Below are 121896 nucleotides of genomic sequence, written 5' to 3'. Positions count from 1 at the left end.
AAGTGAAACTAAAATAACAAAGAACTTCTGCCTAAGAATATTTGGCTTTAGAAGGTAAATAGAATAATTACATTTCTTAAAACATAATTTTCTGACATTCCTAAATCCTACACATACGTTACTTCCTAACTGCAGATTTTCAAAAGGCAATCAATAAAAAGACAATTCGGGTCATTCTTAAATAATATGAGCATATACTTTTTAAAGATTAGATTATGATTTCTGGTATTTATATACACGTTCTACGGAGAGATGGCTATTGAAAACAAAACAAAATAAAATAAAAACCAAAGGTGCAAACGAAGTCTTGCTCCTGCAGGAAGGAAAGCTCTTTCTGAATCAGACAGGAAAGTGAGAAGCCGGACGCAGCAACGCAATGCCTCCGCCAGCGACCGTCCGAGAACAGCGTCTACGGTCAGGCCTAAGATACCTCCTTCCGCAAATAACCCTTCAGACACATTCAAAATGTCTCACTGAGACCTAAATTAGGTTTTTAAGATTTGGTCACTTTGTGGGAAAAGCTGATTGTGACCTGCAAATGACTATCATCAATTCTCGACTCTCGTTTTGTTATTTTACTCCTTGTAACGGCCAATGCAAAACTTAACTTTCATCTCTTAGAAAGACAATAGAGCACACAGTCAAATAAATAACACAGAGAAGAGAGCATTCCTGCGGTCAGCTACAAACACTCGGGGTGGGGATGCTCGGCGGTCACCATTCCAAAGCACTCTCTCGTGGCCCTGCTCCGACCGTGTTGCTCCGTGTCTCCTCTGGGGTTGGCGTGATCGCCCAGGCGGGAGGGGCTGGCTGGGTCCCCCTGCGTCCACGAGGACAGCGACTCGTGCACAGTGACCGCGTGTGCCTCCATCTGGCGCTGCAGGCTGTCCATCTCCTGCCTGGGGAGATAGGGGAGGCGCGCGGTCAGATGACAGCCGGGGGCGCTGTCCCCCCCCGAGACAGCTGGCCACCTCGGACCCGGCCCTGACGGCAGGTCGCTCACGCACACCCTCGGGGGCCCATCGAGCCTCTCTCCTGGGACAGTGCGAAAGAGACTCTGGGCATTTTCCTGTGCACCACACAGAGGCCGACACGCCGACTGGGGAGAACGTGGGAAAGACAGAGCCGAGGGTCTGTCCTGCAGGGCGTCCGCTCACAGGGCCAGAGCCACACCTGCCCTCGCCTCAGACACGGGCCTCCCACTGCCCAGCGTGCAGGGTCATTTAGCCCTGGGCAGCTCCCACCTTGGAGATGGAGGGAGAGGCACGGGACCAGCCCACGGCCAAGAAACACCACGGAGCCGCTCGCCTCTGCTGGACGTGCGGTGCTGGCAACAGGGAAGATTCTTCCAACTGAGACCTGCAACTTATTTGTAAAGACTACGAGACGGAGCCCAGAGCAGTCATACTTGAGTTGCTGGAGGCAGCTGTTGAGGTTCTTGAGGGGCTCCTTGCTCACGGCAGGCGGGGGCCGCAGCAGCTCCTCCAAAAGCGAGGCCGGCACGGGGCAGTCAGGGATCTTCACCGGCGTCACGGGGCTGGAAGAGCTGGCTTCTCCCTTCGGCTCCTTTCTCTGTTTTTAAAAGCACACGGTTAGGGGCTTCCCCGGTGGCACAGTGGTTTAAGAATCCGCCTGCCAATGCAGGGAACACGGGTTCGAGTCCTGGTCCGGGAAGATCCCACATACCACGGAGCAACTAAGCCTGTGCGCCACAACTACTGAGCCTGCGCTCTAGAGCCCGCAAGCCACAACTATCGAGCCTGTGTACCACAACTACTGAAGCCCGTGAGCCACATCTACTGAGCTGCACACCGCAACTATTGAGCCTGCACTCTAGAGCCTGCTAGCCACAACTACTGAGCCCGCATGCCACAACTGCCCCTTCCCCGAGGGTCCCCGCCGTCACACGTGGTCTTCGAGGCGCCTGCCCAGCTCCCCTTGGGATTCTGGGGAAGCACTTCCCACTTGTTCTAAATCGGCAGAGCTGGCAGCCACGGGGGTTCAAGAAATGTTGGCTGAATAGAAAACCTTCTCCCTAAAGCATGAACCAACACTACAATCCTGGCTCCTCAGGAGGCCGGAGCTGCCGAGAGCCCCCTAAATGAGAGCTCGTGGTGGGAGCTTTCCAGAGAGACCATGGCCTTGACTCTGAGTTTCCCTAAGAAATTGAGTCCATTTTCCAACTCATAAGACTCCCCTTCCTAGGACTTCAAATTTTTCCACAGATAAGCAAACCGTGCTAAAGAAACCTGTGAATCCAAGTGACTCCTTTGCACCTGCAAAATGCTTACATTGACTGAGTAGAAAAACAGACGGTGGGTGAACAGAGCTCGTGACGGCGCTGCAGGGTCCCCGGGCCCCTGAGCCTGTCCTGGCAGCTGCTGTGTCCCAGCTGGTCTCGCCTAGAGGCCCAGGGGCTCTTGTTAACACAAGCAAACCATGCCCTCATTTGCTTTATAAAGCATAGGACAATAAAATGGCATCTAAACTCATAGAAAGAGGCAAACATTCTGTTGGAAAAAGCTCTAAATTAAAAAGATTTGGCCTGTGGTCCAAGGAGAACACCCATCGTCATCTATCTTCACACAACCGTCACTCAGTGTTGGTTAAGGTAACTCTGTGACTGGCTGACTGACTGGAAAGCCTGCCAGCCTCCCGTCAACACATCTCCGGAGGCCCCGCCAGCCGCCCGGGGGGCCCAGTACCGTCTTGGCTGCTCCCCGCCGCAGGTCCAGCTTGAGCTGCTGGTTTTGCTGGAGCAGCGTCTTCATGTTGCTCTTCAGTTCCGACACTTTAGCTTGAAGCATGAATTTATCTTTCTGGGTCAGGGACAGATCTTCCCGTACCATCTCCAGCTCAGATTTAATATTCTAAAGAAAGTGAAAAAGTCATAGATTTTAAAACTGAAAGGTCTTGGGCTTCCCTGGTGGCGCAGTGGTTAAGAATCCACCTGCCAATGCAGGGGACATGGGTTCGAGCCCTGGTCCGGGAAGATCCCACATGCTGCAGAGCAACTAAGCCCGTGCGCCACAACTACTGAGCCTGCGCTCGGAAGCCCGCGAGCCACAACTACTGAAGCCCGCGAGTCTAGAGCCCGTGTTCTGCAACCCACCACAGTGAGAAGTCCGCGCACCGCAATGAAGAGTAGCCCCACCTCGCCACAACTAGAGGAAGCCTGCGCACAGCAATGAAGACCCAATGCAGCCAAAAATAAATAAATTAATAAATTTTTTTTAAAAAGTGGTAAATGTATAACCCACATAAGTTAAAAAAAGAAAACTGAAAGGTCTTAAACACACTGCACAAATCTGTTTGTACGTCACAATCCCAAGGGGTTGGAACTTTCAGCCTTCATGAGTCGCTCCCCTCCCCCCACCACTCCTCTCCAAGAGTCTACACTGCGGAGAATCTGGTTACAGTCCTGTCCTCTACGTTCCCATCCACATTTCAGAGCCTCTGCCGAGGGGCCGGTAACATTCCCACATCCACATCTGACAATGAACCCAACCCTTGTTTAAACTCCAAGATCAGCTACTAGAATAAGCCTAACTGTTCCTAAGACAGAATACAAGTCAGTTCTGGTTATCTCAAGCTGTCCACCTACAAGCAGGAATCCCGGTCAGAGTCACGTTCCCGACCCTTTCCTCAAGCAGTCAAGACTGTGCCTAGATTTCTTTGTAGAGAAGCTTATCACAGACTGGCGAATGGAACTGTCTCATTTTTTGGACTTAATGAGATCCCGTTTCTGGGACACACCGCAGAGTTCAGCCCAGGGTGGGGCCCTGGGGCTCTGGTCTCTGCTCAGCATCCCTCAGCTGCCTGACCTGGGCTTCTCTCTGAAATGGGATAATGTCTGCAGAGCAGTTTGGTGGGAACATTCAAGCCACTGAGAACTCCTGCTGCGCATGGTCCAGGGAGGAGCTGGTGCAGCGCTGCCCGGGGCGTGTACACGCCCCGTACATGCCCCGTACACACCCCGTACCTGCAGTGACTGCTGTATCCCATCCACCTCCTGTTTACTCTGCCGCTCAGTCACGTCCAGCTGCTGCTTCAAGGACTGGATTTCTCTCTCTTTCTGATCCACCTCCCATTTGAGATTTTCCATCTAGAGAAGGGAAAAAGTCACACGACCAAAAGAATTTTAAAATGGCTTTCTTGCATTATAACATTGCTCTAACTATACCTCTGCGTATCATTTAATATCATACTTAGAAAAAATAAATATCCCTTTCCAAGAAGGCAGAGAATGAAGTGAATGTGTCAACCAGCAGAGTCTAGCTCTGTAAGTCGTTAACTGGAGATGTAAAGCCGCCCCGGCGGGTCACCTCTTGGTTTCCTACGGGCTCTTTGCTCAGCTGCTCATCCAGCTGCTTCTGCAGGAGCTGGAGCTGGGTCCGGGCCTCTGCCAGCTCTGCCTGGAACTTTGCTATTTCCTGGGAATGTTTCCCCTCCTGAATCCTAGCATAAAAAACAAGGAAGAGTGAAATTACAGCATTCTTCCAATTACCTTCCCACTCAAAAATGTTGTCAGTTGAATGTTACATGTCCTGGGTTGACACGCATCATGACAAAAACTCCCATACTGCTCACCCTGGGCAGGGACCGTTCTAGGAGCTCTGCAATGCGCTAGCTCAACTAATCCTCACAACCCCCGGGGAGGGACGCTTTGTGAGCCCAGTTCACGGATTATGATGGGAGGGACCGATGCACGTGCAGTGCCCAACACATGTCCCTGCATGGGTGCGAGCCAAGGCCACCCCAATGGGAGCCGCGCACCACAACGAAGGGAAGCCCGAGGGGAGCTGGGGAGGCGTCTCGAAGACCACATGTGACGGCGGAGACCCTCAGGGAAGGGGCGGGGGCGTCAGCCTCTGAGTGGGAGAGCTAACTGTGTGCCTTTTTTTTAAAATAAATTTATTCACTTTTTATTTTTTTAATTTTTTTTTGGCTGCGTTGGGTCTTCGTGAGCACAGCCCCCAGGGCTCTCTCTTCTCAGAGAAGAACCAGCAGGGCACAGAGTGGGAGCACACGGCATCAGGGCCAAAGTTTCAGACGCGGCAGCCTGAGACAGCAATCGGATCTCTCTCTCCTTCTCCGATCTGCCTGCAGAGTACTCAGCGATCTGCCAGGACACTGGGGCCCTGGTGCGCTGAAGGCACTAACGAGGTGGAGGGGGTGGTGGTGCCCGGCCCTGCCCACTCGCACTCACTGGAGCCCGTCTGCCTCCACCTGCAGCCTCTGCACCTCCCGCTCCTTGGCCTGCAGCTCCTTCTTCACCTCGCTCAGCTCTAAGGTGGCGGCCTTAAAATGGCGGCGGTTGTGCCCCGCTTCCGCCTGGGTGGCAGCAACCTGGGAAGAAGGACACGGCGTCACCGAGGACAGGGGCGCAGCCTCACAGGACGTGCCTGGGTTCGCGGCGGCCGCCGCCCAACCCCTCACATCCTAGCTGCTCTCGCAGGCCTTCCTTCCAAAGCCTTCCGAGGTCCCCGTCAAGGATGAAAGTACTGAACACACGCTTGGCCCTCAAGTGTGCAACGTGGTAGCAGCACCTGCTGAGCGAGCAAATGTGCCCAACTTTCTTGGTCTGAGTAGTCGTTACAGTCTTCCTCAAGTATATCTGCATATTTCTTGTGACATGTATTCATAATTCACGTATCTGGGAGGAATCTACCTTTCCATCATACCATCTAACTGTAATAAAGCTATTGCTCATTATCCATTTAGGATGTAACTCGCTTTTTTCATAGTTAACAACAGTTTATCTCAAGGTTTCTGAGAAAACAAGCAAATTCTCAGAATATAACGAAATTTTCCTTTCCAACAGTTTAGTTTTCTTGTCTAATTGCACTAGCAAGCACTTCATTTCAAAGAAGTTTAGTAAAAATATTTATAGTATATTACAGATGAATCTAGAAAGAACTCATACATGAATGGAAAAAAAACTCCAATGTAAGATATTAGCCGTGGATGTCACTAGGTAGAGATTCAAGATGATCTGTACTTTAATCTCCGTGCACACTAAAAATTTTTACTAGCACGTACTATTTTTACAATCAAGACAATCAGACCAAATGCACTTAGAGGAATAAATAAGCATCATTTACAATTACTGCCCTTAAAAAAAGAAATCAAAGTGAAATATACATTATCCCCCCAGCACCTTTAGTTAAAAATCTCCTAGTTACAACGTCTTTAAGGTGAGAAGAAAACTATTAAGTGATACCTGAGTACAGAGCAAAAGATAGGAAGGTGGGGATAGAAAAGTAGGGAGTGTTGCTGACTCAGTTCGGAACCATTAGACGTGCAGCAACTCCACGCAAGGATAAAACATCAGCTGCAGATGAGGCAAACGTGGGTCAAGAATAAGCCAGTAATTGTTCATGTTAAAATATTCTTAACATATCTTAAAACTAGCTCTACTTTAAAAGAACGTCTTACTGTCTCACCCAGGAAATAAAGAACTATTTCCTTCTATCTCCAGTGTACTTTCGTGGAGAAATTTTTAAAGAATGTGGCAAAGCCCACGTCACATGCACCAACACACGCATGAACGCGCCAATGACAAACATGTTCTGAGCATCTGCTCTGTGCAGGCACTGGGGACATGAGGGTAAACAAGCCGCAGACCTCGTCCCAGGAAGCTGACAGTCTAACAAGGAAAGAGCTTTACAGAAACCACAGACGAGGCATCACGACAGTAAAAATTTTAAAGTGCACGGCCTGAGGACCACTCTAGCTCGCAGGGTGGCCAGGGCAGGCCCCTCTGCGGGATGAGCCACCTGATGCACTGGTGAACAGCTGAGCATGGAAAGGAGCAGCCAGGAAGACTGCTCCAAATGCAGAACATGGCCACGGGTCTCCAGAACCACGTTTTTGGTTGCATTTTTAACACAAATAAACATACACTGCTCTGCAGATTGCTTTTTAACTCCACACTACGTGCAGGGTATCTTTCCCCAGCAAAATATGTAGCTACGGAGCTCTGTGCACACATCTTAGAGCCGCACGACGGCACACACTCTTTCACTGATGAGCACAGGGTGGGGGCCCTCTCCAGCCTCGCTGTCGCCAACCCCATGATGATATCCCGTCCTTGGACATGTCAGCAAAGGTATTCACACGCTAAGTTCCTGGAAGGGAACTCGTGTCAAGGGTACTAATACTCAGTTTTCAGACATTAAAAAATTACATTCCAGAGGCTCTATGAGGCTGCAATCTGAAACCGGTTGGAAGACACACACCTGCTCCTTGAGGCTGTGCACCGTCACCTTTTCCTTCTGTAGCGCGGCCTGCAAGGCCTGGACGAGCTGCTTCAGCTGGTGGTCCTCCTCCTCTTTGCGCTGCAAAACTGCCTGCACCTACAGCACATTCCAAGAGTGGTAAGGAAGGAAGAACGTCAAATTTCCAAAGCCTGAAGGGCCCTGGGAAAAAGCAGGGGCCACTCTGATCAGTGCCGCGTGGGGGAGTCTAGCGTCACGGGGGCTCAAGACATCATGACGTGTTGCCAACAAGGGTACAAGCCAGGAAAGGAGTGAGAATTCCACCTCTGGAGAACGCCGTGAGCAAAACCAAAATCTCAGATCACAGGAGTATCATCAATCATATGATCATATTCAAGCATCTCGTTAGGTGCCCAAAAGATGCATATAAACCCAGGGTTATCAACGCAATCGCCTCCGTAGCAAGGCTGCCCGGGGCAGGAGTGGTGGGAACTAAGGAAGCGCTCTAAAATCTGGTGAATTCAAGGCATGGGCTGGGATGGGCTGCTGAACGCCATTTGAAGACTTCCCTGAAACGCCCAGAGGGGCTGCAGAGCGGAGGAGCTAACAACGGGCTCTGCAAGGAGAGCCCCATTGGGGTTTGAACCCCAGTGCTGAATCACAGGAGGCCCTCGGGTCAGAGTCCCTTACGCACAGCATGACTGCCTTGAGCTGGGAAAGGGTCCCCTCTACCCTCCGGGAGTCGCCCACCCAAAAGGAACGCTATGGGCTGAGCCTAGCCCCTCCACAGCTCAGCTGCAGGGAGACACAGGCTCCCCGGATCCACCCCCGCCTCAGGGCGGGCAGAGGGGCTGCGACTCCAGCAGATTCTCTGGCCTTTACCCTGTAGGTGGCTGTGATGGCCAAGTGCAGACCATCACAGCCCTCAGAGGGCTGCCCCACCTGCAGCAAGTCTCCTGCTGCAAAGGAGTTTCCATACCTGCAGGTTCAGCTGGACCAGGTCTGCTTCCCTCTTGGCTAGAGCTGTCTCTAAGATGCCGTTGTGTTCCCTCAGGGCTGCGCTGGACTGTCCAAGGCCCATAAGCTTCCCTCTCTCATGCTCTAAGTCCAGAGCCAACTTCTTATTCGACTCCTCAAGGCACTTTATCTTCCTCCTGAAGCCTCTGGACTCTTGCAGCTGAAACAAACCGAAGTCACCGTGACATCAGGGAGTTGCCCATTCTGGCTCGTGGAGCGCTCGCACACCAGGAACTGAACAGCTAACACCACCCGCAAGAACGCACAGGCGAGCACTGCCCCAGACACGAGGGCCCTCGCCTCACAGCTGGGAAGGCTGCCGCGGCCACACCCCTTCTCTCCTGGACCCACAGCTGACGGCCCAGCCCTCCCCCGGGGACCGTGGGCTTGCGGAGCACACCCAGGGTCGGAGCCCAGGCGGGCCTGGACTGTGAGAGACAAGTGTCAACTGTGCACGCAGCCCCGCGGCCCCCAACAGCCATCTTGGGACCCTGTGCAGAGCCCTAGGTGACACCACCACGCTGCTCATGTGGCACCACCCGAAGCCACGACCGTCTGGACCTGAGAGTTACGTGGAGTTCCTCTAAAGGGTCGAGCCCCTTTGAGCCGGGTGTCTCGTCTGCCACACCGGAGAGGCAGCGGGCACAGCGGGCCCTGCTGCGGCGCGTGCGTGCGCGGCTCCGGCAGGGCGGGTGCTCAGAGACCCGGGCAAGCGGCCGATGGCCCCGGAAACGCAGGGCGGAGGCCGAGCGGCCGGGCCAGCGGCACCGCCCTGAATGCAGGGCCGCATGGCGCCCGCCTACCTCGTCCTCCAGCTCCAGCACCCTCTCCCGCTGCTCCTCCAGCTGCTGGCCAGTCAGCGTGATGACCTCCTGCAGCTCCCCCTCCAGCATCCTCTTGCTGTGGCCCACAGCCTGCAGCTCCGCCTCCAGGGCCTGGACCCGCTCCTGAGGGCCGGGACGGAAGGTGGGTTTGGTCACGGGTCCCACCACGTAGCCCGGCTCGGCACCGACGGCACGAGGCTGCGACCACACGCGACAGGTGATCGGCTCCCTGCAGCCTTCCCTCTCCCTTACAGGACGCGGTCAGCTACCGGGTAGCCACACAGTAATGACTCACAAACTCACTTTTTCACTTAATGCTTTGAAAACACAGAAAGATAAGAGCTACCAATTACCGTCTGTGGCAACTAAGCTGCACCAGGCACAAGGTAACCAATGCCACACGCGTGTGCACACACGTGCTCACACACACACACACAAATGCACACGCACACACTCTCTTCCTGCTGCTGCTGTGGGGCAGGCACTGATCTGAGCACCTCACAGGTGTCTCTCCACAGAGCCGTCCTAGTGAGGGAGGCTCTACCATTTACCTCATCTCGGCCTCATTTTCTTTAAATAAATTTATTTATTTATTTTTATGGCTGCGCGCGGGCTTTCTCTAGTTGCGGCGAGCGTAGGCTACTGTTCGTTGCCGTGCGCGGGCTTCTCATGGCGTTGGCTTCTCTTGTTGCGGAGCACAGGGTCTAGGCACGCGGGCTTCAGTAGTTGTGGCTCACGGGCTTAGCTGCTCTGCGGCACCTGGGATCCTCCCAGACCAGGGCTCGAACCCGTGTCCCCTGCATTGGCAGGCGATTCTCAACCACTGCGCCACCAAGGAAGCCCCATCGGCCTCATTTTTCCTTTTGCTTTTTAGTTTATACTGGAGTAGAATTGATCAACAATGTTGTGTTAGTTTCAGGTGTACAGCAAAGTGATTCAGTTACATATACCTGTATCTATCCTTTTTCAAATTCTTTTCCCATTTAGGTTGTTACAGAATATTGAGCAGAGATCCCTGTGCTGCACAGTAGGTCCTTGTTGGTTATCCTCGGCCTCCGTCTTACTGAGGATCAGCAAGGTGAGTGAGCTGCCTGAGACCCCACCTCACCAGGGCTGAAGTACAGGCTGAACCAGGATTTTGGCTCCCAGGCTATGCTTCTGCCCAGCTGCCACCGGCCGTGCAGCAAGGGGGTGACAGACTGCATGGCAGTGACACCCACAGCTGGTACCATGTAAGTCAAAGAATTAAACAGAGAGAGATTTTAAAGTAAAAAGGAAGTTGCAATTGAGTAAGTTCTCCCCCTCCCAATGTAAAAAGTAAGCATGTGAGAGGGAATACTGAATTTATGTATTTTGACAAGAGAACACCACGCTATGCTACAGTGTCCTCGAACTTACGAATTCTTAAACTGAGAGGAGAAACAAAGATGAGAAAAAAATACGATTACTAAGCATAAGGGAAATGACTCAAATCGGTGGGTGATAAAACGCAGAGTTTTATACCCACTAGCCAAAGTAAAAGGAGGTGGTCAGATCCAGACTGCAAGGATCTGGGGACCAGGACACTCGTGACTGACAGAGTGACAGTGTGACGCCCAGAGGAGACCTGAGAGCCTCCACCACATGCACACATGCGCGCGCGTGCACACACACACGCGCGCGCGCGCGTGCGTGCCCACCCTGCTGCCGGTCCCCCACCCTAAACAATAACCCAAAGCCAAAGGCTCTCTCTCGCCTCAGGACACCACAGGGGAAGGACAGTCCCAGCGGCTCTCAGCCCTCGCCGTGTGCAGAGGCCCCTCTGCCTCCCGGACCCGAGCGTTTCACAGGCACTTCCCTCCACTACGTCACACGTGCTGTCCACCCTGACGGCCGTCTGTAGCAGAGCCGTCGGCAGCCCGCCCCCACTGGCCTCCGAGACGCCTCCCATCGGCTCCTGCACTTGGCTCCCATCACCTCAGCTACCGTCACAGCCTCTCCTGGCCTTGGGTCCTCCCGACAGGACAGTGGCCAGGTCTCAGCTCGCTCTCTGTCACACGGAAGGTCCGCTCCAAACCCCCCGACTCCGGCTCCCAGCCCCTCCAGCCAGACCCCTACTTGGCCCCGTGCCCCCCAGACCCAGCACACAGGAGCAGCATTCTGCTGAGGTGCCCGCCGTCACGCGAGACCAGTTCAGACGCCACCTGTCCAAAAGGCTGTCCTGGACCCCTTGACCCTCACCCCAAGCCCTCTCACACCCCACGCATGGTGCTCACAGAACCTCCTCCCCAGACGTGAGGAGCGCCGGGGCCAGCAGGGCGAGCGCCCTGCACGCGTTCGCAGGGGTCAAACGCAGCATCAGACCCCCGGTCACATTGCTACCGCGAGGTATTCTGAAGAAACGCTGCCCACACGCTGGCCCCATACCTCCTTTCTAGACCCTCCTAGGAGGGATGCGGAGGGGAGGTGCCTGTACACGTCATGCCCCCGCAGCCCCCTGCACCGATTCTCTGTGACCGGCGGAGTAGGCGGGTTACCCACGTGCAGGGTGTGGTCGCTGCCGCTGCCGCCGGCCACGTGGGCTCTCAGCTGGCTCAGCTCAGCCTCGGCCGCCTCCTTGGCCGCGAGGGCCTCCTGCAGGCGGCGGCTGAGGATGCCCACGGCGTGCTCGTAGGCCTTGTGCTTGGTCTTCATCTCCTTCTGTGCGCTGCTCAGGTCCGAGCCCAGCTGCTTCATCTTCTGCTTCTGTTTGGTGATGGCCCTGGGGCGTGGCAGAGATAGAAGGAAGTCTCAGCTCACCTCCGACCCACTTGCCACACCAAGCAAAGGCCAAGTGCGTCTCCATCCAAGCTCCACCCTCTCCAGCACTGCGCTGCCCAGAATCCAGCTCCCCAGGAGGTGGTCGGTGGGTGCTCCCTACAGAGCCCAGCACCGTGCTTTCGTGTGTCCTGCTCCCCTCTCGGAGCTGCTTAAACCGCCTTGTGGAGACAGAGAAGACTCCTCTCCTACCAGACGGAAGCTTCCAGCGCTCTTCCTGACCAGCAGCAAGGAACCCAACACTCAGGCTCACAGTACATCAGCGCTGACAGAGCAGAGCGGTGCGGGACACGCCGCGCGAGTGAAAGGCCTGGCGCGGGCCAGGTGAGGACGGGCACAGGTGTGCACCCGGGGCAGTGCGCTGGGGGTGCGAAGGGCGCTGCCACAAGTGCTTGACATGAAAAGTCAAATGAAAACAAAAACAAACGGGGAGTGTTTGTGAAAGGATGTGTTAACACACCCACGTATAACCGTCAGATCACGACGGAATCACTTTTCCAGCTTTAAACTTGGACTCTAACTTCCCAGGCCACCTGTTGTAGACCGGCGAGGGCTGGACAGACAGTGCTGGGGGGGCCCGCACAGCTCACACCCACCGCCCGGCCTCCCGCCAGCACGCGCCCTGCACCCACGTACCTCGAGGCTTCTTGCTGTAGCTCTTCTATCTGTTTCTTGAGCACCTCGTTGGCCTCCGTGAGAGCAGCCACCTGCTCTTTATCGAACTGCAAAGACTTCAAATAAAGGGAGGAAGAGACAAAATGAGGAGTGCCAAGACTTCCACCTGAAGCCCAAATGTCGGCCTGGCTTCCTCTCAGGGCCGCCTTGCAGGACACGGGCTTTGAGGAAGACCCTGGCCGAGGACCCCGCGAAAAGCGGCCATTTCACGGAGGCCGAGGGTCCTGCACCGCCCGTGTCAAGGCCGCTGGTGGGACAGGCGGGAAGAGCCGCCAACGAGAACGCCTCAGGCGACGGCTCCCACCCGGTCCCCTCCCCGGCTTCTCCCAGCACCTCGGGGTAGCCTCACACCCCCTCCTGGCCTTGCCCGCTGCCCCATCTCCCCCTGTGCAATGAGCACTGTCCCCCCAGGACCGGCTCGGCCCTCGCAGCCGCGAGCCCCGCGTCCCGCAGCTGCGGGGGTCCCACCAGCCCCTGGCTCCCCACAGCCCCCGGGCCCTCTTGTCCCGCCTGCGCTCTCATGGCTCTCAGCTGCGGCCTCCAGCCTACCTGCCTCCCTGGACCCTGCCCGGCCCTCTGTGGGACTTTTGACACGTCACACGTAAGACGCAGCCCTCAGTCTGACACCCTGCCCACCGCTCTCCCCAGGTCTACCACCTGCCTCAGAAACACTCCTCAGCTGCAGGCACCCGGCCTGAGGTCTCCCTCTCCCCGGCCCCGTGCCAGACACCCTCAGCGGCACAGCCACCACTGTCTCTCACAGACTCCGCCGGCCACGGGGGCCCTGGTGCGTGCACAGCAAATCCGGCCCCACCGCCCTTAAAGCCCGGAGCCCAAAGCAGCTGCTGCAGGCGGCCCGGCCCACGTCCCCGTGCGCCCGCTCACCCCACGGTGCCCTGTGCCCCCTGCTGCCTCTCTCCGGCGCCCACTCAAACGCCGGCTCGGACTGTCTCAGGACCCCCCCCACGGCTCTCCTCCGCCTGGATCTGAGCTCCAGGAGGGCCTTACTCTAGTCTGTTTCTCCAGAACCTCTCCACAGGCCCCGCCCCGCCCACCGTACAGCCCCAGGCCCGTTCGGCTGAACCTTCATAAGTCAAAGGCGTCCCCAGACCTGCAAGTGCGTCTCCATCTCGTCGCGCTCCCTCTGCGTGGACTGGAGGTGCCCTTCAAGATCCACGACCTGCTGACGGGCCTGTGACGCCTCCCTCTGCAGACGCGAGTGCTGCACCTCCACAGCCCGCTTCTCCCCTTGAAGTCTGACGGCCTCCTGCCGCTGCTCCTTCACCTCCGAGTCCAGCCTCCTCTTTGCAGCCTTCAGCTCACCGATGAGCTGGTCTTTGGAGGTGGCGTCCCGGCGGTAGGCCTCCACCATCACCTGCCCAACAGGCCGGAAGCTGCAGCCCGCGGGGCGGGTCTTCCAAGGGCTCAAGCCGTTTAAACAAAAATGCTCACCACTTATCTATATAACTTTCTAGGGCTGAAGATACATATTTCACCAAATCCGAGATACCACTCTCTGAGACACATACCTAAACAGGACTGGGTGATGGACAGGGGAGCCAGGCCAGCCGCTGGGGGCCCTGACGGCTTCACTTTCTCGGGGGAGTGTGGCCACTCCTTCCCGCTCCACGTGCCCTGCCCGGCTCCTGACAGGCACTCCCGCTCGCACCTCAGTGATAACACCCACCACCACTGACGACGCCCCCGGCTGCCCTTCCTCAGACCCCTGGTGGTGCCCTGCACTCGCTCCCCAGACAGCAGAATGGCTTCACTAACGTCAAGTGCCTTATCTCAGTGCTGGATCGTGGTGCGATTGGTTTCAAAGCAACGTTACGCAGGAGTCCCGGCCGCTGTGGAAGCAGCACGCACTCACTCTGATGGGCCAGCAGGGCATGGTCCGCATGATCCGGATGCCAACCCCACCCTGAAAATGCACCTGACTTCAGAAGTATAAAAACGGGAGGGGTGAGGAGTGCATCTCAGAATCAGTGAAGTGCCTTAAAAGAGCTGGAGTCTAGTTGTTACCTTCCTCTTGAATTATGTTCTTCCAGTGAAGAGATTAAACGTACAGGATTTTCTTCATGCACTTGTTTCACAGAAAGAAAACTAACCACACGTTCTTACCTTTTGTTGAAGAAACTGTTCCTTTATTTTCTGTGCCTGCTTTTTCAGGGAGGCAGCTTCTTGTTGCAGGTGCTCCACCTATGAGGGACATGTGTGCAGACATTACACTGATGGCTCCGGGAGGGCCCTGTGCCTCAGGGGGACACGTGTGCACAGACCTGCCTCCGTGCCTCCTGTCCTAGACGGTTACAGACAGGTCAGCGCCTGCAGAGAAATCGCACCTACTTCCTGGAGGGAAAACGTGCCGACTTTCTCTTGTCCTCGACGCTCATGGAGCGGGATTCGAAGACAAAACCATTTCCAACACTAACTCTACTTCCTCCACACCCTGCAGCTTTCTTGTTCCGTCTGTATTTGTTTACTGTTCACCCACATCATAGCATGGCAGCTCCCGGGTGTGGCGTGCTAGGTCACGTGCGCACACACCCGGACCCTCGGCCGTCTCCCCACGCTCACCCACCGTCCTGCCAACACGTCCAAGGCGTTGCACTTCGGTCAGGCAGTCAGGAAGGAAAGAACCAAAGCTCCCTGCTGCTTTTCCCAAGTCTGAGCTCCTCATCATAGGTGCACTGAAGCTGGTGTTTCTTGGCAGATTACTTTCAAAGCCCCAAACAACTCGGTTCCCAGTTCTCAGCCAGGTATCTACACACCCAGCCACTGACCTAGGACCGCAAGTACCCCATCAGCTGCTGTGGGCCCCTTCCCCAGCTGAGCCCTGGGCCCTCCCCTGGAAGCGTTCTTCCATGTTTCAAAAAAGAGAACCAGGGCTTCCCCGGTGGCGCAGTGGTTGAGAGTCCGCCTGCCGATGCACGGGACACGGGTTCGTGCCCCGGTCCGGGAAGATCCCACATGCCACGGAGCGGCTGGGCCCGTGAGCCATGGCCGCTGAGCCTGCGCGTCCGGAGCCTGTGCTCCTCAACGGGAGAGGCCACAACAGTGACAGGCCCGCGTACCAAAAAAACAAAAAACGAACCAAACAAACAAAACAAAGGACCAAACAATCAGCGTTACTTCTTGTATATGTGATTTCCACTCGTAACAAAGTGACAGCAAACTGCATTACCTGGCTGGACTTGATGGCTAATTCCTGTGTCAACTGCTCTAAAGTTTCTGACGTGTCCTGGGCACCCTCTTCCAGGCTTTTTGCCTCTCTATCAAACTCCTCCCTGCTGCTCTGGGCTGCCTGCACAGCCACCTCCAAGACGATCTTCTCGTTCTGCAGGAAACGGATGGCGTCGTCCCTGGCGGCGGCCTCCCCCTGCAGCTCATCCAGCCTGGCCTGCAGCTCGTCGTAGTGTACCTGCAGGTCCCCGAGGGCCTGCTCCCTGCTCTGCAAAGTCTCCTGCGTCGAGGTGAACTGCTTCAACAGGTCCAGGTGCTCCTGCTGCAAAGCCTCAAGCTGCTGGTCTCGCTGATGCAAAGACAGCTTCACCTAGGAAAAAAGGAACCATAGTCAATGTAACCGCGCTTGAACGAAAACACCGCGTGCTCCAGGAGTTTGTACTTTTTCCGTGCTTGGGTTTTAAACAGTCTGGACCGATGCTCTGGAGGCAGCCTTCTGCGTAAAGCTGCGGCACAGAAGACCACGAGCTGAAGTGAACCCCTGCCGGGTCTGACGACATGACGGACAGACCAGCACAAACGAGCCCCGTGAGGCTGGCCGCGGCCCCAGGGCAGCGACAAGAGCCACCGAGGGGCTTGCCTGCTCCAGCTGCTGCTCCAGGGCCGCTGCTGAGGCCACCGTCTTCTGCAGCTGCTCCTTCTCATCTTCAAACTCCTCCAGCCTCCTCTGCAGGTCCTCCTCCACCATCGTCTTCGCCTCTTGAATCTGCACAAAGGCAGCTTCCTGGTCCAACATGTCAGCCTGGGCCCAGAAGACAGAGCATTTTTTAAAAAGCAGGATAACCTGTAGCTACAGCCTCAGCGGGCAAACCCACCGCCCTGGAGAGAAGCCATCGTCCCCGTCACTATCCTGTCCATGACCCACAGAGAGAGGGCCCGAGGGGACGGGGGCAGAAAGCTGGCGCCCTCCCACTGCCAAGACAGGCCACCGGCCGATTCCTCCACACATGGTTCCCCTGCCGACCCTCGGGCCTGGCTGAAGAGAGAAGCAAGCAGACAACCCAGTTTTAAGAACTGGGATAAAGTGGTGAATAAAACCGCCAGAGCCGCCACCGCCGCCACCTGCGTGAAGACAGGCTGTTCGGGGTGTGATACACGGCACATTCTCTTTCACAAGATTACTTCCCTTTTTTTTTTTTTTTTTTTTAAAGATTACTTATTTATTTTTGGCTGCATCGGGTCTTAGTCGTGGCATGCAGGATCTTTCGTTGCGGCACGCAGGCTCTCTAGTTGAGGCGTGCGAGCTCAGTAGCTGTGGTGCGCAGGCTTAGTTGCCCCACGGCATGTGGGATCTTAGTTCCGTCACCAGGGATAGAACCCGGGTCCTCTGCACTGGAAGGCGGATTCTTTACCACTGGACCACCAGGGAAGTCCCACAAGATTACTTCCGAATGCCACTTGGTAAGACTAGAGACCAGGGGCCGTGGGGCAAATATGGCATTCCTTACATCCTGACTATGTAGATAAGACCCAACATCTAGGAGTTTTCTTAGGGAAAAAACATTAGCTTATAACTTAGAATCTTTTTAGTTCTTTGACACTGAGCCCTTGAAGCATGTGTTTGACACAACACGACTGTCTTTCATCATCCACGTCATCTGTGAGGACAAAGGAGCACGTGCAGAGAAGCGGGGAGATGGGAGACCACAGTCACAGAACACCGACCTTCTGTGTGACCGTGAGGTTCTCGGTACACAATGCCAGGATGCCGTGTACCCCTTTTCTTCTTTACTTTTCCCAACAAGTCTATTAAGTAGGTATTGTTATCCATATTTAATGAAAAGGGAACAAAGCCCAGAGAGTTAAGATATTAAGTCCAGGGTCTCACAGCTGACAAAGAGCACAGGTCAAAGCCACTGCATCTCCCTACCCTGGGATAATCCACAGAGGCGGCTGGACACGGTCCTAACCAGTCCACGTGGCTGTTGGAGCGTGAAATGGTAACACAGGCTGAGGCCAGAACTGGGCAGTTCAGAGGAAGGCCCAGGTTACCTCTGACAATGCAGAGGCGAGGGAGGGGATGAGCATCCGGGGAACACGAGGAACAGAATCCCGAAACCTTAAATCACTGCACATGGTTCAAAGGAGTATTTTAAAAGATACGCATACGTACGCACATATGCAGTACTAATGTTTACATATAGGTGTATGTATTGATATATTGTCCTAACCTTGATCAATGTCAAAAAAAAAAAAAAAAAAAACCACAAACCCACAAACCCCAGGACAACACTGACACCCCGCAGCCCCAGAAGCACGGCCCCACCTCGATGCCCTGGAGCTGGGCAGCGATGCGCTCCTTCTCCTTGATCGACCTCTGCTGGGTCTCCGTCAGCTGGTGGGACAGGGACACATTCTCAAGCTTCAGGTGCTCCAGGAGGCCCGCCTGGCTCATCTGTCCAATCTTCAAAGAAAAACACCACAAGTCGAAGGTTGCCAGATTCCAAGCACAAGCACAGCCCAGCCAGTCCCTGAGGCTACCAGGGTGAGGGTCTCTGTACGGCGCTGGCCCTGGGGAGGGCCGCTCCCCAGGACCACCGCCCCCGCAGGGCCTCCCTGCCCACCCTCCTGGCAGCCACCATGACACTCAGGCCACCTGGGTCTGTGTACCTAAGAGAAGCAGTCGGCAGCCCAGAAGTCAGCGCTCACCGCCCCCACGACGGTACGGTTTGTTGCAAGACCTACGTGACAGTTCCCACTGAAAGAGCATTCCTGAGTCTGGAGGTGAGGGGCCTCATCTGGGCGGCAGGGACAGCCAGGAATCTGTCCATCAGATAAACTGACCCACGGCCAGACACACCTTAGGCCCTGCCCTCTCAGTCCCTGACTGTCCTGGTCACGCACCAGGTTGACCCTGGCCATTCCCAGGAAGTGGCACTGGCATCCGCCCCAGTCTGACCCAGGCCGTGCAGACCTGTGAGCACGTCCCTTTCAGAGCCGACGTGAACACACCTAGACTTACAGGTGCCCAATGCGACCAGAAGCTGTGAGCTTCAGGGTCTAAGACGGAAGCTGCCCAGAGCAAGGAAAGGCGTCGTTCGCCGGGACTTCACCTCAAGGCAACAAAAGAATAAAGACTACCCTGCGTTCTTCTCCAGCCTGAACATTCCTGGGACACTTCCATGTTACTGGAAAAAGGGGGTGAAAATGTATCACACATGGTAATTAAGGAATGCTGAACCTGGGTGTCAAAGGTATTTGAAAAAAGCAGTTATGGTTCTCAAACTGCCATTCCCTTGGACTCTTTCTCCATTTCTGTCTTCCAAATGCCATTTCTGACTTAGCTCAGGATATAAATCTGGCTTCTTTAAATATTTTATGCCTCAAATAAAATGCACGACAGCTTCAAAATTGCATTGACTTGCAATTATTTCCAAGCACATGGTAAGTAGAACAAACGCTTATTTATGCTAAGGACGTATTTAAGCCAGGTCCTCTAACTTAAAAAACACACAACATAAGGACTTCCCTGGTGGCGCAGTGCTTAAGAATCCGCCTGCCAATGCACGGGACATGGGTTCGAGCCCTGGTCCGGGAAGACCCCACACGCCGTGGGGCAACTAAGTCCGTGCGCCACAACTACTGAGCCTGCGCTCGGGAGCCCGGGAGCCACAACTACTGAGGCCCGCGTGCCTAGAGCTTGTGGTCCACAACAAGAGAAGCCACCGCAATGAGAAGCCCGTGCACCGCAACAAACAGTAGCCCCAGCTCACTGCAACTAGAGAAAGCCTGCGTGCAGCAACGAAGACCCAACGCAGCCATAAATAAATAAATAAATAAATAAATAGAATATATACAACAAATTTTTCTAAATTCTATTTTGTATATTTGTAGACTTTAGATTTTTTTTTAAAATGAGCATTTGGTGGAGTTAGTACTTTACGTCCTCTACTTGAGAAGTAAAGTTTCAATGTTTTGAATATTGTAACAAAAAAGGTACAATATTTTACCTGGATAAAAAAAAAGTGGGGAGATAAAATAAAACCCACAGCAAAATTCAAAAAGAAGACAGGCTGACCAAGGCACCATCAGCACCCTCACAATCGGTCCAATTAGTCCAAACACTGAAATTTGGAGCAAAGTGCATTTCAGCATCTTGCCTACTGCTCCCGAGAGCTTGCCTCGGCCCCGGTCACCCTGCAGACCTGGACTCATACCTGTTCCCACTCATGCAGAATCAGAGGCTGACACTCTGGCACCCTAACAACACAGGAAGAAAGCGAGGATATGGGAAACGAGTGTTCTCTGGGAGGATCTGGTGACCAGGCAGCTGGAGAGCTCTGCCAGGAGGTGGCGTGTGCTGCGCTCTGTGCACGTAAGAAACGCGCCACAGGAGGCGGTGACAGCGCTGGAGAGCCGGGGAGCAAGCGGCCCGAGACCCCCGCAGGCGTGGATTTGACAGCTGGGTTCCAACGACAAAAGGGGACCCCAGAGAGGGGACGGGATGTACGACTCAGAGCAAGGAACACAGGATGTCCCAGAGAGGGGGATTTTAGTATTTAAAACGCTCAAGCAGAAGCTGTGAAACTCCCTGTGTCAGAAGGTCACAGAAGGCGGTGACCCCTGCCCGCAGGGCCTCCCTGCCCATGTGGTGGGGTGTGGGCTAGACGGGTGCTCAGCAGGTTTTCAAAAAACCTATGGGTGAAATCTCAACTCAGAAAAGTCACTTCACTTTAGGGAAAAAGCAAGTGTTCCACACCAGATGTTCAGCATGAGCCGCTGGCCACCGCGGGGGCTGTACCTGGATGTGGGCCATCTCGCCCTGCAGCCGGACCCGGGCCTCCTGGGCCAGGGCGAGCTGCTGCTGGTACCACTGCCGGACACTCTGCAGGGACGCAATCTCGGCCTGGGACGCCTTCAGCTTGCTGGTCAGCGTCGTGCGCTCCAGCTGCACCTGCTGCAGCTGGCTCTGCAAGGCTGTCATCTGCTGCCGCAGGTCATGCACTGAAACAAGCAAGCAGAGTCGCTCAGGGGAGCCCGGCCACACCAAAAGTCCCGTCAAGCTGGCTCCGCAGACAGCGGCGCACGCTGGGTCTCCTCCTCCTCGGCACGATGCCTTATACGCAACCGCAAGCGCCGAGCCACAGCTCCCGGGCATCCCGGTTAGGGTGTGGTCACTGCTCATCAACTGATCAACCTTGTTTTACGTGAGCTTCTGCTGAAAGACACCTTGTTTCACTTTCTGTTGATTCATTAACACTGAACTGACAGTCGACAGCGCTGTACCTCGTGCCTGTGCGAAGCTTGTCTATCGCCCGCGTTTTCTCCACAAAGCACATCACAGCCTTCCTGCACTTAGGAACACCACACGGTGTTTGGGGTTAATCATAAAGAGCAAAACCACCCCAAAGCACAAAAATGCAAAAAACGTGGCACTAAATCGACCATTAAAGGACACTTGTGGTACTAGTGCTGGACCAAGAAGGCTGAGCCTTTTTGCACATCAGGTGGCCGCAACCCTCCTCTGCTCTGCACCTATCTGCAATGACCGGAAAGAGCCGTGAGTACTGACGGGGGTACAAATACATTTAGTGAGTCGGAGAGTTCACAATGAGCCAATCTGCAAACAATGAGGTCGACTGTGTGTCCACAGCGTTGCCATGGGAGCTCAGGAATGGTACACACACGGAACCCTGCTGGTCTGCTGATACGGTCACTGTGGAGGGCAGGGCGGGAAGGGGATCAGACAGGAAATCAGCAGAAACCCAACCACAGTACAAACAAAACCAGGCAATTATTTTAGCAATAAATTACACCAGGGGCTTCCCTGATGGCGCAGTGGTTGAGAGTCCGCCTGCCGATGCAGGGGACACGGGTTCGTGCCCCGGTCTGGGAAGATCCCACATGCCATGAAGCGGCTGGGCCCGTGAGCCATGGCCGCTGAGCCTGTGCGTCCAGAGCCTGTGCTCCGCAACGGGAGAGGCCACAACAGTGAGAGGCCCCCATACCGCAAAAAAAAAAAAAATAATAAAAAAAAATAAAAAAATAAATTACACCAAGTATTTAAGAAAACACGTGTGATTCTAATGATAGTTTCCAAAAATTTAAAACAGAACCAAAAAACACGATAGGATCCATGACCCCTGATGGGAAATCCTTGGGGACAGATGTGCCTCAGAGTTCAGAGCAGTGGGGCTTTAGGATGGCAACAGGAGCATCTCCCCCACACCCCCAAATCCCCCAGCCAGCAGACACACCGACAGCAAGGCGTGGGGAGGCTGGCACTGTGCTGGGTGCGGGTCAGACTGCTGCCTGCCGAGCTCTGGTCTGGCCAGGCCTTGCAACCCAGAGCAATACAGAGCTTCTTGGATTTTATAATTTCCTTACGGGACTGGGTACCATAAAATGCTCAGAGACTAAAGTCAGTCGGCTGTTCATTTCTCAGCTGGTGCTTTCCCCACCCCAGGATCCGGATAAAGTTTTTGCCACAGCGGTTTGTCACTTTTCCTTTATTTCATCAGATCTGAAACCTCGTCTCACAAGCCTTACGGCCAAGACTCCACGTCGGCAGACGTGGTCCTTCACAGCAGCCCCGCCGCGCCCCGCTCACGTCGCTCGGACGCCCAGACCTCGGGGACGGGAACGTCGCAGGACCAGGGTCTGGGCTGACGCGCCCTGGGCTCCGAGCACCGTTCTCCCACCCCCACTCCCCCCCGTCCCGTCAGCACAGTGAGATGTCGTGAGCCCACAGACCACACCTCTTGGCGCCGGCCGTGTGTGGAGCGTGGGCTCTGGGAATGGAGTACGCGCCCCCAGGATGAGCAGAAAGCACGAGGGAAGGACACACGGGTCCGCCACGCCGGGCCCACCAGCAAGGTTCCCCGACTCCACTGTTCCATCTGTCTATCGTTCCAGAGGGGGTTCCCACGGGGATCCAGCTAGACCCAAAACCTGAACTTATGGAAGGGAAAATAAAGATCTACTACTCAACAGTCTAAGTGTTGCTTTTAAATATTTTAAATGGCACCTGCAATTCTGGAATAAGCAGGCAGATCTAGCCCCCAAACAACAATGGACTGAGAAGGCAGAAGAGTGGAAACGATTACTTCTGACAGTCAGGGGTTCAAAGTCCATTTCTAAGACCTAAGCCGCCCCCCTGATGCGCATGCAAAAACGTGCAGAATTCCTCAAGCTGAACCAAAAACAACACTACTTTAGGCAAGTGGACACTTCATGTATCAATCAGAAGGGAGGATAACGCCCAGCGCACTGACGTGACAAAAGTCAGTCCTCAGAGCAGACGGGACAACCCCTACCAGGGGCACAGCCCCAGGCGCCTGCACGCGACTAAGGGACAGACACGCAGACGCGGGATGCTCACCTGTGTTGTCCTTGCTGAGGATGCTCCTCTGCATCTCCTCCACTTTGGCCATGAGTCTCTGGTACTGCCCCTCTGCCAACCGCAGGTCACTGTTGGAGGAGGCCAGGCTAGCATTCTTGGCTTCCAGAATGTTCTGCAGAGCGCTCATTGCCTGCTCGAGGTCCCAGCAAGACTGCTTTAAGGTGTCCACCTCCGAACTGAGCGAGTCCTGCCTCTGCTGGCTGCTGTGGCTGTGCTCCAGCTGTGCCCGCAGCCTCGTGTGCAGGGCGGCCAGCTGCGCTTGCAGCTCGGCCTTTTCTTTAAGTGCCTGGAAAGACCCACACACAGCCACGCTGACGTTCAGGAAAATAAGTCGCTTCCACCCTGCGTATTACGAGGGCTCACGGCCAATGAGAGAGAGCAACGTGTCCAACAAGTGGACTTTACAGGAAAGCACCACGTTTTCCAAAACATTCAGTCACCTCGAGCATGACAGTTATCCAAAAAGAAGGGGTTTCTCCCAACAGGCGCAAGAGGTAGGAGGGGTGAATACAGAGTCTGCCTGTTTTCTGCACGGTGGCACCTGAGCAGCGCAGCACGTGGGAAAAGCTCTGCAAGCACCCACACACCCACAAGGACGCTGGAAAACATATTTGTCCAAAAACCAAAAAAGCGCACAAGCATGCACAAACACACAGTGCGAGAATACCCGGAGTGCTGAGGGATCTCTAAAAGATGAAGAGCAGCCAGATTCAAATCTGGGGAAAACAAAATCCACAGAACACGTCTGCGGGGAAAGGGTGCCATTACACAGGAGAGGCTTGGAGGGGCTGCAGCCAGGGCCGCCGGGCACGGAGCAGCCTGAGGCACAGTCTGTGCTACGTGGCAGGGCCGCGGGGACCACTGTCCACAGCACCCAGCAGGGAGAGGACAGGTGGGGCCTCGAGAAGCCCTAGGCCCCAGGGGCAGCTGAAAACAGACACTGAGCAAAGGGCACGACCCCTACCCACCCATCAGCATCTCCCACCCACCCTGAAGTCAGCCTATCAGGGTGTGTGTGTACAGCCATTTCAAAATGCAAAGAAGAGCAGACAGCTGCACGTTAACACACAATAGCTGAAGACCAATGTCGTGAAGACAAACAATAAATTCAACAAACGGAAGAATACCCCAAAAAAATGAGTTAACTGAGCAAACGCAATAAGATTTTGTAATAAGTATAATCAGCATAATCACAGAAATGCCAAAAAGTTTTGCACCCATAACAATCCACAAAGATCTTGGCTTGGACACAACCGAAGAGCAAATCAAATCCCAGGAGGATAAGGAGGTAAAGTAAAAGCCAGCTAAGGTGCTTCGATTGTTCAGGGCATCAAACTCAGGGGAGGTGGACACGCACTTGCTGAGGTCACGTTCTACAGGAGGACAAAGTGAAAATCGTGTGCAACTGAAATTAACCCCGACACCGCGGTAATCACCACTTCAGTTTAGAGTTTTATGTACAGAGTCTGTGTCCCAGGACCGTGTGAACAAAAAAGTCATCAGACGTGAGAAGCACATTCAGTAGAGCAAGCAGTCTCGTGTGCACGGCTCCCCCGCCCGCACAGCGCAGGCTCCTGAGGGGAAGGGACAGTCCCCTGCCTCGACGTCACCTCCCCCAGTGCCTTGTGCTCCCCCCGCCTCTGTGCCAAGTGCAGAGGATCAAAGGCAGCTGAACTGAGTTACTCTAATTGTTGATCGGAAAGCTGAAAATTAAGGGATGGAAAATGATTCTTTAGGCATATGCTAACCAGACAAAGCAAGATTCGTATCAGAAAAAGCAAAGAAGTACTAAAGGGGCAAAGATGACAATTTCACCAAGGTGAAATCCACCCCAAAGATTTAATTGTCATGGACTGTTAGGTCTCTGACAGCAGAGCTAGGAAGCCTCCCAGGCAGATCCTGATGGAGATACAGGGAGAAACCACACAGAGCGGGAAAACCAGCACACCTCTTTCTGTGGCTGACAAATCAAGCGGACAAAAACGTACAGCTACAGAACACGAGGCTGCTGCGCTGCTGCTGCTGCTGCTGCTAAAGCTTATTCCTAAAGACACGTGTAAAACTTTGTACACACGAACAGGAACTGCACATTCTTCTCAAAGACATGGCACATGGATACATCCATCAAATCTGCATTACCTGACTAGCCTCTAATGATAAAGCTTCCAGCTGTCCTTCGAGTCTCATTTTTTCTTTAAGAACCTGCAACATTTCATCATGAGTTTCAGCAACAGAGCTTTCCATGGACACGCTGGAGGATAAAGGCACAGAGGGTCAGGCGGCGGGAAGATGACCGATCACTGTCTTTCCTTGACACCGTCCACACTCCCCAAATTCCACACCCGTCTGCTCCTCTCCCCCAGTGTTTAAAAAAGCAAGTAAAAGAGATTTAGGTAGCGAGCCAAAGCTCTTAGGCATGCTACCGACACACACTCCCGCCCACAGCATGGCCTTTTCAGCCACCACATGGCCACAACGTCCTCATGGAGACGTGAGCCCCCGTCACATCTGTGCAGTTTTAGAGACAGGTCTACACAGATCCTGGAAGGCAGGAGGATATCTTAACACTGCAGGTGATTACTCATCCGACCCAATTCCACTTCTTACAAAGAGACAGAGCGCATATAAATGAAGCATTAAAGAGCAAGGGGGGGACTCAGAGAGGAAGGCAGTGCCCCGTGGGCCCGGCGTCACCCACCTGCTGCAGATGCTGTCGGCCCGGCGCCGCGTCTCCCCGTTGACCTTCTGCCTCTGCTCTTGGTGCTCGGCGGCTGCGGCCTGGAGGACATCCGAGATGGAGGGGAGCTGGCCCAGGGCACCAGCGGCGATCTCCCGGCTGCTGACCCCAGAGGGGGCCTGTCGCACACCCCCTGTGTCCACCGCAAGGCCAGCCGTCCCTCGGGCAGAGACGCTGCTATAGGAGGAGCTGTCACTCTCGGTCCCGTCAGCCTCAGACACACTGTCCCCCGTCGGGGACGCATCCTCCAGGCGGGCGTCGGCCTCGGGACGCAGGCTGAGCTCGGACACCACTGACGTCCCGCTGCCTCGGTTCCGCTCCAGGGAGGCTCTGGCAGAGTCCGGAGCCGGAACATTTCCACCAGAATTCCGAGCGTCGGAATCTTCAGTTCTGTAATCAGCCAGAGACCGAATTTTGCTTGATTTGAAACTTTTTTTCTCCTTAGGATGTGCCAGGAGCCCTAAGCTGCCCACCTTCGGCCCCCGAGGGACGCTGGTGCGCAGGAAGGAATATTCTTTGGTCATAGCCACGGCACTGGCCCTCGGTAAGGTTTCTGGGTTCAACATGAGTTCAGGATCAAGTGTGCTAAAAAGTCTCGTTTTAGTTACAGGTTGACTTGACTGAGAAGGAAAAGAAAGTACAAACATTATGTTTAAATCGCCGTCCAGAGGCCGCGCCCATCACACAGCAAGGGCTCCCCGCCGCGCGGCCACGCCGATCACACAGCGAGGGCTCCCCGCCGCGCGGCCGCGGCACAGGCCTCCCGGGCTCTGGGACTCGCTGCCTCCACGGGGCCCCGGGTGAGGGCCAAGCGCACGCCTGACTCTGACCCGACGGCGCTTCCAAACACCCACCAGAGCACGTCCTTCCTCCTCACACCTGCTTCACACAATATTCCTGGCTATTCTCCCATGATAATTCTTTTACATAAACCTTGAAATTTTCCTTCAAGTTAAGAAAAAAGTCCTGTTGAATTAGAACTACCTTAAATTTAAAGTTACTGAGGGGATAATGAGCCACTTCCCCCCATTTATTCACATCTGTTGCTTGACCCTCGACAGAGAAAGTTATGTAGTGTTTATCTAGAGTCTAAACCATTTTTGTTGTCATTTAAATTTAATACTTAGATATTTTATTATTTTGTTGATATTGTAAATATTATCTTTTCCCACTAATTTCATAACTGGTGATACTAGGATAACTTGAGTTTTCATATTTGTATTTGAAACTGACAATTTCTAAACCCCAATTATTTTAATAATTTTATATTTTTATAAATTTATAATGATAGCAATTTTTCAGTTGATTCTCCAGCATTTTTCCAAGGTGTAACCAACACCTGCAAACAACAACATTTCTCCTATTTTTTCAATATTTGTATCTCTTACTTCTTTTTCTCATATCATCATGTTAGCTAGAACTTCCCAAGTGGCCTTGAATGAGGCTGGAGATGAGGGAAGACACCATTCCTTGGCACTGAATCAACATGACTTTCTCTTACAGATTAATATTCTATGTTATTCTACAAAGTTAGTGCAAAATCCCAAAGTGGCAAGGGACAAGGTGGGCGAGGAGCATCTCGGAATGAAGCTGGGATGCGAGAGGAAGGATACGTGAGCCCGAGTAGCAAGGAAGAGTTAGGGGCCTCCCAGATGGTCACACACACTATAAAGCTGCCATAATTAGATCCACTGAGAATGAGAAAAGCAGCAGGTGGGCTGATGACACAGAACACAGCCCAGGAACTGGTCCAAGCATAGGTGGGGTCTATAGATATTTAAGAAGCACCACAATAAGGTAGCATTCCAACCAGTGGGGAAAAGACAGACTACAAAATAAGCAATTTGAGAAAACTGGCCAGCTGTCCACAAAGAGGCTCACTCCCACCTCTCGCCTCCATCCAAAACATTCCAAGTGGATTAGATTTACACAGAAAAAAACACAACTTTTTAATACTTTTTATACTATCTCTTACTTTTAGCATAAGAAGAAAACAGAGGTGAATTTACTTATATCCTTCAAACGGGGAGATCCTCTCAAATATGACATGAGCCCCAAAAGAAGTAACAGCAAAAACTGAAAGTTCTGACTGTAAACATTCAAATCTGATGTGCAGGGAATTCCCTGGCGGTCCAGTGGTTAAAACTGCGCTTCCGGGACTTCCCTGGGGGTCCAGTGGTTAAGACTCCGCACTCACAATGCAGGGGGCCTGGGTTCGATCCCTGGTCAGGGAACTAGGTCCTGCATGCTGCAACTCAGAGCCCACATGCCACAACTAAGGAGCCCGCGTTCGGCAACTAAAGATCCTGCATGCCACAACGAAGAGCCTGCACTCAGCAATGAAGACCCCATGTGCCGCAACTAAGACCTGGCACAGCCAAATAAATAAATATTTTTTAAATTGAATTAAAAAAAGACTGTGCTTCCACTGCAGTGGGCACGGATTCGATCCCTGGTCAGGGAACTAAGATCCTGCAAGCTGCGCAACACAGCCAAAAACAAACAAACAAAAAAACTGATGTGCAGCAAAAAGTATGCCAGAAAAGAAGTCACGGCAAACTAAGAAAAAGTTATTTGCAAAAATACTAGAAGGGGATAACTTCCTCATATACAGTACCAACACAGCAAAAAGACAACCAACAGAAAAATGGACAAAGACTAACAAAGACACCCAAACAGCCAACACACAAAGAGGCGCTTACTGTTAGGAAGTACTGTTTGTTTTTTTTCACCTATCAGAGGACAAAGATTCAATTTTCATTATTTCTATGCTGCCAAGGTTCTTACAGACTGCTAACTGGAATGTAAACCAGTCCATCCTACGTGGAGGGCAATACATATCAACTAACATAAAACCTTTTACCCAATAATTTGACAGTTAAGGATTTACCCACAAAAGTATACCAAGACACAAAACATACCCTGCAGCATTGTTTGCAATTTCAAAAAATTAGAAACCACCTAAATGTCAATCACTATGAGTTGGTTAATGCAATGCTGGTACATACACACGGTCACAAAGGATGAGGAGGGCCTCCACGGTGCTGATGGAGAAGGAGCTAAGCACGGGGAGTGAGAAAGGCCATGTGAGGAGCAGCGCAGAGAGGGTGCTCCCCTGCATAGAAATTACCACCACCTCTACGTGAAGGCACACGCATGGAGATGCTCTCAAACAGGGGAGGACTTTCATCCATCATCTCTACCATTTAAATAGGAGGTTTGAACTACATTCCTAAATAAGTATCTTCCTACTCCTCGTTTGTTTTGGCTTGCCTGTTTTGTATTTTTTGAATCGAGAATTCTGAGTTTTATCAAATACCTTTTCAGCACCTACTGAGATGGTCATTAAGTCTTGCCACATGGAACGACCATTATGGTGAGTTCTATCAACAGATTCTCCCATTTTGAACTAACCTGTACTCTTAAAGAAAACCTCACTCGGTTTATGCTACTCCATGAACCGACAGGCCATGCTGTCGCATCTGAGCTCTGCGCTCAGATAGGCAGGTTCAAACCCCAGCTCAGCCGGGGGCACTGGTGGTCACTTCAGCTCTGGGCTCCCCTGGGTCATGGGGAGGACCCACCCAGATGCCGATCTGCGTGAGGACGGCACCTGCCAGGCTGCACTCTCCTCAGCCGGCCCTGCCCCGAGGGTCTCCAGAGCAGGGGACAGGTGGGGGCCAAAGCAGCCGGCATCTTGCTGCCTGCCTTCCTTAGTGCGGCGTGGGGCGGGGAAGGGGGGGTGACCGAGCAAGCGGGCCTGTCAGGTTGCTCAGACCAGTGTGTGATGAGTCCAGCAGCCGGACAGAAGTTATCTTACTGAGGCTAAGGCTTTATACACATATACGCATACATACAATTTTTAAAGATGGGAAATGATGTGAAACTTCACACTGAACTCCTGACACGTTAACTGCCTAACGCTGGATGACCCAGGCAGAGCCTGGACTTGCGGCGCAAACCCCTGGGAGGCAAGCTGTGGACAAGCTCGGCACACAGACACTGTCTGGTCTGTATCTTGGCTCTGCTACTTTACCGCAAGTTCCTTACCGGTCCGAGCCTCGCTATAAAGTCCGTGGGGAATTTAACACAGTGCCTAGCACACATAATTACCATTGACTCTCACTGTAATGTTTTCTGGCAGGCCATCTGGACAGACCCCTAGAAGCCCCTGGCCGGGTGGGAGCCTCTGTCAGTTCAGAGCCTGGTGCTGTCCCTTCCAGTCCGTTTACATTGGCTTCAGAGCCCTGACGCTCGAAAAGCCAAGGTTCTCTCTTGGGAAAACAAATGGCCAACCCTGATGAGGACCTGTCACTACTAAATCAATCCCCAAAAGCGTTTTTTAGAAGTGTGTTTAGTTTTAAATTCCTTTAATTTGAAATTTTCCAAGTCCACAGAAAACTTGGATGAAGAGTGAAATGAACCTTCATACCCCCCTTTCTTAGAGTCACTCGATGTGATTAAAAAGACTGCTTTCATTGGTATCCTAACGAGAGTTTCATACCTGAACAAAACTGATTTTAGCAAAGCATATGGACATACTTATCATATGTGTGGGACGTGGCACATATTCTAACACTGTACAGCAAAGTTCAGTAGAAACTGTGCCACTTATACAGTAAACAAGCCAAACCCAGGACTGGCCGCTCAAGCACAGACAGCAGTTCTGCCCAAGTATTTGTTGCCCCTGCTTTTCTAAAGGCAGCCTTAGAGGGAAGAAGGACCAGACGGGGTGGGAACCAGAGCCTGCGCAATCTCCCCAAAGGGTGGGAACTACACGACAAAAATGATCTTTGCAGAGAAGCACAGAAGCCCACCCCCTCAGAGAGAAATAAACAGCAGATCCTAGAATTATGTCTGACCAATTGCTGTTTTTCACACGTGAAGTTTTCCACTGGCTCATTCAAGAGAGGGAGACTCACTCTTTCCTGATGGCGCTTCACCCTGTACTGTTTGAGCTGCTCTTCCAGCCGTTTCTGAGCCTGAAGTCGGACCTCCTCCTCCTTCTCCAGGGGCACTGAAGCCTCTGTTGAGCCTGAGGTGGGGAAATGGCCATTTAGAAACTCACAACGCACCAGGGCACAGAGGACCAATCAGAACAGCAGCTTGGCTGTTTTGTGTTTTATTACCGATACGATTTAGCTTTGAACGACACACGGCTGTCTAGTTTGAAAGAAGTGTTTGCAGATGGAGAGAAAACTGCGAGCCTTGGACACTGACCACAGAGAGGACCCACCTGGTGGCAGACACACTGGCCAAGCACAGGGGTCGTGCTCATGCCACGAGTGCATCGCCCCCCATGGGCACCGGGCTGGTAAAACAGGACACGGGCAACCTGTGCCTTTTAGTAACAAAAGAACTGAACTTGAAATTGGTGCCAGTGTGAGTGTTATGAGGTTCTCACCAAGCTCTAAGTCCGCTCCCTGACGTTACAGATGAATGTGAGAAGCAATCCTGATGGGACGACGGCCGCTGAACTCGCCTTCATCATGCAGTTATGTCTGGGCTGCTCACCTCAGTTTCCTGCCTGAAGCGGCTCCAGTCCAGGGTCTCTGCTCAAGGACAGGAGGGGAACTACTCTGACAACTTTCTGGCTAATAACAAAATTTTAAATATCTAAAATCCAAACCTTTCACTTTGGGTAAGAAAAGGGCTGCACAGCGAGTGAAAGGGAGGAGAGCCCCAGGCCTCCCCAGGGGCTCGGACAGCAGGCTGACGGGAGCAGGGAAATGCCGTAACTGAGCCCCTTCATGGGCGGAAGCATCTCCAAATGTGGACTCTAGGAGGTAAGTAGCTGCTGCTGAATTTCACTAGGAATTCAGCAGTGCTGTCACTAACTGTGCACTCATCACTCAAGAGGTCTCTCATACTTTTCACAACGCTGAGTGGTCCAGACAGCAGAGACCCAGGAGCTGTGGCCTCAGGCAGGGAACCCCAATCAGCGAGCGCAGCACCACAGACATGACCTCGGGGCTGGGCTGGGGGCAGGCGAGCCGGGCGGGCACCTCGGGCCAGAGCTAACCTACCCCTCAGGTCAGGACCCAGGATCTTACACGACATCTTGGCTGACGCGCTAACAGTTAGTTTACAGAGGTGTTTAAAGTACGCCGTGGCCCTAACAAAATAATGCCTGGGAAGAACCCTCTAGTAACCAGGGAAATGGGAGCTGCAAATGAAACTATCAAGGCAGCACCACAGCACACCCGTCAGACTGGTAAAGACTCAGAGGAAACAGCCTCTGTGTCCTCTCACAGGGCGTCAGCACCCTGGCAATGTGACCACACATGATGGAGATAAACACAGCTGTTGCTTCTGACCAGGAATTCTGCTTCTAGGGTGGAGCCCATAGAAACGAAAGCACCAATGCTGCAAACATGCATGGGGAGATGCTCACTGCAGTACTGGTCACGTGGCTCCTACCAGCCTTAAGAGAAGAGATATGGAGTTGCATCAGCTGATCAGCTGAAGTGGGGCAATCTCCACGTGATAAAGCTAGGTGAGGAAAGCACACAATAACGTGAGGGACATAATAACCCCATTTTAAAACACAATGACCCCCAAACCTGGCTGTTTTCAGAGGCCTGTAAAGGACTATGTGAGAATGTGGCTGACCTGGAGGGGAGGGGAGGGCAGGGGAGGAGGTACTGAAGGGAGGACGAGGCTTAAAAACAGCACGTGTGAAATGATCCCGTTAAGTAAAATCACACAAGTCTGTGTATGAAAACCTACATGTTAGAAAAAGGCCTGGAGGTTTCTAGGGCTCAGAGGCTGCCAGTTTGCAACTTGTTCACCCCTGAATCCCCAGGGATTGCACAAAATAAACACTGATTAAAGTAACTCATAAAAGAAAGCCTTCAAAGTGTAACTGTCAAGATCAAAACCCCACTGGCTGCTTGCTCACCACCCAGGGTGACAAAAGGCACTCACGCACAGGCCCTTTAAACTTGGGCCTCAAGCCCAAGTCACCATCAGACCATGATGAAGTGTATCTTCTCTCTGAAATGGAGCTAATTGTTAAATGTACGACCCACCACAGTGATAAAACAGCAAATGGCAGGGGGGTGCAGGGCTTGTGCCTCTGAAGGGTGGTGGGTGACAAGGGCCCCGGGGTGGGGGGAGGGGGGGAAGAGCCCAGTGGGAAGATGCTTACACAGTTGCGTTTCTTGCATAGGAAGACTGAGCCTGAGGGACTGCAAAGCTTCTTTTCTAACACTGCCCTCAGCACTAGTCCCCTGAGACTTCCTTAGGTTGTCATGGAAATCAGCCACACCTGGAGAGGCTTCAGGACCCACTGACAGCGGAGGGTCTGGGAACTGTGGCGCCGGCCCATTCGGACAGGTGTCCCCTTGGCTTCCTCCTTCATCTGAAGCTCTGTTTACCTCGACACCGGCACCTGGAAAAGAGGGTGTGCTGGGCCATCACGGTTTTAACAACTCAAGCAGGACAAGAAGGGATCTAGATACGTGAGCGATCTCCACACGCCATGGATCTGTCCACTCTGAGAGGACAGCAGGATCGTCCCCTCCTGTGGGCGGTGAGGTGGGACAAGTCACTCGACCTCGCAGAGCCTGACACGCTCACCTGCAGGACGCCCTCCTCACCCTTCGCGCTACGGCTGTGGAATTTAAGTAGTAATGTTTCCTTTTCATTTAAACAAGACCAATGAGAAATCTTACGAAAGTCTGTTCTTTAAAAAATAGCAAAAGAACCCTACACATGCTTAAAATATAGTTGACGATGTTTCTAACAGGCGTTGTTAACAGCAGTGCTAACCCGTGTCACAGCCTCACGTTTTCAACGGGTTGATTCCAAACGAGAAATCAAAGGCAGAGTCAGAATAGCTGCTGAGAACGATTATGGCAAAGCTGAGCACAGAACCCAGAGTCTGTGCTTATGGCTGACAAACACGTGATGGATGCAAAGCCGAGCTGACCAGTGGTGGCTACACACGGCTACCAAGCCCTCTCCCCTCCACTTACACTGTTACGAGTAGACTCATTTATGCTCTAACTGAAACCTATTTCTGTGCCAAAAGGAAACTAGAAAGAAAGCACTCTCCCCGTGACAGACCGGCCAGTTGGCAGCCAAAGAGCCAGGGAGACGTGTGGAGGGGCTTCCAGGCAGGCGCCAGGGCCCCAGCACTGCAATGCCCCGGCCTCGCACAGGGGCAGCATCACTTGGCTCTCATGGCGCACCCAGTATGCGTCCAGGAAGTTCCCTCTGTGCCCAAGCAAGTTTAAAATGGGTTTTTCTGCTAACACAGCTACTTACTGTCACGCCTCTCTGAAAGGAAAACCAGAATATAAACGGGGCACCCCAGACACAAAGCAGAGCGGGGAGACCCACCACCACCCTGACACAACCATCTGTTGTTTTATACAAACAGCCCTTCAGTCTCCTGCTGGGGTCCTGCATCTCAGATCCAAGTTAATCGGGTCAGTTCTGCTTTCTGACAGGCCTACTTACGGATCTAGGAGAGTCTCTAAACCTTCCTGTTTACATAACAAAGTCATTTTTTGAGCATGATATTGCACTTTAAAAAAAACCTAAAAGTAAGAAGCCCCAATAAATAGTAAGACTTGATTGTTTCCAAACACAAGGCTAATTATGGATAAACAAATAACGATGACGACACACACACGGCCAGCACCACTTCCCGGGTGCTTCCCAAGTGCTTGCATTTCACATGGGCCCTCACGACCATCCCGAGATGCAGGTACCATTCATCTTTCCGTTTTCTCAAGAGGAGAGTGAGACTGAGATAAATCAAGGATCTCGCTTGAGGGCTCCTTGCTGTTAGTGGCAGACCTAGGAGCCGTCCCACTAGAGCTCTTGGTCTCGGGCCGAGCCACATTGGCCTCACCTGGCGTTTAAGGAGCAGTAACCAGCAAAGTCATTTTAGGGGCTTGAGCACTGTCTTACAAGAACAGGAATGCAGTTTCTGCTAGTAAATCAGTACATACACGTTAACGATTTTCAAGCACACACCGACCAGGAAGGGGCATGGAATGGAGTGGGTAATTCACCCTGCACTTCCGACGCACAAATAACACATTAGCTAACGTGCAAATGTGATCCAATAATCCTCAGATCACTAGTGGACCATTTCTGGATCCCAGTTAGTAAAATTCTGGCAACCAACCAAAAAGGTAGAATGTTAGGCAGGGCACAATGATGTGTCAGTGAAGACCTACAGAAGCCTTAACGGTAACCATGCTGCTCTGTCCTGCTGGAGCAGAAAGCTCCACAAAGTTCCCATTCTATTTAACATGCGTGGTGCTTGATTCAAGGTTGGCATCAACTAAAAAACAAAACAAAACAAAATCCTCATCTGATTACTAAAAACACACTCTGAATGAATTAAAAAGTTCATTACGGTCTCAGACACCACAGGCTTCCTCCAAAATGCACGCTGACCCATGTTCTCCTGTTTGAAGGCAGAAAGTCAGCAGCACACAGAGTAACTGGCGACTTACACTGGGCTTCATCCCGCTGGTCCAGTGATGTCAGGGAGCCAGTGGGCTCTGGGGGGGCCTCGGGGCCAGCCAAGATCCCACTGCTGGGTCTGTCCTCCAACAGGCCTTCCTGTACGGCCACTGCACCGTCCATGGCTAGGGTGACACGGGCTGGGCTGACACTCAGGGGCTGCAAGTGAACTGCGAGTGAGTTTGGTTTCTGCCATCAGCAACGGCCAAGAGCTCCTGGGATGGACCGCACTAGGTCTGCCATTTTCAGAAGACATAAAGTCTCACAAATGGCCTGAAATCAAACCAAGTAATATCATGATACCTGACGGGAGAAAAAAGAGAAAAAAGGTATTATGAAACTTCATTTGTCAGACTTGAAGTAACAATTCCAAGACTAACATTTGGTTCCCAATTGGCATCTGTATAATAAACAGATATAGATTTATTCATTCAACAAATAATCCTTGAGCACCTACAACATCCTAGATTTTGAGGATAAAATGCTGAACCAGCCCCACCTGGGCCCATCCCTGCAGGGTGCCTGCACTGGTGCCGGCTAAAGACCGTCCCGCCAGGGTAAGAAGCTCCACAATCGGCGCAAGAATCGGCAGAGGTGGCCATGGAGCTGGGGGTGGGCCTTGGGTGACTGACGAGCCGAGTCTGTATTTATTTAAATTTAACTAATTTGTTTGTAAATAGCCACATGTGGCCAGTGGCTTCTGTACTGGACACACAGGCCCAAGAGCTCACAGGGCTCAAAGGGCAAGCTCCTGCCCCAGGAGACCTGGCATGTCACTGCCCAGGCCACGGCTCAGATCCAGAAGGCAACGTGGAAGACGTGATGGCGTGGGACATGGTAAACTGGACACTGTTGGAGCAAAGCACAGGGGGCAAGGACACAGGGAAGTAGCCGTCCCGGGATGGGGGCAGAGACAGCATGTCACAGCAGGTAACCGACGCATCCTTCATTTCTTGCAGGATCTGCTATCTTTCAGCCCATCCTGCCAGGCTGAGTTTAAGGTAGCAAAACTTTGGCAACTGGTTATCACTTCTGAAGTGTAATGAGGATACTATCACAGGTTTCAGGACAAAAATTTACATGACTTTCCTCCCCAGCTTACAAATCCCATACAGACATTTCTGAAGAGCCTAAGCAGGAGCTGACTCTCACTGGACAGGCAGGTGCACCTGCTTCTCCACAGTCCTCTGTCACCCTGTCACCCACGAACACACACCCTGTGGCTGGCACAACCTGGTCTACCCCGTGGTGAGGCCCAGCGACAGGAACCCAGTGGTGTTTGGCCCGCAGCTCCAATCATCCACACGTTCCCCTGTGCAACCTGGCGTCTGACAGGCCAGCGATACCATGGATCAATAACAGTGCTGTTACGAATATAAAAAGGCTATGTCTACTTTTTTTTTTTGTGGCCACGCCTCTCGGCTTGCAGGATCTTAGTTCCTGGGCCCTCGGCAGTGAAGGCGCAGTCCTAACCGCTGGACCAGCAGGGGATTCCCTATGTCTACTATGAAGTGTAGAGCTAGTACTAAGAGTTTGTACTTGAGAGGACCACGGATAGAAATGTGTGAAAACATGGGTGACTGTTGCCAATGCCCTTCTCTCCTTGACCCCAGGCAAATCCCCATGGACCCTTCCATGTCTACCATCAGGCACTGCTCTCAAGTTCCCCCTGGGCCTCAGGTAAAGCACGTGGCCCACTCGCTTCTGCCATCATGATACCCCCTGCAAGCATATCACACCGCAGTGTGTGTGTGCCTATCTCTTCCATCACGCTGTAAGATCCTGGATGCAGAAATCACCACTCCAAGTCTGCCCCTACCCCCTGGAACATCCCCTACACAGAGCGGTGCTCAGCACAGGCTACTGACTTAAATCTCTGCCTCACCAAGTGCCACCCCTTAACAACCAAGCTAGTGGTTCCAAAACAAAACGATGACAGTATTTGCATCCTTGGTCATCCACAACGCCTTGTCAAATACAGAGTAAGTCTGTTTCTACTAAATGCAGTTGGGTGCCGCAGTTCTACTGAGGGCAAAGAGCACCCTGGGAGGTATAAACTGGGAGAGCTGCACGCGAATGGTCACAGGTAGATAAGCAGTGACAGTGACCAGGAAGAGCGGGACAGCCAGCAGGACTGGACTTACCTATGGAAGACGGAACATGCCAACCAAAGGAGGGAGGGCACAGGGACAGCCAAGGAGCCACGGAGAACGTGCCACTGAGGCAAGTGGTGACAACACCTGACCCTGCCACTGTGCGGATAAGAGGAACACTGGCCGAGATGCTGACGTCCACTGAGGAAGGCGCCGAAGACAATGGATCAGGCCGTCTGAGCCCAGCGCCAACACACACTCCACTCACTAGCTTCCCTTTATTGGGATTTCTTACTAAACAAGAAGCCTTCTGATTCCCAAGGAGCCCTACCCACTCCAGAGATGGATGGTGCGGCCCCCGAGAGTTCGAGACCCTGTGACTGTGACTTGTTCCGGTAACTTATGAAGGTGGCTCCTGTTCACATGCAGCTCTTCCTGAAGCCAGACAAGAGATGGAATTCACAGACCACCAGAAGCAGCCTCTGGTGAAGGGACACTTCTCTCTGTCCATAATACCCTGGCATTCTCCGTGTATCCTCAGCCTCCTGTTAATTTTACTTAGCATGATTCAGTTGTCCAGGGCCTCATTATCTCAGACGGCTGACAAAAACAGGGCAAGGAGGGTCAGACAGCTGGGAGCACGTCACAAGGAAGCTGTTATGAGTAACATGCACTCCATTTTGTGATTAAAAAGCAGAGATCAGCCTAATCACAGTACTGTTTTTGACCACGTGCATTCTGCTGTTTCCCAGAGGGAAGAGATGAGGCAAACCGTCACTTAGAACTTCACAAAGTGCGTGTAACTCTAGGTCCACCACTGTCTGACATCAAGAGACTTCAGATCGAGAAACTACCATCTCAGGCACCTATGTGACTTCCAGCTTCCCCCAGACAGCAGATCACATGGGTTTGGTATATGCACATTAACAGCTCCATCTACCCCATTTTCTTTAAGATGTTCCTATCGGCAATTAGAAACAACAGAGCATGGGAATTCCCTGGTGGTCCAGTGGTTAGGACTCTGGACCACCAGCACATGCACTGCCGATGGCGTGGGTTCGATCCCTGGTCGGGGAACTAAGATCCTGCAAGCCACGTGGGGCAGCCAGAAAGAAAAGAAAAGAAAAACAACAGAGCATGGCCGAAGTGAAAACCCGGAAGGCCTAATGTCACCATACAGCAGTGTAATGTAAAGGACAGACTCAGGTATCAGACATCTTGGCTGAAGGTCCTAACTCCCCGATCCTCACCTGTGAGATCATGGGCAGATTTCTTAACCACTCTTAGCTGGCGATCTCATCAGTAAGATGATGAGAAAAAGAATAAAAAATCTGTGCCAGGATTAACTGCACACGTCCCATGAGCTCAATAAATAGCAGCTATTATTATTAGTGTTATTTTCCCTTCAATTGCTGCTTGTCAAAATCAATAGGTAAAAGCCAACTGAATATATTCTCATTCAAGAAAGTACACTGCTTTGATAAAGAAGATATGGTACACACACACACACACACACACACACACACACACACACACGCCAGAATATTACTCAGTCATAAAAAAGGAACAAAATTTTGCCACTTGCGACAACATGGATAGACCTGGAAGGCATTATGCTTAGTGAAATAAATCAGACAGAGAAAGATAAATACTGTATGTTATCACTATGGAATCTAAAAAGAAAGCAAATGAACAAATATAACAAAACAGAAACAGACTCACAGATACAGAGAACAAACTAGTGGTTACCAGAGAGGTGAAGGGAAGGGGGAGGGGCAAAGTAGGAGAAGGGGATTAAGAGGTACAAACTACTAGGTATAAAATAAATAAGTTACAAGGATGCAATCTACAGCACAAAAAATATAACCAATATTTTATAATAACTTTGTATGGAGTCTAATTTATAAAAACATCAGGGCCTTCCCTGGCAGTCCAGTAATTAAGACTCTGTGCTCCCACTGCAGGGGGCACGGGTTCGATCCCTGGTTGGGGAATTAGGATCCCGCATGCTGCACGGCGTGGCCAAAAAAACAAAAACAAAGAAAAACCCATCAAATTACTATGTTATACTCCTGAAACTAACATAATATTGTAAGTTTAGTTAAATTAAAAAAGTATACTGCTGCTTAAGGCAACTGGCTAAAAAAAAAAGGGTTACTTTTGAATCTGAGTAATGTCAGACGACTTTTATTTCCTTTTCTTGCCATTCAAGGTCCACTGGAACTGAAGGCTATCACTCCAATAAAAAGTTATATTTGCAATATTTAAGGGACAATTTAAAATGTAAAAAAAAGAAAAAGCCACGAGTCACCTGTAAATGGCTTACAACGTCCCAGTGGTTTTCAATCACACTGACAATCAAATCTAAGCCTCTCACCACGAACTAGGACGCTGCATACCATCTGACCCCTCCCTACACTGCATCCTTGTTCCCTATCATTTTCTTCCTTTCTCATTACATGCTTGCCATACTTCTCTACCTCAAAACACCAAACCTACTCCTCCCTCAGGGTCATCACACTTGCTGTTCATTCCGCCCGAAACACTCTTATCCTACGGTTTTGCATGGCTAGTTTCTTGTCACAGAGGCCTTGGCTCAAAAGTCACCTCCGCCGACCGGCCCTGCTACAGACCCACCCCAAGCACCGCCCAATACTCTCTCAGCAATGACCTCATTTATCCTCCGCATCCCTCCACGACAGCGTGAGCTCAGTGAGGGCGGGGACCCTGACACGACTTCGGCTCTGGATCCCAGCACCTACAATGAACAGTACCGCTCACACGACCGACACTCAACAAACAGTTGCTGAATGAAGGCCGAGCTGTTCACCTGCATCACCTGCAGGCTAGTGACCACGCCTGACCCCACTGCTTCCGGAAGGTATCACTGCACCAGTGAAACGCCTCTAAGCACCCAGAATCGAGATGGAATCGAGGTGGACTGCGAGGCTGAGAGCATATGGGCTCTTTAAACCAGGCTTCACACTAACCACCCGACACCATGTCACACATGTCATCTTGGCAGAAGTTCTGCAGAAGAACAAGACCAACAGCAGTTGTGGGCACCTCTGAACAGATGACTCCCGGGCACGGTAGACAGCGCTCCGGAAGGGCTCGAATGTATGTATATTTATGAAGCCAGTTCCCTAACAGCTACACAGGCCGGCTTCCAGGCCCGGAGGCTACCAACGGTGAGGAGCCGGACTAGCGCGGGGCGTTGTCGCTCTAGGCGGAGCCGCGGCCGGCCCTCCGCGTCCGCCCCGGCCCCGCCACCCTTCGCCCGGCCCCCACCCCGACCGCGCCGCGGTTCCCTAGCTCCCCGCGCCCTCCCCGGCCGGAGCCCCTGCCCAGGCGCCACCCCGCGACCCTCACCCCGGCGCTGAGGAAGCCACGGCGAACGCCCCGCCCGGCCGCTCAGGCGGAGACGTGGCCCCGCGCGAGGGGGAGCGCGGCACAGCGACGGAGTCCGGCCCCCCGGAAACAGCGAGTGCGCGCAGCCTCCGTTCCGGAAGACAGAAGGTCCTCTTCTGCTAGCCAGCAGCCGCCCTCGGGACGGGACTGCTCCAGCTGCAGTGTCGAGATCGAGCCCACCCACAATTGGCCCGAGGCGGATTTGAAAAAATGAGTTTGGGGCTCTTTCCCTTGTCAGAAACGCAGCTCCCGGACTCGCCGGACCAACTCCAACAGGAAGCCGGGCAATTGAGCTTCCGGCGGAAGTGGCGTGCCTAAGCTCCGGTCCCCGCCCCCGCCCCGCCCCAGCTGTCAGTGTATGGGCGTCCTGGTCCCGCCCCTACCGCGTTGGGGGCGTGGCTAGTAAGCACCCGGGGCGGGGGCTGGGTCCGTGTGGCTCGGAGGTGGTGGCGCTGGCCCCTGGCCTTGGCCCCTGAGCCCCTAACCTTCTACCGCGCTAGTCCTTACTTGTCTTTCAGGTACAAATGCAAAAGTGACTCCTGCCTTGGAGCCGTAGCAATGTTTATTTGTATATGTGTGTGTGTATATATATATATGTATATATTTTTTAATCTTTAGAAAGAAAATTGTTGGCATAGGGCATGAGGTTTAGGTGAAGGTATTTTTCTTTCTTTTTTGTCTACTGGTATCAAATTGTTCCAGCACTGTTTATTGAAAAGTCTATTCTTCCTCCATTAACTTGCTTTTGTACATTTGTCAAGTCAGTTGGCTGCTTGTTGGCTGTTCCTGGGTTCTCTGTACCGTTCCGTTGATCACCACGCCTATCCCTCTGCCAACAGCACAGTCTTCACCGCGGTAGCTTTACAGCAAGCCATAATACCGGGTTAGATGATTCCTCCCACTTCACTCTTTTTCATGACTGTTCTAACTATTCTGGGGTCCATGTCCTTCCAGATAAATTTTAGAATAAACTTGTCTGTGTCCACAAATATCCTTTGTGGGATTTTGATAGGAATTGCATTAAAACTATAAATCAATTTGGGGAAAATTGGCATCTTTACTATGTTGAGTCTTTCAATCCGTGAACATGATATGTCTCTCCATTTATTTAGATCTTTGATTTCTTTCATCAGCATTTTGTAATTTTCAGCATACAGATCCTGTACATGTTCTGTTAAAGTTTATACCTAAGTATTTCATTTTCTTTGGAGTGACTGTAAATGATATTGTGTTTTAAATTTTGGTTTCCACATGTTCATTGTCAGTATGTGGAAATGTGATCGACTTCTGTGTGTTGATCTTGTATCCTGAGACCTTGCTGAACTCATTTATTAGTTCTAGGAGATTTTTGGTTGTAAATTCCTTGGAATTTTCTACATAGCTTATCATGTCATCTGCAAATGCAAAACTTAACTCAAAATGATCATGGACTTAAGTGTAAAAGTGTGTGAAACTATAAAACTTTTACAAAAAAAATAGAAAATTTTCAGGACTGAGGGCTTGGTGAAGAGTTCTTAGACATGACACCAAAAGCACAATCCACAAAAGAAAGAAATCAATAAATTGGCCTTAATCAAAATTAAACATTTTCGTTTTGAGAAAGACTCTATTAAGAGGATGAAAAGACAAGACACAGACTGCAAGAAAATATTTACAAACTACATGAAGGACTGGTACCTAAAATATTTTAAGAACTCTCAAAACGTAAAATTTAAAAAAATACGATTAGAATATAAGCAAATATATGAAGACGTGTTTCACCAAAAAGGATATATGGATGGCAAATAAGCTTGCTTGTGAAAGATGTTCAACATCACTAGCCGTTACAGAAATGCAAATTAAGATCACCTTGATATATTACTTCACACCTATCAGAGCAGCCAGAATAAAATAGTGGCAATACCAAATGCTGGCAGTGATGTGGAGAAACTAGATCTCTTATCTATGTTGCTGATGGGAATGTACAGTCGTACAGCCACTCTGGAGTACAGCTTGGCAATTTCTCTAAAAATTAAACATATACTTAATTATATGACCCAGCAACTGCACTCTTGGGTATTTATCTCAGAGAAATGAAACTTATGTCCACACAAAAGCCTGTACACTATTGTTCGTAGTAGCTTTATTTACAGTAGCTCAAAACTGGAAACAACCAATGTTCAACCAATCCTACAATGGATAAATGGTTAAACAAACCATGGTACGTCCACACCATGAATTCTACTCAGCATTAAAAAGGAACTAGTGATACATGCAACAACTTGGATGAATCTCATCAGCATTATGCTGAAGGAGGAAACCAACCTCCAAAGGACTACACTGTATGATAGGATTTCACATATATAACATTCATGAAATAACAAAATCATAGAGATGGAAAACAGATTGGTGGTTGCCAAGGAATAGTGTGGGTGAGTGTGACTAAAATGGACAGGATGAAGGAGGTCCTTGTGGTGATGAAGCAGTTCTGCACCTTAATTGCAGTGGTGGATCCATGAATCTGCACATGGGATAAGATGACAGAGAGCTGAGCACATGCTCTGGACCAGTGTCAGTTTCCTGGTTTTGATGTTGTACCACAGCTATATGGGATGCAACCAGTGGGGGACACTGAGGAAATAATTAAATTAGCAAGTGAAGTGTGACAAACACTAAATTTAAATACAAACAGAAACAAAGGAGCCTAATTATATATTAAATTGATGGCATATCCATGCAGAAAAAAAACTAATCTCAGTAAATTTTTAAAGTTTTATTAAGTTATTATTTACATACAATATAATTTACTTATTTTATGTGTACTATTCAATGATATTTAAAGTAAATTCAGTTACACTTACTAAAGTTTAGTAAATAAAACTGGATTCACTACATTTAGTAAGTAAAACTGGATTTAGTACAAAGTGTTTTAGGACATTATGATAACCCCCGAAGGATCCTTCTTGTCCATGTACATGCAGTCACTGCCCATTACCCTTCTCCCAGCCCCTGACAACCACTAATCTACTTTCTGTTTCCATGGATTGGCCTATCCTGGACATACCATATAAAAAGAATCACACACTATGCAGCCTTTTGTGACTGCCTTCTCTTTTAATTAGCATAATGTTTTGAGATTCATCCATATTTTATCATGTATCAGAACTTTGTTCCTTTGCGGGCTGTGTAATATTCCACTGTCTGGATATACCCCATTTTATGATCCATTAATCTGTGGATGGACACATTGCAGTGCCTCAGATGTGCTAGTCAGTGTTCTTGGTGGGGGGCGCTAGATGAGGGACACAGGAGACACAAGATCCCTGCTCCGGTCCAGCTTCCTTTTTGCGGGGAAGACCAGACCTTCAGAGTGATAACTCACAAAGCTGGCAGGGTGTTAGGGTGGGAGGGACTTCTGTTTACATTGGGTCATTCTTTTTTTTTTAAAATAAACTTATTTACTTATTATTTATTTTTGGCTGTGTTGGGTCTTTGTTGCTGCACGCGGGCTTTCTCTAGTTGCGGCGAGCGGGGGCTACTCTTCGTTGCAGTGCGCGGGCTTCTCATCACGGTGGCTTCTCTTGTTGCAGGGCACAGGCTCTAGAGTGCAGTCTCTAGAGCTTCAGTAGTTGTGGCATGCAGGCTCAGTAGTTGTGGCTCGCGGGCTCTAGAGCATGGGCTCTAGAGCGCAGTCTCAGTAGTTGTGGCGCATGGGCTTAGTTGCTCCGCAGCGTGTGGGATCTTCCCAGACCAGGGCTCGAACCTGTGTCCCCTGCATTGGCAGGCAGATTTTTAACCACTGTGCCACCAGGGAAGCCCCTACATAGGGTTATTCTTCATTCATTCATTCAGTAAGTATTCATTGTGGTCTACTGTATGCCACATACCATTCTAGACACCGTACACAATCCCTGCTGTCAAGGAGCTTACATTTTACCCCAGAGCCAGGCAACAAGCACAGAAATACAAGACAGGAAGTTTAGAGAGGACCCCTCAGCTGAGTTGCTCAAAACACATGAAGAAAGTAAGAAAAGGCGTCATGCAGGTAATTGTGGGATGGCAAGGAGAGCCACGGGTTTGGGTTTTTTGGTTTTTAACTTTATTTTTAAAAAATTGAAGTGTAATTTGAAATGTGTTAGTTTCTGGTGTACTGCAAAGTGATTCAGTTATATGTGTGTGTGTGTATATATATATATATATATATATATATATATATATATATATATATATATACATACATACATACATACATACATGGCTACTCTTTTTCAGATTCTTTTCCCTTATAGGTTATTACAAGATATTGAATACAGTTCCCTGTGCTGTACAGTAGGTCCTTGTTGCTTACCTATTTTGTATATACTGGTGTGTATATGTTAATCCCAAACTTCAGTGTTTTCTTTGAGGAAGTCGTATTTGAGCTGACTTTGCATGACGAGGAGCCCGGCGCGTGCGGGTCAGGAGGAGCTTTACAAGGGAAGGAATCGCACGTCCAGAGCAGCAGGGGTCTGAGATGAGGCGGGGTGGCAGCAAGCCGCACAGGGTCCGTCAGAGTGGTGGGAAGCCACTGGCGCGTTTCAAGCAGGGGTGACATCATCTGCCTGGTGTTTGAAGAGGTGGCTCAGGCAGTGTGGATGTGGGTTGCGGGCACCTTGAGACTGCAGCCCTGCTGGCCGGGGCAGAGGCTCAGCCCCGTCCCACAACAGATCAACTAGCTGAGGCGTCGCTGGGGGCTCAGGTGAGAGAGAATTCTCCACCCTCTCCTGCAAAGCCTCAGAAAACACTGGACCCTTCCTAAAGACTGGAAACCAAAGGAGAAGACAGTGAGGGTGTGTCTTAGCTTCGGGTACACAGACTCACCCTCTCGCGCTTCTGGAGGTCAGACGTCCAGAATCGTGGGGCGGCTCCTTCCCCACGCTCTGGGAGGAGCTGTTTCCTTTGCCTCTTCCAGCTCCCACGGCCTGTCTTGGCTTGCGGCTCTCCCTCTCCCTTCAAACCGCACTCCAGCCTCTGGTTCTGTCACATCTTTTTCCGCCTGCCCCTCTTGCCTCCCTTGCAATTGCGCTGAGGACCCACAGAACAATCCAGAGTTGTCTCACCTTAAGGTCCTTAACCTGCAAAGTCCCTTCTGCTAGATAAGGTGACATTCACAGGTTCCAGGGGTCAGGACATGGACGTCTTTGGAGACAGGGGCAGAGGGCATTATTCAGCCTGCCACGGGGTGTTAATAGTATATAGGGTGTGGGGTTTGCCTAAAGGAAACCCACCTGATTTTATAAAACCCTGTGGTGTTTGATGTCTGATGACAAAGTGTTATGGGCTGGACTGTGTCTGCCTCTGCCACCCTAAATTCACAGGTTGAAGCCCTAACCCTGAGGACCTCAGAATGTGACTGTGTGCAGAAATAGGGCCTCTAAGTGGGTGACTGAGGTAAAATGAGGCCATATGCGTGGGCCCCAACCCAATGTGACTGGTGTCCTTATAAGAGGAGGAGATCAGGGCACACACACACAGGGACTACCATGTGGGGACACGGGGAGAAGACGGCCGTCTACACGCCCAGGAGAGAGGCCTCAGGGGGAACCGGCCCTGCGACACCTATCTCCAGAACTGTGAGACCGGATATGTCTGTTGTTTAGGCCTCCCCATCTGTGGTGCATGTTATGCAGGCCCCGGGGACCAGCACACAGAGCTGCTACTGAGAGCAGCGCCGCCCACAGCAGCACGGACGGTTGGGTCAGCACTCAACATGGTTTCCCACACTCGTCCTGCCAGGCTGCTCCGAGTGGGCGGGGGAGAACCAGAGATGAGGATACAGGTCAGGCTCACCGTCTCCAGAAGGAAACACACAGAAAACAAAATGAACACACTAGGCTCAACAGAGAGGGGAAGAGCCCCAGGAGAGGGGTGCAAAGCAGGGTCTTTGCGAGCACCCGCCTGCCAGCGGTCAGCAGACGCTTCAGCCAAGTTTACACCAGCAGAGCAAGCCAGGCAGCGTCCTGCTCTGAATTGTGAAGGGGAGATAAACAGTAAGGAAACGCTTCCTTTCCGATGGTCGGTCCCAGGAAGAAAGCCAGACAGGCTGATGCTAGAATGGCTGGTTGGGAGGCCCCTCCAGGGAGCGGGTCTGGGCCAAGCCCTGAGTGGGGAGGAGACATCGCCAGGCAGCCCGGGCGGCGAGGGCCCAGGTTTGGGTCTAGCTGCGGAAGACCCTGGGGAGGTTTGCTGAGGGTGGGGCGGGGGCCACCCAGTGCTGGGCCTTTGTGGGCCGTGGTAGCACCATTCATTCCTATGTAACAAGCCAACCCAAACCGCAGTGGCTTCAAACAACTATTATTTCTCACGATTATGCTGGTTGGGGGCAGTGGCGTGCTGGTGTTTAACAACCTTCTCTCCAGAAAACAACAAAATGACCCTGATTTGCAGCATTTACCCATTTCCATAGTGTAAATACTCCTAGTGGGGCCAGTTTCAAGCTACCAACAGTGAGGTCCACAGACCGGATCAAAGGCAGCACCGCAGAGAACCCACAGGTACAGTCACAGATGCCCTCGGGAGCAGAGGGAACAGCCAGATGCACACGTTTATCAAGAAGGGCTGAGTCCTGAGTGCTTATTACCTTTGTTTAATCATAACTTGAGAATTCCAAGTTCATACAATTTTCTGAAGGGCTGTGTTTCAGTTACCGATGAGAGTCATTCCTGAGATGGTGACAGTTGTCCCCTGGGCGCTGGCCACAAGGTCCTTCTGCAGGTCAGGACTTAGCTGGCAGATCCACAGGGCTGGGCCTCCCTCCAGCTTCCCAGCTCCACTGGGGCCCAGGGCAGAGGCTGAGAGCGGGAAGGATCGCGCACAGCTCATCTCTGCTGCATTTGCTTTGCCAGCGTCCCGAGGGACAGGATGGAAAGGACGTCCACTTGCAACAGAGAAATGAACCAGCACGTGGCACGCCCAAGGGAGCGCTGGACGGCTCGACTGGGGGGTCCTCAACACCCCTCACGGTGCGTACTTCATGGCTTCCGTCTCAGAGGGGCCGGGAAGGGGTGGGAATGAGGAGACAGAGCCCCGGAGGCCAGATTGGGTGGCAGCCGTGTGGGCTGAGGGCCTCAGACGTAATTCTGCAGGGAGCTATGAATGCCACTGCAGGCCGGCACTTCCTGGGGGAGTAACCGAGACCCAGCAGCACGGTTCCCGTCAGCGTCAGGCCTGGGATGGGCTGAGCTCTGGCGGGTTGCCTGGCCCAGCAGTCCGTCTGCTTTTTTGGTGGTGACACTGGAGCCTGCCTTCCCCCAGCCCCACCTGCTTATGGGGTGCTGGCGGCTAGAAGGTGGTGAGAGGCTTGGGTCTGGCTGCTCATCAGCTTTGGGGTCAGGGACAGGCTTCTGTTTGAACTGGTGGGGAGGCCACCAGTTCACCTGTGTCAGCTTGGAGGAAAGCTGAGGTCTGGGAAGCGGCCACCACACACAGGAAGAGAAGGGTCCCACATCCAGCCGTGCTGGAAGTCAGGCTCGCTCTGGACTTTCAAACCCAATCCATCCCCCATTTTCTCTTCCTTCCTCCAGAGCACAGGTCAGCTGCCTGGTGCTGGGCTGCTGGTGCCCTCTGCAGCAGCAATCCTGATTCAGAACTTGAGCTTTCCTGGGCATCTTCTCTGCTGGCTGCATGAAGACTGGTCTGGCTGCAGGGCCCTCACTGATAGAGGCCTGGCTCAGAATCCACTCTGTTTGGGCACTTCCCTGGGGTAAGATCCACCGATGTCATGCTGGGGCTCTCAGATCTAGGCCTGTGATTCCAATCCTGTTAGCTATGAGGTATTTAAGATGACCTCCTGGGTCCTTGGTCACACCCGGAGCACTGACAGAGGCTGGCCCGAAGAGGACTCCAGGCGATTGCCTGGAGCTTGAACCCACAGGCCAGGAAAGGCAAGTGTGCAGCCCCCGGAGGATGCCCAGCAGATGGGAAGCACGGGCAGGGCCAGCCCGTCTGACGGGGGCACCAGGAGCCCAAGAGGGACACGAGTCTGGGGATGGGCTGAGCAAGGCTGTGCGAGGACATGGGCTGGGCCCAGGGAGCCGGCCACAAGCACACGGGAGCCGTCGGGCACGAGCTGAGCCACCAGGACACGAGCACACAGCAGGCTCCAACCCACCGTGGGCTGGATGCGGCGGGGAGCGGGGGTGTGTGTGTCACGGAACAGGAAGTAGAGAAAAGTCGCAGAAACACCGCACGGTGCGCCCTGTACAACACCTTGTCAGCAAGCCTGAAGAACCACCACCCCGGCCCGGGCTCCTGCCTCAGGTTAGAGCAGCTGACAAGCTCCGTTCTGACCCCGGTGTGCCTGTCAGAAGTGGGGAATCCAAGCTCCACTGCAGGCGGGCCGGCGCCGTGGACCGGCGGTCTGACGCGGCACATGCCCTGCCCTTCGCTGATGGATCCAGCGCAGCCCAAGGAAGGCTGCGTGGTTAAGCCTTGGCCAAGGAAGCTGCTACATCTGCTACGGGGCCTGCGTCTCTGTTCTTAGTTTGAGGGAGGGGTCAGGGTCAGAAGTGAAGGGGGGCGATGAGTCAAGGTCCTAAGCGTGGAGGGCAGCTTCGTGCCCGCACGAGCCAGGCCGGGGCTTAGACACAAAGCCGTGCCTTCAACCTGGGACCAAGTCGGGGTTGGCGGATCCAAGGGAACCTGTGCCTTTTCCCAAATGCTCAGACCCGGGCCCTGACTCCAGGTCACACACGCCTGCAGGGCCTGCGAGGCTAATCCAAGTGGAGCCCCCGGGAGGACTCTTTGTTAGTCAGCAGGTAACCAGTGACGCCCGCAGCCGGTCCCACCGTGACAGGAGGGAGCACATCACAACCAGCACACGAACGAACGTGCCGGGGAGAGAAACAGACACGGCTTGTTTATTAGAACGCAGGAAGGAGGCCTTCTTCCACGGAGCACTGCTTCTCAGAGTCTGTATCAAGAGCAACACAAAGTTGAAAATCGTATTCCTGAGAAGAAGCAAAAAAGGTACAATTTTGCAAACAAACGTTAACGGGTGATTTCAACAAATGATAAAAAACTTTTTTTTTTAAACAATAAAATTTCAAGTATTATTCCAGATGACACGGCAAACCCATAGCAGGCGGAAAGGGCAAGGACTTGTGGAAGCTCTCGGTGGGAAGAAGCTGCTACTGGCGGGCCGGGGCACCACCAGGGACGACCTACACCCCAGGTCCCTGGGCCACCCGGCCCCAGCCACAGGGGAGGAGTGAAGAAGGCGGGACAGGTTGGCGGGGCTGCAGTTGTGCTGAGGAGCCCGGCATGGCAGTGACCCAATCACGCCCTTGACGCCGGGGTCCCTGGACGTCCGATGATTTTTCTTTTATAAACAGAAACATATCCTTATTCTTTCAAATATCATACTATCTCCCATTTTAGTCAACTTGTGAATTATAAGTTATATCATTTGTGCTACAGTTTGCGATATTTAAGTCTTATTAGGAGATGAGCACCGAACCTATGAAAGTGCGCAGGTCACAGCCACCGTGCCTGCCCCGGCGGGAAACTCTGTTCCCTTCCCCCAAACAGCACAGCGTTTCTGACAAACTCCCCTTCTTCTCCCAGGACACTTTTCTTGAAGAGAGACGTCTGCTTTGACCGTGGTTGTGGGAAAGGTACAGAGAGCAAACCTCGTGGTCATCTTCAACAGGAGGGGACGGCTGACGGCTCTTGCTCGGGCCCAGGGCTCTGGGCGCCACTGGTAGGGGTTCTTGCCGAGAAGGTCTCGCTCCACAAGAGAAAGGTCGCACCAGAGTGCCCGACGCAGAGACCCCGGCGTCCCCTGAGGGGCACTGTGAAATGCTCTTAAAGCGTCTGTATTCAGTATTTTCTGAGACACGTGTCATTGACCGGCAATACTCCCCAGCCATTGTGCTGCCTCCCTGGATGTTTAGTTCTTGAACCTCGTCTGTTCACAGATGTGATTGAATTTCCTGCAGGGAGACAACGGTGAAATACACAAGAGGGCATCAGAGACACATTCAACAAAGGAATTCTGAATTGCGCCTGGGGGAGCTACAGGAGAAGCAACCCTGTGCTTGGGGGTTTGCAAGGGCTTGACTCTCATACCATCAAAGAAACTAGCCCCAAACGCAGCCTCTTTTCTCCTTTTTTAAATTTTAAAATGTAAGTGGAACATTTAGGTAATTCCCAGAGACTCAAAGCATCCCCAAGGCACTGTGGGTGACCTGGTGGGGCTGACGCCACCTCCTCTCCAAGAAGACGACTGTGTCTTTGCTGCTCTGACCCAAGTGTTTACTGAGAAGGGTTAGCCTGTTACTACTGAAATCTCTTTTCTTAGAATAAAATGGTCTCTTCCACACAGTTAATGCTCGCATACAAAGCAAGCCTTTTATTCCACCAAATCACTCCCTCAGAGGCAGCCCCTTTCCCGGAGGCCTCGTGATGACTCCTAGCCAGGGGCACTCTCAAGTACTTCAGCTTGAGCCTCAAATGGCTGTTTGGGGTTACAGTTGCCCCACACAGCATCCATCCACGGAACTCATTTATGTGATTGCTTCCCTTATGGTTTGAAAGCGTAGGCGAGCCTGCTCCCACGGGCCACCGCGCGTGGCAACGTGCACGTCAGCGTGAAGAGCCTCTAAAGACCCCGTGGGAAACTCCCAGCGAGAGCCTGTGAGCCACCACGGTACCAAAAGCAAAGGTAGACCCAGGTGCACGGCAGCGTGGCTCGGAATTGGAGTTCTCAGTGACCTCAGCCACGGATTTGGAAAGTGCTAAACCTCGAACGTCCGGGCTGGGGATGGCTGCCTGTGCTCTGGACACGTGGAGGTGGAGCGGGAGGTGAATGTTTGTATGCCAACGTTTCATGAAATGAGATAACAGAAAAGCAGAGTGTCTAAGTGATGATTTTTTATTGATATATACTATGTGACTTTATAAAAGCATGACAACTAAATTAGTTTATAAGTAGAGAGCTGACTAGTTCATGCACATCCCTAAAAGCTGCGATATCAACTTGGCCGGAACGCTTAAAGAAGAGCACCTTCCTGTAGGGAAAGCGTGGGTTTGCCTCTCTGCAGGGGACTCCTCCAGCCCCGGCCCAGCCCCCGCCCCCGTGCCGCACTCACATTGCGTGGTGAGCCTTCACCTGAGTGCGGCAGTTGCGGCCCCAGTAGCAATCAGGACGGGACGTTACGGCCACTAGGGAGAGAGAAAAGTGAACATGTGTGACACACACACCACACTCACAGACTCAGCCTAGTGAATTTAAGCCAAGGCCAAAGAGACACTGCAGCTCAAACGCACAGTGCTTCGTCACACTTCACAGCTCGTTTCCTTGCACTGTTCTCCAGGAAAGGAAAAAAGGTTCAGCTGAAAACACAGGTTAGAAATGAGATGACTCTGGTTGCCCATAGGACGTTTGTTGGGCATCTTGTTTTAGCAACCTGCTTCAGAGACCCAGAGCCTGTGCAGGCACCAGGCAGGGACAGCCCTGAGACCCGCCCGTGTCCCTGGCCAATGCAGACGTCCACTAAGAACACAGAGCAAAGGCCCACACAGGCTATCTAGCTATTGCAAAGGAGAGTAGGAGCCAATGCAAAGAGAACTGAGCTGCGGGCCAGGTTGGGGTAGGGGCAGGGGTCTCCTTACCCGGCAGCTCAGAAGCAGGGATGTTCTGCCGATACTGGTAGGTCAGCTCGCGGAAGCTCCGCAGGCCACAGCAGTAGCACAGCACGGTGTTTCCGGTGATTCTGTAATCTAGAAGGAACACGGCCTCTTACAGGCACGGTGGTGGCAAAATAGACGCGGACTTGCAAACTGCTGGGGGACCAGTGCACTGATCCACAGACAGGCCGGAGACAAAGGGCTGGACATTTGGAACATGAGAACAAAACCAACCTAGATACCAACTTACTTCCTTACGGCAAAATAATTCCACCTGGATTAAAAATTCAAATATTCCAAGAAATCTAGAAAAGTACTAAGAGGAATGAATGTTCTTCTCTTGAGCTATTTCCAACTAAGACATGAAAACCGAACGGCACAGAGGGAAGGATTTGTAAATGTGACTGCCTACAGTTTAAACATCACAATGGAAACACGTACAACAAAAATGAAATACTAATGAAGTAGCAGAGAACGTATTTTCAGCACAAATGACAATGTGTTGTACCCTTAATTAACAAAGATATCACACAAATCCATACCTCCCAAGTCCAAATAGCCTAACATAAATATGGACCAACGACACAGACAAGCAAATGGCCTGTAAAACAAAAAGATCTTCAATTTCATTAATAATCAAATATGGCAGATAAAACAATGATACCTCACCGTTTGCCTCTTTCATATTTACAAGGTCTAGAAGGCAAACACGCAGCTGACGGGTTCAGGGGATGCTGGCCCTCAGGCCCCAGGCACACCTCAACCGTGCCTCCAGCAGCCCTGTTTATTATCCTAAGGGTACAACTGTTAAACCTACAGGACTGCATGCTTGACAGCTTCAGTGTTGTTTCAAATAGTGAAAAGCTGGAAACAACTTAAATACCCTTTGCTAACGAACTGGCTAAATGAAGGATGGTATCAGGATGCTAACTGAAAATCACGGTATAGATCTTTATTGACATAGGAAGGGTCCAAGATACATTGGTGAGTGAATAGCTTACTAAAAGCATATCTGATAGGATTTCATTTATACAAATTATACACACACATGGGTACGTGTACTTAGAAGGGTGATCGTGAAAGTATTATCACTGGGTATCTTTTTATCTTTTTAGGCGGTGGGATTTCTAATGATTTTCACTTTATCCTTCAGACGTCCTTGTACCACTTACATTTTCTTTGTGAACCACGTCATTCTTATAAAAATAGCCATTAAAAAGCATAAGGACTTAAGACCCAACCACACAGAGCCGTCGCAGCAGAGAAAACCCAAGACATTCACTAGAATGTGTCCAAAAATAGCTTAGAAGGGTTCCCAGCAAACCTCTCAAGTCTTTCATAATAATTCATGTCTTAGGGAAAAAAAAATCACTTGATTTTTCTGCACCCTCCCTTAGTGACAAAACTTCACACTTCACGATGCACTGGGTGTCGCTGGGAGAGGGGGCAAGCCTTCACTGAGTCACCCACGCACCGAGGGACAGGCACCAAGGACCGTGAGGGTTTGGGAACAACCAGCCCCAGGATGTCAGCGCTGACAGGCGGTAGGGCCAACACCTCTCCAGCTGTGCCTTCCCTCCCCTGTGCGAGAAAAGATTCCAGAATATGTCATGTCGACTCAAACCCAACATAAAAAAAGAAACCCAAGAGTAGTAGGACCTTTGTGTGTGTCTGCCAGGGTGGGCGGAGGTCGCAGGTGTGAGCGTGGGAAAGCTGACAAGCAGTCCTGCCAGCATGCGGCCTGGCGGGTGTGGCTGGTTTACCAGAGGCAGAGCTGCCCTGGAAAGCACCACTGTCGGTGCGGGAGGGCAGGCATGAGGCTTACCAGACAGCAGGAACGCTCCCCTCTGTAGAGCCCCGAGGCTCTCAGTCAACATGTTTTTCCACGTCAAACCCCTGGTGGCCAGATAATTCTGTAACAGGGAAATGGGCAAGAGAAGAAACACAAGCTTGGAGAAAGAAACACTAAAATGGCAAAAAGGGTTGACATTTCATAAAAGGCCCTGGAAGGTGGGTAAAGCCAAGCACCTAATAAGCGTGGTGGGCACTTGCAGAGGGCGAGCACTGCGTGCAGTTAGGAGCCCTGCTTCCAGGACCACAGCCTGGACGGCCCAGATAGCCTCGCAGACCAGGAGGCCTGGGACAGACATGGTATCACATCCACACACGACTGCACAAGATTTTTGTCCAAGGTGCTTCTTCGGAGTCTCAAAAGGCAGGCTAGCTTTACAACCTCGAGCGTAAGAGTTACCACACCCTCTCTGAAATTCTGCAAAGACATTCCTAGCACAGGAGCAGCGAGACACCTAACCTTGGCCGGAGTGGCCACAGTGCAGAAACAGGCCCACGACCACGTGACAAGGAAGCCAGGGGTCTGGATCTGTGCTCTGCCCTCGAGACACGTGGAGCTACCTGGCTCCTTCTGTGCAAACCTACAAGGAAGCGCCCCGTGGACATCTAGCCTGAGTACCGCGATGCTGAGGCGCCTGCCATTCACCCTGGCGGCCGATGCCGCACATGGTCCAGGTGAAGGCAAGACTCCTGGCAAGAGGCTGACGTGCACGTTAAGCACTGAAGTTCTAAGAGCCGCTGCCCCCTGAAACGCGGGAAGAGAGCGACAGGGCAGTCCTGGTTGCACCCGAGGGCCGGCCGCGCCCCCTGCCCCACTCTGCGCAGGCCGAGCAGGAGCCGGAACTGTGGGACATAATTCCTGTGGCTTCTTGTGTGGCAGGGATGAAGGAATACCTATTTGGGGGGAATATAGGGACAAGCAGATACACAGTAGCAGCACTAGTCAGAAGTGCCGAGTCATGAGGTCACCGGCGGGTCCTGGAAGGCCTCCCGCTGGCCTCGCCGGGCCTGTACCTTCAGGACGTCCGACTCGTAGTTGTTGTTGCTCAGCACCCCGTCCAGACACCGGTCGCCCAGGTTGAGTTCTGTCAGGACAGAGGGAAGCAGTGTTATCCGTTTCATACACACTTTACGAAAGCACCGTTCACGCAACAGTTAAGATAAACAAATTTCCTTCATTATGGAGTCTACAAAGAATAAAAAGTTCCATGACAAAATACAACTTCAAACAGAGAAAAAGTGAAAGGACTTCCATTCCACTCCCCCCAGAAACGGCCGGTCTGTGCAGCCCCTGGTCTGGGGTCGTGAAGTCTGGACACGATTTTTTAGTGGGGGTGGTCCTCGTGCATGACTCAGCGTCCCCCTCACTGATGCTCGCAAACCTACGCAGACCACCAGGGAAAGGGGCCAACTCGTGGTGACCAACGTGGCCTCTCCCTCCTCGGGCACACGGCCAGCCCAGCACTGGCCTCAAGTGCACGAGAGCACACGGGAAGGTGGCGGCAATCGATGGCAGGGCCGGCATTACCGCAGAACGGGGCCAGGCAGCCGAGGCAGCCGGTCCGGGCGCAGCCCCAGTACAGGTGGCAGAAAGGCTGCAGGCAGATGGCACCTGCGGACACAGAGCACAAGCACCAGTCACGCCATCCAGCGAGGAGAAGGTTCAAGGAACTGGTAAATAAATGACAAGCTCGATTTTCATAGTGATCCAAAGACTGTAAACTAAAGCGCCATATAGCTCATCCGTTGGACTTTAAAGTGATACCTTGGACCCGGGTTCAATCCCTAGTCGGGGATCTGAGGTCCAGAAAGCCACACAGTGAACAGAATAGAATGGAATAGAATAGAATAAAATGACACACTGGAGAACTACTGTGGGGACACACGTCAGATACAAGATCCAGAAAGAGAGCCCCCCGTGTGTGGAAACTTAGTGTATGACAGGGGCGGGGTTATCAACCGGTGGGAAAAGATAGATTATTCAACGTGGTCCCACAGAGACACCTGACGACGCAGGTGGAAACAGAGCTGTGCCCTTACTTCACACCACCCAGAGAAGTCCACGACACTCTTGAAACCTGAGCTGGAAGGACACACGGGAGCGGCTCCAAGGCAGGGAGGGGCGCCGGGAAGACGGCGCACACCCACACCCTCACTCACACTGCTGGGGGGCGATGCGGGGGTCCCGCTCACGCTCCGCCCTCCGGTCGGGCATGGGCTGGAAGCAGCAGGTGCATATGGCGTGGCTTCCTTGCAGGGCGCACACGTAGTCCTGGGCTGTGGAACAGATAGGACACTCAGGCTGGTGCCGCCAGCACACGGGCAGCAAGAGCGGCTCAGACCACACCCAGAGGGGCAGCTGTAAGGTCTGCACGAAGACACAGACCTACAAGAAAACCCGGACAGAACTCAGGCCTATTTTCCTACAGCCAAGTGACGGTCTACCGCTCAAACTAAGAAGTTTAAATAGACTGAAAAATCACTGAAGTTACCTCCTGGTTCAGTAGTTGTAGTAAGATTTCAAAGATCACATGAAGGTTTTCTACCATTTCCCATAAAGGAAGGGCAGGCCAGAAAACAGTAAAGCGGTTTCTCTAGTCCCTGCTGGCTGACCCTGGACCAGGAGCTGTGTCAACATGGCCCGGCCCCCCGTCACTCACGCACCGCATGAGGCTCTGCCTGTGCACGCTGCACTACGGTCCCAGTGGGGCCTTCCACGCGCTGCCCCAGCCATCCCTACCCGAGGGGCCTACAAGGAAGCCCCCAAGAGCCATGGCACAGCATCGTGGCAGATGGTTAAGAACGTGGCTCTGGGTCGCAATCCTTAGGTCAGTGGCCTCTTGACAGGCTCAGGCTGACGGTGGCAGAGAGGCCAGGCCCTACAACGCAGGGCCACAAACCACAGTCCACGTGTCCACCTTCCCTTTCTTGATGGCACCTGGGGACCTGCCCACTGAAACGGGCATCGAACAGATAGCTCAGGGCGGCTCTGGTAACATCATGTCCTGTTGCTGGAAAGAGGCCAGTTCCTCACTGGAGGGGCCTGTGTGTGATGGTCCTTTTGGCTTTGGTGAGCACCACGGGAGATGCCGACTGCCCTGAGGTAGTGGGCTGGGCGGGGTGGGGGGTAAGTGTTAGAATCAGGACTGAATCCTCGGGTATGTCCAGGAGCCGAGGCCCACAAATGAAGTTAATTATCTGGTTTCTTAGCTCCAAACAGGTTATGAGAAGCAACGAGCCATTCGAGCAGAGAGGAGCCAGCAGAAGTGCCACCCGCTTCCCGAATGGTCGGGACAGCACGGAATGTGTGGCCGTCTCACCTGTCGTGATCACGCTGGCGGACGTCGATGGTGCATCCCCAGGGGCCTGCGGTGCCCCTGGCTCACTGCCGGGCCCTGGGCAGGGAAGGGGCCGCCCCGCCTGCCTGCGGTACTCGGGGCACTGTCTGCACACGATGTACGGCTGACTGCAAGGGAAGAAAACCCGGAGCTCGGAGGAAAGAGGAGACACCTGCTCTGGCCATGTATAAGGGTGGTGGCAACGACAGCCCAGCCCTGGTGACGGGACAAGACCCAGATCCCCGCTCACCGGCCTTGTCCTGCCTGCATGCCTCTGCTCTGCACCAGGTGCTGCACCCAGTGTGTGCAAAAGGGAAGGACAGCTCGGCGCCCACCCTGCACAGCAGCAGTCGGCAGGCTCTCCTCCCCGCCACCTCCCAGCCCCCTTCCCGCACGTTCCCAGAGCCCTCGGCCCCTCCTGGGGCACCGAGATGTCTTCTCCCTGACCCTCGCCCCCCTGAGCCATCCCTGGGGGCAAAACCACCCTGTCCCCACACTGGGCAGGACGCGCTCTCACAGGTCTGATGCCCGCCCAGTGCACACCCTTCCTTTCGTTAAAATCTGAGCAGAACACGCCAGGGCTGGATGCCGCTGTCATCAGGGGCTTTCACCCAGCTGTATGCACTTCAGCTGAGCTTTCAAATCCGCAGACGGTAAAACAGAATCTGCAGGAAAGGCACGCACGGACTCTCCCCTCATCTCGGTCAGAGGATGCCTGCCTGAGCCTGCCACCAACGGGAAGGACAGGCGAGACCTGACTAGAAAATGCGGAAACACTGAAGACATTTAGCCTCGTATGTAAGAAAAACATATAAATGGGAATAAGATACCTGTGTGTCCCATTACTCCGAGTGTCGCAGGGATCACTGCTGCCCCTCTGCACACCCTGTGGGGCACCGACACCAGGACTCTCTGACAGGCGTTTCATGACAGATGCCAGAAGTCCAGCAAGGCGTCCCCTCAGTGAGACTCCTGACCTGAGTATCCTACTTCCATGTACTTATCTCCAAGAAAAGACTGGACATGTGCACTGAACTGTAAATGCAGGCCATGCACTGCAGCTTTGTTCGGAATTCAAAATATTACAAAGAAATGTTTTAAATGGTAAAAAAAATATGTATGACTACACATATGTATGGCCAGATGAATACGTAATAAAATGTTCACACTAAAGTGATTTTTGGTTTTCTTTTTGCTTGACCATTATGTGCTAAATTTGGGGGAAAGAAACAAAGATAATAAACTGAGGAGGGGGGAGCGGTTTTGTCTTTTTAAATATTATGGCCACAACGCAAAAGTTCATACCCTGGACTTCCGAGTCAGGAAACATCAACATTCTACAGCAGAGGGCTTCCCTGGTGGCGCAGTGGTTAAGAATCCGCCTGCCAATGCAGGGGACAAGGGTTCGAGCCCTTGTCCGGGAAGATCCCACGTGCCACGTAGCAACTAAGCCCGTCCACCACAACTACTGAGCCTGCGCTCTAGAGCCCTCAAGCCACAACTACTGAGCCTGCGTGCCACAACTACTGAAGCCTGCGCTCTAGAGCCCGTGAGCCACAACTACTGAGGCCATGCGCCACAGCTACTGAGCCTGCGCTCTAGAGCCCTCAAGCCACAACTATTGAGCCCATGCGCCACAACTACTGAGCCTGTGCTCTAGAGCCTGTGAGCCACAACTACTGAGCCCGTGGGCCTAGAGCTTGTGTTCCGCAACAAGAGACGCCACCACAGTGAAATGCCCGCACACTGCAACAAAGAGTAGCCCCAGGTCGCCACAACTAGAGAACGCCTGCATGTAGCAATGAAGACCCAACGCAGCCAAAAAATAAATAAATAAAATAAATTTATGAAAAAAACCCCAACATTCTACAGCAGATAAAATAAGGTCTCCTAGGGCTTCCCTGGTGGCGCAGTGGTTGAGAGTCCACCTGCCGATGCAGGGGACACGGGTTCGTGCCCCAGTCCGGGAAGATCCCACATGCCGCGGAGCAGCTGGGCCCGTGAGCCATGGCCGCTGAGCCTGCGCATCCGGAGCCTGTACTCCGCAACGGGAGAGGCCACAACAGTGAGAGGCCCACGTACCAAAATAAATAAATAAATAAATAAATAAGGTCTCCTAGGATTGCACCCTCTGCCAGGTGACTGTGGCTTTTCTACAATAACATCCTAACAGATGATAAATACTGCAACTTACGGTGCAGGACGTATGATCACTAGACAAGCTACAGAGAGTGAGTGTGCTTCTGCAGAGTTTGTCTCAGCCTGTGAATCAAGGCACTTGATGATGACTCAGCAAACAAAAGGGTGTCACTTACTGTGGTGATCCTCTCACAATAATTAAGCCAAAGCATTATGCTGCCCACCCTGAACTTACATAGTGTGGTATGTCAGTTATATCGTAATAAACTAGAAAAAATATACAGATAAGCAACAAAATAATAGAATAAATATTCCACATATACAAAAAAAAAGAGGCTGTCGCAGGAGGCAGGGCAGTGAGCAAGCCTCATCACAGTCACCTGGGCCAGAGTGTCGCACCTCAGCAGCGGCCCAGACCAGCAGGTCCTGGGGGGCGGTCAGACCCGTCCCGCCCGCCCCGCACCCACGAGGCTCACCTAACGTCTGAGGACTCGCTGTCCACGTCCGACAGCTCCAGCAGGTCCTCAGAGCTCCCCTCCTCGTCGGAGAAGGCCCTCCGGACCTTGGGCTGCAGCATGTCCTGCGTGATCCTGTTCCTGGCGGCCATGCTACGCACGTCCTCCTCGCTGCGGCTCTTGTCTGGGTGCTGCAGCAGGTACGCCTCCACCAGGTTGTTGAGGATGTGGTTTTTACAGATCCGCTCCACTGGACAACGGCAGGTGGGGCACAGGGCAGAGCGCTCCATCCAGCCCGAGTAGCAGGCGGCACAGAAGGTGTGCATACAGGGCTGTAGGCTGAGGGCACAGGACGGGCACTGGGTGTGAGAAGCAGGGACCCAGGGTCATGCTGTTTCTTTCTCCGAAGGAGGACGTGGCCCTGCTCAGACTGAGGTTCGGGTACAAAACAGAAGAATGGGCCAACTGCCCCCCGTCTCCCGCCCCCCGCTCTTTTGACTCCGCAGGGCCTCAGGCCTGTGCTCTGGGGCGCTCCACCCATGCCGTGGTGGGGCCTGCGGCTGGTGGGGCGGCACCTCAGCTCACGCAGGGGCACGCTGCCTGCCTTCCACGACCTGCCTGAGAAGCAGTCCCCGTGCAAAAACACGGCATTCAACTGCAACTGCTCCAGCTGTGCGCTTGTCAACTACAAGAGACCGGGGCCACGCGGCCATCTGTGCTCCAGGAGGGCCAGGGACCACTGGTGGCCAGGGCCACCAGGAACGGGAAGAGCAGAGACACTGGGTGTGGGTGGCAAAGACCTGCATTCAAGCCAAACTGCGGACAGACTAATTCTTAAGTTCCCACAGAGAAGCAAGGAGAGATCTTCGTTCTGGCACCTTCGCTCCACGTTAACTGCCGTGTTTCCTTAACCACGAGATGCTGGCCACTCGGTACAGCTCCCCTGCTCTAGCTGAGGTGGCCCTGGCCACTGAGGTCAGAGCCGCTGCACGCGTCTCGCAGGCTCCTGTGCGTCAGTCACCAGGCCCGGCTTTCAGCTTGTCAGCCGCACAAGGAGAATGGCTATGGTAACCTCAGAGAGCCTGATGCAGAGGCCAGCCCCGTCTGCGGCCCTGCAGGCGTACCTCACACAGTCGTGCAGCAGGTCCTGGCAGATGATGCACGTGAGCGTCTCCTCCATCTTGTCTGGCTTCACAGTCGCAGCTCTGATGTCGAGGGCACTGTGGGGGTCTCCGCCCGGGTCTGCGACCAGCATGGGCAGGTTCAGGGCGGGCTCCCCGTCTGCAATGGAAAGGGACACGTTCTCAACATCGTGACCATGGAGGAAGTGCACTCCATCTCTTGGCTTTACAGACGTCTTAACCTGTGGACAGGAGACCCAGTCCTCCCTGTATTTTTTTTAAATTTTATTTATTTATTTACTGGCCATGCTGGGGGGCATGCGAGATCTTAGTTCCCCAACCAGGGATCGAACCCGCGCCCCCTGCAATGGAAGCTCGGGGTTGTAACCACTGGACCACCAGGGAAGTCCCCTCACTGTATTTTTTTTTTAACATCTTTATTGGAGTATAATTGCTTTACAATGGTGTGTTAGTTTCTGCTTTATAACAAAGTGAATCAGCTACATGTATACATATAACCCCGTATCTCCTCCCTCTTGCGTCTCCCTCCCACCCTCCCTATCCCACCCCTCTAGGTGATCACAAAGTACCGAGCTGATCTCCCTGTGCTATGCGGCTGCTTCCCACTAGCTAGCTATTTTACGTTTGGTAGTGTATATACGTCCTTGCCACTCTCTCACTTCGTCCCAGTTTACCCTTACCCCTCCCTGTGTCCTCAAGTCCATTCTCTACGTCTGCATCTTTATTCCTGTCCTGCCCTTAGGTTCTTCAGAACTTTTTTTTTTTTAAGATTCCATATATATGTGTTAGCATACGGTACTCATTTTTCCCTTTCTGACTTACTTCACTCTGTATGACAGACTCTAGGTCCATCCGCCTCACTACAAATAACTCAATTTCATTCCTTTTTATGGCTGAGTAATATTCCATTGTATATATGTGCCACATCTACTTTATCTATTCATCTGTCGATGGACACTTAGGTTGCTTCCATGCCCTGGCTATTGTAAATAGAGCCACAGTGAACACTGTGGTACATGACTCTTTTTGAATTATGGTTTTCTCAGGGTATATGCCCAGTAGTGGGATGGCTGGGTCGTATGGTAGTTCTATTTTTAGTTTTTTAAGGAACTTCCATACTGTTCTCCATAGTGGTTGTATCAATTTACATTCCCACCAACAGTGCAAGAGGGTTCCCTTTTCTCCACACCCTCTCCAGCATTTATTGTTTGTAGATTTTTTGATGATGGCCATTCCCTCACTGTATTTTAAAGGGCATTTTTACAAAGGTTCAAAGTAAGTCTCATAATCCAGTATGTTTAAGTTGTGTTTTATAATAGTTAACAGCATAAAAAAGACACTCAGGATACACGGGTGAGAGATAAAGGCCAGGTGTCAAATAGCATTTGTGTGTAAAGTCATTTTTGCTTAAACAAACAAAAAATGTGACCCATATGCACACAGGGAAGTGCTGGAAAATAGACCCTCAAATGTTACCAGGAGCTTAAATTTTTTTTTTCCGCCAGTGTGTTTTACTTTTTTTATAAGCAGAGATTAAATTTATTTTTAATTAAAAAATACTTACAATTTAAAAAGTCAAATATTTAAAAGAAAATCAAAGCAGCAGCCCTCTGCCCCAGCCTGTCCTCAGCCTCATCCTCCCTCCTCTGGGGAAACGACTTCCGTGTCTTCTGTTTCTTCTGGTCCGGACCTCTGTGTTTCTGAACTGTCAAGCTACGTTTAGGCTGATGGATCTTAGACATCATCTCCTGGCATCCGTTAAAGCAGAGAAGGACTCTGCCCCTCTGGGTCTCCTTCCCAATATTATTCTAACACAATTATTGGATCAGTATATCGTATTTATATTATTATGCTTAAATATTCACTGCTCACACAGTATAATTTTCTTCCGTATACATTTTTCATTTCTGATAGAGTTAAAAGTGGCTCCATTTTCATACTTATTTTTATGTACCTGTTGCTGACTCATCCCACACCTCCCCAGGCCAATCAACTCAATTTTCCACTCAATACATCAGATAATGCAGTTTCTTTCCGAGGCCCTCCCTCCTGTCACACTGCCCCAATCCAGGGGCAGCTCTCAGGCCTGCCTCACAGCTACTGTCCTCCCAACAACATTCCCCAAAGTTTTTTACAATCTTTTTAACTTCGACTTTTAAAGTATAGATTTTTCTCAAAATCATCTTTAACGTGAAGGTTCAAACTATCACTTAAAGATAATACACTCTTAAAAACTGGCTGCTGGATCGGGACAGAGCTGCAACCCCAGAATGTGGTCTCCAAACCAACAGCATATCCCGACAGTAAACACAGTTCAATCCCGATGGTACAAACAGGAAAGAAAAGGCCCAGATTGCCATCTGGAAGATGCTGAGGTACCACAGGTGTCAGCTGAAGACAGGGTTCTCCGACTTCTGCAGATGGTGGGGCCCCAACAGGCTCAGATGCGACGGTGCTGCCGGGGCCCCAAGGCTACACGCAACCACCAGACTCTGACCTGCTTTTACTCTCTTCTTAATGGGCTCCAAGTCCTCCTGATCCTTGGGCTCCGATACAGAAAAGGATGCCCCCTCTCTTTCTGGGAGAGCCAAAGGGAAGATGGCGATTTCATCACTTGCCACAGATGGACCACACCCTTTTGGGGAGACGTCTGCACCTCTCAAGCCTGTGAGAGGGACAAACAAGAGACATTCTGATTCACCTGCCTCAGAAGAAGAGACAGCGGTTCAAAGCATCACTGGTTCAAACCAGGCACAGGTAATCCGAGATGTCATTAAAAAAAAAAAACCAAACAAACGGAAGGGTTCACTTTGTGTGATTTTTACAGTATATGAATTATAACCTGTAAAGAATACCACAGTATGGTAGTCCCTGGCCTTCAGCCTGTCTCTTGGGGATGGAACAAGACATTTACTACTACAGAAATCTTACTACTGACAGCCTGATGCCTGACACCACCTCTGAACTCCTCAGTGGCTTGTCTGTCTCTGTAACAATGCAGGGCAGGATTAGTGAACCAAGGGCAATGCAGCTACCACCCCGAGATCCCCATCTCACCGGAGCTGGAGGGAGGCTCTCGCCCTGCAGAGGTGGGCTCCATGGAAGAGGTAGAGGCCGTGGGGAAGAGGTCCGATGTGGACGTTGATGGCTGTGGTTCCTCAAAGCACACCTGAGTGGCGGGTGGCGATGGCAGGACCTGGGGATCCTGGGGGTCGTCGCCTCGCCCTGCACCTGAGGTATCTTTGGTCACGTGGAACACGTTTTCCTTATTAGCTTCTGTAAGCACAAAGAAGCAGGAGCATAACACAGTCGGGGCGCAGGGGGTGCCGCTGCGTCAGGAAGACATTCCAGAGGATGAAGAGTCAACGCACACACCCGCACCTTTGCGAAAATCTCACTTACCGAAGGAGTCTTGTGTTACGCCTTGCTTTTCATGTAAAGATTCGTAGAGGTATGCCACGTCTGAAGGAAATTAACCAAACCGGAGTGGCGTTTGCCACGCGTCAGGAGAGCTCATCTTTCTCTTCTGCTCCCTCCCGTCACCTCACGGTCACTTTGCCCTTGTCGACTAGTTCGACTTATCAGCTAGCAACCACATCCGCTCGTTTAAGGGATCTTAAAGCAAGTGACCCAAAACATCTGAACCAAACTTAAAATAAATAAGCCTCAGAAAACCATCTGGCATCAGGAGGCAGACTAAGGCAAGCAAAGCGATGAGGAGGGATGAGCCTGTGTCTTGTTATTTCAAACCACCAGGAATGGACACAAGATCCTTCCCTGTGGCCGGGGGCTGGCTTTGACTGCTGAGGACAGTCTAGGGGATACCTGCCCTCTTCTTCCTCCTTCTGGGGTAACCTTCGAAGGACTCCCCTAACTCTCCCTGTCCTGCATCATTCTTCTCCCGCCAACACAGGCGCAGATGCTCAGAGCTGGAAAAGCCCTCACGGAATCCTGTCTTAACCTTTGCTGTCTCCCGTAAAGTCTCCCAAAGCAGAGCTGTCCGTGGCCTCCAGCCCCCATTCTAGGCCTTATTCTCCTCACTCAGGTGCCCTCCTCACCGCCCCACCCCCACCCCGTCTTCCTGGCTACCATATTGAGACTGTGGCTCATGGCCACAGTGGTATTTCTGAAGAATGGCTGGGGCTCAGCCCGCGAGGTCAACACTCCCATTCTTCAACAGACACGACCCACACCAAGAATGTACATGAACGAAAAAGGGGATGCAGCTCGTACTAACATTCCTTCAGGAAATACCTGCTTCAACAGCCTCTTCCCACAATGCTTCCCAGCTGTGGCCGGGTCCCCTGCTGCACCACCCGTGAGTCCAGCCCAGGAAACCCCCCCTCCCTTACTGTGTTCTGGCTCATTCTTCCTGTACACCAAGTAGATGATGTCCCCAGTCTGTAAAGGGCAAGTCTGCTTCTTAACAACCTTCAGCTTGTTAATTACTGTTCCATTGGTGCTGTAGGGACAACAAAAATACAATTTATCCGACTTAAAACAACTTGGAGTTAAAATTTTCCTTTTCTACAGCCAGTAGGAAAGCAGTTCAATACTACCACTTTGCAAACGATAAAACACTCATAGGAATGATGTAAGTACTCGTGCCACCTTACAATTCTCTTGAGAAGAACCTTGCCTGTTGCCCCCTCACTCACAGCCCAATGGTGTGTCAAATGTTTTAACGCCTCCGCTGTGCCAGCCCCACGTTCTCCTGGTGGAGCCCTGGACGCCCACCAGCAGCACGTTCTCTGATTCCCAGCTTCTCTCTTGCTTCTGCACCACGCTCTGTCGACAGGCCTAACCCTGCTCCGGCAGCCACAGCCCAGCTCAGTTCACTCCTCACATGAGCACTGACCCTCCTATGAGATGGGCTCTGGGCAAAAGCAAATCGATGCAGGGCTACCGACCGGAAGACGGCGCGGTCCCTGCTGCTGGGAAGTCACTCCAGTTAATCAGGGACCACAGTGCTGGATGGGAAGGCACAGCCAGGAGACACCGGGACCTCGGTCAGGCGGGACAGGAGGCACCTCCCAGAGGAGGGGCTCCCGAGTGCACAAAGACAACCCCGCAGGCAAGGGGAAGAGTGCACCGGACAAAAGCCAAACTCGGCAACTGAGCAACCCCTCCCCACCCCTTGCCAATTTCAGGCACTCAGTCCACACGGGCCCCAACTCCACGGCCCCACTCCTAAGGCCCCCAGTGCTGAAGAGGCCTCACCTTTCCCTCTGAGCAGACTGCCACTACTTTAGATTTCTGTAAAGGGCCAGGCAGGAAATAGTTCAGGCTGCGCAGTCACGCTGTCTCCGTCCCAACTCCTCAGCAACAGGTGGCAGGTCCCTGGAGGGCTGGGCTGCCTTCCCAGTAAAGCCCCACTTAGAGAGACCAGCAGAGCTGCTGCAGCACTGCCGCGGCCTCTGCGGCCAGGCTCTCCCCACGACCTATCCTCAAGCTCCTTCTAACCCACAAGTCTGATTTCACTTTTCTGCTTAAACCCCTGACTCCTCACTGCTCTCAGGCTAACGTCCAGTCTCTCCAGCGTGGACGTCGGCGTCTTCCTGACTGCACCTCGGGGCCTCTGCACCTGCGGCTCCTCCCACCTGGAACACCCCCGCCCCTCCAGCCACCTCAGCCAAGGAAGGCAGGAGCCTCTAGAAGCTGGAAAGGACAGAGGACGGCTTCTCCCCTAGAGCCTCCAGAAGGAGGCGACACGAATGAGACCTGAGATGGACTTTAAGCACCCAGGCCTATAAGATCACAGATACGTGTTGTTTTAAGCCACTGAGCCTGTGTAATCGTTACAGCAGCCTTGGTACATACTACCCTGTAGCCAGTGTGGGAGAGCCAGGGCCTGAGGCAGAAAGAAGACTCTGGAACCAGCACTGTTACTGTACATTGTGCTGAGAAATAAAGGACTTGACCTGCTATCTATCAGAGGAGGAAAAGGAGCATCCGTTCTTCCTAATAAAACCAAATTCCTGGTCTTCTATCCCTCAAACTGCTACTTACCAAAGAATCTCATAGCACTTGACCTTCACAACAATAAAAAAAATCACCTTGTGGGAAAGGCGTGTTCTCAACACACTGCTGGATGGCCGTCCGCCACTCACGCCTTCCACCCAGCATTCCTCCCCATAAACTTACCCCAGGAAAACCATCAGACATGAATGGAAAGAGTTTTGGAGGAGAGTCACTGTAGTGTCGTTTAAAATAAGAACAAGTCAAAAGAATAACTTGCCATCAGTAAGGGAGCTGACAAGTTATTATATAATAATGAAAAAGACGAGATGGACCTAGACATACGGACGTGATGAGCACTCTGCAAACATTACAAGTAAAATAGATACACAGTATAACAGTATAATCTCATTAATACAAAATAAATATGTATGTATTTTGTGGGTGAGTGGAATTTTGGAAGGCTTTTCACTTTCATGTACTACTTATGTGGTATAATAATAATTTAAAAAAAAAAGAAAAAAAGACTCCTTGATTTGGGGAAGTCTAACTTGAATAGGTTTGCAAGAACCCAAAATGTATCACTGCCTTTTAAGTCTTATTTCTGAGCTATTTTTGCTTCAACCTGAATACATGTAAGAATGGTCACAGACACCAAAGTGTCACTAAGTAGCCCATCCTGGAAACCAGAAAATACATCTCCCAATACCCGGAGACCCTATCGGACTACTGAGCTATAGAAAGCAGGCCCGTCTCTTCTCTGCACTCACTGGCTTCAAGTCGGCTTCCTGAAGCTACAAGAGGAGAGAAGTTCAGAAAGAGCTTACCTGGTATCTTCCAGCGACACCTGACCAGATTTTTCATCCACTATAATTTTACAGTGATCTCCAGAGACCAGTTTATTGCCGGGGAATGAAAGGTCACAACCTAAAACAGCAAGGGGGGCGTGCTGGATACGACCGTGGGTACCGGGCATAATACCGCCCTTTGCTTAATCAAAGCATGCGGCTGGAAGTCAAGACCCACGTTGTACCCACTTAAGGAGACAGCACTTAATCAAGTACAAAGAAACTTTTAAAAAAAGCATTTAAGTGTTAATCCAAAGTAAGGGAACAGGGACTATGTCTTGAACCTGACTCCTCCTTACCTAGAGGGTATGCGCCATCATCACCTCCAGCTACACATCAGCTGCTTCTTGGTGACATTTTTACAATATGCACACATATGCAGATAGCCTGATAAGTATTACAGAACTTTAAAAAAACTATGGGGCTTAAATATCTTCAGTATCTTAGTCCTTAATTTCTTCTGTGTAACCTAAGGTTTCATAAATCATCACAAAATTAAAGCAATGACAGAGTCACAGAAAATATGACTGAGTAAATTATCATAGGCGCATGTACGCGTTTAAGAAAATTTAAAACAGAGGGGGAAGCATCTATGGCTCAGTACAATTGTTATACCCTCATCAAATCCAAGAGGAAAACCCTCAAACACTTTGTTCTCTCCTTAAATCAAAAGAATAAAAGCGGGCTTCCCTGGTGGTGCAGTGGTTGAGAGTCCGCCTGCCGATGCAGGGGACACGGGTTCGTGCCGCGGTCCAGGAAGATCCCACATGCCGCGGAGCGGCTGGGCCCGTGAGCCATGGCCGCTGAGCCTGCGCGTCCGGAGCCTGTGCTCCGCAACGGGAGAGGCCACAACAGTGAGAGGCCCGCATACCACAAAAAAAAAAAAAAAGAAGAAGAATAAAAGCTTTCAGAAGTGTTTTAATACTGAGTCACTAATCTGCTTATAACAGGTTTGCACCATAGCTACTAAGGTTTATAGTACCTTTATTTTATTTTGGGCCGCACCCCGCAGCTTGCAGGATCTTAGTTACCTGACCAGGGATTGAACCCGCACCCTCGGCAGTGAAAGCGCAAAGTCCTAACCACTGGACCGCCAGGTAATTCCCTACAGTATCTTTATTTTTTAATAACCAAACGTGGGAAGCAGTACTGGTACCCGTCTACTGGTGGTGAATTAATAAACACATTGCAGAACATCACCCAGCAAGAAAAAGGAACAAACTACTGATATACGTAACTGCCAAGGATGAACCTCAAAAGCACCAGCCAAGGGAAAGCAGTCAGACCCAAAGACTGTGCTGCATTACAGTGTGATTCCCCTTAGACGGCATTCTGGAAAAGGCAGAACTATAGGGAGAGAAATCAGATCGCTGGGTGCCAGGATTTGGGGTTGAAGGGCAGGGACGGGCTCCAAAAGGCAGCCAGGAACTTGCTGAGGTGATAGAAATGTTCTACATCTCAACTGCAGTGGTGCGTCCATTTCTCAAAACTCCCTGAACACCTAAAAGGGGTGACTTTTACCATGTGTGAGCTATGCCTCCGTAAACCTTAAATATCAGAAATCTTATTGGCACAAACATTCTACATTATGGGGAGTGTTTTGTTACATTAATCCAAGGCGAATTTCACCCGTGTTCAAGACTGTCCTCTTGAGCTGAGCAAAACCGCCAGGATGGTCTCCTTGCAGCCCCAGACCCAGGCTGGTCACCAGGCTTTGTCGCCGGAGTGGGGTTTTACTAGGCTTCTCCACACCTGAACATCAGCATTCCAACTGAGAACTGAAATACTAAAGTTCTACTGTTGCTAAAGTTCTACTGTTGGCATTTGCCCTGCTTGTCTTTCAGTTGGTTGCTCTCTCCATGGCTGGTACACATCTCTGCCTCTCCCCGACAATGGGAAGGTCTTTGGGAAGGCAAGCATCCCTGCATCCTTCCACACACGTCAACTCAGCTCTCCCTTTTCCTCAAAATAAGGCCTTGTATATAGCAGGCGTGCAATAGTTTTAAAATAAATCTAGTTCCACAACCTGAAACCCTATCCCCCAAAGTGACAGTATTTAGAAAGAAGGCCTGTAAATGATAAAAGTTAAATGATGTCATTAGGGTGGGGCCTTAATCTGATAGGGCTGAAGCATTTATAAGGGGGAGACGCCAAAGATCTCTTGGTCCAGCAGGCCAGGACACGGCGAGAAGGCAGCTGCCTGCAATCCAGGAAGAGGGTTCTCACCAGGAAACAAACTGACTGGCACTGTGAACTTGGACTTCCTAGATTCCAGAACTGTGAGAAACATACTTCTGCTGTTTAAGCTTCCTGATCTGTGGTATTTTGTTATGGCAGCCAGGGCAGAATAATACAGCAAACTCTACGTTTTGCTGGAAAGGTTAATATATTCAAGGAAAGGACTTCCATTAAGAATCAACTCAACAACACACTTTTGCTCCTTGTATTAGCATGTAAAATGATACTACAGTGTTGTGTTATAATAACAATGGCTAACATTAAGTGCTAACTCTTAACCAGGCTCCTTCTAAGCACTTCACTCAAGATCTCGTTTAATCTTCACAGTGACCCCATGAAGTAGCTACAAAGGCACCGGAAGGTAAATTAGCCCAAAGCAGGTTATGCGGTGGTGGTGGTGCTGGTGGCCTAGGGGGCAAAAGGGTGGTGGTCTCCAGGCTTCTGCTCAGTCACCAAACTTCCATTCACACCAACTAAAGACAATGCATCTTGGAAAGTTTCTAATGATATGTAAATATTTTTAAAGTTGTAAAAAAAAAACAATGAACTTGATATTGGGATTTAAGACTGCCTCCCCAAAAAACCCCAACAAAAAACAGGTACAGGTGCATGATGATGGGTAAAATGAAACCAAAGAACATTTGCTTTTAAACACTAATCTTTCTCATTATCTCTTGCTTAAAGTATAAAGTCAGTGTGACAATTTATTAATTTGCAGAAAAACGAAATATTTTTGTTGGCCTGATCAGTGCACTTCACTCCCAGTAGGAAAGCTACAAGGGAGGTTAAATCACCAGATGGCCGCTAGGAGTTTAGAGGCAGCAAGTGCGGGGGGTGGGGTGGGGGTGGGGGGGGTGGGGGGGGGGATGGGGGGGTGGGGGCTCTTCCTCTCACTAGTTACGGGACTTTCTTCAAGGCCGCAGCTTCCCACATTCATTACATCAAGAAATATTTGAGCAGCTGTATTCTAGGAGCTGGGACTTGAGATCTTTTTTTAATGTAGCTGCCTACGGCTATAAATTTCCCTCTGAGCACTGCTTACCTGCATCCTCTAAGTTTTGGTACATTAAATTTTTATTCATCTCAAGGTATTTTCTAATTTCCCTTTTGATTTCCTCTTAGACCCACTGGTGGCTTAAGAGTGCTATTTAATTTCCACATATCTGTGGATTTTCCGGTGTTCCTTCTGCTACTTATTTCGAATTTCACTCCATTAAGGTCAGAGAAGATGCTTTGGGTAGTAATACCCTTGAGAAAACCGCATTCCAGGGGATAAATTATTGCACCTACTTCGTAACGTTGCAGTGAAAATGAAATAACCTGCATGAAACACGCAGAAGTAACTGGGCCGACCAATACGTGAATAAACGGCAGCTGTTACACGACGGCCCATTCCACCGGAAAAACCGGGCAGCAGAACGCGCCGCGTCCAGGGGCCTCCCACAGCCCAGTGGGCCCGGTCTCGCCCAGCCCCCTCCCTCAAGCCCCGGCTCCAGTCCCCCAGCACTCGGACCCCGTCGGCCGCCCCCATCCCGGGTCCCCGGTCCCCGCCCCCGTGCCTGGACCCGTCCCCGGCTCTCCCCCAGTCCGTCCCACGTCCCCCGTGCCCGCTCCCCGCCCCGCACCTCTTCTCCGCCCGATGGTCCACTCCCGTTTCCTCAGGAGGACGTGCGGCTCGCCCTCCTCGGCGCCCAGGCGGAGAAGCCTCCCCCATGGCTGCTGCTGCGGCGACTGCTCGCCTTCCCCCGGCCGCTCCATCGGCTTCACATCTGACGAGACCCGGAAACGTCGGGTGAGACCCGGCCCGCGAAGGCAGAGGCTGCGGCCCGCCGCTCCTCCTCGCCGCCCGCGCCGCCAGCCGCCCCCCCCCCACCCCGGGTCCCGGCGGCCGCCCGCGCCCGCCGCCCTCTTACCCCCCGCCCCGCGCCGAACCCGGAACCGGCCGCGCGGCCGCCGCCGCCGCTGTCAACGGACATCTCGGATCCCTCAGCTGATCCGTGAGGCGGGGCCAGCGGCGTCCGGGCCCTGCGATTGGCGGGCGGTGGCAACCACCGAGCGCGGCGGCTAGAGCGGAACCTGGCGGACTGCCTTCGAGAGTGGACGCGTAGAGGCGAGTAGAGCGTGCGCAGACTGGAGGCTGCGGGCCTGGACGCCCTCTTTAATGCTGGCCGGGACGATTTGGTGTTCCAGAATCTCGGAAGTAGCTGCGGTCAGCGCCATGTTAAGTCGGGGCAAAAGGGACGGAGTGATTTGGGCGTTGGGCCCCGAAGCAAATTCCCAAAGCGGCGTTGGAAGTGCAGAGGGCGTTTAGATATGCAAAGGGACGGTCCACCTTACAGATGACGAGGTAAACGCAAGTCGAAGCTTTCGGGTGCCAATTTCCCCGCGATCGGAAAGTTGGTAGTGCCCTGGGAGAGCTCTGGAGAGCGCGAGCATCTCGGTTGCTGGCCTGCACCTCTTGGAGGGGGGGGTGCTGTCTTTCGGTTTTAAACGCGCGTTTCCGTGGCTCAGCGATTCCGCCTCCTGGGGTCTAGCGGCGTTGCGGTGTGCGTGCCCGGGGAGGATGCCCTGGGGTCGTCCGTGCCGGGCGCGTGGGAGTGGAGGTGCGGGTTGGCCAGATGCCGAGTCGCGGGGGGGCGCCGTGCGGCCCCGGGCTGCGCGGTTCAGAGCAACGAGGCCATGCCCGACCGACGGGGACCTCGAGATGGAAGTAGAAAGGACAGATGTGTTCGTGCGCTCATAAAAATAATGTGAGGGCCTCCCTGGTGGCGCAGTGGTTGAGAGTCCGCCTGCCGATGCAGGGGATACGGGTTCGTGCCCCGGTCTGGGAGGATCCCATATGCCGCGGAGCGGCTGGGCCCGTGAGCCATGGCCGCTGAGCCTGCGCGTCCGGAGCCTGTGCTCCGCAACGGGAGAGGCCACAACAGTGAGAGGCCCGCGTACCGCAAAAAAAAAAAAAAAAAAAAAAAAAAAAAAAAAAAAAAATAATGTGAAAGGACAGAAAATAGCAGTGGCTGCCTCGTGAGAGAGAGCAGAAGTCAAGGGAGTGAGGAAGACATCTTTCGCTCTGTACTCCTTTGTGTAACTTAAACGACATCATTTATAATTTTTACCTTTTTCTCTTAAGATAAAAAAATGTATCCATTCTTTCTCTGAGACTGTTTTTCAGTATTGTTTCGTGGGGGACTGAGGTTACTGCATTTGCTCTCAGAACCAGGGCCTAGCCTGGCATCAGGAGTTTTTGGAGGGCCTGTGTTAGTCTACACAAGGCCGACCTGCGGCTGAACCAGGATGACGTTGAGCCGAAGGAACAGCCCAGGCTTCTTGGGTGACAGGCTTCCAGACCTCGGGGACATTGAGCCAACTCAGGCCAAAGGCCCATTTCAACTTAGTCTTAAAAAAGCGCATCTCTCCTGTCCGTCTCAGATTCAGGACACAGGAAAGGCCAGAATTTAAAATTCCTCTGAAGAAATTTGGTTTAGGGGGGAAAAGAAGCGAATCACAGCACCCTAGCAGACTCTTTGGGTGTTGGGGACAGTAGGTGCCTGGCTAATCAGGCCTTTCTGTTCAAATGGAAGCCCTGTTCTCGGGATCACAGCTGGTGTAGCCCCAGCAGCAGCTCAGCTTTACAAGAACTGGCAGCTACTCTCTGGTTGAAACCTTATCCTCTCTGCCCCTCCCCATCACCTCAGGCACATTCACTGGGTCAGTAGGGTCCTTGCTTCACAGATGTTCCCTTAAAGGCTGGGCTTAACTCACTCATGGTTTGGCTTCGGTGTCCAGCAGGCCGCAGTGGCTCTCCAGGTATGTAGATACGAGAGCAGACATAGTCTCCTCAGTGGACAGAACTGAAGGCCATTCTCATAGCTCTGGCCAACACTCACTCTGATCTTTTGGCCCTTGAATTGCCACCAGTGGTCTAGCTGTCTGGTCTGTCACTTTGAAGAGTGCTGACTGACAGATTAAAGACATTACTCTTTGGGGCTGCAGACTGTAAAAACAGATTGTGGCTGCCTATCAGACTGTCTAGGTCAGTTGCATAGATGCCCATCTTTGATGAAAACAAACAGAATTAAGCTATCAAGCCTGCCTCTCCCTGATCACTGACTACCACCTGCAGTAGTCATCACAATGGAAATTCCAATGTATCCCCCATCATGGACTGGCAGAAGTGGAGGATATTACGCTCCTGATATAGAAGCCAGCAGGTAACTTGGAGGTGGCAAACCTTATGCCTAGTCTACTGAGGGAGCCTGGTACCTCCTGCCAAATGTTGGCCCCTTGGTTTTGTGTTAAAAGAGGACCCATTACTTGGGGGCGTTGATCTCCCTACTCCTGGAAAACTGTATCTGTCCTTTGACCCCTTCTCAGGGCTACCAGTGATGTCTCACCACTGCTGACACGTTTTCAGAACGTGTTCTTTCACCTGATCAGCTAATTCTGGACACAGTGACTTGGCCCTTGAAATGAAACGAAACTAAGCTCTCATCATGTTTTTGATTGGCCCATTTGCCCCCTAACAGTGGTCCATCTTTTGTAACAAAGTCTATACAACAATGACTTACAGTCAAGGTAATCAAGGGACCTGCCAAACTCCATCATTTCCTGTTGTACTCACCTGAGTTGGGCTGTTTGGTTACTGTATTAATTTCCCATTACTGCTGTAACTAATTACTGCAAATTAGTGGCTTAAAACAACACAAATTTAACAGTTCTGGAGGTTAGAAGTCCAAAATGGGTCTCATTGGGCTAAAATCAGTGTACTGGCAGAATGGATTCCTTCTGAAGGCTCTCGGGGAGAATCCGTTTCCTAGTCTTTTCCAGCATTCCTTGGCTCATGGCCTCTTCGTCCATCTTCAAAGCCAGCAGTGCCCCGCTGAGTCTTTCTCACCATGCTGTATCTCTGTTACTGTCTAGTACCTCCATCTTTCGCTTATAAGGATCCTTGTGATTAAATTGTACCCACCTGGATAATCCAGAGTAATCTCACTATTTAAAGGTTCATAATTTAATCACGTATGAAGAGTCACTTTTGCCATATACGTTCCAGAGAATAGGAAGTGGACATAGTTGGAGGCCACTATTCTGCCTACCCCAGTTACTGAACTCTGCTGTTCCTAAATAGGGATCATCTCCATTTGCCTGATTCCTGGATAATGTTCAAGAAAAAGTGGTAGGGAGATATGTGAGATTATACAGACTATTTTAAAAATTTAGGTCTCCACCTTGACCATTCCTGGGCATGGTGCTTCCTTGTTTCACCCTCGAGCAACAACAGGCAAGCCTGAGTGTTATCCCTGGCAGGTGGCTCTCCAGAAAGAATCATAAGGGATGAAAATAAAATTTAATTCTGGTTCGTTCAGCTGAATTTTCTTGTTGCAGTGACATAGTCTTGAATCATGAGAATAATAATCACTTGGCTGGGTACACTGCTTTCTGGTTTCCCTTTCACTGGCCCACATAGGGCAAAGTGGGAGATACAGTGAGTCTCTGAAATTTTTGGAAAAATGCCTTTGTCCCAATCCACACCTTCATGTGAAAAGTCTGGGCGTGAATTTGGGTTAATTGTTGAAAAGATAAAGTTGTAACTTCTGAATACACTGATTGTGTAGCAGTGAAGAGAGAGCAACAACATTGGTGATTTGGAGCAGGGTGACCCTTAGACCCTGGGAGGTACAGGGAGTTCATGGGGCAGCCAGTGCTCTTTTTGCCCCCTCATCCAGCACTGATTCAACAGCTGTAGCTGGCAATCTGACCTGCAGGCAAACTTGTCATGCTCACCCATATCCTATAAAAACAAAAAACTTGACTCCCAGATTCCAGTCCAAGGTGTAAGGAGCTTCAAGTTATCTCTTCCAGCCACACAACAAGAAAAAAGCTGAAGAAGCTGGAAATCAACAGCTCTTCTCAGATCTAGCAGATAATTGACCCCAAAATTGTAGAGACAGACAAATACAGGGAATCAAAACTTACCAGAGCAGAAGCCACTACTGGAGCCAGTACCAGGATATTAAAACTTACACCTTAATTGGAAAATGGCCAGAGGCTCAGTGTGGACAAGATTGAAAGTTAAAAACTCCAGGGGGTGCCAGTCTTAGAGGTGTCCTCACACTTTTGTTAATTTTACTCCCAGCAACCAAACACCCCCTTGTGCTCCTGGTAGGGGCAGGAGAAAAGTAAACATTTTGAATATACCCAGAGTATTCTGTTCTTCTTCACAAAAGTCTGCCCTCAAGGGAAACTATTCCACCAGAACCTAACCTACTGGGGTTTTATTGGAGCCTACCTGACAGAGGGGAAGGAGAGAACCCAACTTCAGCCTCCTCCAGCCTGCCTGCCACACATGGGAAGGGCAATACCCAACTCCAGTCTTCTCTAGCCTTCCTGTCTCACCTGAGGTGGGGGAGCTTGGAATAGAACAATCTGAGAAGCACTGTAAAGGTCACAGCCCAGGAGTACAGACTAAATAAATACTGAGACCTAATCATAAGTGGATAGACTGCTTCCCCAGCCCCACACATTAACAATACACCAATAGGGACGTTGTATAATAAGAGGGGGTTACAGCTGCAAGAACTGCAGAGCTCAGACCTTACTTAAGAAGTAGTCTCTTGGGCTTCCCTGGTGGCACAGTGGTTGAGAGTCTGCCTGCCGATGCAGGGGACATGGGTTCGTGCCCCAGTCCGGGAAGATCCCACATGCCGCGCAGTGGCTGGGCCCGTGAGCCATGGCCGCTGAGCCTGCGCGTCTGGAGCCTGTGCTCCGCAACGGGAGAGGCCACAACAGTGAGAAGCCCGCGTAACTGCAAAAAAAAAAAAAAAAAAAAGGAAGTAGTCTCTAGGGAAACCCAAGGACAACAGGGGAGACAAAAACAAATACACCAAAGAGGAAATTTTAGCCTCTATCATCACCTACACCTATAGGAGACAATAAGCAACCTACCTCCTAGCCAGATAAGCATGAAACCTCACACTAAAAGCCTATTTACCTCAATTGCTTTTACTCAATGCATCATGTTCCACTTTCAACCAGAAGTCTACAAGGAAGACTAAAAGACAAAAACACAGTTTGAAGAGAGTAAGCATCAGAATCGGGCTCAGACACGGCAGAGATTTTGGAATTATAAGGGCCCTCATGGAAAAAGTGGACAACATGCAATAACAAATGGGTAATATAAACAGAGAAATGGAAATTCTAAGGAAGAATCAAAATGAAGTGCTGGAGATAAAAAACATTAACAGAAATCAAGAATGCCTTTGATGGGCTCATCAACAGACTGTACGCATCCAAGGAGAGAATCAGTGAGCTTGAAAAAATATGCCAACAGAAACTTCCAATGCAGAAATGCAAAGAGAAAAGAAGTTTTAAATGAAAGAGAATATCAAAGAACTTTGATGGACTAACATGTAAAGGGAATACCAACAAGAGGAAAAAGAGAAAAAAGCAGAAAAAAACATTTGAAATAATAATGGCCAAGAATTTTCCAAAATAATGACACCAAACCACAGGAATCTCAAAGAACACCAAGCAGGATAAGTACCAAAAAAATTACAACTAGATGCATCATATATGCAGAAAACAGAACAATAAGAGAAAATCCTGAGGTGAGTAAGAGAAAAAAAACAAAAACCAAAAACACCTCACCTATTGAGGATCAGCATAAGAATTACATCAGGTTTCTCTTCAAAAACCACACAAGGAAGAAGAGAGTGGAGTGAAATATTTAAAGTATTGAAAGAAAAAAAAACCCCACCGAACTAGAATTCCATACCCTGCAAGGTTATTTCTTCAAAAGTGAAGGAGAAATAAAGACTTTTTCAGACAAACAAAAATTGAGAGAATTTGTTGCCAGTCATCCTGCCTTGCAAGAAATGTTAAAACAAATTCTTTAGAGAGAAAGAAAAGGATAAAGGTTAGAAACTCTGATCTACATGAAGAGTTAGAGAAGGAATAAGTGAAGGTGAAACAAAAACCTTTATTTTTCTATCCTTCAAAGAGGTAACATTTTGTTCAAAATAAGAGCAACAATGTAGTCAGTAATTATAGCTGTAATAAGAGCTAGGAAGAAGGAATTGGGAATATTCTGTTATAAAATTCTTGTGTTACCATGAAGCAGTACAGTGTTATTTGAAAATGAACTTAGATTAGTTGTAAATGGTTGTTGCAAACTCTAGGGCAACCATTACAAAAAATTTTTTTTAAGTATAATTGATATGCTAAGAGAGGAGAAAAATGGAATCTTATAAAATGCTCTATTAAAATAAAAAAGGCAGGGGCTTCCCTGGTGGCGCAGTGGTTGAGGGTCTGCCTGCCAACGCAGGGGACTTCGGTTCGTGCCCCGGTTTGGGAGGATCCCACATGCCGCGGAGCGGCTGGGCCCGTGAGCCATGGCCCCTGAGCCTGTGTGTCCGGAGCCTGTGCTCCGCAACGGGAGAGGCCACAACAGTGAGAGGCCCGCGTACCGCAAAAAAAAAAAAATAAAATAAAATAAAAATAAATAAATAAATAAATAAGGCAGAAAAGAATATGATAAGTAAGGAAAAAATAAGGGCGATGCATAGAAAACAGTAACAAATACGGTAGATATTTGCCTAACTATATCAATAATCACTTTGTTAATGGTCTAACTACATCAATTAAAAGACGGAGACTGTCCTTGTGAATTAAAAACAAAACAAAACAAACAAAAAACCATGAAGCAGTACAGAAAACCAGAAAAACCCAAGACCTGACTCTATGTCAACTACAAGAAACCTTTCAATATAAAGACACAGATATATTAATGGTAAATGAATGGAGAAAGTTATACTATGCTAACACTAATCAAAAGGAAGTGAGAGTAGTTACATAAATTTCAGACAAAGCAGACTTCAGAGCAAGGCAAATTATCAGAGATAATGAGAGGCATTACACGCTGCTAAAGGATTCAAAGCTCCAAGAAGATATAGCAATCCTTAACGTATATACACTAACAACACAGCATCAAAATATGTGAGGGAAAAACTGATAGAACTGCAAGGACAAATAGATTAATCCAGTATTATATTTGGAGATTTCAACACTGCATATCAGTAATGGGCAGATCCAGGAAGGGCACAGTTGAACTGAACAGCATCATCAATCAACTGGACTTAGTAGACATTTACAGACTACATCATCCAATCAGGGCAGAAATCACATTCTTCTCAAGTTTGTCTGGAACATTCACCAAGATATGCCACATTCTAGGCAATAAAACAGTCGAACACATTTAAAAGAAAGTAAATCATACAAAATATGTTCTCAGACCACAGTGGAATTAAACTAGAAATTTTCCAACAGATAGTTGGAAAATCCCCCAAACACTTGGAGATTAAACAACACAATTCTAAATAACAAGCAAAACAATTTCTAAATAACAAGTAGGTCAAAGAAGAACTCTCTCAAGAGAAATTTTTAAATATTTCAAATTAAATGAAAATGAAAGTACAACTTAAAAGAGGAGATATATGTATACATATAGCTGATTTGCTTTGCTGTACAGCAGAAACTAACACAACATTGTAAAGCAACTATACCCCAATTAAATATATATATTACATATATATAAAAATATGCTGTTTCTCAGCTGCTGAACCTGATACAAAAATTAACAACAACAACAACAAATTTGTGAGATGCGGTGAAAGCAGTGCTTAGAAGGAAATTTATAGTATTAAATGAATATATTAGAAAAGAACAAAGATCCAAAATCATTAAGATACCACCTTAGGCAACTAGAAAATGAAGAGCAAACAATAAATGCTGGAGAGGTTGTGGAGAAAAGGGAACCCTCTTGCACTGTTGGTGGGAATGTAAATTGATACAGCCACTATGGAGAACAGTATGGAGGTTCCTTAAAAAACTAAAAATAGGGCTTCCCTGGTGGCGCAGTGGTTGAGAGTCCGCCTGCCGATGCAGGGGACACGGGTTCGTGTCCCGGTCTGGGAAGATCCCACATGCCGCGGAGTGGCTGGGTCCGTGAGCCATGGCCGCTGAGCCTTGCGCATCCGGAGCCTGTGCTCCGCAACGGGAGAGGCCACAACAGTGAGAGGCCCGCGTACCACAAAAAAAAAAAAATAAAATAAAATAAAAAAACTAAAAATAGAATTACCATATGACCCAGCAGTCCCACTACTGGGCATATACGCTGAGAAAACCATAATTCAAAAAGAGTCATGTACCACAATGTTCACTGCAGCTCTATTTACAATAGCCAGGACATGGAAACAACCTAAGTGTCCATCGACAGATGAATGGATAAAGAAGATGTCGTACATATATACAATGGAATATTACTCAGCCATAAAAAGGAACGAAATTGGGTCATTTGTAGAGACATGGATGGACCTAGAGTCTGTCATACAGAGTGAAGTAAGTCAGAAAGAGAAAAACAAATATCATATATTAACACATATATGTAGAATCTAGAAAAATGATACAGATGAACTTATTTCCAGGGAAGGAATAGGGACGTAGACATAGACAATGTGGACACGGGGGGGAAGGGGAGGGTGGGACAAATTGGGAGATGAGGATTGACATATATACACTACCATGTGTAAAATAGATAGCTAGTGGGAACCTGCTGTATAGCACAGGGAACTCAGTTGGTGACCTAGCTGGGGGGGGTGGGAGGGAGGCCCAAGAGGGAGGGGATATATGTGTACATATAGTTGATTCACTTCGTTGTACAGCAGAAACTAACAGAACATTGTAAAGCAACTATACCCCAATAAAATTTTTTTAAAAAAATATTTTCATGGGTATATACATATGTAAAATTCAACAAATTGTAGGTATAACCTAAGTTCAGTATCTGTGTATCACTTATAAGTCAACACAGCAGTAGAAAAAAAAACCTGACAAACTGTAAGAGCTTTTAACTTTCTTGACAAAAAAATAATAGCTTTCAAAAACAGAATTAAGCTTATGAATTTATAAGCCAACTTACAGTTGGGTGTAAAAATGAACCCATAATTTACATACTAATGAATCTGGTGTTTCATTAGTAAATTCGCACACTGCTTGGCTTAAGGCCATTGGAGAATATCTAAACGCATTCAGCATGGATGGGAAACGCACGCTGTCTGAAAGGAAGCGGTGGCTCTTGCAGATGTGGGCCAAACACACACAAAGGCAGAGCCAGCCCGTCACTAACTGGTCATTTCAACAACATTAGGCAACTGGATGCCAATACCTAGATTAGATTAGACTGGGCCGAGGAAACCATGCCTCAGGTGATTAATATCTGACAGTCTAAGAAAGTAAAAAAAAAATACTGCAGGATGAAAACTAAGTTATTTTGAAGGCTATAAAGGGAGAAATTAAAATTCACTCATGTATAAGACTTGCAAAGTGAGAGGGGTGACTGGGAAAAAATACTTTCCCTTCTGAGGAAAAGTTTAATGAGAGAGAATCTGGAAGACAGAAATAAATCGGAGACACCTCGAGGAAGGAGACATTTATCTTTGTCTACTCTTTGTCACTGAGACCAGGGGTCATAGCCAACTCCATGTTTACCCACAGGGTGGTTTCAGCGTGGCTATAATCTCACAAAGAATCATAGGCCATCAACACCAGATATTGTATGTAGGTCCCACCACCCTGGTAAAATCAATGGTTGAGTTTACCTCTATGCATCATCCCCACCAAGGAATTATTCATTTGAGAAAACAAGCGAAATGCTGCTTTTACAGAAGACACTCCCCATAAGTGGTCATCAGGAAGCTGTTCTACCAGGAAGGCAGGACAGTGGACAAGATGCCATTGTTCCCCACAGAGCCTGTGACTTTATGGGAGAGGCCAAGCCATGTGCACACAGCAACCACAACACAGGCAGTGGGAACAGAGGCCTCAGGGGCACCCAAGACAGCGAAGACTCCTGGATGGTCCTGAGGCTGTGTGACCCTAGAGTGGGGAGGGTAAGAGTTGGCCTCAAGAATGGTCAACTGCACTTGAGGTCAGACATGGCCTTAAGCAAGGTAGGAAATGCCAGACAGGTAGGAAATACCTACTCTAGTGCTCAGAGCTGAGGCAGGAGAGCTCCCACTCTATGAGTAATGCACCCTCCCTCCAAGGAAGAGTTCCAGTTTTAAAGATAATCTAAAAATCGCCTCCTTATTCTGCAGAGATGCTTACTGTATTAGTGCAGTCGTCTGCTCTAGAAGGCCACTCCCATCATAACTAGTCAACACAATATGTTACCTCTGATCAATTCAATGAAAACACATTCTTCAGGAGCCAATTTCCCAAATACACCAAGCTTTAACATTCACCAACATCACTGACTTACCAAAATCTTACTATTAATAATACATACAGGACTTCCCTGGTGGCGCAGTGGTTGAGAGTCCACCTGCCGATGCAGGGGACACGGGTTCGTGCCCCGGTCCGGGAAGATCCCACATGCTGTGGAGCGGCTGGGCCCGTGAGCCATGGCCGCTGAGCCTGCGTATCCGGAGCCTGTGCTCCACAACGGGAGAGGCCACAACAGTGAGAGGCCTGCGTACTGCAATAAAAAAACAAAAAACAAAAAACATACATACATACATTTTGGGACTTCCCTGGTGGTCCAGTGGTTAAGATTCCACGCTTCCTAATGCAGGGGGCCTGGGTTGGATCCCTGGTCAGGGAACTAGATCCTGCATGCCGCAACTAAAGATCCCACATGCTGCAACGAAGATCTCGCATGCCGCAACGAAGACCCAGTGCAGCCAAGTAAATAAATATTTTTATTAAAAAACATACATTTTAAGGCAATTCATATTTGGATGGGATGGTTTTTAACATTATTTGAGGATAGCTAGGAAGTTTTAGTTGAAGAGATTCTGTTTAATTTTAATGGAACCATTAAAAAGATTGTTACCTGTTTACTGTCAGGGTGGTTTAGTATTCTAATGAATATAATATTTACTTACAAGTGTATACTTTGTCATTTGTATCCCAAATCTAATTATAAATTGAGGTGGAAAATGAGATAAAATCACAGAAGTAACCCAAATCAGGAAAACATTGATCTAACTGTTAAAATAGAATCAGGAAAGTACTGGGAAAATACTGCTGTAACAGAGAGGAAAGTGTCCCCATTCCAGAGAAATTCCTGTGAATGTCCAAGAGTTAAGGAAAACAAGAAACTCCGAGTGACCAGAGACACTGAGGGAGAATCCAGAGACTACAAAACCAGGCAACACAGGATTCAGATAAATTCCAGATACCATGGCAACACAGACTCCTTAGTGTTAAAGGGAAGCTACAGGTAAATGGTATTTCACTGAGTTCAAGAATTACTGATGTATATTCCACTTCTACTAGTGATTCTTAACTATTCTTTTTATAAAAGCCGTTTTGGGAATGTACACATGCCACTTCCCACCTCGAACCTCCTCTACCCCAGCCCTACCCAGTCTCTGAGAAAAGCCCAGCCATCCTACAAGAAGCACAGAAGCTTTTCTTTAAGTGACAATAGGTGATGAAATATAGGTGAGAAAAATTTAGAAATAAGTAAATCAATTCCTGTAAGAAAAAATGTACAAATTGTGTCAAATGCCCTCCAGAAACGAAAATATGCCAATTTGCTATACCATGAATGGAGAGACAATATATTTTTAAAATTTGTAGGTGAGAATAATAATAAATAAAATTTAAATATACATCAGTGAAAATTTTTAATTTGGTGGCATATGTTCCTACATATCAATTGCAAGCTGAGGAAGAAAATGGGGCAAAAATCACAAAATAACAGGAAAAACAAAGCCAAGAAGACAAATGACCCATCTGTTAGATCAGGCAGGGTAAGGAAGCTACCCTGGAACGGACTTGGCCTGACACAGGAATTTCCATCATAGGTGGCCGGAAGTACAAAAGACCCTGGAAACTCCGAGGGGCCAGGGAAGTGGCGGGAGGATTCCTATCTTTAAGGAAGTGGGCAACAGACTCTGCTGGGGCCCGGGGGAGGGGCCATGCAGGCCGGCACCCGCCTCAGCCCGAGCCCTGCTGCACGGACCCTCGCGGTGCGGCGTCAGCGCGGGGAAGGGCTGCCGCCCCGAGCCCGGGACAACGGCGGACCCCCGCTGCGGGGCCCAGGTGCCAGCCCGAAGCCGCCCCCGGGGCGCCCACACGGCGGACCCTGCAGATCCTCCGCCCTCCGCGCCGCCAGCTCTCCACCCCTTGGGACCCGGGACGGGGACTGAGCCAAGCGCGGCAGGGGAGCCGCCTCCGCAGCGGGAACGGCCCCAGCCAACCTCAGCACCTAGGCCAACGGCAATTGTCCGCCTCCCGTTGCTGGGCAGGATGCTGTCTCCCGGCAACACAGAGGCGCGGAATTGGCCAACAAACGGACAAGAATTTTAGCCAATGGCGTCTTGCGCCAGTGGGCCGTGGGCGTCCTGGCCAATGGAAAACGTGAGCGGTCAGTTACTAAGCTGAAACCGGTCTCTACGTAGCGCGCCTGCGGACGATGGAACCCAGAAGGCACACTAGCTGAGCATTGATAAAGGGAAAGAAAATATTCTCTGTGAGCCAGATTTTAAAGTTTTGCTAAACCCACTAGGCTTTCAGTGTTGTTCAGCCTCGCTCATGTACTGCTGTCGATCTGGCAGCCGCTCTGCCCCAGGCCACCCCCATCCAGACCCGGGTTTATCCCCGAAGAGCCCCGAGGACCGGGATGCCAAGGGATCACTGCACAGAGAAGGCAGGAGCAGCGACCTCCCAGGAACACTGAAATCAGTGCTCTTATTTATTTCTGCTTTAATTTTACTTTTAATTATGTTCTTGGGAAAGAAGTGCTGCATTCCCACGGGCTGGCATTTAAGTGGGTGGTCGGTAAGCTCAGTGACAGAAACCTGGCTGTCTGTGATGAGATTCCTTGGGCTCACAGGATGGGGACAGGGGTGTCAGAGAGGCGAGCTCTATTAGCCAGTGATGAGTCTGGTTTGAAATAGTGGAAAGATAAGAGGAAGAGTAACTCATCTGAGTATACATTTTGGACAGCTGTGACTAGGGAACTTTTTATATATCCAATAATAAAACAAAATAAACAAGGTTGGGCTTAAAACATTTAAAATTGAATACAAAGATAAGGGCATGGACTTCACTGTGTTTCAAATGAATACTACAGTCACACAGGAGAAAAAAGAACCAGTCCAAGTAGATTGAAATATCAATACAATACTTTTGTTATATGTGCTTAGGCCAAAGACAGAAATAACTGCAAAGAATTCTGAAAACTACTAGTAGGTTGTTTTTTGCAGTAGTATGGTGTAGAATTCTAGAATTATTTTTGTATTATATAACTGAATACATGATTAAATAACTGAGCAGTGATTAGTAGTATTGGGACCTACGGTTTTCCCCACTGAAGAAAGGAGATACAGACACTGAGGAGGGAAGGGGAGAGCAGTTGCAAGGGGTTAGATTACAATTAGTTAGAGCAGGGATTCATAATGGTCACATATACGGGGTTATGTGTGTCTATTTCCTAGCTCTGTCCATTAAAACGGCCTAGCTCTAATGATACCTCAGTAGCAACGAGCACACCAGCCTCCATATTGAGATTGATGAATCCCATTCGCCCCTGATAGGAACCAGCCTCCCTTGGAGAGGGGTTGGCTGAAGCAGGGAACACACAAGACTGACATGAGGGCAGGGTCAGCGCGGCACAGCTGCCCGACACGGTGGCCACACCCCTCAGAGATGTTTTTCTGTGGTCTTTGCTCTGCGGTCCTCAACCAGTCACTGCCTCTCTGGGCCCTACTTCCTCCCTAAGAGAACAAAGGATTGTATCCTGGCAGCCTGGGGTCTCTTTTGCCCCCTTTGCTCCCGTACCTACCTGTGACCCTGTGGTCTTTCTCCAGCACCGGTCTGAACAGTGGAAGGGGGGTGTAAACAAGCTGTGAAGCCACAAGCTGAGTCCTCACCCTCGTTCTGAGGCGTCTAAATGGCCCTTCTGCTCTCGTTTCACGGGAGCTGCAGCCTGAGGGTCTCAGCACTGCGCTGGGGCTGGGCAAGAAGGGGAAGCCTCTCCAGACTCGGCGCACGGCTCGGGGTGGGAGAGATGGCACGGGGGGTGGGGTCCGCAAGACGTTGCACGCGGGGCCCCCGCGTGTGTGCTAGAGGGACTGGCGGTGGCAGCTTCGTGGGCTAGTGCTGGCCTCCAGTCCTTCACGTGTGGCGACCACAGCCTGCAGGTCTCACTGTGAGGGCTCGTCTTCCGACTTCCAACCCACTGCAGGTTGGGGGCCACGCCCACCTGGAGCCCGAGCTGAATCGCTGTGAACGCCCAGACCACGCACTGGAGGCCCTGCTCCGCGATAGCAGAGGCAAAGGGACCGGAGGCCCTTGCCTCCCAGCCCCCCAAGCCTGTGCGAGCAGACGGCAGGGACTCCATTCCCTTCCTCAACCCCGGAGTGCAGCTGGGGCTGGTGGCGGGCGCCAGCAGGGGCAGCCATCTCGTGACCCCTGTGCTGAGCTGCTTCCCCGAGGGAGAAGCAGTGCAGGCAGTGCCACAGTCACTGCCTCCTGTGGCTTGCCCGTGGCCTTCAGCCTCTGCCTCAGCGAGCACAGCTGGGGCTGAGTGGCAAGCCCAAGGGCATCCCTGGCAGGAGGACACTTGCCCCTGGGGGCCAAGGAGGCCTCAGCAGCAGGGCCCCCTGCCCAGCCAGAGGTCCCCTGACAGCCCACGGCAGTCCCGTGGATGAGGAGGCGGTTCTGACCCTCTCAAGGGACCAGCAGCCACCCCGACCCCCGCCCTGGTGCTGGCTGTCATGTAGCCCTACAGCCTCGGGCTTGGGTAGCAGTCGGCCCCGCAGCCGGGTTCCTCCTGCCCGTTCAGTGTCAGCCCTCACTGGGGCTTCAACACAGACTCGTTTCTTAAGAACGTTTAGAACGTGAGCACACAGAGCAAGGTTTGGACGGTAAACTCTTGTGGATATGATTAGATGCATATAGACGTACTGTTTGACGTAGACATGCTAGTGGCCCCCAGGAAAGTCAGGCTCAGGGTACCAGCTCCTGCATTTCAGCAGCAGCTTTTCTCCTTCTCCCACACTTCAGTGAAAAGTAGAGGCAGGAAGTGAGGTGGGGACCTGCAGCCCGTCTGCTGCAATTGTGGTGCTGTCCGCTCTTAAAGCAGGAGGGGAGGAAACACCCGTCAGAAAATCCTGGAGCCACAGGGAGCTCGACGTGGGGACGAGGAGGCCCTGGGCTGGTGGCATGTGGGAACTTCAGCTGAGGTAGGGTCAGTGTCCAGGCAGCCAGGGAGCCCTGGCCATTCCCCTTCGGGCCCCTCCCCGTTGTCTCCTGCTTTCTGACCCTGACCCTCCCCTCCATCGGAACAGACGTCACTGCTTAAATGTCAGTCCCACGGGGCTCGGGGCTGGGAAGTGCCGAGCCTCCCTCATGGCCAGATGCCAACTTGGAGAGGCCAAGGGCAGGAAAGGCTGGCGTCGGTGCCCGAGAGCTTGCTCACGTCACACTGGAGAACGTCCAGGAGGATGGGAGACGGATACAAAATGGAAATTTCAAACATGAAAAGCATTTTATAGGAAATGTTCACAGCACGGAAAAAGCAGTTTAACTCAGGACAAAGTGACTTTGGCTCTGACTCTGACAATGAGTGAGCAAAGCACGTGTGACACCTCGCCCACCTGTGCCCACCTGCGCCCCAGGTTGTTCTCACCTGAGCGCCCTGGGCTTGTGCCCTGGGGAAAAAATTCCCTCTGGGTTTACATTTCGTCTTCAGAAAGCCACCTCTCATCTTCCAGAACTTTTTTGGAACTGAGGGTTTTTCTCGCCCTCCGGAGGTCCCACGTTCTTTGTTTCGCAGATTTTCTTCTCTATCTCTTTGATGTCACTTAAGAAGAAGGATATCATGAAGGAGGGATTAGTGATCACTAAACCCTAGGGATGATCCCTCTAGCAGGAAACTGGCACATGGTTCTAACCGGTTCTATTATTAGTGCTGTTCAATATGAATTACTAAAATTTAAAACAATATTATATCAAAAGCTGATTTTAGAATAATTCTATTACAGCTCAAACTGTAGGGAACCAGGCAAGTGGAACAAAAGTATAAATGTATTTCTTGCTTTCTGTTGACTTACATTGCCGTTTCAAGGGAAAATGAGTGTATTCACATGCCTTGCCATATAGAGGAAGAAAACATATTTTAAATTCTAATTCAGAGGCTGTTGTCCTGCAGCTCTTCACATACTATAGAACAATATCTCCTCTTTGGCAAGTAGGGTAAAGAGGCTAATTTGTGACTGGATATTTGTGGCCAACACAAAGTCAGGCGATACATCACTGCACAGGGGTGGGAGGTGGGCATCTGCTGTTGCCCCAAAGAGATCGAACCCAACCAAGAGTGAGGTCAAATCAATGACCTTGACACACCTGCACAGTCGTAGTGCTCCTGACCAATTCATCATCCAACTTTATAAAACTGTTATACGATTACCAGCTTATCAACTGCATAGCAGAATTTCTTTGTCCCATTTTTGTGGTAAGAATTAAGGGAACGGTCATAAAGGGTCTAACTGGATAAGTATATTTATTTATTATTTGTTTTATTTATTTTGGCAGGTGGACTCTTCGTTCCTCAGGGCTCACCAATGGGAGTGGCTGTAGTCTGATGCTGCTAGATGGCAGGTATTCTTTGCTTCCTTCCTGAGTTCCTTCAGGGCTCACCAGCTCACCTTTGGAGGGCTGCAATTGCTATTGACTATGACATCATTTATTTACTGATATGGCAGGCAATATTTTATTTCTCAAGTAAAAATAATGTTAATAAAGTGGCTTATAGGAAAGGGAGTCTTGTAAGTTTGGTGGAGCGCTCTTCTCAGATCTTGGAGTCAGGTGAACGTTAAGCAATTGGAAAAAGCATTTTCCTTCAATATAAATGATGATATCAGTTTCAAAACCAGAACACTGGGCCTCGAGCCGGTACTAAAATTGCTGAACCTTAGATTCACACAATAAACCAGGATTCCAAAAGGGGGCAGGAAGGGTCCCAGGCAGTAGGTAGCTCCCCCTGGACTTTAGCAGAATCAAAGGCAAGTTGTCTCTGGAAGACAATGTTCCCCAATTCATTCAGTTAGGATTCCTCCAGCTTAAAATTAAACACATATTATTGACAGCTCACAAAGATCACCAAACCCACGTGGAAACGAAGCCATTATGAGGGAAAAGATCACCCAAATGATAAGCAACAGATTTAGGCCCAAAATACATCAGATATTAGAATGATCAGATACAGACTATAAAAGGATTAGATGAAATGTTTAAATAAATAAATTAGGGAATCACAAAAGTAAATAAGCAAAAAGAGACTATAAAAATGACCAGGCAGGGCTTCCCTGGTGGCGTAGTGGTTGAGAGTCCACCTGCCGATGCAGGGGACACGGGTTCGTGCCCCGGTCCGGGAGGATCCCACATGCCGCGGAGCGGCTGGGCCCGTAAGCCATGGCCGCTGAGCCTGCACGTCCGGAGCCTGTGCTCTGCAACGGGAGAGGCCACAACAGTGAGAGGCCCGCGTACCGCAAAAAAAAAAAAAAAAAAAAAAAAAAAAATGACCAGGCAGACTTTTAAAGTTTACTTTTATTTATCTTAAATATGCATATGGAAAATTCACTATTGTTGATGTTAAGTGCTGAGCGTATTGACAAACGCATAGTCACGTAACCACCACAATCAAGACACAAACGCTGCCATCATCCTCCCCAAATTCTTTCCTGCTACCCCTTTGAAGTCACCCATTCCTTCCTCACCTCCAAACCCTGGTTATGACTGATCTGTTCTCCCTCTGTATAATCAATGCCATTCCCAGGATGTCGGGTAAGTGGAATCAATCACACAGTAGGCAGCATTTGAGTCTGGCTTCTCTCACCCAGCGTAAGGCGTGAGACCAAGCTGTGCGGCCACGTGGTTCCATAGCCTGCTCCCCTGTGGTGCTGAGCAGCATCCCACTGTGGGTGCTACAGTGCATTGATCTATTTGTTATAGTACATTTATCCGCCCTCCAGCTGGGCATGTGGGTTGTATCCAGTCCTTGGTGAATATGTAAAACCTGCTATGAACATTGCAATGAAAGTTTTTCCTTTTTTTTTTCTTTTTTTTTTTTTTGCGGTACACGGGCCTCTCACTGTTGTGGCCTCTCCCGTTGCGGAGCACAGGCTCCGGACGCACAGGCTCAGCGGCCATGGCTCACAGGCCCAGCCGCTCCGCGGCATGTGGGATCTTCTCAGACTGGGGCACGAACCCATGTCCCCTGCATCAGCAGGCAGACTCTCAACCACTGCGCCACCAGGGAAGCCCTGCAATGCAAGTTTTTACGTGAAAATGTTTTCCTTTCTCTTGGACATAAATTGGCAATATGGTAAATGTACATGTAACTTTAAAGAACTGCCAAATTGCTTTCCAGAATGCATTGTCTTGCATTCCCACCAGCAATGTATGCGCTCCAGTGGTTCCACATCCACACCAGTGCTTAACAGTGTCAGTTCTTTTTAAATTTGTTTGTTGTTAACCTAATAGATGTGTAGTGATATCTCATTGTGGTATTAATTCCCTAATAATTAATGATGTTGATCATATTTTCATGTGCTTATTTAACATCTATTTATTTTCTTTGAAGTGTTCAACTATTTTGCCCATTTAAAAATTGAGTTGTGTCCCTATTTTTAAGTTTTGAGAGTTCTTTATGTATTTTGGATATAAATTCTTTCTTAGATATGTGATTTGTGAATATTTTCTCCCACTCTTGGCTTCTTTTTAATTTTCTTAACAGATTTTTCAATTGAGCTGACTTCAAATCCATTAATCCTATCTTCTAATATGTCTCTTCTGCTGTCAACTCCATTCAATGAGTTCATAATCTCATTGTATTTTTAGTTTTAGAATACCCATTAAAAATTTTTTTTAAATTTATTTTTGGCTGTGTTGGGTCTTCATTGCTGCGCATGGGCTTTCTCTATTTGTGGCGAGCGGGGGCTACTCTTTGTTGCACTGTGCAGGCTTCTCATTGTGGTGGCTTCTCTTGTTGTGGAGCACAGGATCTAGGTGCATGGGCTTCAGTAGTTGTGGCATGCAGGCTCAGTAGTTGTGGCTTGCAGGCTTAGTTGCTCCACAGCATGTGGGATCTTCCCGGACCAGGGCTTGAACCCATGTCTCCTGCATTGGCAGGTGGATTCTTAACCACTGCACCACCAGGGAAGCCCCAGAATACCCATTTTTAATACAGTTTGTTACAATTCTATATCTTTCCATTCATTATGTCTACTTTTTCCTCTATCTTCTACTTATTCATCATAGTTACTTCAAGGTCCTCATCTGCCAAGTCCAGTGTCTGAATCATCTGTAGGTCTGTTTCTATTGACCATTTTTTCTTTTGGTCATCAGTTACATTTTCCTGATTTTTTTGCACAACTAGCTGTCTTTTATGTTTAATGTTGTATAAATAAGAAATGTACAGTCCCTCCAGATGATACTGTCTTAGATCAGAGAGGATTACTCCTTTCCTATTTCAGGGAAATAGTATAGGGACTGTGCACTTCAATCCAGTAAGAGAGTGAGTTGTGTTGGGGCTGAAGGTCTATCACTGAGGCACAACTTACACACAATAAAATGCATGTTGTATAGTTTAATGAGCTATGATAAATATACACCTGTCTCTAACACCCCAATCAAGAGGTAAACTTTTCCCCAATCCCTCAAAATGTTCCCATTTGAATTTGTCAAAAATTTTTTGCATATACGGAGATAATTTTTCTCCTTTGTTAATGTGAATTACACTGATTGGTCCTCAAGTATTCATTAAAATTTGCATTCCTGGGATAAATGCTACTTGGTCATGATGTATTAACCATTTTTACATATTGCTAATATTTGCTTGATGTTAATATTTTGTTTAGGATTTCTGCATCTATTGAATTGGCCTGTCATTTTCCTTTCTTATAATATCCTTGTTAGGTTTTTTTGTGTGTGTGTGTGTGGTACGCGGGCCTCTCACTGCTGTGGCCTCTCCCGTCGCGGAGCACAGGCTCTGGACGTGCAGGCTTGGTGGCCATGGATCACGGGCCTAGCTGCTCCGCGGCATGTGGGATCCTCCCGGACCGGGGCACGAACCCGTGTCCCCTGCATCGGCAGGCAGACTCTCAACCACTGCGCCACCAGGGAAGCCCGAGAATTCTCTTTTTACTTCAAAGGTAACCACCCTTCACTATCTTCCCCGTCTACTGAAAACTGGCATTTAAATTCCACTGTCTCACACCTGAAATCACTCACCTGAAAAGCTCTGATTTGGGGCATCCTCATCTATTGCCCATGGCTGGTCTTGCTCCAATTTGAAGATCACATCTGGTTTGATAACCTGAAACCCTGCACATGGGAAATCACAGAGGACTTGAGTCCAATTTCTTGGGCTTCAGCTTCTAAAGAATAAACTAATGTTTAGTTCAAAGGCTGCACAGTGAGGCCTTTAATTTGGGATGTGAGTGTACAAACACTGTTTGAAGACAAAAAAGGACCAAGATTTTCTCAATTCCTCAACTAAAGCCTAAATCATTAAACACTTCAAAGGCCGCAGTTTTTAGCAAATGAATAGGAAAAGACAATTAACTGGGCAGGAACATGTCCTTACCTAGCAACTCAAGGCTGCTGAAGTTCTCCAACATCACATTTCTGTACAAATTCTTTCGAGCAGAATCCAGTAGCTGCCACTGCTCCCATGTGAAGTCCACAGCCACGTCCTCAAATGACAACGACCCCTGAAAGAACGTGTTTATACTAAATCTGAAGAGACATATATTGGACAATAAAGACGATGTAAAGAAACACTGTAGGGCCTCCCTGGTGGCGCAGTGGTTGAGAGTCCGCCTGCCGATGCAGGGGATACGGGTTCGTGCCCCGGTCTGGGAGGATCCCATATGCCGCGGAGCGGCTGGGCCCGTGAGCCATGGCTGCTGAGCCTGCGCATCCGGAGCCTGTGCTCCGCAATGGGAGAGGCCACAACAGTGAGAGGCCCGCGTACCACAAAAAAAAAAAAAAAAAAAAAAAAAAAGAAACACTGTAGCAGGAACCACTGGTTGCCTTCAAAGGAGCCGTTTCCTCCTCCTTTCTTGCTAACCCCAATTATATTAGGGATGAAAATATGCCCTGTTCCCAGTAATGAATCCTAATGGTTCTAAGTCCATCTTCTCCTATTTCCCTTTGTTCTTTTGTCTCTCTCACATCAGTTACATGATTATGTTCTGGCAATGGGATGTAAGGAGTATGTGATGATGATCTGGAGGAAGCTTTTGCTTTTCTGATAAATGAGACAGATATTGATAGTGCCCTCTGCCCCCATCCTGACCATCCTGACTGCTTTTTTTGTGTGTGTGTGTGGTACACGGGCCTCTCACTGTTGTGGCCTCTCCCGTTGTGGAGCACAGGCTCCGGACGCGCAGGCTCAGCAGCCATGGCTCACGGGCCCAGCCGCTCCGCAGCATGTGGGATCTTCCCAGACCAGGGCACGAACCTGTGTCCCCTGCATCGGCAGGCAGACTCTCAACCACTGCGCCACCAGGGAAGCCCATCCTGGCTGCTTTTTTTTTTTTTTTTTTTGCGGTACGCGGGCCTCTCACTGTTGTGGCCTCTCCCGTTGTGGAGCACAGGCTCCGGACCCGCAGGCCCAGCGGCCATGGCTCACGGGCCCAGCCACTCCGCGGCATGTGGGATCTTCCCGGACCGGGGCACGAACCCGTGTCCCCTGCATCGGCAGGCGGACTCTCAACCACTGCACCACCAGGGAATCCCCTGGCTGCTTTTAATACAGATGTTAGACTTGGAGCTGCAGCAACCATCTTGAGCCATGAGGCAATGTGTGTGAGCACAGAAAACCAGCTTGTGAAGTACAGCAGAGTGGAACCCTAGAAATAGCCATAAATCTCTTATGACACCAGTGAAGTGCTGTGTCAGCCCAGGGCTGTCTACTTCCAGGTGTCTTATAGGAGAAAATTAAATGGCCTTATTATTAAAGCTAGTATTATTTAGGTTTTCTGTTACTTATAAATGAAAGCATTATTTATTTATTTATTTATTTATTTATTTATTTATTTGGCTGCGTTGGGTCTTCGTTGCTGCATGTGCGCTTTCTCTAGTTGTGGCGAGCGGGGGCTACTCTTCGTTGCGGTGTGCAGGCTTCTCATTGTGGTGGCTTCTCTTGTTGCGGAGCTTGGGCTCTAGGTGTGCGGGCTTCAGTAGTTGTGGCACGTGGGCTTCTAGAGTCCCGGCTCAGTAGCTGTGATTGCACGGGCTTAGTTGCTCCACGGCATGTGGGATCTTCCCGGACCAGGGATCGAAACTGTGTACCCTGTATCGGCAGGTGGACTCTCAACCACTGCGCCACCAGGGAAGCCTGGAAATGATTTTTTTTAAAGAACCAAATGGGAACTCTAGAATGAAAAATAGCTGATATAAAATATTTATTGAATGGGCTTATCAGCAGATTTGACATTATGAAGAAAAGGATTCATGACCTTGAAAACTGGTTAATAAAAACTACACAATCTAAAGTATAAAAAATTGGAAAAAAATTGTAGAGCATCAGTGACCTGTAGGACAATATCAAAAAGTCTTAAATACCTGTCATTGGAGGGTCATAAAAGAGGAAAGAAAATAGGGCAGAAAAAATATTTGAGCAAATAATGGCTGAAAATGTTCCAAATTTGATGAAAAACACCATTCCACAGACACAAGAAGCTCAGAGTATCCCATGCAGGATACACATAAAGAAAACCACAGCAAGGCCCATCACAGCCAAACTGCTGAAAACCAAAGATAAAGAGAAAATCTTTAAATCAGCCAAAGAATAAAAGACACATGACAGGGACTTCCCTGGTGGAGCAGTGGTTAAGAATCCGCCTGCCAATGCAGGGGACACGGGTTCGATCCCTGGTCTGGGAAGATCCCACGTGCTGCAGGGCAACTAAGCCTGTGTGCCACAACTACTGAGCCTGCGCTCTAGAGCCCGTGAGCCACAACTACTGAGCCAGCATGCCAAAACTACTGAAGCCTGTGTGCCTAGAGCCCGTGCTCCGCAACAAGAGAAGCCACCACAATGAGAAGCCCACGCACCGCAATGAAGAGTAGCCCCCGCTCGCTGCAACTAGAGAAAGCCTGCGCACAGCAACGAAGACCCAACGCAGCCGAAAAATAAATAAATAAATATATCAAAAAAAATAAATTAGACTGTGGTTGCACAAGTAGATGATTGCAGAACCCTCTAAACTTACTAAAAAATACTAAATTGTTCACTTTAAATGGGTGAATTGTATGAAACCATAATTGAGGAATAAATAAATAAGTTACTCACCTGGGACTTGGTCATTTTTTGCTACTCTTGGGAAAGGGCCAGCAAATCTAGGCTCTGCCCTAACATGTGAATCTTCTGGACTCTGTTATAATGCTGAAGTTAGAGGGCTCTAGTCAGGTCTCTTCACCAAGGATGAATCCTTGATCCTGGGCGTCCTCCATCTCACATAAGCCGATTAGTTCATGGAAACTGGAATCTGTTGAATCAGTAGCAAATTAAATTCTCTTTCGTTGAGGCATATTCTTTAGCGTCTAAATCTCCTTATCTTGCTGGAAACTGACCTTCATTTAAAGCCCGGACTGGGTTTTCTATAGACTCCAAGCAGAGCTAACAAGGACTGGAGTATGCAGAGGGTACCCCACAGCATTAATGGCAGGGCCTTTTTTTTTTTTTTTTTTTTAATTTTTGGCTGCTTTGGGTCTTCGTTGCTGAGAGCAGGCTTTCTCTAGTTGCGTCGAGCGGCGGCTACTCTTCGTTGTGGTGCACGGGCTTCTCATTGCGGTGGCTTCTCTTGTTGCAGAGCATGGGCTCTAGGTGCGTCAGCTTCAGTAGTTGTGGCATGCAGGCTCAGTAGTTGTGGCGCACGGGCTTAGTTGCTCCACGGCCTGTGGGATCTTCCTGGACCAGGGCTCGAACCCGTGTCCCCTGCACTGGCAGGCGGATTCTTAACCACTGCACCACCAGGGAAGTCCCAGTAGCAGTGTTTAACCCAAGAGCTCTGCAAAAACTCCAAAACGCCCTGTGAATTCCATGATCATCTGTGAGACTTAACAGGTCCTCTACAAATATCTCAAGACCCCTTGGTACAAAACATTTAATTAGGTGCTTGGGAGTGAATGTGTTTCAGGCAAAGAACATGAGATATGGAGTAAAACAAATAAGGTTCCTTCTGAGCTTTGTCTCTTGCTGGCCATGTGACTTTAAGCAAGGCACTTCACTTCACTGAGCCTGGTGTGTTTTGTTTTGTTTTAAATGGTGATGGAAACACAGACCACATGGGATGCTTATAAGAATTAAAGGTGATATGGACACGAAAGTGCCTACTAAGGACCCTTAAGATAAGAAGTGGAAACAGAATGATTATGAGAAGGGTTTCTGGAGCTTGAATGTGTACATCAGAATCTTGTCTTTGCCTTGGAGTCCCCATCAATTCTTCAGCTTGAAGGGGCCCACATTCCCTTCTTTCTGTGCTGGAGAGGATTCGGGCCCTCTGGCCTGGCCTATCCTTACGTGGGAGCAAGAGAAGAAGCACGGTCCAAACACAGGACTGCACGTGGGTGGAGGGAGGGGTGAGTGCAAGTGTGCATGGTCTCTGAAAGGCTGCCTCTGAATTCCAGAACCCTTGTCTCACACAAGCTTCCACAGCACAGCACTCTGGAAGGTCGGAAGAATGTGATTTTCTTCACAAGGGTGGGTGGCCTGGAAAACTGGGCATTATTCCATCATTCTCTCTGAAAGTAAGTAAGTGAGGGAGAGAGACAAAGAATGTGTGCGTGTGTGTAACACATAGCAAATGGGAAAGGAGAACATCAATTTCACTTTTAAAGGCATGAATAAAAGAGGAAATTGAATCCAACAATTCATTAAGTGAATAATTTGCATCAGTTTCTCCTCAAAATACAACAGAGTTCATTTTAACCTCATAATGTTCTTGGGTGTTCTAAATTAGTTAATATGTGTAAAAAGCTTAGAACTGAGACTGGCACACAAACATTTTATAAATGGTAGTTAGTGTTCTTATTATTGCATGATATGATTATAGAGAAATCAGAATATACATGTAAGCTAAATAAAGAAACAATTACCCATAATCCCGCTACTTCAAGGTAAGTAGTTTCTCAAAGGGTGGTAGAAACAAAAACGTGATCTTATAGTCTTTCTAACTTTGTGAACTGGCTTTAATGCTATATAGTGAAGACATATTTTTATATACATATTTTTTTTCAGACCAGTAAATATACTCATAGACCTGTTGTTTTGGCCTATCAGAGGCCACCCAATCAGTGTCAGTCACTAACCCCCAAATGATACCTAACCCCTCACCCTGAGCCCCTGCCATGCATTATTACCTCCCCAGGTCCCCCAGCCATCGACTCCCAGAAGGTGTCCCTAAACATGAGCTGCTGAGGCCCTTCAAAGATTCACGCCCACAGGCTCTCCTCACCCCTTTCTCCATAGTCCATTCACTAGCCCCCAGACCAACCAACATGCGATATCCAGGTGTCCCATGTCTCCAATCACTGATTCGAGGCCACCCAATCATTACCCTCAAAGACCCCTCACTCAATCGCACCGCCTGGGCAAACATTCCTAAGGCCCTCAACACTTACTCCACCAAGGCTGCCCCCAACCAGCCCTGCGACTCCCACTCAGACCCACGTGGCCCATCCTGGCCCTCCCACAGCCCTACCTCGTACACCAACAACTCCCATCACCGACTCTCAAAATCATCCACCTCCACAGGCTTCTTCATGTTTTTGTAAAAATTATTTATTTATTTGTTTGTTATTATTTTTTTTAATTTAATTTTATTTATTTTTTTATTTATTTTTGGCTGTGTTGGGTCTTCGTTTCTGTGCGAGGGCTTTCTCTAGTTGCGGCAAGCAGGGGCCACTCTTCGTCGCGGTGCGCGGGCCTCTCATTATCGCAGCCTCTCTTGTCGCGGAGCACAGGCTCCAGACGCGCAGGCTCAGTAGTTGTGGCTCACGGGCCCAGTTACTCCGCGGCATGTGGGATCCTCCCAGACCAGGCCTCGAACCTGTGTCCCGTGCACTAGCAGGCAGACCCTCAACCACTGAGCCACCAGGGAAGCCCTATTATTATTATTATTATTATTATTATTTGGCTGCGTCAGGTCTTAGTTGCAGCACGCGGGATCTTTCACTGTGGCGCTTGGGCTTCTCTCCAGGTGTGGCGCGTGCCAGTTTTCTCCCTCTAGTTGTGGCGTGTGGGCTTAGTTGCCTCGCGGCATGTGGGATCTTAGTTCCCCGACCAGGGATAAGATAAGCTTCCTCCACGAGCCTATAATTTACACACACCGCACTCCCCCGCCCCATCACTGACCCCCATAGGGCCCCCAACCCACTCGTCCCTACGGCACAGTAATAAGCTACTGAGAAAAATTCTCCCTCCAACAATGAGATCCGGCCTCCCCATTGACAGAACTCTCACAAACCCCAGCCATCCCCAAACCATACAGAACCCCAATCATTCACCCCACAAACATTAAACGTCATGGTTCCTCCAAACAGCAAGTTCGTCGCCCTCTGCCGACCCCAGCAGGCACCCAGTTTCTGCTCTCCACACAGGCCGCCGTCACCGACCTCCGGAAGGCACCCCAGGTCCAGGTGCCGCATCACTGACGCCTTCAGACCGATTCAGGTAACCTTCAAGCACCAGTGCTGCGCACCCCACATCATTTATCACTACAGCTGTCCAGTCACTGTCTGCGGACCCACGGATCCCCACACACCGGCCCTCGCACGTCCGCAATCACTTAAAACCCCTTCCCCACGCCAGCTCGCCCCAATCACCCACCCCCGCAGCCCCGGTACTCGCCTCCCCAAGCCCGCACGGCGCCCGACGCAGCTGTCACACTCCAGGCCCACGACCTGCGATCCCAAGGCCCGAATCACCCAATCTCCGCAGTCCTCGGCCACTCACCCCAAGAACCCCCGGTTCCGACCCTCACTGGCCGCCTCACTCGGCCGCACGGCTGTGCTGCGGGCCCACAGCGGGACCCCAGCAAACGCGGACGCCGCCCCCAACACCTGACCTCTCCCCCGGGTCGCGACGCTGACGCCGCAGGGCCGCGCAAGTGTCCGCGCAGAACTACATTTCCCGTAGCGCTGCTCTCTCTAGAACTACATTTCCCAGAGGGCTCCGCGGCGCATCTGGCCGGGAGCTCCCACCGCCTCCTCTGCTCGGGTGGGCGGGCTGCGAGGATGGGTGTCCGGACCCGGCGACAGCCCGTCTGACCACCCTGGCGTCAGACGCCGGAGGCTTTGAGTCGGAGGTGAGCTGAAGCCCAGAGAGTGAACGTGGTGGGGGGAAACTAAGAGGAAACACCCTCTTAAGTGTATTGTTGCAAGAAGTTTAGATCGCATAGTGCAAAGTGGAGTATCCCACTACTTTAACAGTAAAACGTGGAAATAAATGAATTAGGCAGTAAAGACATTGGGAAGAAACAAAATAGACGTCTGGGAAGCAGAAGAATAAATGTGTGAAAGATCCATTACCCCATCTGCAGACAGTTTTCCCTATATTTACATCTTATATTACTGGGGTATATTCGTTACAACTGATGCACTAATATGGATACATTATGATTATTATTAAAGTCCATAGTTTACACCAGGATGCACTTTTCGTGTCCTACATTCCCCGAGTTTTGACAAAATTGTATCCACCATTACAATATCGTGATTAGTTTTACTGCCCTAAAAATCTCCCATGCTCCACCTATTTGCACCTCTCTCCATAACTAGAGCCGCCCCCCCAAATCTCAGCAACCACTGATCTTTTTACTGTCTCCACAGTTTCACCTTTTCTAGAGTGTCATATAGTTGAAATCATATAGTTGAAATCATATGGTAGCCTTTTCACATTGGCTCCTTTCACTTAGCAATGTGCTTTCAAGATTCCTCCATGTCGTTTTACAGCTCATTTTAAAATTTCTGAATAATATTCCATTATATGGATGCACACAGTTTGTTTATATATTTACCAGTTGAAGGACATCTCGATTGCTTCCAAGTTTCAGTGCTCATGAAAAAAGCTGCTATAAATATTCGTGTGTAGGTTTTCATGTGGATATGAAATATTCATGAAATTTCATTTGGACATATTTATTTGGATAAATACCAAGGGGCACGATTTCTAGATTACACGGTAAGAGCATGTTTAATTTTGTTAAAACACATGCCAAACTGTCTTCCAAAGTGGCTGTACCATTTTGCATCCCCACCAGCAATGAGTGAGAGTTCCTGTTGCTCCTCATCCTCGCCAGCATTTGGTGTTCTCAGTGTTTTGGATTCTAGCCATTCTATATGTACCTGTTGGTATCTCATTGTTGTTTTCATTTGCACTTCCTTAGTGATGTATGATACTGAGCAGCTTTTCATATGCTTATTTGCCATCTCTATATCATCTTCGGTGAGGTGTCTGTTCAGGTCTCTTGCCCATTTTTAAACTGGGTTGAGTATTAGAGAAACAGAGAAACAGAACCAATAAGATATATCTAGAGCTATCTCTCTGTACATATTTTTGTTTGTTATTGGGTCATTTGACGAAATTTGAACATGGACGATAGATTAACAGAATTGTATCACTATTAAAAGTTGATAACTGTAAGGGGATTATGTAAGAAAATATCATTTTCTTAGGAAATACACATTGAAGTATTTAAGGGTAAAGGTACATTTATGCAATTCTCAAATAACATCACACACACATACACATATGGGAGAGAGACAGAGAATACATAACACAATAACGCAAAAGTGGGGGTGAATTGTTTACAATAGGTGAATCTGGGTAAAGGATATTCAGATGCTCTATGTACTGTTCTCACTCCTACAACTTTTCTGTAATTTTGAAATTATTTCCAAACAAAATGGTTTTTTTCCCCAAAAAAGAAAAAAGTTGGTCAAAACAAATGCATATCATTGAGAAAAACCAGAACACTGGGCACAAAATCAAAATCTAACGGCTTGCAGGAAGAAAAAGGTCACATACAAACGACTAGGAATCAGAAAAGCTTCCTGCTGCAAGCAAGAAGATCATGGAGCAATGCATTCAAACTCATAAGAAGATGTGCTTACGGAATCACAGTGTATCAATGCTGAATATTGCCCTGACCACAGTGACAAGGTACTACTTTGGAAGCATGAGGACGTGGGAAGAGTGTGCACTTGTGGAAGGCAACCCCTCACCCCGACAACAAACCTACGGCTGGTGCCTCATCACAGAAGCAGGATGGACAGCAGAGGTAAAGCGTATTGTCCCGTAACTGACATGGTGATCTCCCCCATAAACCAAGTGCACGATGTGTCTTTGTCAGCTTGGGCTGCTGTAACGAAATGCCATAGAATGAGTGGCTTAGACAACAAAACTGATCTTCTCACTGTTCTGGAGGCTCGGAGTCTCAGATCAGGGTTCTGGCCAGGGTGGTTGGGTCCTGGTCGGCAGGTGGCTGCCTTCTCGCTGTGTCTTCACAGGGCAGAGAGAGAGCTCAAGCCCTCTGGTGCCTCTTCTTAGAAGGGCACAAATCCCATCATGAGGGCCCCACCTTCGTGATCTCATACCACCTTACCTCCAAAGGCCCTGCCTCAAATACCATCGCTTTGGGGCTTAGGGCTTCAACACATGAATTTGGGTGGGGGGGGCATAGACATTCAGTGCATAACAGCATGCATATGTTTGATGAACATATAAACTTAAAGCCGCGGTGATAGTTCTTGTCTTGTTTAAATTTTCTAACTAAAGGGGTTTTAAATGGGTTAGGTTTCTTCACTGAGTTTGACATCTGATGAGCACCAAACGCCAGACTGGGAGCAGATTTAGGGAGCTCCTTTCTATCCCAAGGATTTTTTTTCCTAAAGAAAGAATTGGAATTGAATTTTACCACATACTTCTTCTATTTCTTATCTTTAAATCTATTCATCTGAATGTGTTAATTAATAGTAACAGATTTTTCCAAAGTTAACTGTTTCAATCCTAGGGTGAACTTACTTGTCACTGTTGTTTTTAATATATTGCTAGATTCAGTTTGCTAAAGTTATTTTGGATTTATTGATGTTCAAAGTGAGTTTGATCTCGTCTCTATATTTTCTGAAAAAAGTATTTGATCTAAATTTTCATATTTTATAGTTTCCTCTAATAATTTTTCAAAACTCTTTTTTCATTAGATGCTGTTTACTTTTTATTTTTCTCAACCTTTTTGAGAGATTCATCATTTAATTGGCATTTTCAAAGAATCTGTTAATAATTTTGTTGATAATCTCTATTATATGTTTATTTTTTCTATATCAGTGATTTTTCTCTCTGTTCTTCTCATTTAGCTAATTTAATTAATGTGTTGTTTTAAAATATTTCAAAGCCTGTGGGCAAAATCATTAACACCCACTACTAGTAGCTTCAGCCTTCCCTTCCACCACTAGTTCCTGTCTCTCCGTTTCTTCCGGAGCCTGAATCAGCACCTTACTGTCCCCGTGTGTCCTCACCTACTAGCCCCAGGACTCCAGCTTCTGTTCAACCCTTTCCTTGGCCCTGGCTGCTCCTTTTAGGGTAAGTGTGAATGAATTCAGTTGTTCCAATTGCGCCTTTTCATTGAGCACTTTTGTTTTCCAGTGATTAAGAACAAGGAGAATGATTTAATTGTTAACAAAATGATTGTTTTTCAAATTATAACAAGATGTGATCATGGTTCATCATGTAGAAAATAGACACATACAAAAAAAGAAAGTAATTGCCTTTAATCACACTCCTCTGGGACAAGCAGTTGAAATCATATTACATCCACTGCACTGGTACAGTTGGCTAACCACACTCCAAATGATAGGAAAACCACTAGGTATTTTCTAAGTAAAGATTTATTGAGATATAATTTATACAAACTAAAAGTCACTCTTTTTATATCAACGTGTGTACATTTTGACAAATGCGCAATTGTATACCCACGACCATAATAAAACTCACTAGCTTTTAATATTATTTGTAACTTCTAATTACATTTACCAAAGCTTTGAAAAATGCACCCACATAACGGCCTATGGGGATGAACCAAATGACTGCTGTTTATTGTCCTACAGCAGGAAGGTTAAAGGGAAGGAAACAAGTAACAGGCGTGGAGGACCCCAAAGGAAAGGCCGTGGCCGGGACCAGGCTTACATCCCCACTGCAGATAAACACACCAGATGGGAAACAAGGAGAGAAAAAAGCCTCCCCAGGTGGGAGAGTCTGATGTGGAGCCTCAGTCAGAGATCACTAAGGGCTGAAAAGGGAGGGAGAGATTCCCAGGGAATGGCCCTAGGATGGGACTTGAAAGCTGGCAAAGCTTTACATTAGAGGAGAGTAGATTTTCAAGTAGGGGCACTGGGGACTGACTGAGCAGGAGATGAATACCAACAGCAACCTGGCTGGGAAAAGTCCATGCCAGCCGTGGCTGACTAGACAGCACAGTGGCAGTCTGGATGGTCTTACTCCATTCAGGCTGCTATAACACCAAGACTGGGTGGCTTATAAACAGCAGGAATTATTGCTAACAGTTCTGGAGGCTGGAAGTCGAAGACCAGAGTGCCAGCGTGGTCGGGTTCTGCTGAAAGCCCCCCCCCCCAGGTCCCTGACTTCTCGTGTACCCTCACCTGGGGGAAGAGATGAGCTAGCTTTCTCGGGTCTTTTATGAGGGCACTGATTCCAATCAGGAGGGCTTCGCCCTCATGACCTAAACACCTCCAAAGCCCCAGCTCCTAATGCCTTCACTTCGGGGTTTAGGATTTCAACATATGAATTTGGGGGAAACACAAATATTCAGATCATAGTAGAAAACAAGTTACAATAAGCTACTAAAAGTTGGGAATGAAGACCAGGTATGATTCTAGAGGTGCAACTGAAAGGTCCATGTGGGGGACACGGCAGAGCACAGGCGGGCACTGGGACTCAAGGTTCACGTCCTGGCTCCCCAGTGACATCTGTTACCACCTCTGTTTCCCACCTACATAACAGCAAGATTAAACTGGATGGCCCTAAGAGGCCCTTCTGACTCACATTCAGGACTAGGGGAAACAGGCAGTAGCAATAAGGCTCATTAATAACGGTATTTATTGGGCCCTCACTATATACAAGGCTTTCCCCTTCCTATTGCATTCAGCCTTCCTAACAATCATATGTAGCATGTACTATTATGATCATCCTCATGTGTTAGGAAACCGAGGAGCTGAGAAGGCATGTCTGAGGTTATATGTTGAGTGACGTGGCCAGGACCTGAGCCCAGGCAGACCTGCCATCTGAACCACCACCCTCTGTTAGCCCTGTTCCTTAGGTGACAGCAACTGTACACGAGTGAATTATTGGAGGGGGTGGGAGAGGGAATGTACATGAAATGAAACACGATGTACTGAAACAAGAACAGGACTTGGTTCCAGACTATACATCAGGGAACAAGAATAAGGAAAAGGACTGAGATTTCTAGAATGGGAGACTGGAGGAATGTTGTTACCAGTGACAGAAGGATTTGCAGCTTGGGAAAGGCAGAGAACGTGTATTTCAGAATTATGAGAAGCCTATGTATTCAAAAAATTTAAAACAGAATTACCACATGATCCCATAATTTGACTTCTGGGAATCACTAAATAATTAAAAGCAGGGTCTCAAAGAGACGTTTGTACACCCATGTTCACAGTGACATCATTCACAACAGCTAAAATGTGGAAAACAGCCCAAGTGTCCATCAATGGATGAAAGGATAAGCAAAATGTGATGTATATATACAATGGAATATTATTCAGCCTTAAAAGGAAGGAAATTCTGACACCTGCTACAACATGGATAAACCTTGAAGACATTATGCTCAGTGCAATAAGCCAGTCACATAAGGACAGATACTGTAGGATCCCACTTGTATGAGGTACAGACAGAAAGTAGAAAGCTGGTAACCAGAGGCTGGTAGAGGGGGCTTCGGGGAGTTTAATGGGTACAGAATTTTAGTGTTGCAAGATGAAAAGAGCTATTGAGATGGATGATGGTAATATATTCACAATATTATGAATATATTTAACACACTGGAGTGTACACTTAAGATAGTTAGGGTGGTATATTTTATGTTATATGCATGTTAGCACAGTTTTTAAAAATGAAAAAAAAAAGAGGCCTAGGCATTATTTCTTTCTTACTTTGGTCTTATGAAGAATCTTGCAAATAGCTAAGGCAGGTGTAATACCCACTTTAGTCAAAACTCTTTTGATTGCAAGAGACAGAATGCAACTAAAACAGAAGATTAGGAAACAGAGAATTTGAGAGTGTAGATACCTCAGGGACGAGTGGGTCCAGACCTCAAATGACATCACTGGGACCTTCCCTAGTCATGTCTCTGCTTCATTTTAAGTCTAGAACCCTCCACTCCGGCTGAAGATCGAGTTCTCCAGGTAGGGAGGATGCACAAGAGCAGCTCCACCCTCCAAGGGAGGCCACCGCTTGGCACCCGTTTATAGGGTCTTGGTAAATACAACTTCTTGACTCACATGCCCAAAACCTGGGCCGTCACTGGCCGACGGGATAGAATATGGCTGCGACCAGGCAGGCCAGAGCAGTGCATTTGCAGTGAGGAGGGGGGGCCAGGATTCCGGCCCCCAGCACAGGATGAATGGACTGGCCCGACACCGCAAGACCACATAACCCCATTTTAGTTGTACAGATTGGAAATTGGAGCTCAAAAAAGTTTAATTTGTCAAAAACTATGCAATAGTAAAATGGCTAATAATGCAAATGAGGTATGCCTTTTGTGATCCTAATTTTTTCAGACTCTCAGTCTTCCCAGCTTTAGTTTGTGACAAATGCCGGTAAGGATTTTGAGATACCTAAAGAAATTAGCTGATTTATACAGTGACGAAAACAGCATAATTACCAGCAGTGTAACAAAGAGCACTTCATTTCTAGGGAGATAGAGGGGTTCAAACCCAGCCCTGCCACCTGGTGGGACCCTGGTACCAAAGTAGCTTAGAGTGAGCGTGGAGCTAAACACTAAGCAAGCAAAGAGTAAGGGAAACACGGGAAGCGCCAGGCACAGAGCTCACCTGCCACCAGCACTGCACTGACCACGCCCGGGGACTTCTCATTCCTTCCACCGGGAAGCCTCTCAACAAGGCGAACTCGCAAGACTTAACACCCACACTCAGGCATGAGTCAAAGATGGGACCTGATTGACGCTAGTGGCCATCAAGGCAGGACAGGAGCCGAGGACTGTTGTCTCTCACAGGGACAGCCCGGACGTGGGGTGTGGGATCGAGGCCTGGCTGGGTCCGCTCTGGCAGCACTGCCCCTGTGTTTCGTGGGGACATGGATTTGGTGTCTGATGGCGTTTCCAACATGAACTGTCTACGGCCCTACCCAGACCCTCTGCTTCAGAAGGCACAGGGCAGGTGTGGGTAAACCGTCTTAGACTCTGTGTCTTATCGCTATTTTTCTTGAAAGTTATGCTCTTGGTAGAGCTAAGCTATGAGTATCCTACTCTTTTAAACGTCAGAGGATTAGGGGTTAATCCCCTTCCCCCATCTTTTTGTGAGTCTGAGCTTGATGTGTTTTATAATGAATGATTTTAACGACTCTAGAGCTTTGAGAACTTCAAATTACAAATGTCATCTCACTTGTGTTTCTCTCATCTCACCAGTGACTGCTCCATAGCTACATTCTCTTTGCTGGGCACCTTTAACGATTTAGGTATTGTTAAATACCTAAATATAATGACTTAGGTATCGTTAAATACCTAAATAAAATGATTTAGGTATTTAGGTATTAAATAAATTTGGTGTTCCTGGTTTATTTCATCTTAGCATTCTGAAAGTAAGAGTCTCAATGACAAGATGTCAAGACTACCCAGATGAATTGTGTAATAACTGTGAAACAAGTTGTAAAGAGCCCACAAAGAAAATACAGAATACATGGTATCACTAAATCTGCAGATTTGGCCCCAGAACAAATCCACTACTAAGGTCAGTTGATGTGGTGATGGGGTGTGTGGTGTTGGGAGGGAACTGTGCTGTGTGGAAGAAAAGCTTTACTTTAACAGTTAAATTTCATTCTTTTGAGCTGATCATGACACGTTACATTGCCTGCTTCTAAGTTGCAGACAGACATCAGGAGGTAAATGAAATTTTCTAAGATAATCAGAGTGAGGATGGCTTTTCCCTTCACCATGTGGCAAATAAGGGGCCAGGGGAGAATTCCGATGGTGGAAACCACTTTACATCATAACAGAATACAGAGAAACCATTACAGGTAACTGTCACAATGCTCTTTTCCAATTATGCCCAAACCTCAAAAGATTTATTTCATTCACTAGCTATTTCCATAAAGACAGGACCAGAGTGATACACAAGTTTATTAACACAATCTGCATTGTGAACAGTACCTCCTGGGGTTATATGAAATGGAAAACCTGCAGAAAGAGCTTCTTCAAAATGCAGATTGAAATGCAAATCCAACTGTTAGAGAAAATACCGCTGTGTAGCCTGATGGCAATTATTTCCCTTCAAATGAGGTTTGCCTGTCAGCAGGAGAGAAAGACTGGGTGAGAGGGGATGTCTGATAAATGACAGGGGAGTGTGCTCCACACCAGGCCTCTCTAACAGTCTACTTCCACCTAATTTATTAGGCTTCATGAGGTTATACCTGAAGCACCTCTGTTTTTTATTTTTTATTTATTTTATTTTATTTTATTTTTTTTTTTTGCGTTACACGGGCCTCTCACTGTTGTGGCCTCTCCTGTTGCGGAGCACAGGCTCCGGACGCGCAGGCTCAGCGGCCATGGCTCACGGGCCCACTGCTCCATGGCATGTGGGATCTTCCTGGACCGGGGCACGAACCCGTGTCCCCCGCATCGGCAGGCGGACTCGCAACCACTGCACCACCAGGGAAGCCCTCTGTTTTAATCTTAGAAAAGCTGATATTCAATTTGGCATGGTGTTTGTGATGGGAACTGGCGTGGAGCCTTTGAAGAGCTTCTCTGGGGTGATTCTGACTCCTGAGATGGGAAATCTTGTCTACGGGTGACAGACTACGTGAATTATAATAAAAACAGCAGAATATTGAATAAGAGTATTTTAATTGCGCAGCACAAGTTTTTAGACTGAGAGTACACAAAGTACAGTACATCATTCCTTTCTTTCTTCACTCAGTAATGGGCTGCCTTTTTCTTGTCTGTACACATTTAACATAAATAACAACGCTTTCTTGTAAGGTGTTCAGCTAACCCAGAGGCAGCATAAAGACCTCATAAACATTTCGGTTTCTATCAGCGAAGAAAGTCTAGTAATAACTGCAAGGCCACCGGCATATGGAGCAGATGGTAATGATCTCCAGAGCCATTTATGTTTGCAGCAAAACAGAACAAAAAACACAAAAAACTGTTATAATTTCTACTGAATTATTAAAACACAAAGAGAAAACACTGATGTTGAGTGTGAAAAATCTTTTTTTTTTTTTTGTGGTACGCGGGCCTCTCACTGTTGTGGCCTCTCCCGTTGTGGAGCACAGGCTCCGGACGTGCGGGCTCAGCGACCATGGCTCACGGGTCTAGCCGCTCCGCGGCATGTGGGATCTTCCCGGACCGGGGCACGAACCTGTGTTCCCTGCATCGGCAGGCGGATTCTCAACCACTGTGCCACCAGGGAAGCCCAGAGTGTGAGAAATCTTGACAGATGTCAGTCTATGCCCCGTGGACCAGGAACTGATACACAAAATTTGGTCAAACGTTCATCATTTAACACATCACAGAAAACAAATGTTACACTCAAATTATTAACTCAGGAACATTTAATAAAGGGACTATTTACAGATTTGTGTTCACAATTAAGAAAACCAACCAGGAGGGATGGTGAAGCCCCCAGAAGCAGTTAACACCCTTACATCTGACGAGCAGGGAGCTGCAGCCATCTGGGTGTCTGTAGACCAGCAGGAGGGAGGAGGGCTGACACATACCTCCCTGTGTGAACCTGAGCAGAAACCCTAGGAAGCAGTCGTGCACTTCCTCTGGGCATGCAGAGCAGAAAAAGGAGAATGGGTGTGGAGACGTGCACAGATCCATAACACAGACAGCTTCCATCGTGCAGCTGCTAGAAACACAAGTCATCCCGAGCCCCTGTCTCAGACAACACGGTCTATTCAACTATTTTTAAAGATTCACACTTAAGTGCTATCGTAGTCATACACTTTACTTCTAAATAGATCATAACCCCAAGTATGTTGTCATTACTTTGGTTTTAAGCAGTCCATTAACTTTTTGAAACATTTTTAAATGAGAAAAAAAACTTTCATATTCACCCACACATTCACCATTTCCAGAATGTTCTTTTCTTGCTGTCCCCAAATTTCCTTCAGTGTTTCCTTATGGCAGGAACTCTCTCTGATTTTGTTTCTTTGAAGTCTTTTTTGCTTTCACTTTTGGAAGATGATTTTGACAGGCAACCGAACTCCAGGTTGCAGGGGTTTCTTTTTTATCTTTCATAATTTAATGATGTCACTGTGCTGTCTTCTAGTTTGCATAGTTTCTGACCAGAAGTATGTTGTTATTCTTTGTTCTGTGAACGTGTTGTGTCTTTTTCTTCCGGCATTTTACAATCGTTCTCCTTAACACTGGTTTTCATCAATTTGATGATGATGTCCATTGGCATCTTTATGTTTCTTACGTGTTGGGTCCTTTGAGCTTATTGAACATGTGGAGTTATACTTTTCATCATATGTGGATATTTTTCAGCCATTGTTTATCCAAATCCCTTTTCTCCCTCCTCTTTCTGGACCTCCCATTCCATGTATGTTATGCCACAGTAACTAATTCCCTGTTCTCCTTTCCCCCCAGTCTTTTTCTCTCTGTGTGTATCATTCACCTGGATAATTTTTATACTTACTGTTCAAATTCATTGTTTTCCTTCTTCTATGTCTAATATGTTCTTAATTCCATCCAGTTTTTTTTAAATTTACAGATGTTGTTTTCATCCTGAGAAGTTCCATTTGAGCTTTTAAAAATGTATCTTCCACTCATGTGTCGTCAAATTCATGTTTTCCTCTACTTTATACTTACAATAGCTATTTGAACATCCTTGTCTACTAATTCCAATCACTTCAGTCTTTTCTCTTTCTACTGCCTGATTTTCCTCCTGGTTACAAGTCATATGTTCCTGCCCCTTGGCATGCCAGGTAAGTGTTTTGACGTCAGTCACCGTGGGTAGAGTAGCTTTTAATCTAGGTTTAGTTACCCTCCCCACCAAGACAATATTGTTCTGGGAACTCTCGATGCCCATGTGCTTTCGTGTGGCTGGTGGGAACGTGAACTGTCCCCACCTGCGCTGAGCTCCAGGGCTCGCCCAGCTCACTGCTCTCCAGTGCTGCTCTCCTGGTCTCAGCTTCCTTCCACACACGTGTGAATCAGCACTAAAGCCCAAAGACTCAAGGGGGGACTCACTGCGGATTTCTGCCGGCCGTCTCTGGGAAGCTCCTTCCTATCCAGCACTTTTCCCTGCAAATTCTAGCTACCAGGGCTCCCCAGGCGCCAACTCGGCAACTCTCTTCAGTCCAGCAGGACCACGTTCATTCCCCTCCCTGACCTGCAGCCTGGACACTGCCCCCAGGGCCTAGGCTGGGCAGTCGTGGGGCTCTCCTCACCATGTCCACCTCCTGCCAGGGATCAGAAACCTGTGTTTGACATATGTCTAAAAACCACTATTTCATAAATGGTACGGTTTCTAGCTGCTTAAGGCAGGAGAGTTTATCTGGTTTTTCCTATAGCACCATAGCAGAAAGCAGAAGTCTTCACACATAAAACACAGCTACCACTTTAAAATGCCTATTTTCTTATAATAATTTATATATAATGTACACATCTTCCTTTTAGAATTATTTTAATAGGATCATGCTTATCAAATTCTTCAAGTTACTAGAACTACTCCTCTGCATGAGATCTCTGATATATAATACTCAGTATTTCCTTTGTGTATGTATTCTCTAGTGTACTCTGAGTTACGCTTTCCCGGTGAAATCTTTCACTTACTTGTTATAACAATTGAGTTTTTCTCCTGTTTAGGTCTTCTAAATATTTAACAGGCTGTCACTTTTGACTGAAAGGTCTGTACTTATCACAATACTGATAAGACTTCCACACTGAGGAGCCATCAATATGTAATAAGTTTTGTTTTCTGGGAGAAGGCTTTCCTATATTGCCTACTTAAAAAAAGTTCTCTTTCTGAATTCTGTATGGTGAGACAGTCACTGCAGTGACAGGGTGTCTCTCCTGTACATGTCCTTGGAGTGTGAGGGGCCTGACACCTGATGGCAGACTCCCCATACTCACCGCACTCACCCCGTGTCTACAGCATATGACTTCTCTGATGTATCAGGAGCTGTGCCTTCCTGTGGAAGGCTGTCCCACATTCACTGCATCTATAGCATTTATCTCCTGTATGGATCCTTTGATGCCTCATAAGGTGTGACTTTCTAGTGAAAGATTTCCCACATTCCCCACATTTATAGGGTCTCTCTCCTGTATGAATCCTCTGATGTATAATGAGCTGCGCCTTCTCAAAGAAAGCTTTTGTACAATCACTGCATCCATAGGTCTTCTCTCCTGTATGATTTCTCTGATGCTTAATGAGCTGTACTTTCTGAACAAATGCCTTCCCACACTCACTGCATTCATAGGGTTTCTCCCCTGTATGAATTCTCTGATGCCTAAGAAGCTGTGGCTTCCAGGCAAAAGCTTTTCTACACTCACTACATTCGAAGGGTTTCTCTCCAGTGTGGGTTCTCTGATGGTGAATGAGGCTTGACTTCTCACTGAAGGCTTTCCCACACTCGCTGCACTCATAGGGTTTCTCCCCTGTGTGTGTCCTCTGATGAGATACCAGGCTGGACTTTTGGGTGAAGGCTTTCCCACAGGCACCACATTCGTAAGGTTTCTCTCCGGTGTGAGTTCTCTGATGTGTCAGGAGCTGTGACTTCCCAAAGAAGGTTTTTCCACATTCAACACATCCATAGGGTTTTTCTCCTAAATGAGCTTTCTGATGTCTAATTAGTTCTGACTTCTTAAAGAAGGCTTCTTCACAGTTCCTGCACTGATAGTTCTTCTCTCCTGTGTGAGTCATTTGATGTTTGACAAGTTGCGGTTTCCTGATGAAGGCTTCACCACATTCACTGCATTCATAGGGCTTCTCTCCTGTGTGGATCCTCTGATGCCTAATGAGGAGTGAGTTCCTGCTGAAGGCTTTTTTACACTCACTACATGCATATGGTTTCTTCCCTGTATGAACCCTCTGATGAGTAATAAGCTGTGACTTCCAAAAGAAGGCTTTTCCGCAATCACTACATTTGTAGGGCTTCTCCCCTGTGTGTGTCCTCTGATGTGTAATGAGCCTTATTTTCTGGGAGAAGGCCTTCCCACAGTCATTGCAGCCATAGGGCTTCTCTACTGTGTGGGTTCTCTGATGCCTTTGAAGCTGTGACTTCCTGCTAAAGGACTTCCCACAGTCACTGCAGCCATAGGGCTTCTCTCCTGTATGAGTTCTCTGATGTAAAACGAGCAGTGACTTCCTGCTGAAAGCTTTTTGACATTCACCACACCCGTATGGCTTTTCTCCTGAATGAGTCCTTTGATGAATTGTGAGTAATGACTTCTGGGAGAAGGCTTTCCCACAGTCACGGCATCCGTAGGGCTTCTCTCCTGTATGAGTTCTCTGATGTATAATGAGCTGTGACTTTTTGTTAAAAACCTTACCACATTCCATGCATAAACAGACTCCTGTATGTGCTATTTGGTTTGTAATGAGCCCTGGCTCTTTACTGCTGACTTTTCTACATTTACTGCAATCAGAGTATTTTATTCCACCACGGGTTTTGTCAGGCTTGATACAGAATAGTAATTTCTTATTAAGCTCATCAAGTTTTTTTCTTTCACAGTTACTTTTTGGAATAAGAAAATCAAAAGGATGTTTCAAACTTTTTTCACCTGTGCCACATTTATGGGATCTCATTCCTAAATGATCAAAGTTAATGCCTGAATGAAACATTTTCCCAAAGACGTCATATTCATGGCCTCTCTCCATACTTTTAAGCTTGTCTTGATTATCCTGGTGCCACATTTTGAGATTATTATCTAGCCAGACTTCTTCTAAAAAGGAAAAAATGAACCATACTGTGTAAATTTCCCCAATGATTATGCTTATTGAATAAGTCTTCTGAAATGGAGCCTAAGATCCCAGTCCATCAAAAAAAAAAATTCTTCCAAATACAATGTCTACTTATTAGGCATTGAACATTTTAATAGAAATGAAAACAGATTTTGAAATTACAAATGTTTATAAACACAACTTTCAAATAAGGAAAGATGAAATATACTCAAGTGATCATGATGAGGTAAAAGAGACAAGCACTTTCTGGGGGTGGTTAATGCACTCATTCCACAATAACCTACTGATCGTCTACTGTGTGCTCAGATGCTGTGAGTAGCAGAAATCAGGGAGGAAGGCAGGTAAGTACCCCCATCAGAGAAGGCTGAGAATCACAGTACACAGAAGAGCAAGATTAGTACACAGTGCTGAACGTCAGGCAGGAAGAAACACTGAATATGATGCACAGCAAATGCAGGATATCAACTTCATGTCGGAAAGATGAGGTACGTTAGTTTGCTGTACTACTGGTACATTAAAAAAAAAACATTCTCATTCAAGATCCTCACCCGAATCACTGATATCAGTAATTTTACCATCATGAGAGTTACTTTTGGAATTATCCAAGAGTTCTCCAGAGCTCAGCGTCAACACTTGTATTTAGGGTTTTGACATTTTAGTTGAATTGATCATCTATATATTGCATCTGTATATGATGGAAATTATTCTAAACCACAAGTATTCTTTGCATATCATTAGGATAGATTTTTTTTTACCCTGTAAGTACAATTATTTGTGATCTCCACAATATGACCATTTATTGAGTATTTTAAAATGATATTTTAAAGGTTTGTTTAGTTCATGATATTCTTTACTAGGAATTGTGAGGTAATGCTCCCAAGATGAAAGATATGGCAAGATCTCAGATGTAAGGCTATCAGTCCTTTTCTGCAGGATAATTTTTTCTTGGGGGGAACAAAAGCCACATCTAACTCAGACATACCAGAATTTCAGAGGAAGAACCAACTAGAGCCCGAAACGGAGGAGAACAAAGGATTCAACGATCCGAGCTTCAGTGAGTGTGGATGATAATGCTATTCGTGGGTATTTTAAAGACTAGAGAGAGAACTTAGGGGGTTAAAAACAAAGTCGTCTGTAGACACAGAAGTGTGAGATCCACCTGGATAGTTTACAAAAAATTGTTTCAGGAAATGTTAGAGTAAAGAAAAATCACAAATTTTAATTCAAATCAAATCAGGAAATAAGATTAAGATATATATCCAAATTAATAAGTTAAATGATATAAAACAATATTGAAGTTAAACTGTACCAAAAAATCTTTAAGAAATTTTTAAAAAGTCTTGTCACTTTGGCAAACACATGGACCGGGTTTCACTGGTGCCACCACAGGTGCGGGTACACGTGTGTTTCCCCGTCTCTGTTTCCATTACACTCTTGTCCTTTCTGCCTTCATTTCACCCTATTTTCAATTGATATTCCCACTTATAGGCTTGCTCCCTCCCAACTCTAGTCTCCACACAGCAACATGTAATATTTAGAAAATGTACTCAGGCCTTTTAACCCTTTGCTTAGAAACCTTTGATAAACCCAGACGTTTATCATGGCTTCTGCACCGCTGTGTGCCGGCTCCTTCCAGCCCCCACTCCCTCTCGCAACACTGGGCTCCTCCCCGTCCCAGACCCCAAAGGCCTTTTCCTGCTGCAGGCCCTTTGCATGTGCTCTCCCTGCCCAGCTTCCAGCATTCCTGGCTCACATCATTTTAAGGCCACACTAACAAACACCCTGTTTATTCCCTTCATAGCATGTATCAAATAGGTAATCACCTTGCTTCTGTCTCTCGCACTAGAATGTAAACCCTGAGGGCAGGGAACAGGTTTCTGTTTTTCACTGAGGTACCCCCGCTACATAGCGCATAACCAGCCCTCAATACATGTAGGATAAATACTCTTCACTTGTCATTAAACTTCTAAAGCAATTCCTTTCTATATAGTTAATCTTGACAATTAATTTTGCATTTTGACAAAAATGCTTCATGTTCAAACACTGAATTAGTTTTATATTTTCTTCTAAATTAAAATTCTCTGGTCCTGCAAGGTTATTTCATGACTCATATTTTATCTCAACTCCTCTCATTCCACAAAAATAGCAGTGGTTCTAAATTAATGGGGGAACATAAAGTCTATCTTGACAGCTTTTCCAAACTATACACATCCAGTCCTAATAATTCGTGTGAATGGTGCCTAGACATCTGTAATTTGAAATATTTTCTAAGGTAAGCTGATACACTTACTTAGACGAAAACCTTTGTACTAAAGAAATATTTGATAAATAAGAAAGCTCCTGCCATACCTGGCCTCACAACAACCAATTAATGAAGTATTTAGTAATTACACAGCATAAATTCCATAGAGAACAGAGAAGAGTAAGTTACTCACCATCTTTCTATGTGGGAAAAAACCTTAAGACCTAATTGGTTAAGGAATTACAGATAATGTGTGATCACACCCGGGTTCCTACAATACTGCTCAGTGGGTAGAGATTTCAGAAAAGGCTGGGAGTCAGGGAACACTCCCTGGAGGTGGAAAAAGAGCTTGAAGTGAAGAAGGGGAGGGTGTCTAAATGGGAAAGTGTAGGACAACCAAAGGCCCACATGCAGAGAAACAAACGTGAAAGACATGAGGGAAGAACTACTTTGAGTGGCGTCAACCAGGACCTCTGGGCACAGGAAAAACTGCAGAGATAAGATGCTGCCACACTGTGAGGGTCTTCAACACAAATGGCGTTAAAGTATCACAGAGCAGGCCTTAAACCCAGCAGACTATTTGAAGGGATAAATGAGAAGCTTTATAAGCTGAATACCAAAGGCACCAGAAAGAAGCCCTGGACGCTGACCCTGAAGTTCTTATCTGCAGGGAGGCCGGAAGAGTGCTTAAGGCGTTAGACTTTTCTCCTGTATCCATGGACTCACCTTCTACTCTGTGGGTTTGAAATAGAAATCTGACCAATTAGGGAGAGAAAAGAAAAATAATAAAGGAAACTCAAAGGTAATCAGTGTCACCTCAAACAGGAAAAAACTATGAATTCTTAAAGAGGAGGAAGGAAGCCCACCTGTACAGGTGGGACTGGGGAAGCTAGCAGAAGGGGCGTATCCAAGAAGGCAGGTCCTAAATGACTGTGCTGCCGGGTACGAAGACAGGGCACACTTCATCACCAGCTCCGCCAAAGGGGACGCATCCTGACATGGAGACCAGGACGGAGAGCACATGAAAAGTCAGGAAGGACTTGTGTCACTAGTCCTGAGTCAACTCCAAGGATGGAGGAACTTGAAACACGGTTTTACAGATAACATTTCAAAAGTACCAACCTGTCATCAAAACCCGAGACCTAACTTTCACTATCTGCCATATACCTGATTATTTCTCACCTGGAAAGTTCTGACTTAGGATTTCTTCACCTAATATCCACGGCTCTTCTTGCTCCAGTTTGAAAATCGCCTCAGGTTTGATCATTTGATAACCTGTCAATTGGAAACACAGAGAGTCCCAACTGCTTGGGCTGAGGGACTCTTAAATATAAAGATTTCACTACAGAGGCTAAAAAACAAAACAAGCAAATAAAAACCTTTCAACTGGGTGTAGCAATCAAAAAATCTTTTTGACATCTGAAACTTAAACCTGAAATCCGTAATATCTTAGGGGTCCCACAGTTGCTGGGTGCACCCTGTGTCACACAAGAATGTTCTTACCCAAGAAAACTAGATTGCTATAGTTCTCCAACATCACATCCCTGTACAAGGTCTTCTCAGTAGGATTAAGCAGCTGCCACTCCTCCAACGTGAAGTCCACAGCCACATCCTCAAATGATATCTAAAAAAGCATAATCCCTGTTAAATCGGAAGTCCTTCTCTTTGTTGCATACAGGCTTTCTTCTCTACAGTGACAGGTGGCCTCCGAGTTGGCCCCATGATCTCCAACTCCTGGGATTCATGCTTTCGTTTAATCCCCACCATCCTGACCATGGGCTGGACTTACTGACTCACTTCCACCGAATGGAACAGGGTAGAAGTGCTGCATCAGGTGTAAGAGAATGTGACTTCCACGTTGGGAACCCTCTCCTGCTCTCCCTGGGCCACATGGCGAGGCAGCCCTGTGCACAAGCCCACGTGGCAAAGACCCGAGGCCTGCCAACACCCACATGAGTGAGCTTGGAGGGGGTCACCTCCCTACCGCCCCGTGAGATGACCACAGCCCTTCTCAACATCCTGATGACAGGGTCGTGTGAGACCCTCCACCAGAACCAAATGGGTGAGCAGCTGTCAGACTCGTAACTCACAGAAACTGAGATACATGTTTGTGTTTTCAGCCACTGAGGTTTGGGGTAATTTGTTACATAGCAACGGATAAGCAATATAATATCCTAGTCGTGCATTATACTCTGAGAGGAAAACGAAAATGTTATTAAAATATTCATCATTATGAATTCATTCACCTATCCACCCATCTACCCATAGAATAAGAAGTTGGAATAGGCTGTCTTTAAATAAGCAGTGTTTCTCAAAGAAGGTGCCACTGGTATCTGGGCAAAGGACAAGACACCACAGAGACCGATACTGTCCCAGGCTGGGCCCACGTACGTGTGCTGCCGTGTCATCAGAAGGTGCCCAAACAGCGCGGAAAGCTGTCCTGCCTTCCAGACGCTGGACAAGACCCAAAACACTGCCCAGGGATAGGCTCCCGTGCCAGCGGGCCAGGATGCTCTCAATACGTGGACCTCACTGGTCCTCTGGTCCCAACCAGAGGGTTTCACTGGACGCTGACACTTTCTTGGGGTCTGGTCTGGCCGTCCTCATGGGCTCCCCAGGCACGGGTCACACTCTCCAGGCCCTACCTGACCACATTTACTTCCTGTTCGAATTCACTGCATCTGATAATAGCCCCGTATTTGCAGAGGGGCTGAGTGAGCGTTTTAATGGACAGTTTGAGGACAGGCTTAAGGGGCTGACAGGAAGGCTCATGGCGACCCCAGCCTGGAGCACAGAGCTCAGAAGGGAGCGGCCCTTCGCACGGTGCCGGGGCCCAGCCAGGCTGCCCCCAGTCACAGCCCTCCTCTCACAGTCACTGACCCGTCATGCTCTGCAGGAGACCCCACGGGAACCTCCACCCCTACAACCCCGTCCTGAAGACTCAGTGACTGCCAGATCCTGTACACCCACTTTCAAATCTTTTAAAAACTCAGGAGTTTCTGCTAACCAATTCTTAAACACGCTCTATCTCTCTGGTTAAATTATGTAAAAATATCTGTTCCTCTGCATAGGGACAAAGTGTCTTTCCAGACAAAGGGTCTGGATGAAAACGGATATGATTTCTTTTAAAGTTTTGATTATTAAATGGGACACGCTGATGATGACCAGAGAGAAAAGAAAATAAAGCCCAGCACCAGGGGAGGCACAGGGGAGGGAGAAAGACATTAACGACCTTTGTGTTTTAGACCTGCTCCTGAAAGCTTTCCTTCCTCCTGGAAGAAAAACAAGAAACAAAAGAAAATGACTCCTTGTGCTTCTCTCCGCACCCGTGACCGCTCTGGGTGTAGACCGATGCCTTCCTGCTCGATGGGGCTGCCGCCCAGCAGCACAGGGCGCCTCAGCCCCTGTGCTTCCCACGCAACAGCCCCAATGCTGTCTGCACCCCATGAGGTGGCAGGGCCTGGACAAACAAAATGGCCTGGAACTCAGCGCCCCAGGCAGCCCCTCGAAAACCAAGGACTGAAGTAAATTATTCAGACTGGGCAACGGAAAGCCACGCTGGGGCCCTGTTAGCCTAACTGCCTGATGAAAGCATGTGCTGCCTGGAGGCTCTGGGACTGCGTTCCTGGGGTGCACACCCAGCCGTGTGACCCCGCTGTCTCAGCCCTGGCAGGTGTTCAGGCCAGCCTCCACCTGCTGCCAGAGCTGTGCTATGCGAACCACTGCCTTGTGCCAGGTCACAATTGTTCACACGGCCACTTGAGAAGCCTCCTGATGTGCTGACACATGCCTTCCTGATTGGGAAACGGCTGAGACCACATGCAGGCTGGGAGGCTGCCCCGGATGAACTCCCTGGTTCCTGTCTTGGCCCCTCTAGGTCTGACCTGTTCAGGTTCATGATGGGGTTGCCTGTTTCTCACTCAGGTCCTGAAAAATCAAGTGGATGGGCTGAGGAGTCTGGCTCCTGGTTAAAAACCTAAGTGTGAACCTTCAGGTTCAAACACAGGCAGGCCCAAAGGGCTACCCCGCAGGCCTCCTGGGGGACACTGCCCCCACCCCTGCCCCCAGACCTGGGGCGCAGCCTGCGTGCCATGGCCTCCGAGGGGCCGGTGAGGATCTCGTGTGCCCTGCATCTCTGCCTGAGGCCTTTGGCAGAAGCCTTTCTCAGGTGCCTCTCTAAGACCCCCTGTGGGGGGAGGCCTGAGGACACTGTCCGCCTCTGACCCAGTGCCCGGTGCTTTCCACTCCCTCCTCCCCTTCCCCTCCTCCTGGCCCCCAAGTCCATAAATCTGCCGGAGCCTTTTGTTCGGGGCTCCCTGGGCAGCGAACACCTGTGCTGAGACACCTGACACGTGGCCAGGGTGCTGTTCACTCCTCAGGGAAAGGTAATGGGGAGTCGGTGCCTTCTGCGGCCTCCGGCTCTCACTCGTGCCATCACTCTCGGCTACTGTCACCCTGGCTGCTGCTGTCACCAGCTACTCTGACACCTGGCAGCTCGGCCCTCTCAGCTCTGCTGAGCTCCTGGCACAGAACACAGCAGCGAAGGGGAAAAGCTACAGTGCTGTGCACTGCTTTAAACAACAGGATTTTAAAAAGAAAGGAACAGAGGAAGGAAAAGAGGGAGGAGGTCAGCTAGGTGGATGGGAATTGTTTTGAAAGGTGAAGGGAGGGATTCCCCTGGTGGCGCAGTGGCTAAGAATCCGCCTGCCAATGCAGGGGACACGGGTTTGAGCCCTGGTCTGGGAAGATCCCACATGCCGCGGAGCAGCTAAGCCCTTGCACCACAACTACTGAGCCTGTGCTCTAGAGCCCACGAGCCGCAACTACTGAGCCCGTGTGCCACAACTACTGAAGCCTGCATGCCTAGAGCCCATGCTCCGCAACAAGAGAAGCCACCGCAATGAGAAGCCCACGCACCGCAATGAAGAGTAGCCCCCGCTCGCTGCAACTAGAGAAAGCCCGCGCAGCAATGAAGACCCAATGCAGCCAAAACATTAATTAATTTAAAAAAACAAAAAGAGAAGAAAAGTGAAGGGACACCGCAGTCGTTTCTTGAGTCAATAATGTCAGGGCGGTGGGGGGAGGGGTGAATTAGGAGGTCGGGGTCAGCAGGTGCAAACTATTATATACAGACTGGATAGACAACAAGGCCCTGCTGTGGAGCACAGGGAGCCATATCTAATCTCCTGGGAGAAACCGTAATGGAAAAGAATATGGAAAACAATGTATATATATTTTTATATACAACTGAACCACTGTGCTGTACAGCAGAATCTAACACCACATTGTAAATCAACTATACATCAAAAAAAAAAGGTCAGGAAAAGGAACTGAGGGCAGATACCCTCCTGTGCAGCTTTTGCCAGCAGAAGCAAAACCAGTTCTACCTAAAATGTATCGAAATTCCAACTGAGAGAATATATACGGGGCCATTTGAAGGTTTTGTAACAATCAGTTGTGTCAGATGATTCTGGTTTCTTCCCTAAACCCAGAGCTCAGGTGGGACGTGGACCCCGGCCTGCTGCCCACTGCTGTGCTCTTTACACCCGCGGCCACCGAGGACCTGCAAGGAACAGCCTCAGAAATACGTTCATCCGTTACAGGATGCAATCTGCCACGTCATCTACATCAACAGCTAGTAAAACGCTTTCTTTACGGGAAACCATCAGGAGATGTTTGCTCCCACCGAGCAAATGGTCTGCTTTTTGACAGAGGAAACCATGCAACTCTTCCTGTTTCTCTTTCTGTGGCGGCTTCTGGGAACGTGTGAGGAAGCTTGCGGCTCAACTCCAACAGTGCAGGGCCTTACTTCTCTTATGTCTGTGCCCCAACTTCAAGACTTTTGTATGATTCTGTGATCCACCTTGTACTTCTTTTGACATCTTCCTTCCCAAGATTATATTTTCTCCGGGTACAATTTAAATGTATTTAGACC

General features: G+C 49.2%; 2 protein-coding genes across 3 annotated transcripts; both read right to left on the bottom strand.

Annotated features, from left to right (window-relative positions):
- Positions 1-682: 682 nt before the first annotated feature.
- Positions 683-35466, bottom strand: GOLGA3 (golgin A3; the record flags this gene model as incomplete). Its single annotated transcript, XM_079716971.1, has 23 exons — positions 683-899; positions 1409-1572; positions 2706-2870; positions 3983-4105; positions 4326-4458; positions 5210-5349; positions 7242-7358; positions 8200-8397; positions 9041-9184; positions 11582-11801; positions 12494-12588; positions 13644-13907; positions 14657-14734; positions 15720-16088; positions 16359-16520; positions 18045-18182; positions 20520-20722; positions 23100-23406; positions 25260-25371; positions 25819-26477; positions 30780-30892; positions 33008-33250; positions 35334-35466. 23 exons carry the CDS (start codon positions 35464-35466, stop codon positions 683-685), a joined length of 4497 nt encoding a protein of 1498 aa, XP_079573097.1.
- Positions 35467-49781: 14315 nt separating this feature from the next.
- CHFR (checkpoint with forkhead and ring finger domains) lies at positions 49782-72235 on the bottom strand. 2 transcript variants are annotated; one of them, XM_079717709.1, is made up of 16 exons: positions 72088-72235; positions 68204-68303; positions 65771-65880; positions 64821-64880; positions 64476-64694; positions 63916-64083; positions 61401-61557; positions 60298-60615; positions 57665-57810; positions 56505-56621; positions 55873-55956; positions 55359-55429; positions 54319-54406; positions 52479-52586; positions 51956-52028; positions 49782-50797 (listed from the first exon to the last, which is right to left on the bottom strand). In XM_079717709.1, exons 1-16 carry the CDS (start codon positions 72218-72220, stop codon positions 50755-50757), a joined length of 1995 nt encoding a protein of 664 aa, XP_079573835.1. In that variant the 5' UTR covers positions 72221-72235; the 3' UTR covers positions 49782-50754. The 2 variants fall into 2 exon arrangements, with proteins under 2 accessions (XP_079573835.1, XP_079573836.1); XM_079717710.1 differs by having other exon boundaries at positions 64476-64658.
- Positions 72236-121896: the final 49661 nt, after the last annotated feature.

Source organism: Hyperoodon ampullatus, assembly GCF_949752795.1.
Source record: "Hyperoodon ampullatus genome assembly, chromosome: 13".
NCBI classification, from domain to species: domain Eukaryota; kingdom Metazoa; phylum Chordata; class Mammalia; order Artiodactyla; family Ziphiidae; genus Hyperoodon; species Hyperoodon ampullatus.
Note: the sequence above shows the minus strand (reverse complement) of the source record. Positions and strands in the feature narration are given on the sequence as shown.

Coding starts and splice junctions, on each gene's coding strand:
- CHFR (XM_079717709.1), bottom strand. CDS start 72,220: ATGGAGCGGCCGGGGGAAGGCGAGCAGTCGCCGCAGCAGCAGCCATGG. Junction 68,304..72,087: donor GACCATCGGGCGGAGAAGAG/GTGCGGGGCGGG, acceptor TTGCTGTTTTAG/GTTGTGACCTTTCATTCCCC. Junction 60,616..61,400: donor CTGCTGCACGACTGTGTGAG/GTACGCCTGCAG, acceptor CTGTGCCCTCAG/CCTACAGCCCTGTATGCACA.